The sequence below is a fragment of the Leptodactylus fuscus genome, chromosome 8 (genome assembly GCF_031893055.1).
Source record: "Leptodactylus fuscus isolate aLepFus1 chromosome 8, aLepFus1.hap2, whole genome shotgun sequence".
Taxonomy (NCBI): domain Eukaryota; kingdom Metazoa; phylum Chordata; class Amphibia; order Anura; family Leptodactylidae; genus Leptodactylus; species Leptodactylus fuscus.
In genome coordinates, this window is record NC_134272.1 from 59,236,151 (window position 1) to 59,380,329 (window position 144,179).

The following is a 144,179-nucleotide window of genomic DNA, read 5'->3' on the forward strand; positions in this document are numbered from 1 at the left end:
TGCAAGAGAAGCAGCTTGCTCCACTGTGGCTGGGTTCCGTTCCACTACCCACTCACGGATCTCAGCAGGGCACTGGGAAAAGAACTGTTCCTTAAGTATGACTTGGAGGACCTTATCGACTGTGACAGCCTCCTCTCCTTCTAGCCAGCGCTTGCATGCTTGCTTCAACTTGTGGGCGAACATGTGAAAGGAGCTTCCCCCATTGTAAGGCAAAGAGCGGAACTGAACTCGGTAGGTCTCTGGAGTGACTGCATAATACTTCTGCACCGCTCTTTTAATGGCCTCATAGTCCCACTGATCACTAGGGTCCATGGCTCTGAGAGCTTCCGCAGCCCCATCTCGTAGGTGCCCCACCAGATACCGGGCCCAATCCTTCTCTGGGACTTCCATCAGGCGGCACTGGTGTTCGAAGTCCTGTAAATATCCATCAACATCCCCAGCCGCTTCATCAAAGGTCTTGAAGTGTTTATGGGACACATATTGTGGTTCTCTCACTGCTGAGCTGGGGGTCGGCGTTTGATTATAATTCCTCGTAGTTATCTCAGCCATTCGCATTTCATGCGCCATTCTTTCCTTTTCATGCGCCATTCTCTGTTCCTCCTTCTCCGTTTCCTGAGCCCTCTGTAATGCTCTACTCCTTTGCTCTGCAGTTGCTTCTAGCCCCAGCACTGCCAATTCCTCCTCATACAAAACAACCCATCTACTCTTTTGGGTCTGTACCTGCCACTCCTGTATCTCTCCAGTCTCCTGGGGGAAGCCCTCCTCATGGTCGCTTTGCAGGGTCATCTCCTCCAGTGCCTCGATCAGTTGATCTTTCGTTCTTCCCTGGTAACTCAGGTTTAGTTCCTGGGCCCTTACTTGTAGACTTGCCATAGTCCAGTTCCTGTATTCTGAGGTTGTGGCTCCATTAATCGCTGGGCTGTTGTAGTCCATCTCGCTGTCCGCTGTTGATCCCACCGCTGCCAACCAGTTGTCACGGAGCAAAGGTATACGTCTTCCTCCGGAAGGTCTTTTGAATCAACACGGACGCAAGAGGTGGGGAGACAACAGCAATTTATTGTAATCCACAAAGTTAGTAGCCGGCGGCGGTCACATCAACCGTAACAACAATAAGTCCACAGAAGTCACAATCCAATGATAGCTTTGGTTCCTTGGTCCTGTAACTAAATCCTGGCTCTCTGCAGAGCTGTGCACAGGCCGGCTAACCCATACTAACTGCTGCTACATACATATACTAAGACTGTTACAGCCTATATCTGTGGGTGGGAAGGGCTGAGTCACAGATCCTTCCCCCCTCACCTATACCAAGGAGAGCAGACTCCCTGTCTCCTGTGGACAATGCACCGTCCAACATCTTCTTGGAGACACCGATCAGATTATCTCCACCCATTGTCCTCACTGGTCCTCACTAGTTAGAGGTATTTGCATACAATGTGCTAACACACTAGACCCGAATCAGCCAACTACACATTGATGTATACAACAGGTTAGAGAATACATTCCACACCAAATATATATTACACATGGCCTATAGAATATACTCTAAACATCCCGTGACAGTTACTAATAAAGTTTTGTTTTTATATTAAAATGCCCTAGTGGGATGGGTGCACTCTCCTATCTGCAGTCCCTATATTGTTAATTGGGCACGTTTAATTTTGAGAGATCTATCAAATTGTTATTAATTATACAAAAACTGACAGAAAAATAAAAAAATTGTCCAAAAGTTTAGTTATGCTTTAAATGTACAAGCCAGGAAAAACTCCTAGTGTGAGATGTACCCATAAGGTATCATGTACGCAGTACAGGACAAAATAATAGACTGATGGAGAGTATTCATAAGCAATAACATGTGAGCTACATAATCTAGCACAGTGTGCATTACAGCATTGCTCCATATAGAGCCCTGTGAGGGAAATGCACAGAGATGAGACCAGTATGTCTATGTCTAAGGTGCACAAGTGTAGAGCTGTGTGTATGGAGCCCAGCGTTATGCTATGTGTGTACTAAGTGTCTACAGCAAGGTGCAGAGCTGTGTGTGTACTAGGTGTATTCAGCAGGGTGCAGAGCTATGTATGTACTAGGTGTATTCAGCAGGGTGCAGAGCTATGTATGTACTAGGTGTATTCAGCAAGGTGCAGAGCTGTGCGTGTACTAGGTGTATTCAGCAGGGTGCAGAGCTATGTATGTACTAGGTGTATTTAGCAAGGTGCAGAGCTATGTATGTACTAGGTGTATTCAGCAGGGTGCAGAGCTATGTATGTACTAGGTGTATTCAGCAGGGTGCAGAGCTATGTGTATGGAGCCCAGCATTATGCTATGTGTGTACTAAGTGTCTACAACAAGGTGCAGAGCTGTGCGTGTACTAGGTGTATACAGCAGGGTGCAGAGCTATGTGTATGGAGCCCAGCATTATGCTATGCGTGTACTAAGTGTCTACAACAAGGTGCAGAGCTGTGCGTGTACTAGGTGTATACAGCAGGGTGCAGAGCTATGTACTAGGTGTATACAGCAGGGTGCAGAGCTATGTACTAGGTGTATTCAGCAGGGTGCAGAGCTGTCTGTGTATTAGGTATATACAGCAGGGTGCAGAGCTGTGCGTGTACTAAGTGTATACAGCAGGGTGCAGAGCTATGTACTAGGTGTATTCAGCAGGGTGCAGAGCGGTATGTCTGTACTGTGCAGAGCTGGAGCCCAGTGTTATGCTATGTGTGTACTAGGTGTATACAGCAGGGTGCAGAGCAATGTGTGTAATAGGAGTATACAGCAGGATGCAGAACTAGGTGTGTATTTGGTGTATATAGCAGGATGCAGAGCTATGTGTGTATTAGGTGTATACAACAGGGTACAGAGCTAGGTGTATACAGGTGGGTGCAGAGATAGGTGTATACAGCAAGGTGCGGAGATGTGTGTGTACTAGGTGTATACAGCAGAGTACAGAGCTAGGTGTATACAGCAGAGTGCAGAGCTGTGTGTGTATTAGATGTATACAGCAGGGTGCAGAGCTGTGTGTGTATTAGAAGTATACAGCAGAGTGCAGAGATGTGTATTAGATGTATACAGCAGAGTGCAGAGCTGTGTGTGTATTAGAAGTATACAGCAGAGTGCAGAGCTGTGTGTGTATTAGATGTATACAGCAGGGTGCAGAGCTGTGTGTGTACAAGGTGTATACAGCAGGGTGCAGAGCTGTATGTTTCTAGTGTACTGTACACAACTGCGTGGTGTAAACTGCATTCGTCTTCCTAGCCCCAACACAAAACAGAGAACCACGTGACACCCCGCAGCCTGGAGCCTGACTCTCTCCCCCCCCCTGACTGATCACATGGTGATGACGACATGAAAGGTCCTTCAGCCCTCCTGCCTGTGTCGCAGCTGTAAGGTAGGGCTGTCCTGTGTCTGGCTGGGGTATCCAGGCAATGCTCTGTAGATTACTTAGGAGACCCAGATTAGCAGGGACATTTCCCGGTGCGGCAGCCACTGCCTTGTCCCCAGGGAGAGCAGGACATGGACCGGCAGGGTAGATACTGCAATGGAGTCAGTTACATCACATGCTGCCTGATATGCTCTGGCTCCAGTAGGGGGCGCTGCCTCCTGTCACTGTTAGTATAAGGCACCACCTTCTGTATCCATGGTAAGCCAGGTGGCTCATGGTTAGAGTCTGTTCACAGAGTTTTTTTTGAAGCGGAATCCGCCTCAAAATCTGCCTGCAAAATTGACTCCTATTCATTTCAATGGGAGCTGTTCGCTTTCTTTTCCTGCTAGCTATTTTTTTTCAGCAAGCAGGAAACAGAAGCGACATCCCATCATTCACTCCGACTAAGTCCATTCGCCTTGCGCATCCGTCTGAAGACTCTCCTGACTAGGCCCATTCATTGGGCCTAATCCGTAGCAGAGTGTGCGACTGGTGCACTGCACTGGTATCCAGTCGCAGCTCCCCACTTTTTTTGGTCCAGAAACTGAGGCAGCCTCCGCCTCAGTTTCTGGACAAAAAAACCCCGTGTGAACCCGACCTTACAGGCATTTGATAAAAAGGGCATTGTGACGGGTAAGACCTCATTCAGACAGCCATCCCCGCCATGACCCGGACTAGCCAGGGCTGATGAGTCAAAAAGGACCAATATTAGGATGAATCACAAAAATGTTACAACTCCAACTTCATAATAAAATGATTTTAAACAATTCTTATCAGTATATATGGTACATATATATATATATATATATATATATATATATATTCTTATCAGTATATATATATAGTCAAATGTTACATATTTACTTTCAGAAAGTCAATCATTGCCTGTTTAATGAATTAGAGGATCTTTACTGCTTCTTACTGGACATGGCTGTGAGTGTTACATCTGCGCATGGGTTTCCATTTGGGGAGTCCGCTTGGGGATTCCCCGATGGAAACCTAATCATCACAAAAAAAAGCGATTACCTTAGGAACCTGCAGACCCCATAGATTATAATGGGGTCCATGTGGTTTCCACTCTGTTTCTGCACTAAAAATGCAGAAAGAAAAATACTTCTTGCAGCGCTTTTCTCTCCACATTCTTCAATGAACAGATTCCCCGAATACAGATATGAACCAGGCCTTAGCTGTTCCTGAAGGTGTCGGGCTGTGATAAAATGGTGTCAGTATTCTGGCCTACCGACTCCACAGCCCTGGGACTACCGGCATTGGACAACAATGGTGTTGTCATTTAGAAATGTTCAACCCCCAGTCAGGTAGGGATTTGCTTGTATAAGGCCTTATTCATGTCCCAGTGATTGTGAGCCAGAAGCAGCTGAAAAACACAGATCAGGTGCACAGCTTTCTATTATATCTTATGTGCAGTCGCTTCTGGTTGTGACTTACAATCACTGACCATGTGAATAATCTAGTCTGTACATTGCTGGATTTCCTTCATCTTCTGATCTATGATTGTAGGAGTCCCTGCCTCCTTGTGGCTCTACTAGCTATCATATTTACAGTGCAGGACAGTGAGGCCAAGGACAGGTAGGTATTCCAAAACATCATATATTACTATGATGCAAGGAGTCCAAGTCTCCTGACTGGGCTCAGTCTGGGAAATCCAGTCAATATATGGACTAGGTTTTCAGGCTCAACTTCTCCTGTATGCATTTCTGTTAGTTTTGACAATAAGAATACTGCAGCATGCAGCAAAATTGTTGTCGTCATACCAATAGGACCCCCATGGCGCTTGTTATAAGTCAATGAGGTCACAAGTCACCAATGGGATCTGTCATATGGTGATTTTTGCACTCAACTGCCTTACATCGTGCACTTTCTAAGGACCCTCTAAACAGGAGGTCAGGGGTGCTCTGAGGCCGGCTTGTTTTTTCAAGGCATTTTTTGCTGCTCTAAGTTGAATGGGTTTGATCTTACTACAGGTTCAATGGGTCCTATAGATTTATGCCTCGTGTTGAAAGCTCTAGTATAGAAGCTGCTCATTTATTCCTGAAGTGACAATCGCTCGGCCTCCCCTCCGGATCATTACTTAAGGCCCAGATTCAGTTTTGACCCATTCTGGGTAGACTGTCACATCACAATGGATTCACAGTCATGTAAAATAAGGAAACAGGCTGTTGGAACTTTTGTTGCAGTGAGTCTAAAGACAGAGCATGGGGCTATGGGGTTATTTGGGCCAAGAAATCTGGTCAAGGCACAGAATACATTTTCCAAGCCTGCCATATACATGGGTCACTTCATATGCAGCATCTTTTAGGAAAATAAAGCTGCAGTTTTTACAGTAACCATTTGAGGCAAAGCCAGATGTGAATGCAGATGAAATCATAAGTATCATTTTTTCCTGTTCCATTTGAGTCCACATCTGGCTTTGGCTCAAAATATTTCATGAAAAATTGTCTCAAAATTTAGATTTTTTTTCAAAATGGGCTGTGTGTAAAACCACCGCTAAGTTATTGGGACAGGTGATAGCTATGAAAGCTGAAAACCATTGGCATTAGTAATAGTTCTATTTAATTCTGCTCTTACGTAATATTCTTCCAGATGGATCTTCAGCTGCCAGCCATTGACCAGGTTATGGACCATGCTCAAGCCACTTTGTGTGACACGTTCCTGCGAGATTTTCTGTGTTGTAGACGTATTGGATCCTTACCATGGAAGGTGAGAAATGGTTTCATTGCCTTGTTTGATCAGTAGAGGTACTAGTTATTAAGGTATCCTTTAGTTTACATTATAGATCCATATAGAAAGGAAATCAATTATCTTTTTTTTTATTCAAATGTTTGGATTTCATATTGTGGGAAAGAGCTGGGCTCTATAGTCATAACGTTTAGGTTGTGGCCAGTCCTCATGGGTCCAGTAGGCTGCTACAGCCTGTTAACGCTGGACAAGTATCCTTACAATTTACAGATTTTTGAGCAAATGTAACAATAATTGCTATGGCAAATGAAAAAAGGTCTGCAGTTTTGCAAATTTAGATATTACACGTGCTTCTATTCTGCAGGAATTGGACCATCAGTTGACCCAACAGCCATCATTTGTGCTCCGAATTTTGGACAAGGTAAAATATGTTGGTGATTTTATGAAATATAACTGTATGGTGAGAAGTGGCAGACGTCCTTTACATCTTATTGTGAGAGACTTGTATGAGTATACAGCACTATCTGTGCTTTATCAGGGTGAAGCATAGCAACAGAAGAGTAAGGCTAAGGGCTCGTTCACACGGGGCAAGAGGGGGTAGATTATGGCGCTGAATCCATGTCAGAATCCGCCCCCTCACAATTGAGGTCTATGTAGACCGCCAGCTTACTTTTTTCCGTGAGCGGTATGTTGCCACTCATGGAAAAAAGAAGCGAGCTGCCCTTTCTTCAGGCGGACTCCACGGCTGATTGAGCCCTGGTGTCCGCCTCGAGGCAGCACGCTCCGGACTAGGCCCATTCATTTGGGCCTACTCCGGAGCGGGAAGCTGCGACAGTCGTGGCCCTATTGTATCATGTGACCACAGATCGCCATGTTGCTGTGACTTTAAATTGAAAAATTTAAACATAACTAAACTTTCAGACAACATTTGATTTTCTGTCAGTATTCGGGGTCATTATTACATTTTGTAAAATACTTTATTAACACATTTTGGTTACTTTCTGTGAAATCCTGCATATTTTCAGTCTTATACTTGTTTCCAAATTGAGAACGGTTTCTACCTCTCACTGAATGTTACTGAGTATGGAGTAAGGGGAAGTGTAATAAGTAGAGAAAATGAACGGGAAAAGGTCATACAGTTATATCTCAGACATTATAAAACATACTAACTTTTAGTGTCCTATGAAAGAGTAGATTCACTTCTTTCACACAGGTTTTTTTAGTCAGGATTTTGAGGCCGTATCCGCCTCAAAATCCTGACCAAAAAGACACCTCCCATTGAAATCAATGGGAGCAGGTCAGTTCTCTTTTCCAGGAGTCGTTTGTTCCGGCTCCCAGAAAAGAGAAGCGACATGCTCATTCTTACAGGCGGATTCGCCTCACGACATCCGCCTGAAGACACTCCCTCCATTCACTGGCATCCAGTTGCTGGTACCCGTATTTTGGACCGGAACCTGAGGCGGCCTCTGCCTCAGTTTCCGGACCAAAAAACCCTGTGTGAACTTACCCTAAGGTTTCTGAGCTATGGTATATCCAGGAATGGATTGAACTGGTTGAAAGCCAGTCTGGATTGGGATTTTTATATCATATATACTCTACAGCTGCATATGAATTTCCTAATCTGACTGTGTTTTCACTGTACTTTCATTGTAAGCTTAGAGTCATGAAAGAAGAGAATGGAGTACTATATACCTCCAGCTCTTTGAGGTACAAACCACATATTTTACCAGGTTATGCTGTATGTGGTTGCTAATAATTGCTTTTCTTGTTTGTAGACCATCAGACATCCAGTGTGCCAGAATTACCCGCCATCTTTACAATACCGAAGACTATTCTTGTCAGAGCTAATCAAAAAGGTGACCATTCACATGACACCCTCAAGTGACAGGAATTACTAATTATATGCAAATTTATACAGCAAAACATATTGAAAGGGCAAGTCTCATCAACTCCGAAGAGGGCACCCTCCGCTCCACAGCTGGTGCAGGCCAAGTCTGACCAGATACATACAGGCTCCCTTCACTATAAAGACAGTCTGTTAAAGGAGTTAGGATAGAGGATAAATTACTGACCATTGACACTCCCATCGATCCTGAGAATCCCTGCTCCCATCACAACGGGATAAAACTCCCCTTTTCTCAGTGGTGGGGGTTTCAGTGGCCAGATCCCCACCAATCAATCATTTATCTCTAAGGTAAATGTGTTTTGTGGTATGGATCATGTCACTAGGTCATACAGAGGGAATCAGATGTCAGACCTGAATGCTGCTGCTACTTTTTTTTCCTTCTCCCTAGACATGGCCCTCATTGCTTTGACACCTAAAATGAAATTGACCCTCGTAAGCCAAGTGGGCATAAACTACATCCATTCTCCGAATGTGGAGCTAACTTCACACTCTCTGATGTTGTCCAGTCAAAGAGTTGTTTCTACTTAACCCCTTCCCGACATCTGCTTTAATAGTACGGCGCTGGCGGGAAGGACTTCCTGCAAACCGCCGTAGTACTACAGCGGCTGCATGGTGCGCACACAGAAACTGTGTGCGCACCATGCCCTGCGGGTGTCAGCCGAACATACAGCTGACACTGCCCTGTAACACCCCTGGTTGGAACCGGGTCCAATCGCGGGTGTTAACCCCTGAGATGCCGGCTTTCAAACATGACCGAAAGTGACCCCATATCCTACACCATACCCTTTTGGGCTTGATAGTTATTTTCCCTATCCGGTTTTGTCCAACTGTCGTCCTCCCTTGTGTAATTTTTAACATTGTTGTTCAATGAAGATTTTTGCATTTTGATTATACATTAGTGCCCCAGCCATCTTTTTTTGTTCTTTAGTTGTTTCGTATATGTGAGTTCTGGGGCTATCTATTTTGGACCTATATTTTGGGATCTTACACTTAGTAATCATGTTGTGATTCCCCCTTCACCATGTTTGTTTTACTTGTCTATGGACGGGTACTGTGAGCAGAGGGAGGGGGCGTTCCTCCCCGCTCTCATATTCCAGCGCTATAGACTCTGCTGTGGAGAAGGACGTTCCTGACAGACTATGAAGAGCTACGGTACCGGTACCGATAGCTTTTCACCCGGGGCACAGCTTGTATATACTTTCCAGCAGTATATAGAACTGCCTGTGCCCCAAACCATGAAAGGTCCTCTTTAAACGTGGTCAATAAGTCACCAGTACCCCAACAAGGTACCAATAAAACCTTGCCCCAAAGCAAACTCCTATGGCTATGTGGTCAAAAAAATTAATAAGTTATGGCTCTTTGAAGTGGGGGGGGGAATTAAAACTAAAAACCCTCTGGTAAAATTGTCTTTGTTAGCCGCATGGTAGATGGGTTTTCTATATATCACCTATGAATAACTCAAGTAGATTTCTCTGTGTGCACGGCTATATTGTTCCTATTTAAATATGAGGCTGCATGGCGGAGACAGATTATGTTCTGAGAATTATATCTATTGAAGATAATATTAGGGTAGTAATTCTTCAGGCTTTGTTCTCTGCAGCACGAATGTACGGGAGCAGAACCTCTGGATGATTTATATAGTGCATTGGCGGAAATCTTAAATTCAGAAGACACTGCAGTTTGCTACAAAAGTTACTGTTTGGTAAGTGTTTCTGTATACACTAAAGAGGCCAACAAGATGATGACAAGATCCTTACTGGAGCTTACAGCTTATTACTCCAGTCTGTTTAAATCTTATTTGTAATACTCTTGGTTCATAGATTTACAGATATTTCAGACAGTCTAAATCAGGGGTTCTCACACTTCTTCAGCATGTGAGCTACTTTATTATATGACCAAGTCGAAAGATCTACCCACTTCTTGTGGGCGGGACCGGGGCGGGTATGTGGGTGGGACCGGGCATGTGGGTGTGGCCGGGCGGAGGGTGAGAGCAGGAAACAGCGGCGTTCTGCGGCCGCTCAGGGATCCCCGCTGTCTTCTTGTTCACAGCGCAGACTGAGAGTTATCTCTGGACACTGGCAGGGTGGGGCTGCGGCAGCCCCGCCTGCCAGTGTCCGTAGATGACTCTCAGGCCTAGTTCACACGGAGTTTTTTGGATCGGAAACTGAGGCGGAGGCTGCCTCAGGTTCCGATCCATAAAACGTGTTGCGGAACTGAAAGCCGGTGCACGGCACCGGCTTCCAGCTGCGCACCCGCCTCCGGATCAGGCTCAATGAATGGGCCGAGTCCGGAAGAGGGTGTGTCTTCAGGCTGACTCGCGAGGCGACTCGGCCAAAGAATGAATACCTCGCTTCTTTTTTCCGGGAGGCGGAAGAAACGGCTCCCGGAAAAAGCTCCTGCGCAGCTCCCATTGATTTCAATGGGAGCCGTCTTTTTGGTCCGGGTTTTGAGGCGTTTACGGCCTCAAAACCCTGACCAAAAAACTCCGTGTGAACTAGCCCTCAGCCTGCGCTGTGAACAAGCAGCACCCCGGCCCCCTCCATCCCTAAGAGCGGCCTGCAAGTGTCCTGTCCAGAGTGCTTGTTCACAGCGCAGGCTGAGAGTCGACCGGGGATCCCTGGCTGCATCCCGCGATCGACCCATACGTCCATTGCGATTGACCGGTAGATCACGATCGACGTATTGGGCACCCCTGGTCTAAATCATTGTGTCCAGTGATGATCATTTCTGGTCCACACAACATATTCCCGAACTTTTATAATAAACAGGAGATAACCTGGATGAAGCTAATAATCGGTCATGATTTATATTATTTGGGCCCCCTATCTATGAGCGCTGACCATCACCCAACTTTACTCAAAGCAGATAGGGCTGGGTTCACATTTGCATCGAGGTCTCCGACAGAAAGAAAAGTCCTGCACCGAGAACTTTTCTCTCCATCACTTAGTCAGTGAGGTCCATTGTGTCCATGTGTATGCGCCATTTTATTGGTCCAGGTCTCCGTTGTTGGAGCTCCCCAGTGGATCTGAACATCTGAGAGCACAGCACTAGTGTGAACCTCACATAAATGGTCCCTATTGATCATGTTGTGTTTGGACGACAGGTTGAAATAGCTCCATCTAAGGGCGATAAACGATCAAGGATCAACTTATTCGCCAACCACTGCCTGATCTTCTTCCATAACAATGTTGGTGGTGCATGAGGAGTTCTCTTATCAGCCTCAATATAGAAGACTATAAGGTGGTTGTTAAGGAGTTAATACATGCTTGTACTGAATGAATCCAAATGTGAGCCACATCAATCTTCATAAGTTTTAATGAGAATTACCTTCAGGATATTCAGGTTACTGCTTTTGTACATGTCTTCTAGAACAGAGTCAATGCTTGGTTGCTTCACTCTCAGTCACACAATGATATGGCCGCAATGCAGTGTCATTTATCTCCCTTTCCACGTTGTCTCAATGACTTCACTTCTGAATATCACAAATTAGGTTTCTGAGTTTACATGTATAATACTACACGAGGTGCCCTTATCTGCCTCCTAAACTCCTATACAGGGCTCCAGGATTGGTTTCTGAATGGATATAGCATCCCGAAATTTGTGCAGCCATTTTATCCACCTTTTGCAGCCACGCCGTACAGTTTTTAGTGTTTTCTACAGAACAATTTCATAAAAGCTGCTGCATTTGTTTGGTTTATTTTGTTTTGCAGCCTACAGGCGACCTCGTGACATTATCTGAAAACGTGGCAATAATCTCCGAAGGGACCACAGGCCTAGTGACATGGGAAGCTGCTCTTTACTTAGCTGAATGGGCTATTGAAAATAACCATCTCTTCAACAACCGGTAAGAACTTGTTGCCACCCCTGCCCCTCCACTTTAAGGTCTTCTATACTGGTTATTGATATATATTAATGGCCACTACACATTATAACACTGAGATCAGCTCTGGAATATGAACTATTTTTATGGTATATTCACACAGCACATCTGTACCAGAAAGTTCTATGCAGGAATTTCTTCCATTTAGCTGAACGGTTGTTTTTATTGTAGAAGCTTACAGATGAATTTGTTTGAGTAAATGTAGGTTACAAATACAGGGAGATACCGGTAATATTCTCTATATCAGGCATGGATTTTATGGTAAAAGCCTATGTGCAACCTGTAGCAAAAACTGACAGATCAGGATTTTTTCTACACTGCAGATTTATTTATTATCTTGCTTATCATCATATTCCACAACGCTGTACAGGTATAATATATATATATATATATATATATATATATATATATATATATATATATTTATGTAGATTGAGAGCCCCATATAGGGATCACAATGTACTTTTGTTTCCTATCAGTATGTCTTAGAATGGGAGGAAATCCACACAAACACGTGGAGAACATACAAATTCCTTGCAGATGTTGTGCCTGTTGGGATTCAAACCCAGGGCTGCAGGCTGCCGTGCTAACCACTGAGCCACCATGTTGCCCCATAGCACTGTACAGATATTGTCAGTCACTGTCCCTTATAAGGCTCACCATGTCTTTGGCGTGTGGGAGGAAACCGGAGTACCCAAAGGAAGCCCAAGCAAACAAGGGAAGAACATAATTTAAAACAAAAGCAGAACATTGAAAAGGCTAGGGGAATGGACATAGAAATCAATGGGAGGTGGTTTGTAGATGGTATTCACATGGATTTTGTTGTGGAACACACTCTGAACATACATATATAATAATATGGTTGCACACCTAAATATAGATAGGTCATACCCACTCTCGGGCACATAGGAATCAACCACTGCATTTATTATTTTATTTTAATTTTTGCTGAAAAAAAATTGCACAAAACTGGCATGTACATACACCCTTGGGGGAAAGGTCTAGAGAATAGAGGCCTGCACTGTATACATTGTATATTCCTCCTCGAACATGCTGATGGATGGGAAGTGGTCATGTCGTAACTTTGCCCCTTGTCTTTTGAGAACGATTCTAGAACTTGGGAGCGGAATTGGTCTGACTGGACTGGTCGTCTGCAAGAGCTGTTCTCCCAAGAAATACACATTCAGTGACTATCACCAGAAAGTCCTTCAGCAGCTCAAAGAAAACATTCAGCTCAATGGCTTTACGCTGAGTGAGGAACATTCAGGTCCTAGTGAAAGCCTGAAGACTGTTCTGTCAGTGACTGAGCTGGACTGGGAATCTGTTACAGAACAAGAACTTGTGAATCTGGAGGCTGATCTGGTTATTGCATCAGGTACCATATAAATGAACCATCTGTTGAAAGGGGTTGGCCAGGAATATTTTATGTATGACCTTTCTTTAGGATATGCCATATATATCTGATCAGTAGGGGCCGGCCGGTGGCCCCTGCACAGATGTGCTGTATGAGGCCACTTCCAATGCCCATACCCTGTTTCCCCGAAAATAATTCATCCCCTGAAAGTAAGACATAGCATAGGTTTTGTTGAATTTTCTAATATAAGGCATCCGAAAGTAAGACATCCCCCAATAATAATAATCCTTCTGTGCAAAGATTGTATGAAGAAAAACATTGCAGCCGGCTGAACACTGTGCGTGATGTTCCATGTGCACAGGTATGCCGGCTGCTGACGCCGCTGCAATACGTTGTATCCACTGCTCCTGCTGCCGTAGGATGAACTGGGAGATGCCCATGGACATACACTAAGCATCGTATGCGTCGGGGGGTCCACTCTCCCAGCTCATCCCACAGCAGCAGGAACAGTGGTTACAACGTACGGTATCACAGCAGCGGCAGCCGGCATTCCTGTGCACACAGCGTTCAGCCAGCCGCAATGTTTTTCTTCATATAGTCTTTGCGCAGCAAGCACATCTCAGTGTAGCAGCACACAAAAATAAAATAAGACATCCCCTGAAAATAAGACATAGCACATCTTTAGGACCGAAATTTAATATAAGGCACTGTCTTATTTTCAAGGAAACACGGTATTATACACTACACAGAGTTGGAAGCAGATGACTCTGTGCTCTGTATAGTGGTCAGGCACCATCACTGCAGCTTAAGGGTAAGTTCACACGGGGTTTTTTGGACTGGAACCTGAGGCGGAGGCCACAGCAAGAAAGGGCAGCTCGTTTCTTTTTTCCCGCTACTAGCTAGCGGGAAAAGGAAGCAAGCGGCTCCCATTGAAGTCAATGGTAGTTGTTTTGTAAGGTGGATTCCGCGTCAAAATCCGCTCCAAAAAACTTGGTGTGAACATATCCTAAAATTGTAGATGATTGAAACCTAAATCTTTTTGCAAATATAAATAACTAGCTGGTACCCGCGTACTTCGTCTGCGGTGATTGTAGAAGTGTGTAAATAGAGCTGCGGGTGAAATTTTAGTAGTGTGTAAAAGGTATGGGATATGAATGTTGGGTAATTGAGAGAATACGTGAGGCTTTTTTGTTTAATGTAGTTTTTATTTGAGCTGCTATACGTTGTTTTCCAAAAGTGTACATAGAGGGTTTGGGACTGAGGTCTTTCAAGTTAATATACTTCGGTAATGTGTGTGTTTCACAGTATTTTTTTATTTTTATTTTTTTTTTAATGGTAATGTGTTTTGCAATGTCACAATGATTCACGGCTCGATGCTTCGGTAAAAATGTATATAGGTGAAACTGGTTATGCACGGATATAGCCTACTGGGTTTAGGCAAAAGACATAATGCATGAGAAAAAAGATATATCCAGCACAACGATAGATCCAGATAAAACTTAGCTTTTAATGAATAGGAACATTTGGTCCCATAAAAAACCCAATACAATAGTAAACAATAGAGGCAAATATAACAAATTATGTGTGGGTAAATGACCATAGCAACAAAGTGAACCAGCCACACAAAATATATGAATAAAAATTAACTTTTATTGAGTGCTCCTAAAAAGGTGTAGCAACATATATACATACAAAATATATAAACAAACATAAAACAAAATCATATAGGGGTAGACAATGCTACAAATACCAACTTGTCAGCCATGGAATGTACACTGGATGGCAACACTAATATCATAGTACAAAGGGCTCAACCATAGCTAAAACTGAAAGTGTCCAATAATAAAGTGTTGTAAATGAGAACAACAAATAATCAGTGTAATAACCCACCCTCATAGCGATGAGTAAGGAGCTCAGGCTCTGAAACGCGTAAGCGGTCCAGTATGTCGCATCGTCATTGTTAGTCCGGTATGTCTACATGAATTTTTTTGAATAACGCTGAATTTGTTTTTTTGTTCGATGTCTGTGTTGGGTTTTTTATGGGACCAAATGTTCCTATTCATTAAAAGCTACATTTTATCTGGATCTATCGTTGTGCTGGATATATCTTTTTTCTCATGCATAATGTGTTTTGCAGGCTGCATCCAGCAGCTTGCAAAACAATACGGTTGTACAAAAGAATGCAATGCATTGCAATCCTAATGTATTGCTATGTATTGCAGCTGCATGGGCCATAGCAAGGGGGGTGAAGTGAGGTGCAAGTGACTGGGAGGTGTGTTGGGGGAGGAGAAGTGGAAGGATAGGGCATTGAGGGAGAGGGGTAAAGTTATTATGGAGTGTCAGGTGTTGGTACAGCGGAGTAGAGAGGGCAGAGGTCCTGGCAGTGGAAGAATGGTACGTGAACTTACCAGTGTCGGGCTGGTGGATGGATCCTGCAGAGGAAACAGCAGGGAGGTGATAGTAGCGTCGGGTACTGTAGCGGCCTGGAGCCAGTCTTTCGGGTGCTGCGGCCTAAGGTGGAGTGGCAAAATGGTGGCGTGCTGGTAACACGTTGTTTATGTGTGCAAAGTGCGCATGCTCCTGTCAAGATAGTGGAGTAGTGTGGTGGGCGGTGCCGCGGATCGGCAAAGATGGCTGATCTGGAGAGTGACAGAGGTAGGCTCCTGCAGGATGGTGAAGGTGAGGGTGAAAGTGGGAAAGTATATGTGAATGTGAGTGTGTGGGGTTAGGGGCTAGGCTGTAGGGGATAATGTGAAGTTTAGGGGCTTGCTATGGTCCAAAGTGTGTGAGATTGCAGAGATGGTGATGTCAGTTTGTTTTTTGCGGGGATCGTGTGGAAAACGTATGTGGGTTATTGTGTTGAAAAGTAGCCTATTGCGCAATCGGGTGTATTAACTATGTTTGTGGAAAATTTCAACCAAATCAGTGGAGCGGGTTTTGTGTGATTGACCGCCAAACATCCGAACATTCAAAGTCACAAACCCACAAACATTTCACATTTATAATATTAATAGGATTTACAATTTACAATTTTGCTGCATATATACATACGGTATATTTTTTTTCATTAAAAAATGGCTAGAAACCCGATTTTTATGAAGTGACAGGGCACTGAAATGCAGAAATTGTCACAAAATATATGAACACAGAGCTCAAATTAAATGCTGGGTTTTTTTTTGTTTTTGTTTTTTTTTTTTTTTTTTTTTTGGGGGGGGGTTATTCTTTGTCAGGGCTCATTCACATCTGCGCCCGGTCTCCGTTCATACAGGTTTCCGTTTCCTGCACAAAACAGAGCAGGAGACAGAAACCTGCAGGACTCTTTCAAACCCATTCATTTGAGTGGGTTTGAAAGATGTCCGGCCGTGAGCGCGCCTGTGAGCGTTTTATGCTCTCCGCAGTGCTCTGTGTCCGGTTTAAAAAAACGGTTTCGCGGCAGAGAGCATAAAACGCTCACTGGCGCTGACGGCCAGACCTGGTCTGACAGGTTTCCGTCTTCTGCATGTAGAAGACGGAAACCTGAAAACGGAGTCTGGGCGCTAGTGTGAACCCAGCGTCAGTGGAAGAAGATTGCAGAAAATCTTTTTAAGTTATCCCAGGCTTACTTCAGGCAGATGGTGTAAACTGGAAAAAAATAAATAAAAAAGACGCATTGCTGTAGACCAAGTTAACAATATGCTTTTAATGTTTCTAGATGTTGTGTACGATCCAGAGATTTTAACTTCATTTTCAAGGGTGTTAAAGAAACTTTTCCATTGCACAAAAGCTGGAAATAACCTGGAAGTTTACGTGGCATCCACTATCCGTAATCCCGAAACATACAGACTGTTCCAGACAACTTTAGGTAAGTGATTTGTATATAGAGAGAAGGGTAATGCCATTGTCCCCTAGCAGGCAGAGATGGTACTGTCTTTAGCTGCCTATGTAATTCTGGGGCACCATGGGATTAATAGAGGAGCGCAGAGAAATAGAAACCTAAAGATCAAGATGGTGACTGATCACAAGCAGACAGGAAGATGAGCAGCATGGATAGGAGAACAAACTAGATAAAAGATGTCCAGAATGGGATAGACAAGCAGCTGAGGGGAGCAGTGATGGAAAAAATGCACTAAATGCCACTAAATTCCTTGCATATCTGGTAGTTTAGAAATTCTTGGTGCTGTTCTTTTGTAGGTATGACGAAGTTTGTCAGAAACTCACCTAAGTATTAGAATAAAGTTCTAGCAGTAGCCGTCATTTACTAAACTCAAACTCTTTTATTTCCATTCTCCCATTAGATAATACCGGACTGAGCTGGCAAGTTCTCCCTGACCATAAGAAGACACTATTTGTATATGATAAAAACTCTACGGTCCAAATTCTGAAGCTGACATTAAAAGTGTAAACATATTACCAATGGGAATGAAGGTGTGTTCTATAAAAGCGCTTTATTAATAACCTTTACCATGCAACTACCACGGCTCACTGGCCTCCTTTCTATGAAGCTACCAAATTTGTTTCGCCATAAAGGATACCAGTTCAGGGCAAGAAAGAAGGCAAATGTGAATGACAAGGGACCATCAGATGTCCTATTCAGTGTTGGCATCCAGATGAGCTTACAACACCAGTTGGTTCTGTAGTTGTGGCCAGGTAAGGGTTACAGATGAAATTGCGATCATGTGTGTGAAACAAAAAAAAAAAAAATACTTTTTTTTTTTTTTGTAAAGCATTGTTAAAGGTTTATACACTGAACAGTATGGGAGGTTAATTCTTATATATCTGCTTCTGTGGTTACAGATAGAGACAGCGGCAGCTTTCCTGACTGTGTTCAGAAATTGCTTTTTTTTCCCCACATGTATTTACAGTCAAGTGTTCCTGAATCTCCTATCGGATGGTCACTTGGGCTTTCCTCAGCTATTTATTGCTCTTGTACAGTTACCCTGCATTCATACAACTGAGTTTCAGCCATGACTATTGATTATAGTGCAAGACAGTATGTCGCCAGGGACTCCTAGCATCATTGATAACTATATTGCTAGGAGTCCCTCTCCCAGCCTACTGTTCATGAAACTGGTGTGAATGCAGGCTTACTCCTAGCAGAATTACACATAATCACAAAAGTGCCAACTGCACGTGTGCAGAGGCCATTTTCCTGTGGCCTCTTACGCGATTGTCCGTTCGGCCACAGGAAAATGGCTGCCACATGTGCTGTCAGAGCTTTTGGTTGACGACGCAGAGAAGAGGCGGTTGCGAGAAGATGGAGAGCATCGCTGGAGAGTCTGCAGGCAGCACAGGGGATGCCCCTAGTGCTGTCTGGAGACTCATTTGCATAAGGTGAAAACCATGAACATCAGTGTGGAGAAGACATCTAAAGGTAGGGGAAGAATAGCCTTTCTTAAAGGGGCTCTATCCTTGGGTAAATTCATTTTTAGATAAGCACATCCTTGCATAGCCGTTAAAAAGTCTATTCCACTTGTACCTTTTATATGTAAATCGCCTCAGTGGTTTTTGAATGAGCCTGTTTTTATCCACATGCTAATTAGTCTCCAGCGAGCACTGGAAGTCTCAGTGAGCGCTGTCTGCTATGTGTGTATACAACACAGGCTGGAGGCTAAATAGCATATGTATAAAAATGGGCTCTTTCAAAAACTACTGAGGCAATTGACATACAAAAGGTAGGTGTGGAATAGCCTTTCTAAAGTCTATGCAAGGATGTGCTTAGTTAAAAATGACTTTTCCCAATGATAGAGCCCCTGTAATGTACAGCCCACAGCCTGAGAAGCAAATGTAAATTGTGCTGCAGCCGTAATGGGGGAAAATCTGGTAAGTCTTATCAAACCTTATACTGCCTAGTAAGACCCTGCACATACTTTCATGTAAACTCTGGTATCTTCACTTTTTAAAAGAAAAAAATATAAAAAGTCTGATATTAAAACATTTTTTTTTTCCTATACGAGTTTCAGATGTAGCAAAATATTGCAAGTCATTAATAAATCTGGCACATTTTACAACTTCATTTAGTCACAACTCTTTTAATAGAAACTTATCGAAACTATCCAGTCGAACGTAAAAAAAGAGCCTAAACTGATAATACATTGAGTGCACAGGATCTCTGCTTGTCTTCTGGTGAAATTTATTAGCAAGTCTCCCCAGTGTGGCGGATTTACTGCAGGACGATCTTTGGCCAATCTGACAGATAGTAATCCCGACATGGACAGTATAAGTGAGTGAGCTGCAGCCCCTACCTCAGAAGTATGATAGCCCCCTGTAGTACAGCTCCACCTATCCATAAGTTTGTATACAGTTGGTCTATAACAATTTGGCCTATGGTCCTTTTCCCTATCATATGTAACAGGCTATAAAAAAATCTTTGGAATGTGGTAAGCCTTAAAATCCCAAAACCTTCAAGTGTTTTTTGTTTTTTTTTCGTGTACCCTTCTTTTTTTTTTCCTTCATGTAAACAGCATTAGCTCCCAGCAGGAGGCGGTAGTGGTCAATATGTCCTGGGGTAAAGTCTCCTCCTTTAATGATGCTTCTTGCCATGATCTCGAAATACTGGCAGGACGGTCTGATCCCAACTTTCATCCCATCTGATTTGTTTAGAGTCATGAAGATTTTGCCGAAATTGTTTCAGCTTGCTTGAAGCGCTCGTAAACTCCATAAATAACATCTGTGAAAAACATATTACATAGAATTGGAAAAACTACAATCAAATGTTTTTACTTCTATGTATGTGACCATGGTTGTAGTCCTATCAGTGATTGACAGCTCTCTGTGTATACACAGTCATAGAGGTGGGGGCTGTCAGTCACCTATAGCACCGATTCTTCACTTCTCAATATAGAAAGAGCAGATATTTGAGTTGATAAATGACAGGTTATACTAAGGCTGAGTGTTCACACAGGATATTTTGGTCAGGATTTTGAGGCTATATCCGCGACTCCCATTGATTTCAATGTTAGCCGATCAGTTCTTTTTTCTGGGAGCTGTTTGTTCCGGCTCCCGGAAAAAAGAATGGACGTGCTCATTCTCCAGACGGATTGTGCCTCGCGAATCCGCCTGAAGACACTCCCAACTAGGCCCATTTATTTGGGCCTAACCTGGAGCAGAGTGCACTACATCAGCCTCCAGTCGCGGCTGCCCTGTATTTTGGACCAGAACCTGAGGCAGCCTCCACATTAAATTCCGATCCAAAATACTCTATCTGAACTCAGCCTAAATCTTTTCCCATAAATGTATCTGTTTAGTTCCTTCAATTTCCTGACAAGCCCACGTCTGGAATTCTGGATGCCGCCATCTTGGCATCAGTTTCAGTCTTGTCTCTGTTCCATTTCAGATTGAAACCATCATTGAGATTGTCCAAATACACTATAAGGGCTCGTTCACACGGGGCAAGAGGGGGCGAATTATGGCGCCGAATCCACGTCATAATCCGCCCCCTCACAATGGAGATCTATGTAGACCAGCAACATGCCGCTCACGGAAAAAAAGGAGCGAGCTGCCCTATCTTCAGGCGGACTCCGCAGCTGATTCAGCCTTGCGGCAGCACCCTCCGGACTAGGCCCATTTATTTCAGTTTACTCCGGAGGGGGAACCCGCGACAGTCTTGTCACTCTCAGGACCAAAATTCGCCAATCTGCTCCCCGTGTGAACGAGGCCTAACAAGCAGATTAAACACACAGTTCAATAGTACATCCAGCCAATAGTGAAACCAGAGCTATGGCAGGACTGTAGGCAGATATGAAGAGGCACGTGTGCAATGACAAAACATACAAAACGGAAGCATCGGCTGGACTGTGCAGCGGACTCAACTACTTACAGGAATGCATCGTGTACACTGCACAAGAGCTGATGGTATGGGGCTGCCTGTCAGGCTCCCTTTCTGCACATAATTACAGATGAGCAAACACTATTTGAAACAGCCGTTTCGAATAGCATGCTCCCATAGAAATGAATGGACGTAGCCAGCACGCGGGGGGGTTAAGCGGGCAGCCGCCGGCAAAGTCAGCGTGCCGGCCGCTTCCATTCATTTCTATGGGAGAGTGCTATTCGAAACGGCTGTTTTGAATAGTGTTTGCTCATCTCTACACATAATGTATTTTACTTTTGCTTGTTAAACCCACTGCACACCATGAAATGAAATCTCAATTAGCTCTTTACTGGATATGGTACACAGGTTGCATTGGGAGATTAGAAAGCCACCATTCACACGGGTCAGTTCTATTTTTAAAGATACTGTATTAATTTGTTTCTATGGGAGTCAGTAGCTGATTTTTTTTTCAGCTAGAGGAAAAAAAAAAAACATGAGCTGTCTTCAGGTGGATTAAGCCTTGAAAAACCTATTAAATCGATGGGAGGCGGGAAAAAGTTTTTTTTTTTTTTTCACACGTTTCTGCAGCATTAGGGTTTTTTAATGCAAATTTTCTCAATCTGCATCAGTGAAAAAAAAAAAAACATTTCCTAATTCCTGAAAAAAAAAACTTTGTAAACGTTTCATGTGTTTTGTTTTTTTTAATGCTTTTTTTTTTTTCACTCAATGTATGGACATAGAAACTTCATATGCTAGCGGTTTTTGATGCAGTGTTTTTTTTTGCATTGCAGTTTTCCCACCTCCAATTGATTTCAGTGGAATTTTTAGACTAAGGCCACACGGGTCGGAAATGCCGCATTAAAGCGCTACGGGAACAACCGCAGTGGGAACGCATCACGGTTCTTCCCTCAACACTTTGAACAGAAAGTTCACAGTTTTCCTCCGCGGACTTTCTATTCCCATTACATCTATGGGAAAGCCACCGGTGTTTCCGATTTTGGAAATTGCAGAGTGTTCGCGCTGCGGATTTTAACACAAAGTGGGAAGGAGATTCGCATGAATCCCATCCACTTTGCTGATACTGTATAATGCCGTGGCGATTCCAGACCCTGAGGCCGCGGCCTTAAGTCGGAATCCACCTAAAGATGGTCCGGGTTGCTTTTTTTTCCCCTCCAGCTGAAAAAAAAGCTGCTGCTGACTCCCACTGAAATAAATCAGGTGTATTTTGCGGCGGATTCTCCAAATCAGACTGCGAAAAAACTCTTTGTGAACATACCCTGAGTATTGATGTAGCGAGGGTATTACCATCAAATTTTTTTTTTTTTTTCAATAAATATATGGGCCTCTTCTATAGTAGCTCAGCAACACATATAGGAGAAAGAAAGGAACAAATCAAATACCTTTAGCTGTGCGGCGAGCTCTCTGGAATCTTCAAATATCAAACCGTTCTCATTGTGTTTTACAAGTTCATGTAAGCTGTAAAGAAGGTAATCGTGCCTATTATTTCATTGTTTTTCTAACAATTTATCGTGCGCCACAAGAGTAACAACCCACTGAGCCTCTCATAAATAGTAACATATTGTTTGTCAGGAAAGCTACAGTGCGGACAAGAGAGAAGTGATGCAGTAGGTGCACTCCGCAGTGTATGGGGATGCAGCACAGCTCAGTGGTAAACAATGTGATATTCCAGAAAACCTGCAGGTCTATACTATAGCACTAGAAACAGAAATCTGCACTGAACATGTTACACTACTGCATCGGTCCGTGGTGGAGCATATAGCTGAGGGCACACATTTCTCCCACCTGTGCACAATTTATTAAGACTGGCCTATTGCACTTATAAAACGTCCAGAGTGACGCAGGAAACCAGAGATTTAGGCTGCGGCCTCTTCATAAATCTATTGGACATCCCAGCACCAGAATGGAAATCTATGCCAGGGAGGAACTGGTGTAGATTTCCATTCTAACTCATGTCAGAAAACTGGCATGAGTTATAATAAATCATTCGCAGGATGTGGTGGATGAGGTACGAATCTTGGCTTGAGGCGCATGTTTGGCACAAGAAAGGACTTTGCGTCAAACAAGCACCTCAATGTCATCTCCTTACACTAGAAGACTAAAGCGGAGGAAATGATAAATCCCCCAAGTATTTCTAGCCTTTGCAACAATGTGGATAAGATTTTAGGTAATCTCCTACATTGTTGCAGTTGTTCCAGCAGGATTTTTTTTACCTGCGAATTGCAACATGTGGCCCTACATGGTGTCCGGAAAGTAAGTACACAAAATGAAAGAGTGGACTTTAGCCGGTTTATGAAGTGCTTTTTATTAATGAACATGTGACCGGAAATGCACCGTTGTGGCGCTGCAGGTAGACCGAGATGTCAAGTCTATTGTGTAAGCAACGCCTGTGCCAACCTGCAAAGAGCTCGTGAACCGCATGCAGACTGTCATGGTGAGGGCCATGCCAGGAGTCTGAACGGGTGCGTCAATCCATCTCCCGGCGTTACACTGCTTGCATCGAGGCAGGCGGCCAGCACTTCGAGCAATTCTTGTAAATAAGTAACAGTGATTAAACTGATTTCCATTAAAGCACTTTCTCTTCTTCGTTTCTCCTTTTACACAGGATAGGAGAGATAGTCCGAGATGTCGGTTTCCTATCTACAGCGCCACAACTGTGCACAAGGCAGGACAACCGTTCAGCTAATTGCAGTTTGCTGATAAAGCCAAGTCTGTTATCTATCTATGTAAACACACAGAGAACACTGTTATCACACAGATAACATTCTGTACAAGCATCTGCATATTATCTGATCTGTATAAGTATTGTCATACCTCATAGTGAGAAGAAAAGACTGCAGGCAAAGCTGAAACATTTAGATGGGAAAATCCCTTTGGGCCAGGGCCCCACGGGACGGAAACGCTGCCATTTGCAAAAAATTGCGGCGTTTTACAGTACGGGCAAAGTGAATGGGATTCTAGCGAGTCCCATGCCCACGTTACGGTAAAAACCACTATTCAGACACGCCGCGATTTTGGAAGTTGCAGCAAGTCAATTGTATCTATGGAAACACCAGTGGTTTCCCTATAGATATAACTGAGACAGAAAGTCCGCGGAGGAAAATGCCACAAACTTTCTGTTTAAAGCGCTGCTGGAAGAACTGCGATGCGGGACGTCCTGTGAGACCTTAGCCTTAAGGTTGGAGTTGCCACAATACATCTGTATTATATGGATTATGTTACAGACACAAATTATGTCCCGGCCATGGGTCTAATCACCCGAATATACAGGGTAAACGATCCCTGTGATATCACTAGTTCAAGTTATTAGATCCATGGTCCTAAAGGCATTTGCAGCTGTGATACAGTTCGTATAATGTGGCCATATGAATCCAACCATTGCTTTTGCTTTCTGATATTTATACACATATTGAGGTTTATATTTCATTCTAAATAGCATAAAATTATTACCATTTAAAATTGACAGCACACACTGGAAGACAGCAGCCAAACATATCAACCACCTTCATTGGAAGGTCCAAACCGCTGGAAGACATGTGGAGACAGACGCCCAAGTCAGCTGATCCTAGAACGATGAAAGATACACCTCCATTTGTAGATTGTACAGTACTAGATAACATGGTTACTTTTCACAGGTTGTATGTAGTATTACAGCTCTGCCTCATTGATTCTTACAATGGAGCAATACCACACAATTACAGACAGAAGAGGTGCTGTTTTTGGAAATAAGGTAGGGTTCACACTACCGTTGGATTCCGTTCAGAAGATGTCCGTAAAAAAAAAAAATAAAAAAAAAAAAATGGACACCTATCGCAATGGACACAAACTATCAGTTACTATCCGTTATAAGGCCATTGTCCATAGACTTCAATGTTAAAAAGAAAAAAAATAACGGACACTTGCAGTCTGTTTTTTTCAAACGGACAGAAAAGTTCTGCATGTAGGATTTTTTTTGTCCTGTCCACTTGAAAAAACGGACATGGGTGTGAATGGACACAAGATAAAATCCCATTGAAATGAATGGAAATTTCAGACAGGCCAGCTCGTGTCCGTTGCTAAAATCTTGTACGGACAATAGCCACAGACACTGCTGCGGAATCCAATGGTAGTGTGAACACCCCCAAGCAGTTTTTTTTTGTTTTTTTTAAATGTATGTACAACTCCTTTAAAAACTACCAATTTAAGTTCTGGAGAGATAAAATGAAAAAAAAATGGTTTCTTTACCTAGTAAAAGAGGATAGTCTTCAGCTTCTAGCCAAGGAGTGCAGATATGTATATTCTTAAGCTGCAGCTCACCGATCAGCTTACAGTAGTAGTCTTTCAAGGGTCCCTTACCTAAAATGACAAGATCAAAATATCATCAATTTATACTTCAAAAAAAACCCATCCAAAGAAAGAGCGCCACTTATGTACACAGACGTTGTAGATGACATGAGCACACAGCTTGGCTTCAAACCTGTAAGCAACATCTTAAGAAAGTCTCTCACTGGATCCTGTAATATCTAAAGAGGGTGTCAGTACATACAATGTAGACTCGGGGTATTTCTGCACAGGTAGTGTGTGCCATAATTTCCTCAAATTATTAGCAGCAAAAACAGCACCAATTTCTATGGCTTGTTGGGGATTATGTATAATTGCTGGGAATTTCATGCAAATTTCACTCTACTTGCTGCAGATGTTAAATCCACATGATAGGTTAATATTCCCTGTGGCTTTCTGGTGCAGAGATCCACCGTAAAAATAATGTTCAGCCTAATGGCACCATGTTATAAAGCAGGAGGAGCTAAGCAGACTGATATATAGTGTAGTGGGAATAGATTCAGTATAAAGTGTATGTTATTTACTGAAATCCTGCTTTCTCTGTGCTTAGGTGTCCAGTGGGTGGTCCTAGTCAGTGACCGACAACCAACTTGGCATAAATGCACAGATAAGGAAGGCTGCTGTCAGCAAAACAAAACCTATATACAGAATGCTCAGCTCTCATTGTTCTATAATATACACAGTCCAGTCACATTAATGTGACCACCAGAATAACCACCTTTGGCAGAGCGGACCGCTGCGAGACGTGCAGGAAGAGAGGGGATGTTGTGGTGATGTCACTGGGATGTTGAGCCATGCCGACTCCAGTGCCGTGGCCAGCTGCGCTAGATTACGTGGTTGAGCATCCATGGCGCGAACAACCCGATTGATGTGGTCCCACAGATTCTCAATTGGATTCAAGTCCTGGTAATTTGCTGGTTAAGGGAGTACGGTAAATTCATCCTGGTGCTCCTCGAACCACGCACGTACACTGCGAGCTTTATGACACGTCGCATTGTCCTGCTGGTAGATGCCATCATCCTGAGGAAAAACATTTCGCATCTAGGGGTGAACATGGTCTGCAAGGATAGATGCATACTTGTGTTGATCCATCGTGCCTTCCACAATGATGAGTGCACCCAGATGGCTGATGACATGTGCCTTCTGTGACTGGTTATTTAACGTTGACGTCAAAAGTAGGCGCTGGTCACATTAATTTGACTGGACTGTGTAATACCTTCAGATTGAAAAATTTTCATATTGAACTTGCTGTCCAACCGCCTTGTTGCTACTATAACACTTTGCATTCTCTGACTGCAATTCCACATTAAAATAAATAAATATATAATCCATAGTGTAAATGTCTTATGTGGATTTACTCTTCATTGGATATTATCTGGTGTCCTGTCCATCTTCTACCCATCACATTAAGTAATGGTCTCCCTGGATTCCCAAGGTTGTGTTTTTTGCATAGTACGTAAAACGACCTGATCTTTGTGCTTTCTGGTATGAAATCCTTCATAGACCACTTGGAACTATCTTATCAGCAAATGGTGGCTCTGGATTTTGGTTACATTCTTGTTATATACAAATACTTTATAAACCATAAATGCAAATGTGTTAAGTTTTTCGAAAGTAAATGAAAATGGATAAACCAATACAAAAAAAGTTTTACCTGTTATAACACAAACTAGAGAGGGAAGTTTGGAGCCCTTTGTAATAAGCATATCATAATCTAAAAGGGAACAAAATACAAATATTATTAATAGATATATATTGTTATATCACACATGTTTAGGGGGGGGGGGGAATCTGAGAATTCTGGTGTCCATATGGATCCAGGACCCAGGAAGAGTCAAAAAACATCTGCCTGTGGCTTTGCCCTTTGGGTAAAAGATGATGCAAAAACCAATAGATGAGCCGAAATGATATTGTATTTGTATTGAGCAGCTATATATTTTAGGATAATGTCCCAGATTTATCACAGAGGCTGATGTTGGATAGGAAGTCTGGTACAGCTTTAGATGGTCAAGTCGAAGTTTATATATTAGTTGACTTTGTGCCAGAATTACATTGTACTATTTTTCACCCTTCAGAGTGTATAAAATAGACTTTACATAAGAAGTACATTGCCCTGCATTATGCATAAATGTATTCCAAGTTTACTATAATCAACAATATTAAAGTTTCTTCCTGTACACAGACCGTTTTGCTATCTTCTGTCTGAATGCAGGCCTAGTACATCACACTGTTTTAATTTTTCCAAATACATTCAGGCAAAAAATAAATAAATAAATTGTAGCTACCTGCTGCCACTAGGGGGCCAATGCATGTCCTATACTATACATACCTTCTAGCGCAGTTAACAATACACTGAAGTCTTCATCCTCTGTAGAAAAAACAGCACACCATAACCAGGTTAGTACAAGGAAAAAATATCTTTATACCGTGTTAGCCAGTGAATATGAAACATAAAAAATTGAGAGTCTTCAGTAGTTTCAGTAGTATCTAGAGATGAGCGAACACTGTTCGGATCAGCCAATCCGAACAGCACACATCCATAGAAATGAATGGAAGCACCTGTGACGTTGACTTTGCCGGCGGCCGGCGTCACAGGTGCTTCCATTCATCTCTATGGGAGCGTGCTGTTCGGATTGGCTGATCCGAACAGTGTTCGCTCATCTCTAGTAGTATCCCTTTTTAATGGCTAACTAAAAATGATCAATTGCAAGCTTTTGGGATATCTCAGATCCCTTCCTCAGGCGTAGGTTAAGCTATGAGATATCCCGAAAGCTTGCAATTGGTCATCATTTTTAGTTAGCCATTAAAAAGGGATCAACTACTGAAGACTCTCAATTTTTTATATTTCAGGTTAGTACACACATACAAGGGCAAGACAAGACTGTATACAGAAGGTGAAGGCACAAGCCAAAAACATCAATAAGGCTACCATGGTTCAAGTAGAGTTTTATACTGAATACAGGGGATGTAAAAATCACATAATGCAGACAAAGTAACACTTATATTGAAGTTACTTAGTATTGTCCCATGACAAGGAAGCAAGAAGAAGCAAAACCCAAATACCTGTCCAGCTTGTACTACTGATCAGTAAGGCAGGCCTTCCCTCATTGTAAGTAACAGCACCAGTTGTAAGGTTCCTCTCTGTGAATGCAGATCTCTCCACGTGGGTACCTGCAAAATCTGATCTGGAACGAGAAAAAAAAAAAAAAAAAAAAAGTCTGAAAAATGAACGCCCTGCAATGCAAAATGAACATCACCTGATGGGTTTAAAAAAGATAACATACTTGTAATCACACATGTAGTTTTGATTTTTTTTTATTTTTTTTGCACTAAAGCCAGGACTGGATTTAAAAAGATACAGCAAATATAAAAAGTAAGATTTATACCAATCTGCTTTGTCTTTTGCTCAGAAAGTGCACCAAAACCTGTGTGATTCTAGCTTTGATGCATGTTCACACAGCATATTTCTATCCATGTTCAATACTAAAATCAGAGTGAAAATCACAAGTATTTTGCTTCATTATTCTCTAGTTTTCTGCAATAAAGACACCTTAAAAAAATGTATAAATTGTTTGTGCACAGCCATCTTCTAAAAGCCATATTTTGTTTTTCTTTCTTCCCATTAACAGTTCGGTGTGGACTTAATTTTTGCAGGACGAGCTGGTAACAATGTGAATAAATGCAACTTTTCATCACTTTTCTTTGGGGGGAGGCGAGGTGACCAAAACACAAACACAAAAAACAACATTATTTCTGCCATTTTGGTACGTTTTTATGTACAACATTCACTGAACAGGATAAATAATGCAGTCACAGGGGGCAAGAGGGGGCGGATTCTGAGGTGGAATCGGCGTCAGAATCCGCCCCCTCTCAATGGAGGTCTATGTAGACCACTAGCTTCCTTTTTACAGTGAATGGTATGTTCCGGCTCACGGTAAAAAGAAGCAAGTTGTCCTTTCTTCAGGCGGATTCCGTGGCTGAGTCAGCACTGGCATCCGCCTCACGGCAGCACCCTCCATACTAGGCCAATTCTGGAGGGGGTGGGGGGACTGTCAGAAGCCGCGACAGTCGTGGCAGGTGCTTTTTGTTCCTATTCTGACACGGCTTCCCACATCAGTTTCAGGACCAAAATATGCAGTCCCGTGCCCCGTGTGAACAGGGCCTTATAGTACAGTACAGAATGTCATGGACATCATGATACCAAATAGGTTTTGTTTTTTACATGCTTAGAATTTTTAAATGGGGAAAAAGGAGACTAGCTATTTTTTTTTTAACATATTTAAACATTAGCTTTTATTTTATTTTTTTCTGTCCCAGTATGGGATTAGACTTGTACAATGTTCCAAGAGGTGTGGAGGGCACTCCTTGTTTATGTGAAACGAACTGGGGTCCCAAGTCTTGATATCCACTAATAATAAATTTAGTATACAACACAATTGTAGAATGCAGGTCTGACTTTATTCACCAGTTGTCGATACAGGCTTAGGGTAAAAAAAAAAAAAAAAAAGTAACATTTCAGTCAATATTCAGACTTTCGTCAGACTCTGTGATTCTAGAAGTAGTGAGGAATGGAGATGCATTCTCTAATAAGCCAGGTAAGAGGTAGAGTTTATTGCTTGGGAATGGCAGGGGTTAGAGAGAAAATTCCACTGTGCTGGAATCAGTTGAGCGGTGACTATTCACAGGTCCTAAGAACGTGAATTGGTGGAGGTGGTGAAAGGTCTTCTTTAATTATTAATGACAAAAAATTTATATTTTTATGTTCTTTTCACGTTGCCATCCAAAAACAAAAAAACAAAAAACAAAAACTGAAGTCTGATTGGTTGTCTTTGATAAACCCTATAGGGATCTCCCCTATAGGTTTTTAGCAGCATGACATCTTATTAATCCTTATTTATAAATTTCAAGAATTTCTAAAAGCGTACCTTGCTCTGAAAGGCGCATAGTCCTCTGCAAGTTTCATGAAGAGCTGATGCCGGAGCTCCAGAGGGGTTTCTTTAAATATGGATGGCGGCTTATCATACAAAGTGATGGCTCTGCAACAGTAAAAGAACGGATCTAATAGGAGAAAACATTATACAAGGAGGATAAACATGACTAAAGACAAATCTGTTCTCTACCTATTCATAGGTGGAAAACAACAAAGAAAAAAACAAAATAGGCTGAGAAACATTGCGAATTCATGACTGTACATCAGCCCTGGTATATGTATGTTTTCAGTACTACACACTATATGTAATTGTTTAGTCGATTGCATTCACCCTTATCTACAGACTACACATATGCTAAATCAAGTATTAGAAATTAATCTGCACAGATACAGTGTAAGGATTATAGCCTCATCATTATGTCTGTCCCTTCACCAATCATTTAGTAATGTACAGTTATCACTAAGGGTCAAGAACTGAAAGTTTCTTCACTATAGTGTGTGTATATATATTGCATTTTTCTCTATTAGGCTACTTCCACACCGGACATATGTGCAGGGTCACTGTTGGTAATGTAGAGTATGAGCCTATTGGGAGGCTTTTTTGGAGGCAGATTTTGAGGCGGATTCCTGACCAAAACTGTGTAAACTAAGCCTTAGGCTACACACGCACACAACCGTGGATAAAAACCATCTGTGAAACAGTTTTTAACAGCCATCTTGTATCTGTGCTGCGTCCATTTCAGGAATACCTCCCATTTGAGTCTATTCTGGGCTGTGTGACAGGGACATTTCCAACTTTTTGATGCACTTTCTTCACAGTTTAATAAAAAACAATAATGTGTCAGCAGTTCTAATTCAGTCTTACTTTATTCTCCAATTTTGCAGCAAATCGTCCTTCATGGCGTTCGTTACACAGAAATTATAATTTGACAGTCGACCAAATATTTTTTCATACCTGCAGAACGAGATTTTCCATTTACAAAGACTTGTTAAACAGTAGGCTTATTACAGATACATAATCTAATACCTACTTAAGATTCGACCATCTCCAATTTTCCTTTAGAATCTGATTTTATTTCTTTCCGAAGGCCCATAGCACTCTTGTAATATCTGTCAGGCACGGCCCCTTCAGTTCATCTGTCAGTGACTAGTAACTGTACCTGCATTATAAGCCATAAATATATATCCCAAGCTATCTGGATTCATATATATCTGCCTGGATTCATAAGCAGGCGTTCACTTTACCAGGCAGGATGGGAACCAGACATTTATAGCCTACTGTATAATAAGTGCACTCAGAGACCCCAGAAAGAACAGTCTTCTGGTTAAACATATTATAACCCAGCTAACAGCTATAATGGTGGGTCGTTCTATAGTATTAAAGCTACAAACATACAAACCATTTTGCAACGCGTACAATCGGATGTCTAGGTCCATTGGTCAAACTCATGATCGAGTAGCCATAGTTATGCCAGTCAATTATCAGTTGACATCTTCTCAGAAGACAAAAGAACCATGTTACTGCTATGGCAGGCAGACCTGGAGGATTCTACCTTGAAAAGACAGGAATGAAATTTTCAGAATTTGAACAGAAGCAATCTTATATGAACCACAGTAAATCATGTGATTTGTAACACCATATTGGTCTTACCCAGTGATAAACAGATGACATGGCGACCAAATGCTAGGACCCCACCCCAACACTATGAGCTCTCTGTGCCACCTAATGGGCAAATGAGGTATTACAATGTCCTTAGTAAAATCGTGGAGCTTTACGTAATACACAGACATGCCAGGTCATCAAGTGCAAGAGATTCTTGTTGTACCCCATCCAGACCCCTTTAATATCTGAAGTAAAGGGAGTCTATCAGCAGGAAAATGGTGATACAACCAACCCTAGTATCAGGCAGTACACAGCCTCCAAAGCACCCTCATACTTTTATTTTTGCGAATTTTGCCTTCATTTGAACATTACAGGTAAACTTCGATCAATCCTTACCTGAAGAAGTATAAAGGATGGGGGATCAATTTTCAACAGTTCCCAAAAGAGCTGGACTGCCTGCACAGTAACCTTTAGGACATACCGAAGTACTCTAGGTCCAACTAAATAAAAAAAGTTTCTTTTAATTCATCAAGTTTGAAATAAATAAGCAAAACATTAATAAATAAACATTTGCAAAACTTAAAGGGAACCTGTCTAGTATATGTTGTATATTCTTCAGATTGTCACTCACTACAAGGTGTATTGTGGAAAAAACAATCCAGTTCCATTTAAGGGAGTCTGTCAGCAGAAGGGAAAAAACGGTATCAGACTAATGACAGCACAGTCTACAATTTCCAAAGATGTCTTTCTTATTCTGCACTGCAGACCCATGTTCATGAAAATTATAATTTTATTCTTGTGCAAATTAGCTGAAAACGGCTTTAGGGGCGTCTCTTCTACTGCATTGGCTTCACTCTCTGCTGTATAGAGCTCATCCTAACTACTGACAAAGTGGGAGATGTCACTCAGCAAAAAAGAAAAAAGAAGCGACATGCTCATTCTTTCAGGCGGATTCGCCTCGCGACATCCGCCTAAAGACACCTCCCTCCAGACTAGGCCCATTCGTTTGGGTCTAATCCGGAGAGGAGTATTGCATCAAATTCCGGTCCAAAATACCCCATGTGAACCCGGCCTCAAGCCCCAGCAGAAGAGGAGACGCCCTAAAAACCCTTTTCAACTAGTCTACTAAAGAATAAAATTCTGATTTTTATAACAATGGAGCTGCAGTACAAAATCAGAAAGAAGTCTTCATAAAGTGAAGAAGCTGCTCTACAAGGTACTGTCATTAGTTTGATACTGATTTTTCTGCTGACAGACTCCCTGTAAGGGAGCGTTCACACTACCGTCGGTGTCCGACAGGTAGTGTCCGCTCCTAGTGTCCGCTCCAAATCTTGCACAGACATTAGGAGCGGACACTAGCTGTGTCCGTGACACCTGTCATTTATTTAAATGGGCATCGGGTGCGTTCTTTTGCACTCCGTGCCTGTCCTTCCCTGTCCGCAAGTGAAGATGTCCGACTTCTCAAGCGGACAGAAGAACCCTGCATGCACGGAGTGCAAAAGAACGCACCCGATGACCATTTAAATAAATGACAAGTGTCACGGACACAGCTAGTGTCCGCTCCTAATTTCCGTGCCAGATTTTGAGCGGACACTAGGAGCGGACACTACCTGTCGGACACCGACGGTAGTGTGAGCGCCCCCTAAGATGGAGAGAAAAAAAACATCACAGCATTCCCTATAGATCTCATTATAGTCAATGCTAGTGTGAATTTTTTATCCAAATCAACTGTGACTAAACCTTAAGTAAATGAATTAAAAAAGCTATGTAAAAATAGTTCTACAGACCATTACCTTTGAGCACCTTGAAGTCAGACAGTTGATGAATTGTTATTTTCTGATTGTTCAAGACGTCTCTGTGAGGAAGAGTTTCTATAGAGAAAAAAAGAAGATATTTTTATCCTATGGCAGGCATGTTGAAAATTCCAGCAATAATGTGGTAATGTTCTGCAAGATCTGAGGCAGGGGTAGGTGACCTGCAGCACTCCAGCTGTTCTAAAACTACAACTCCCAGCGTGCATACTTACTCTGCTGTTTTAGGAACTCCCATGGAAGTGAATGGAGCATGTTGGCAGTTGTAGTTTCACAGCAGCTGGAGTGCCAAAGGCTGCTGACCCCCGATCTAAGGCCTCAAGCATGGAGAGTATCTGTATAAGGTCACAAGGAACCCCTCTAGGTCTCTATAATGGACCTATAGTGACTCCAAGTGCCACCTCCTGTGGAAACATATTCTTCTTTGGAAGCATTTCTTCAAGGGGTCAACACATTCACAATACAACAGTTTGGGGGGGGGGGGGGGTGTTGCAAAGATTGAGTATGAATTGCTACTATATAGACCGACAGAAACTTGTGGTTATATCCACAGGGTCTATGTATGGCACAGGGACAGCAGGTGAGTAACACTATGTTAACATCTGTGTCCGGTGTCTGTTCATCTCAAATGCCAGGAGAAAAAAAATCCTGCAATCCCAACTTTTTCTTCTGGTGATATCAGGGGGGAAAAATGATGGACCTCAGTCAATGGTGGCCTTTGTGGTCCATTGTTCTTGGTTAATAAACGGGCTGTTTTAACGATCTTCTGGTCCTGCAACAGACCAGGAGAACAAAAACAATGATGCTTTTGCTAATGCTCCATAATCCATTGCAATGTACAGTACCAGCATAGGAACGGCACTGGGGGCAACATGGTGGCTCAGTGGTTAGCAATGCAGCCTTGCAGCGCTGGAGTCCTGGGTTCGAATCCTGCCAGGAACAACATCTGCAAGGAGTTTATATGTTCTCCCTGTGTTTGTGTGGATTTCCTCCCGTTCTACAAAGACATACTGATAGAAGAAAAAAAAGTACATTGTGATACCTATATGGGGCTCACAATCTAAATTAAAAAAAAAAAAAAAAAACTTAATGCCATTAGGCATAACATGAAGCCTCTGATGCAAAAACTGCACCAGACCCCTGCCCATCTCTAATGTATCAGATGCACCCCCTCAAGTTACACCCTGTTATATTTCCATGACAGAAATTCATCAGTAGAGGCGCCCCCTAATAAATAGCAGCACTGTACACTTGTAGACCACTCCTGCCGCCAGCTTCACATTTCTATCAGACAAGCAGTAAGAACCACCATAATACATGTAGAGAAATTATCCCTAATTATTCATGGACACACAGCTACAGACCCCACCTCAGTAACTACAATGTACAGTATATACAGTATGAAGGAGCAGCCACAGCTACAGACCCCACCTCAGTAACTACAATGTACAGTATATACAGTATGAAGGAGCAGCCACAGCTACAGACCCCACCTCAGTAACTACAGTATATACAGTATAAAGGAACAGCTACAGACCCCACCTCAGTAACTACAATGTACAGTATATACAGTATGAAGGAACAGCTACAGACCCCACCTCAGTAACTACAATGTACAGTATATACAGTATGAATGAACAGCTACAGACCCCACCTCAGTAACTACAATGTACAGTATATACAGTATAAAGGAGCAGCTACAGACCCCACCTCAGTAACTACAATGTACAGCACATTCACTATGACAGCCATTCCCTGTTACAGCCCTGTGTGTGTATTACAGGTTTGCTTCACAACTTCTGCTTTCTTACCACGGAAGCCGGCGAGGGTCACACTGAAGCCGTTTCTGACCAATGACAAGGCATGATACGTCATCCGCGGGCTGCGGCCCAGGTCTCCCAGGACTAGCACACATACATGGGACGGGCTGCCGGAGCGTGCAAAGAGAACTGTGCACACTATCGCGACCAGCAGCGTCACCGCCGATAGAACGCATGTGGGTCCAGCACCGGACAAGAACAGAGCGGCTGCCGTGCACGTACACCCGGCCAGCACTGCGGCTGTCACCCCGGCCATGGTGCGTGTACGGAACAGACCGGAGCAAAGCGACACATCGCGTAACCACGCCCCCTCCCGCTGATTGGCTGCGCCACTTCCTTAGCCGTAGTGTACAGCAAGTCTATAGAAAAGAAGCAGAGTGTGAACTGAGCCCTGTCCTGTGTGCCGGCCATGCGATGTTTATAGCATTCAGCTGCACAAACCTCCTTGGTGCTACGACTACACATGAGCCAGTTCAGAAGATTTCTAAAGAGTGGATTTTGCCATTTGTTATGTTGAGACATATAGAGGCAAATAAGTTCATAAGGAGAAAACAACCACACCTATAATAGTATAAAACATAGAAAGTATATTTGTATCCAGTATTAAAAATATACACAGGATGCAGGTACACAAAACACCATAATAGATATCATGGGAAACCCTTTAAAGGGATCCTATCATACAAACCCTTTTTTGTTTCTGCCTACCATGTCTGAATAGCCTTAAGAAAGGCTATTCTTCTCCTACCTTTCATTGTCTTCTCCACGCCACCGTTACGTAGGAATCCCGGTTCTTGTCGGTATGCAAATGAGTTCTCTCACAGCACTAGGGGCGGGCCCCAGCGCTCAAACAGCACTCGGGGCGTCCCAATGCTGCCAGAGAACTCTCCAGCGCTGCCTCCATCTTCATCAGGAACGTCCTCTTTATCCTCTTCTTCCGGCAGTGGCTTGTAACTTCTAGGCCTTGGGCAAAGCAGACTGCACAGGCCACAAGAAAATGGCCGCTTGCACAGTATTGTAAGTAGCCATTTTCTCATGGCCTGTGGGCATTCACAGTCTGCTCTGCCCAAGGCCTAGAAGTTACAAGCCATCGCCGGAAGAAGAGGACGCTGCTGACGAAGATGGAGGCAGCGCTGGAGAGAGACGCCCCCCCAGTGCTGTTTGAGAGCTGGGGCCCACCCCCAGTGCTGCGAGATAACTCATTTGCATACTGTTAAAAAACAGGATTCTTACAGAAGGGCGGCACGGAGAAGACAACGAAAGGCAGGAGAAGAATAGCCTTTCTTAAGGCTATTCTGACGTGTTACTCAGAAAAAAAAAGGGTTTGTATGACAGGATCCCTTTATGGTTGTAATGCCGGCATACCACAGCAGTGCAGTTAGGGATAGGATGCAGTATAATATAGTAATCCCTGTTAATGTCATCAAGGACACAGTATAAACAAAAAGTGCATGGATCATAAATTACCAATCCAAAAGAGATTATGAATATAAACTTGCATCCGCAGTGTAATTGCAATTACATATGGGAAAAGCTTTTACTCTGCGGATGCAAGTTTATATTCATAATCTCTATTGGATTGGCAACTTGTGATCCATGAATTTTTTGTTTATACTGTGTCCTTGATGACATTAACAGGGATTACTATTAGAGATGAGCGAACAGTGTTCTATCGAACTCATGTTCGATCGGATATTAGGCTGTTCGGCATGTTCGAATCGAATCGAACACCGCGTGGTAAAGTGCGCCATTACTCGATTCCCCTCCCACCTTCCCTGGCGCCTTTTTTGCTCCAATAACAGCGCAGGGTAGGTGGGACAGGAACTACGACACCGGTGACGTTGAGAAAAGTAGGCAAAACCCATTGGCTGCCGAAAACATGTGACCTCTAATTTAAAAGAACAGCGCCGCCCAGCTTCGCGTCATTCTGAGCTTGCAATTCACCGAGGACGGAGGTTTCCGTCCAGCTAGCTAGGGCTTAGATTCTGGGTAGGCAGGGACAGGCTAGGATAGGAAGGAGAAGACAACCACAACAGCTCTTGTAAGAGCTAAATTCCAGGGAGAAGCTTGTCAGTGTAACGTGGCACTGACGGGCTCAATCGCCGCAACCCAGCTTTCCCAGGATCCTGAATGGAATACACTGTCAGTGTATTCCCGTATACCCGATATATACCCCCGATACCCGTTCCAACGGTGTGCCCCCCCACCTTCACCCCAGAAATACCCTGCAAGTCCCCTAGCAATAGAATTGGGGCTATATACACCCACTATTTTTGCTACTGCCATGTAGTGCCATTGTCTGACTGGGAATTCAAAGAATATATTGGGTTTACATATAACTTCAATTCCAGGGAGAAGCTTGTCAGTGTAACGTGGCACTGACGGGCTCAATCGCCGCAACCCAGCTTTCCCAGGATCCTGAATGGAACACACTGACAGTGTATTCCCGTATACCCCATATATACACCCCAAATCCCCGTTCCAACGGTGTGCCCCCCCACCTTCACCTCAGAAATACCCTGCAAGTCCCCTAGCAATAGAATTGGGGCTATATACACCCACTATTTTTGCTACTGGTATATAGTGCCATTGTCTGACTGGGAATTCAAAGAATATATTGGGGTTACGTGCACCCACAATTTTTGCTACTGGTATATAGTGCCATTGTCTGACTGGGAATTCAAAGAATATATTGGGGTTACGTGCACCCACAATTTTTACTACTGGTATATAGTGCCATTGTCTGACTGGGAATTCAAAGAATATATGGGGGTTACGTGCACCCACAATTTTTGCTACTGCTATACAGTGCCATTGTCTCAATGGGAATTCAAAGAATATATTGGGGTTATGTGCACCCACAATTTTTACTACTGGTATACAGTGCCATTGTCTGACTGGGAATTCAAAGAATATATGGGGGTTACGTGCACCCACAATTTTTGCTACTGCTATACAGTGCCATTGTCTCACTGGGAATTCAAAGATTATATTGGGGTTATGTGCACCCACAATTTTTGCTACTGCTATACAGTGCCATTGTCTCACTGGGAATTCAAAGAATATATTGGGGTTATGTGCACCCACAATTTTTACTACTGGTATACAGTGCCATTGTCTGACTGGGAATTCAAAGAATATATGGGGGTTATGTGCACCCACAATTTTTGCTACTGCTATACAGTGCCATTGTCTCATTGGGAATTCAAAGAATATATTGGGGTTATGTGCACCCACAATTTTTACTACTGGTATATAGTGCAATTGTCTGACTGGGAATTCAAAGAATATATGGGGGTTACGTGCACCCACAATTTTTGCTACTGGTAGATAGTGCCATTGTCTCACTGGGAATTCCACAAATAAGTTGGGGATTCATTCACCCTACATCTCAGGCTCTTGCTATATTCACCCAGGTTGTCAGTGCTGCACCAGCTCGTTCCCAGACAGCTCGGCCCGAAAAACACGTTACCTATATAGAGGATTTGGACAATGAAGACAACATGTTCTAAATCTAATGTCTGCACCTTCTCCAGAATTAAAATAAAGGCAGCGTTTAACTTTCAAATAGCACTGCACAAAGGAAGAGCTTATCAGCTTGTCTCATGACATGCTACTGAAAAGTGTCATTTGTGTATCTTAATGTAAATATAGTTGTATAAGCTTTTTGGGTTTTAGGCACTGCCAAGTTATTTATTACCACCAGCTCCCTTATAATGATGATGACGCCAAAGTCACTGTGGGTGTTCAGAGCTCACAGCTTTGGGTGACATTTGTCTTGCTCTCTGTCGGTACCAGCTGTCTTTTTGGATACCGTAAAGTTATGTTGACTTTATTAACAGCTATAGAAGCTTTAGCCAGGTTGTGACGGTGTGTAACCCTAACAACACTAAGTGGGATACACATTAATAGTCAGTCTATGTACGCTAAATGTATCACTGAAGTAATTTTTTTCCCTCTCCCCTAATATAAGAAAGGAACAGACATTAGACCTAGACCGGGGTTCGAGGCTTGTAAAAATCCAGTATTATTTGTTCTTCATGATGTGAAATATGTGTTGAAAAGCAACCCAAGATGAAGTCAGCCATGTGTGCCAGTGTGTTACTTGGCATGCCTTTGCTGGCCCCAACTGTAAGGGTCACTCTCCATTTCCTCCATTTTCCACTCCCCTTCACACCATTTGTGGTGAAGCAATGGGATGCACTGAAGTGCACCCTCTAGCCTCGTGTGGGACAGGGACATCAGATGCCACTCCAACCCCCTCGTCTTCCTCCGCCAGCCAACGGTGCGAAGATGAGAGGAGTGTGCTCTGAATGTTTTCTGCCTAGGAGAGGCTAGTTCTCACTTACGAAAATGGCCCCACTTTGACCTGTATATCAGGCACAATGGTGTAGGTTTCAAAGAAACATGGCACCAACAAGTTGGAAAACGTGGGCCATGCATGGACCGTGTTTGAGTCTGGCAAGCTCCAGATCTGCTACCAGGTTCCAGCCATTATCACAGGCGCAAAAATGACAGGCCCCAGGTGTAGCAGGGAAAAAAAAATGCCATCTCAGCCAGGATGGCATCCCTGACCTCGGAGGCACTGTGCTGTCTGTCCCCCAAGCTGATCAGTTTCAGCACGGCCTGCTGACATCTCCCCAAGCCAGTGTTACAGTGTTTTCCGCTAGTAGCTGGGGTGGAGGTTGCAGCTTCGTAGGGTTTCAGTCTACTCCTGCCATGAATTTTGGCCTGGGAGAGGAGATAGGCCACCCCAGTTTGCACCCGGGGAACAGACTCCACCACATTCACCCTGCCTGTCATTAAAGATAAGCACTGCAGCATCCCTGACCACAGGCGCTTGTCCATGTGTCGGTGGTCAGGTGGACCTTGCAGCAAAGCGCAGAGCTCTGGGCCCGACTGATGTTATGGGACACATGCAGGCGCAAGGCAGGGACAGCACACCAAGAGAAGTAGTAACGGCTAGGCCCAGCATAGGGAGGTGCCCCAGCTGCCATCTGCTGACGGAAGGCCTGGGTATCCAGAAGCATAAACAAACACCAACATCTCCAGGGCCAGCAGTTTATCGATGAGGCTGTTAAAGGCTTGGGCATGGGGGTGGGTTGTGTTGTACTTCTGCCTGCAATGAAAAGCTTGGGAAATGTGGAGTGGCTGGGAAGAGGCGCATGATGGTGCAGGCCAAAAGGGCGCATGAGGGTGAACTCCCCAATGTGTCAGAGATAGGTGTGTAGGTGTCCTTGCATCATATACTTGCACCATATTTGGCTTTGGAAGTTAATTTTGTGCCAAAAAGTGGTTAAGACAGCGATCCCTCAGCTACTCCCGTTACACTGTCTATTGAAGTTACCATCTGTGGAAGTGGACCACCATTTCTAAGATCCCAAAGGAAGCAGGCAAGAGATGTGCAGTTCAGAAAAAAAAGATGAGAAAATAAGTGTAGGCTGTAGAGCACAGAGGGATCGGAGAGGACAGAGCTGGTGTCGGCCAGGTATTCCCACAACATGCGCCTATACTTGTCCCTCCTGGTGACACTAGGCCCCTGAGTGGCAGTAATTTGTCCAGGGGGGCCATTAACGTGTTCCAGACCTAGGAATAAGTCTTCCAACAGGGTAGAGTTTTGCATGCCTTTGCTTCTACCCACTGTTTTTGCTGCTTAGCTTCCCTCCACATCTACACTGCTTTCACCCCTAAACATCACCCCAGTTTATGCCTTTGTTTCTACCCTGTTTTTTTTGTTGAATTAGCTTCCCTCCACATTTACACTGCTTTAGCCCCTAAACATCACCCCAGTTTATGCCTTTGCTTCTACCCAGGTTTTTTGTTGATTTAGCTTCCCTCTACATCTACACTGCTTTAGCCCCTAGACATCACCCCTGTCCATGTGGGGTCGGTGGCCTCGTCATCCACCAACTCCTCTTACAATTGCGCACTGCCCCCTTACTGCAAACCGCACATGACCACAGCTTGCCTTGATGGCAACTGTGTCTCATGATCCCCACTTAGGTCCAGACAAGTCGGTGGCGGGTCCAAAACCCCAAAATTGGAAGGAAATGGCAGATGCTGCAGTATTTCTAACACCTGTTCCTGGTGCTCGGGCCTGGTCTGTGTTGTACCCTGCACCCTGCTTAACGCAGCTGCCATATCCGAAGTTGTGCTGAGCGCATGCTAATGTTTCGTGTCCAGTGCAATGGATGGGATGGGATTTCACATAAGTCTGCCACTCATGGTTGAGCAACTGAGGGAGTTGACTTTGACGAACCCGAGGGTTTTGGAGTTGGAACTACATCAAAGGTCTGTGCTGCTCACACACTCTGCTCAACACATGATATGTTTAGTGCCAGCAGTGTGGAGACGTCGCACAACAGCCGTTGTTCCAGCAGGTACAGGCGTTGTAGGAGTGCATAGAGGCTAGCAGCGGCAACTATAGACTTTAAAAACTATCCGCACAAGCGCCACACTTTCACCAGTAGCTCAGGAACATTGGGGTACCTTTTTCAAAAGATTAGCAGCAATGAGTTAAAACCGTGGCCCAGGCATGGAATATGTTGCAGGCTGCCAAGCTACAGAGCCGATCCCAGGTTACGGCCATTATCACACATGACAACATGCCTGGGCCCAGGTGCAGTGGCAAAAACCACATTGCCGTCTCATCGAGGATGGCATGACTCACTTTGTAGGCAGTGTGCTGTCTGGCCCCCAAGCTGATGAGCTTCAGCACGGCCCGCTGACGTCTCCCCACACCAGTGTTGCAGCGTTTCCAGCTCGTAGCTGGGGTCAATTTAACAGCGGAGGAGGGTGGTGTTTCAGCCCTCCTCCCAGGAATGTTGTGTGGGGAGACAAGTCAGGCCACCACATTTTGCGACCCGGTCCACGCCTCAACTACATTCAACCACTGTGCCCAAATTGAAAGGTAGCGTCCCTGTCCGCATGCACTTGTCCATTCGTAACTGGTCACATGGAACTTTAGGGCTAAGCGCTGAATTTAGGGACCGCCTCATGTTTGGGGGAAAGTGCTGGTGTGGACGGCACAGTGCGGTGGCACAGTAGACACTCTGCCCAAAAAGGGCAGAGTGTCCCCCAGCCGGGATTCCAACATCTCCTGGGCCAGATTTCTTGAGATGAGGCCGTTGAAGCCTTGGGCATGTGGGTGGGTTGCGCTGTACTTTAGCATGAAATGAAAGGCTTGGGAGATGGGGAGTTGCTGGGAAGAGGCGCATGATGGCGCGGGCAAAAGGAGAAATGGCAGGAAAAGGTGAGGATAAGGGTGAACTCCCCAAAGTGTCAGAGGCAGATGTGGAGGTGTCCTGGCTGCTGGTCTGGACTGCAGCGCCAGCCCTGTCAACAGTGGGAGAGGCAGTGGCCGCCAGGCCAAACGACGATTATCCTGCGCTTGCTCTCACCCACTGAGCCCAGGGCTTGCCTTCCAAATGATGGCACTCGCAAGAGGTGGTGAGATTCCTCTCCGCAGATCTCCAACCCATCTTGGACTTGCAAATTGCACTAAATTTGTCATGTAACTGACATGTATATGATGAGTCTATCCATTGTCTGTTCATTTTGGTGAAAGTCAGCCTGTCAGCTGACAGACAGCTGTGCTTGTCAGTGATGATGCCACCAGCTGCTTGTACCCCCAGTTTTTGCTGCTTAGCTTGCCTCCACATCCACACTGCTTTTGCCCCTACACATCACCCCTATCCATGCCTGTGCCTCTAGCCATAAGTCTGCCACCCATGGAAACTCATGGTGCAGAAAGTGAGGGAGCTGACTCTGAGGAACCCTTGGGTTTTGTAGCTGGTACTCCATCAAAGGTCTCTGCTGCTCACACACCCTGCTGAACATACGGTATCTAGGGTTAGAGCGTGTGGTGACCTCGCACAACAGTAGGTGCTTCAGGCAGATGTAGGCCTTGCTGGAGTGTATTGCGGCTAGCTCCAGGTACTGTAGACTTGGGAAAGTGGGTGTCCAAGTGCCGCACTTTCACCCTTAGCTCAGCTAATTTGGGGTATGTTTTTAAAAATCATTGCACCACTACATTGAACACGTGGGCCAGGCATGGAACGTGTTGGAGGCTGGCAAGCTCCAAAGCCCTCCAACAAGACAAAAAAGCCTGGCCCCAGGGGCAGCGGGGATAAACAAATTGCCATCTCATCCAGGATGGCATCCCTGACCTCAGAGGCAGTGTGCTGTCCGTCTCCCAAGCTGATGAGCTTCAGCCCAGCCTGCTGACGTCTCCCCACACCAGTGTTGCAGCGTTTTCAGCTCGTAGCTGGGGTCAATCTAACAGCGGAGGAGGAGGAGGGTGGTGTTTCAGCCCTCCTCCCAGGAATGTTTTGTGGGGAGACAAGTCAGGAAAATTCTTGAAACGGGAGAGTTTTGCATCTTTGCCCTTGCTGCCTATGGACATCCCTTTGCCTCTAGCCACCATTTTCCCTGCTTTGCTTGCCTCCACATCCACACTGCTTTTGCCCCTAGACATCACCCCAGTCCATGCCTTAGCTTGTACCCCCAGTTTTTCCTGCTTAGCTTGCCTCCACATCCACACTGCTTTTGCCCCTAGACATCACCCCAGTCCATGCCTTAGCTTGTACCCCCAGTTTTTCCTGCTTAGCTTGCCTCCACATCCACACTGCTTTTGCCCCTAGACATCACCCCAGTCCATGCCTTAGCTTGTACCCCCAGTTTTTCCTGCTTAGCTTGCCTCCACATCCACACTGCTTTTGCCCGTAGACATCATCCCTATCCATGCCTCTGCCCCTAGCCATAACTCTGCCACCCCTGGAAACTCATGGTGCAGAAACTTTGGGAGCTGACTTTGAGGAACCCTTGGGTTTTGTAGATGGAACTCCATCAAAGGTCTGTGCAGCTCACACACCCTGCTCAAGATATGGTATTGTAGGGTTTCAGCGTGTGTAAATGACGGATAACAGCCTGTGTTTGGACAGATGTAGGCCTTGCTAGAGTGTTTTTAGGCTAGCAGCGACTCCTGTGCACTTGCAAAAGTGGGCGCACAAGCGCCGCATTTTCAACAGTAGCTTCGGTACATTTGGGTATGTTTTTAAAAAACTTTGCACCACTAGGTTAGACGTGGGCCAAACATGGAACGTGTTGGAGGCTGGCAAGCTCCAGAGCCGCTACCAGGTTCCAGCCATTATCACAGGCGTAAAAATGCCAGGCCCCAGGTGTAGCAGGGAAAAAAAAATGCCATCTCAGCCAGGATGGCATCCCTGACCTCGGAGGCACTGTGCTGTCTGTCCCCCAAGCTGATGAGCTTCAGCACCGCCTGCTGACGTCTCCCCACACCAGTGTTTTAGCGTTTGCCGCTAGTAGCTGTGGTGGAGGTTGCAGCGTCGTAGGGTTTCAGTCTACTCCTGCCATGAATTTTGGCCTGGGAGAGGAGATAGGCCACCCCAGTTTGCACCCGGGGAACAGACTCCACCACATTCACCCTGCCTGTCATTAAAGATAAGCACTGCAGCATCCCTGACCACAGGCGCTTGTCCAAGTGTCGGTGGTCAAGTGGACCTTGCAGCAAAGCGCGGAACTAAGGGCCCACCTGATGTTGAGTGACACGTGCTGGTGCAAGGCGGGGACGCCACACCGGGAGAAGTTGAGACGGCTAGGGACGGCATAGTGAGGTGCCACAGTTGCCATCAGGTCCGGGAAGGCGGGAGTTTCAACAAGCCGGAACGCCAACCTCTCCTGGGCCAGCAGTTTAGCGATGTTGGCGTTCTAGGCTTGCGTGGGTGGGTGGTTAGCGGTGTATTTCTGCCGGCGCTCCAATGTCTGAGAGATGGTGGGTTGTTGTAAAGAAGCGCCTGATGGTGCCTTTGATGGTGCAGGAGAAGGAGATAAGACAGAAACAGGGGAGGATGAGGGAGAAGTCAACAAAGTGGCGGAGGCAGATGAAGTGATGTCCTGGCTCGTCCTCTGGAGTGCATCGCCAGCACTGTGAGCAGAGGCAGTGGCATGAACGGCGGGCGACGCTTGTCCTGCCGTTGCTGCCTGCCACTGATTCCATTGCTTGGATTCCAAATGACGGTGCATTGAAGTGGTGGACAGGTTGCTCTTCTCAGGGCCCCTACTCGATTTCGAGAGGCAAATTGTGTAGACGACACTATATCTGTCCTCGGCGCATTCCTTGAAAAAACTCTACACCTTCAAGAAACGTGCCCTCGATGGGGGAGTTTTTCTGGGCTGGGTACAAAAGGGAACATCTTCGGACATTCCGGGTCTGGCCTGGCTTCGGCAAAGCAGCTGACCTCTGCCTCTGGACATGTCTCTGCCTCTAGCTACCCTTTTTGGTGCTGCACCTGCCTCAACATCCACACTACTTTCCCAGCTTGACATCCGCCTTGTCCAGGTGGGGTCGGTGTCCTCGTCGTCCACCACCTCCTCTTCCAACTCCTGTCTCGCCTCCTCCTCCTGCACAATGCGCATGTCAACTGGCTGCCCTGACAGCAACTGCGTCTCATCGTCGTCGATGAGGGTGGGTTGCTGGTCATCCGCCACCAAATCGACCGGAGATGGAATGGAGGAGACTCTAGTGTTTGAGCATCTGGACACAGATACTCGTCTGTTAGGTCCGTGGAATCGCGAAATGGAGGGGCAGGTTGCGGTACAGTCAAAGGAAGGGAGAACAGCTCTGGGGAGCAGGGACAGTTGGGGTTATTGTTCTGGGAAGATTGGGAATTTTGGGTGGAAGGAGGACAAGACTGTTGGGTAAGAGGAGGTAGAGGCTGCCTGGCTGGTGGACAATGTGCTTTAAGCGTTATCCGACAGCCATTTCAAGACCTGTTCCTGGTTCTCGGGCCTACTAATCTTTGTACCATTCAGCCTAGTTAATGTGGAAATTTTGTGCAAAGCGCAGAACTTAGGGCCCGCCTGATGTTAAGGGACACACGCTGGTACAAGGCTCAACTCACCCTAAATGCCAAAAACACTGCTGGTGCAAGGCTCTACTCATGCCAAGGGCCTCAATCTCTGCTGGTAGCTCAGCTTAAGGTCCTGTAACTTTGTTTGGAAGGGCTCATGTTAAGGGCTAGAAAAGTGAATTTTGGAAGGTCTTACCACATCACACACACACACACACACACACTCAAAATGACAGTTAAGGGTGAGGGCTTTTGGAATTCCCATTGCCTATTCCATTTGTGGTTGTCATGGGGAACGTGATTTAAAGGGGTGGTTGTTACTGTTTGTTGAGCTTAAATTGGGGTTTGTGTCCATCCATTTGGGGAGTAAATAAGGTTTCCAGGTATTTTCCCACTTTGATAGAGGTTTTTTTGAATGTGTAAAGTGTGTAGTTGTTAGGCAGTGATGTTGGGGTAATAGAGGGTCTTTGGTGTGTTAGATGCCCCCAGACATGCTTCCCCTGCTGTCCCAGTGTCATTCCAGAGGTGTTGGCATCATTTCCTGGGGTGTCATAGTGGACTTGGTGACCCTCCAGACACGGATTTGGGTTTCCCCCTTAACGAGTATCTGTTCCCCATAGACTATAATGGGGTTCGAAACCCGTTCGAACACACGAACATTGAGCGGCTGTTCGAATCGAATTTCGAACCTCGAACATTTTAGTGTTCGCTCATCTCTAATTACTATATTACACTACACCCTATCCCTAACTGCACTGATGTGGTATGCTGGCACTACAACCTTAAAGGGTTTCCCATGATATCTATATGTTATGATGTTTTGTGTACATGTGTCCTGTGTATATTTGTAATATTGGATACAAATAAAATTTAGACATGATGGCTGCTAATCTCCACACACTTACTCAGGGGTAACAGAGTTAGGCCCCGTTCCCACTGTGTAACGCGGCGCTCATTCTGACACGTAAACACGTGTCAGAGTGATCGCTTCAAAACAGAATCCCATTGACTTCAATGGGTTCCGTTTAACGCACATAACACATTGAAATCAATGGGTTAAAAAGCCTCCCACTGATTTCAATGTGTAGCGTGCCTAAGACGGAACCCATTGAAGTCAAAGGGATTCTGTTTTGAAACGCTCACTCTGACACGTATTTACTTGCTTGGGGACCCCCCGAATGGAATACCGAACACATTGACAAGTGGTGAGCAATGAAAGCACATGGACCCCATAGACTATAAAGGGGCCCGTGTTTTTTCTGTGACATTAATCTTGCACATAACTCAGCCAAGGCGGTCACTTTATTGTGATGTTAATGGTGCACATAACTAAGGTGGTCATGTTTTTGTGACGATAATGTCGCCATTAATTCAGACAAGGCGGTCTCGTTATTGCGACATTACTGTTGTGCATAACTCAGCCAAGGTGGTCATGTTATTATGATGTTAATGGCCACATAACTCAGCCAAGATGATTGCGTTATTGCGACCATGATGTCGCCATTAATTCAGACAAGGTGGTCTTGTTATTGCAACTATGATGTCGCCATTAAGTCGGACAATGTGGTCGCTTTATTGAGACATTAATGTTGCGCATAACTCAGCCAAGGTGGTCGCGTTATTTGGCGTTAATGGCACACATATCTCAGCCAAAGTGGTCGCATTATTGCGACAATGATGTCGTCATTAATTCAGACAAGGCGGTCTCGTTATTGTGGCAATTGTAACTATACAAGGGCACAGTATGTTTAGAAAGGAGCGTAGAAATAAGAAAGGGGGAGGGGTTTGCTTATACGTAAAATCCGGCCTTAAGCCAGTCCTGCGTGATGACATCTGGGAGGAAAATGATTATGTGGAGTCCTTATGGGTGGAAATTACGGGAGGAACAAAAAATAATAAAATACTGATAGGGGTTTGTTATAAATCTCCAAATATAACGGACGAAGCTGAAAATATACTAATAAAACAAATACATGAGGCCGCAAAGCATAATAAAGTCATTATTATGGGGGATTTCAACTACCCAGATATCAACTGGGAGGAAGATAGATAGACCCTTGTATCTAATATTTAAGGATTCAGTAATGACTGGGTCTGTTCCACAGGAGTGGGGTGCCACAAGGGTCAGTACTAGGTCCTCTCTTGTTTAATATCTTTATTAATGACCTGGTAGAGGGTTTACAAAGCAGAGTGTCTATATTTGCAGATGATACTAAACTTTGTAAGGTAATCAATAATGAGGAGGATAGTAGAATATTGCAAGGGGATCTAAGGAAACTGGAAGCATGGGCGGAGACTTGGCAAATAAAGTTTAATGTTGACAAATGTAAGGTAATGCACTTTGGTCGACGTAATAAAATGTATGACTATGTACTTAATAGTAAATTACTGGGTAAGACTGCCAATGAAAAAGACTTAGGGATTTTGGTGGACAGCAAGCTTACCTTTAGTGACCAGTGTCAGGCAGCTGCTGCCAAGGCAAATAAAATTATGGGATGCATCAAAAGAGGTCTAGATTCTCATGACAAGGACATAGTTATGCCTCTATACAAATCACTGGTACGGCCACACTTAGAATATTGTGCGCAATTTTGGGCCCCGATATACAAGAAAGACATAAGTGAACTTGAAAAAGTGCAAAGACGGGCAACCAAAATGATTAGGGGAATGGGTGGACTGGAGTACAACGATAGATTAACAAACTTGGGGTTATTCAGCTTAGAGAAAAGACGTCTACGGGGAGATCTAATAACAATGTACAAATACATGAAGGGACAATACAAAGAACTTTCTAAGGATATTTTTACTCCTAGGCCAATTACAGTGACAAGAGGACACCCTCTACGTCTGGAGGAGAGAAGGTTTCACCAGAAACATAGAAGGGGATTCTTCACAGTAAGAACAGCGAGGCTCTGGAAGTCTCTGCCCAAGGAAGTGGTGATGGCGGATTCACTGAACAAGTTCAAAGTGGGCCTGGATGCCTTTCTTGAAAAGAACAATATTACAACTTATGGGTTCTAGATTTTAAGGACACGTTGATCCAGGGTTTTTATACTGACTGCCAGATTTGGAATCGGGAAGGAATTTTTTCCCCCTGAAATAGGGCAATTGGCATGAGCCTCATGGGGTTTTTTGCCTTCCCCTGGTTCAACACTGTAGGGATTGTAGGGTTATAGGTTGGACTTGATGGACTAATGTCTATATCCAACCTCATCTACTATGTAATTATGATGTCGCCATTAATTCAGACAAGGCTTGTTATTGCGACATTTCTGTTGCGCAGAACTCAGTCAAGGTGTTCGAGTTATTGTGACTTTAATGTCGCATAATAGGTCATGTCGCTGGGGGGTTTTTACGCTAGAGGGAAAAAAACACTAGTGACTGGAATTGAAATGAATGGGAGGTGGTTTTTCAGGCGATTTTTGAGGCGGTTTCTGTGTCCAAAACCACCTGCAAAAACCTCTGTGTGAACTGACCCTTATAGAGCAGGAGGAGCTAATTCATAAGTAGTTTTATGGAAAAAGATTCAGTATCAGGCTCCATCCCAGAATCTCCCGAGAATCGATGGAGAAAAAAGTAAAAAAAAAAAAAAAAAAGTTTTTTAGCCCAAAACATTGCCTTATAAGTTTTTTGTTATAGTCTATAGACGTAGGAAATATGTTTCTTTGCTGAAGCTTATGAAAATGAGATATGCCGTGGTTACAGCAGCTGCTCGCTGAGCATTGTAATATAAGCGAGTCTGTATTTATGTTTATTACGCAAAAGCAGAAAAAAAACATATATTCGCGAGCTGTAGACAAAAAGCTACTCAGGTTTGTATTGAAAGCAAGCGACATGTTCTCCATTTATAGTCTATGTGGAGAGCAGCATTAAACTCTTCAGAAAGAGTATGAATAGTCCTTACTGAGCTGTAATGTTCCACAAGTGTTTATATGTAGAAGGAAGGGTTTATAGCCCTAGTACTCACAAAGATGGGGATTATTAGTCAGAGTCCTTTGTTTTCTTCTGTTACATTTGTAAATTCTTTACAGAAAGGTAGGAGATATGAGATATACATACTGGTATAAATAAAATGGCAAACAATTCAATTCACATCTTCTTTATTATCAGAATTGCTTACACAGGGCGGTTTTAGACAAAGTGGAGCCCTGGGCAAAATTAAAAGTGGGGCCCCAAATGTTGAAATATTGTACCTACTATATAGTCATATTGTTAGTTCGCTGTACTGCACTGCCTACTGGTATTTACTGGAGTGTTCCTAAGATCTTTAAGGCCAGGGCCCCATATTGCAAAAATGTGTTTTGGCCATAGCAGAAACACTGCGGCAAAAAAAAAGTAGCTGAAAGGTGGAGAGGATTCTGGCTAATCCATACACACCTTGTACTGCATGTCAATTATACTGACGGAAACACTGGTGTTTTCCGTATACTGTATATATAATAGGTGCAGAGTGTCCGCAGAGGCAAACTCTGAGATCACATTTAGAAACACAAAATGCATTATATAGGATATGGCGGTGGGCGCTGCAGCATCACATGACCCTTTGTTAGTGGTCATATTCAGGCTATTAAGGCTTGGTGTTTCACAATGAGATTCATCAAGACAACTTGTAGAGAGAATATATTAGTAAACTGCCGACATTCCCATACCTACTCTTCTGTACAGATTGCAGGTACTTCCACATAGGATATGTGTCCGCTGCTCATATCCCATTGCAGGATTTTCCTGATCTACTCCCCAACAAACAATGCTCAGAATGACCTGCAGCATAAGCGGACATGGGGTTGGCGCAGCATAAGTGGACATGGGGTTGGTGCAGCATAAGCGGACATGGAGTTGGTGCGAGATATTCTGCACCTCAGGTCAGATTATGCTGCGGGATTTATTTAGATCTCATCCACTTTGCTGCTATTGTACAATGCAGCAAATAAGCCGCCGACAAGTCTTCAGTATCTAATCCTCTGTATGTACGTCCCGTGTAGACTTACTCTAAAAGGGGCTTTCCTATATCCACATCTTGTTATCTGTCCACAGAATTGGTGAAGTGTCTGATCAGTGGTGTCCTATGACTGAGACCTCCAATCACACACACAAGGTCCCATGTTCTCATGTCTCAATGGATTGGTGTTCATTTTATTGGGATACTCCCACTACCATAAGACCATATTTCCACTTTATAGCTCAATTTGATCACCTCCCGCTTACAAAGGCTATGCAGTCCCTCTTCAAAACACATGATCATACATTGTTACTGCTGTATCCCTTCTACTGTAAGACCCCAGTCAATCTGTTCAGCGGATCATTGCTAACTTCTAGAGGCACCTGGTCGCCTAGTAGAATTCCTCCCAGGCTGAGACCTACTGCCCGAGGCAGAGGGGGGAGGTGCACGACCCGGAGGGTCACTAGTGGGGCTTCTGGGGCGCCGTGTCCTAGGCACAGTGTCCGGGTTCAGCTGCGCCGGCAGGCGGGCCCTGCATAGCGGCTTTGTCGACGCGACTGCTGCTGGGGTGCCTCCACCCAGCACCCCCGCTACTTGTGACCTCAGCCAGTCCTCACCATTGTGGCCAGCGGCAGCACGAAGCTGCCCTAGGAGTTCCTCTATGGCTGACATGCTCAATCCCTGTTGCGCTGGGAAAGAAAATGGAGAGCGGAGGATGCAGGCGACCGCTTGCTGTGCTGTCTGCCCACGAAGTGAGCGCCATCTTGGAAAAGGTAAGTGAAGCACCGCTTCGTCTTACCTTTTCCCCGTGCACACTACTACAACGGCCATTCATGCAGGCCTACGCTATTGCAGCCTGCGGCCTCCCGCTCCGGCCCCTCCTTTCAGGGGGTCCCCAAGCGCAGATGTGAACCGGACCTGAGCATCACATTATAAAATACAATGCTAGTAGGTATAATGGTAGATATGTATAGAAGCAAACACAGATAGATAGATAGATAGATAGATATTGATATGCTGTATATATTAACACATATACCCATCTATTCACACACATACATTCATGTATGTACAACAAATACATACACACCTATCTACAAACATACAGGACTCACAAAATATATAAGACACATAATTTAAAGGGATCCTATCATACAAACCCTTTTTTTCTGAGTAACACGTTGGAATAGCCTTAAGAAAGGCTATTCTTGTACTACATTTCGTTGTCTTCTCCGCGCCACTGTTCTGTAGGAATCCCGATTCTTGTTGATATGCAAATGAGTTATCTCGCAGCACTGGGGGCGGGCCCCAGCACTCAAACAGCACTGGGGGCATCCTCAATGCTGCCAGAGAACTCTCTCTCTATCTTCGTCAGCAGCGTTCTCTTCACTCTCTTTTTCCGGCGGTGGCTTGTAACTTCCAGGCCTCGGGCAGAGCAGACTGTGCTGCATGAGAACTCATTTGCATACTGACAAGAACCAGGACTTCTACGGAACGGCGGCGCGGAGAAGACAACGACAGGTAGGAGAAGAATAGCCTTTCTTAAGGCTATTCCGACATGTTACTCATCTTGGGAGTGCGCCCTCTCACGGTCTCTTGGTCTCCCCCCCAGGTACACATCAGCTTATCTAGATGACATTGTTATCTTTAGTACGGATTGGGAAAGTAATTTATCAAAAGTTCAAGCCAGATTAAATTCCCTCCGGGCAGCCAGTTTAGCAGCCAACCCAAAAAAGTGTGCTTTGGGTCTGGAAGAGGCCTGATACTTGGGATATATAATAGGAAGAGGGGTAATAAAACCTCAAGCTAATTTAAAATGGGCCCGACCCTTAAATAAAAAGCAAGTGAGAGCTTTCCTGGGAATTGTTGGCTATTATCGCAGGTTCATACCAAACTTTGCAACTATTGTAACCCCACTAACAGACCTGACCAAGGGAATGAGTTCCGTAATGGTCAAGTGGAGTAAAGAGGCTAAGGGGGCATTCCAGGAGTTGAACTCAAGCCTCTATAAACAGCCAGTTTTGGTCACACCAGACTTTAAGAAAGAGTTTGTGGTACAGACTGATACCTCTGATGTAGGACTATGTGCAGTGTTGTCCCAAATGAATGCGACAACAAGGGGAGAAACGACAGAATCACAAGGTGGTTTCTGCAAAACTTTAAATTCACTGTGGAACACAGGACAGGCAAGTTGCAGGGAAATGATGATGCCCTATCCAGGACCCATTGTATGATGGCTAAAAGTGTCTTCCCCTACAGGTCTGAACAAAGGGGGGAAGGTTATGTGAGAAGGTGACAGGAAGAGTGCTGGAGTCCCACTATATCAGCCTCAGGTTTCTGACCTATGTGTGGTCCAGGGCGGGTCTGGAGTAGGCTTCAGCCCAGGTGTGGGTCATAGGCTCATTAAAAGCTGAAGAGCCTGCACTTCAGGGCAGATCCAGGGAGTGAAAGGAGGCACTTGGGCTGGTACTAAGCCACAAATTAGCTTAATATTACTGTTTAGTTAGTAGCTCAGACGAGCAGGATTTTGTTTCTTGCTGTTTTGCCGAAGTTAAGGATGTATTTAATTTTGCTCATTTTTTGTGCCTGATGTTATGGTTTATTTATTTTGCTGGTTTTTTTTTTTTTTTTTTTAAATAAACCAGTTAGGTCCGCACCTCTGCTTCTACAGAGATACCTTCCACACAATAATTATAGAACCATTACCTTTTTACAATAACTCTTATTAATTTTTTTCTCTGAGTGAATAGAAAAAAGAAAAAAAACAAGCATCACCACTTTTCAAGACTTTTTTTTTTTTTTTTTAAGAAATGGAGTTGTTTAGGTGCTTTTTTGCAGTGATATCTGATGACTTTATTTATGCCATTTTAAGGAACAAAATATTTTTTTGGTAGCTTTTTTCATACATTTTTTTTGGTGGCCAACAAACTAAAGATGGCAATTCTGGCATTGCTTTTTGGATTTTTTAAAGCCCTTCACCATGCAGCAGTTGGGAAGTTGTGCAAAGTTGTAGAGGCCCTCAGCTATTAAAAGCCAGTCTTATGCCTTGGGCTCAGGCATCACTGCTACTTGTAGAAGCTGCCAAATGAGTTCACAGGTCATGCTGATGATATGTGAAATGGTTGAGGACCCTTGCAGGAACTGAAAGTGCATTGAGGCAAATAAATTTCCAGTAGCCAAGAATTTGTGATAGCAAAAAGATAAACACAACAATACATTAGCAAGGTGGAAAGGGCAAAAACAACAGGATCAACAGTATGGCAAGGGACAAATAGGGACAATAGTGTATTAGCCTGAGGATAACAATAAGTCATATTTAAGAATAGATGCAACATTGCATGTTGGTATCCTGGAAATTGAGCCCAGGATGCAGGTCTGAGAGCAGACAATCAAAAATCAGGATGGCCATGCAGTAGTAGCTGTGGAACTAGTCCACGTGCTGCAACAAATCATTGTAGAGAGCGTGGAAAATATTCTTCCTGAGCCTTTGAGAGATAATGAGGTGAACCCAATACTTCCTCCTTGGTTCTTCGTCCAGCATAGGAGACTGCTGTCTGAAATGCCGAGACACAAGCCAGACCAGGAGAACAGGATACACATGAAATAAAGTCATGTTTGTAGAGAGAGGGGCCAAAAATCTATGCTTGATCTGCAATGGAATCCATCACACCTGTAAAACATTTACAAACAATCAAACAAATAAATAGAGTTAAATCAATTCACTGACAGGTATTCTACTCAAAATATTTTGTATGTACAGCTGAGGGAGTAGAAATAAAACATAACTTTTATTTTTTAATATATTAAAATTGTGCCCATTATAGCATAAAATATTCCAGTAGGGAGATTCTCTAACCAGTAAAGAGATTAGGTATCTCTTCTATCTCTTAGATAAAGTGAAACTCTCCCCTTTGTCTTTCCAATTGGCAGGAAAAAAATAGATAAGTATTCCATTTGTTCAGCAGGACTTGGAGGAGCAAGAGTTAATATGCAGCATTAGCTCCCAACAGTGCTCAGAGGTCTGACCAGGTAATGATATAGCCAGTATTTAAATGGTTAAGCAGCAGTCCTATCTATCCTCTGGTTCAATTTAGATGTATTGTAAGTCCCTGAACTATTATAATAGTCGGACATGCAGTACTCTGTGTCCGATTTAAAAAAAAAACGGTTTCGCCACGGAGAGCATAAAACGCTCACCGGCGCTCACGGCCGGACTCAGCATGACAAGTTTGCGTCTTCTGAAAACAGAGTTTAGGCGCTGGTGTGAACCCAGCATAAGCGTCAGGTAGTCGTAGAGAAGAAGAAGATGGCTAAAAGAAGAAAAGATGAGGAGTATCGTACTTTTCTGCGGGAATGGACAGAGAAATTCATTTTTGTGGAGAGAGCAGGTTCTGCAGTATGTCTATCAATGAAACAGTGAAATATAAAGCGGCACTTCGACACATACCATTTTACATTTGCATCAAAACATCCTGAGGGGGGCAGCAGGAAGAAAGCATGTGAAGAGCTACTTTGCAGAGTGCAAGCTAGTCAGCAGCAACTCCATGTTCAGACCCAACAATGTAACTGGAATTCTGCAGCTAGCTTTGCTGGTTCTTTAGCAATTGTGAGAAATGGAAAGCCATTCAGAGATGGTGAGTATGCCAAAACGTTCATGGTTGATGTCGCCAATGAACATTTGGACGAGCTTTCGAATAAAGAGAAGATAATCAAACGAATAAAAGAAATGCTTCTGTCGGCAAGAACTGTTCACGATTGTACCATCATGATGGCAAATCAAATTGAGGAAACACAAGTGAAGGACAGAACTTCAGCACAATTTTTTTCTCTCACTTCGGATGAGACAACAGACGTAAGCCACTTATCTCAGTTCAACGTCATTACAAGGTATGCGGCGGATGACACACTACGTGAGGAAAGTCTTGCTATTTTGCCAATGAAAGGGACAAAAAGAGGGGAGGATTTATTCAAATCTTTCACTGAAGAACAAAATCTCCCAATGGTACTCTGTGCATGGTGGGGAGAAATAGAGGATTCGTAGCACTTCTTCATGAACATGAAAAGAGACCTATCCTAAGTTTTCACTGCATCCTACATCAGGAGGCGCTTTGTGCTCAATTGCGTGGCGAGAAGCTAGGTGAGGTGATGTCGCTGGTCATTCGTGTGGTCAACTTTATTGTTGCTCGAGCTTTACCTGATGGCCAGTTTAAAACACTGTTGGAAGAAGTTGGGAATAATTATCCTGGTCTGCTTCTGCACAGCCATGTGCGTTGGTTGTCAAGAGCGAAGGTGCTCCGCCGTTTTGCGGCTTGTCTGAGCGAAATCCGGATTTTTCTTGAAATGAAAATTGTCGAGCATCCTGAGTTACCTAACTGAGTGGCTCCTGAAGTTCTACTATCTCGTGAACATAACTGAACATCTGAACCAGCTCAATGTAAAAATGCAAGACATTGGAAATAGAGTCTTATCCCTTCAACAAGGAGTGTTTGCATTTGAAAACAAACTTGGACTCTTCATCGCCGACATTGAAACAGGTCGTTTACTACACTTTGAAAAACTGGGAGAATTTAAAGATTCCTGCACAGCAAGTGACCATGCTAAACATCTTGATCTTCAGTAGCTAGCGGGCTTCACATCTAATCTCCTGCAGTCATTCAAAGCGCGCTTTGGAGAATTTCGTCAGCACACTCGTCTTTTTAAGTTCATCATCATCACCCATCCACATGAATGTGCAGTGGACAGCACCGACTTCAGTTACATCCCTGATGTCTCTGTCAAAGATTTTGTTCACGTCACTGAATGAAGATTTGAAAAGACTTGCATGACAACAAGCAGAGTTGGTGAGCAAACACAAGTGGGTAGAAATGAATAAACTTCAACCTGCGGCCAGCTGATTCTCAAAACTTGGCACACGGTTCCTGTCACATACCACACACTGCAGTGTGAGTATTGCTGTACTGACAATGTTTGGCTCTGCATATGCAGGTGAGCAGCCTTTCTCACATCTAAAGAACATTAAAAGACCAACCTACAATGGATGGAAGTCTTAACACCTGCATGAAGCTAAACCTCACCACGTATCAACCAGACTACAAAGCCATCAGCAAATCTATGCAATACCAGAAGTCACATGAATGGTAAGTAGTACTGCATTCATCATTGTTTAGCAACAGCATTTTGTATGGCTTTCACAGAATTACATTTTGAAATATGTGGCATTCATGGCTCTCCTAGCCAAAAAGGTTCCCTGCCCCTGCTGTAAACCCACCTGCCCCGTCAAGGTTTACAGTTATAGTTCGGTTCTTGGTGCTAGGAAAGAGCTGTTGCAACTTTTTGTATTTGCATCTGCATTTCTTGTTCATATTGTTTGCAGTGCTGACCGATTTCTTTGTGTTTGCTGCTCAGTGTGGCTGTGTACTGACAGAAATGACACTTTTAAAGCAGAGGGCACTTTTATGTAGGGGACTTTATATCTCTGTCTTTATACTTTTCCTCTTCCTCCTTATACCATCCATAGAACCCATTGTAAACTGAGACTGCTTGTACACAGGAACAGAAAGAATCAGGAGTAATACTTAAAGACATAGGCACTTTTCTTAAGTAAAATATACTGCAAAGTTTGTTTCCTTCACCTGCGCTATTGATTTAAGAAATAAATAAATAAAAGCTTATCCTTCAAGACACACGGGACAACCCAAAATCAATATAAGACGCAGTGGTCACATCTTGTGGTTGTGTTTTACATGTACTTCTCCTACTTCATTAGAAAGATCCCTCCCACCTTATAAACAGATGTTGAGAAAGCCAAGGAGGAGACTCATAAGACTACTACTTGTGTAAGGCAGGTGCAGGTAGATTTTCAGGGGAAAATGAGGCTCCTACTTCTGCTTGTTTCTTTATCTCTGTTCACTTCTTGTACAACACATGAGGAGGAGATTGTTGTAAGAAATACTATAGAAGCCATTGGGAAAGCTGTAGGGCTCCTTAAGAGTCAGTATAAGGAATTCAATGTGGACGGCTTGCTAGGCTACACGATCCTATCAGGTACAGTAAATACATTTTGTAAACTGTATATGGTTTGTGCTGTATATAATTGTCCTATCCAGTTGTGCTTTGTTCTGTGAAATTTTTCTTAGTATTTTGTAAAAATTCTTTGTTGGCTAATCTTTATACATATATAGAGATGTAGCAGAGCTAACCTGGACTTCTGCAATTGGTTAAACTGATGTAGCGTGATATCACAGAAGATAAAAAAAAAAAAAAAGACCAATGAAAAGTAATTGGAAAAGCACTTTTCAATGACTTTGTTCATTGTTTTTTGTTGCCTTCTATGATAAAGATATGACATTGCTACAGTTTAACCAACTGCAAAAATTCAGGGTAACTATGCCACATGTTTATGTATGAATGTATAGATAGAAGATATTATGATGTACATACGGTATATATATATATATATATATATATATATATATATATATACACACATACTATATATATATATATATATATATATATATATATATATATATCACAAGAGGGATCATTAAACTTTGCATTATAGTAAAATTTGCAGATATTGCCCCCATTGCTGTCCTCTGAAATTGTAAGGCATGAATGGCCTCCGGCTGAAGCTGTATATCAGCATGTCCTTTCTACTGTCAGTGAATAAAGCCTTAGAATATCCTGCTTGTATAGCATGCTCAGCAGCCTCCCTGTTGCCAACATACACAAAACTACGTTTATTAGAGTTTTCCTCTAGCATATGCTGATGTTTCTTTCCTTCCTGGCTCAAGTAATCCCTAGATCTTTGACATAAGACGGCCAGCTTTGAAAGAAAAACATAATTTTGTAAAAATTTGTCACAAGGTGTTTATCCTCTATGCATCTATGGCCACTGAGTGTGAGATGTAACATTCAGCTTGCTGGTGAATTTCCAATGCAACTGCAATCGGCATGTAAGAATATATTTTCTGGTGACAAAGTACATGATTACAGTTCTGTGGTATACCAAATACAGCTAGATTGCAGAGGTGGAGATATAAAGGGAGATTGTCACTAGAGCTTAGCATATCAACCCAGTGCCACAGATAGGTTAGAGTCACCTGAATAAATGGTGTTTTCCCTTGTTATATAATTATTTTTGTCAATAAGCTGATGAGCTCTTTGGAGCAATGAGGATGTTGTCATTGCACCAAAGAGGTAAGTGGCAATTCCCTCATTGTTCCAAAGGGTTCATTAGCATATAGAAAAAAAATAACAATATCTTGGCAATCGATTCACAAGGAGAAAACACTGTTGAGTCAGGTGACAATAACCTACCTATTGGCGGAGTCAATATGCAGCTTTCTAGTGAAAGACTTCTTTAACCCCTTCCCGCTGATAGCACTTTTTGACTTCTTGACCAAGCTCGATTTTTCAAATCTGACATGTATCACTTTATGTGGCAATAACTTTGGAACGCTTTAACTTACCAAGTGATTTTGATATTGTTTTTTCGTAACACATTGTACTTCATGTTAGTAGTAAATTTTGGTTGATATGTTTTGTGTTTAATTATGAAAAAATAGGAAATTTGGTGGAAATTTTGAAAAATATGCATTTTATAAAGTTTGATATGATGTGCATTGCATACAGATAGTCAGACCGCCAAAATTATATCCTAAATCTCATGTCCCAGATCTCTGCTTTATGTCGGCATCAAACTTTAGTCACCCTTTTATTTTTGACGGACATTATAAGGTTTACAAGTGAAACAACAATATTCAAAATATTCAAGAAATTTCCAAAACCCATTTTTTAAGGGACTAATCCAGTTATGAAGAGGTTTTGAAGACCCTTGTATTAAACCCCCCCCATAAATCACCCCATTTTCAAAACTGCACCCCTTAAATAAGCCAAAACAACATATACCTAGCATTTCAACCCTATAAGTGCGTAACAGGAATTAAGACAAAATGGAGGTGAAATTTACACATTTGATTTTATTTTACTAATATTTTCGTTTAGCCCCAGAATTTGCACATTCACAAGGGGTTAAAGGAGAAAACGCATCCCACAATTTGTTATGCAAGTTCTCCCGACTACCATAGTACCCCAATTGTGGGTGTAAACTAATATATGGACGCACAGCGAGACGCAGAAGGGAAGGCGCGCCAAAGAGCTTTTAGAGGGCAGATTTGGCTGTGATCAGTTTCAGGAACCATGTCACATTTACAAAGCCCTTGAGGTGTCAAAACAGTGGAAACCTCTAGAAGTGACACCCCCCCCCCATTTTGAAAACCCCGCACCCCTCAAAGAATTTATCAAGTGATGTAGTGAGCATTAGTAACCCCGAAGTGAATGTGTAAGCTGTGCGGAGTAAATTGGGTACACCAAATCCCATTCTATTTTCCCACTAGCTCCTATGACACGGACGGGGAAGAGGGGCATTCTGGGAGATCAGCGCTGGTGTATTATCTCTCATAAGCTCTAAATATGGGGTGTCCCCTGAAAACGCTCGCACCGCTTACACATTTCCTTCTAGTCCCAGCCACTTACGTTCTAATGATTTGGCGACTTTTGGAGTTTTTTGTCTTCACATTGTACAAGGTAGATTTTTATTTTTATTTTCTGGCAATGTGGCCATATGAGGGCTTGGTGTTTGCGGTATTAGATGTACTTTTCAATGTCACCATTTTGGGGTGCCTGTAACTTATTGACTACATTTTATTAACCCTTTCTAGGTGGGATGTAAAAGGAAACATCAATTCTGGCATTGCTTTTTAGCATTTATTTTTTTTCCTGTGCAGAGTACAGCATAAGTAACATGTTACCTTTATTCTGCGGGTCCGTACAATTACGGCGATACCTCATTTATATTATTTTTTAATGCGTTGCTATTTGTGCAGAATAAAATTCAATTTAGGGGGAAAAAATCTATTATTTTTGCATCTCCATCTTCTGATAGGCATAACATTTTTATTTTTCGGTGAGGGCTGGTTGAGGGCTTATTTTTTGCAGGATGACCTCTGCTTTTTATTGGTACCATTTTGGGGTTTTTTTTGTTTTTTTTTAAATAAATTCTTTATTTAGAAACAGATAGGAAGTAGGTCAAACAAAACAGAAATACAGCAAGGCTGAGGTACACCAGCCCACAACAACAAAGTATACAAATTAACCCGTCCGGATGGATGGAACAAACACCTGGCACACAAAAGAAAGCCCACAGGGGCAGACATCACGGACAAAGACAGGGAGAAGCACAAAACCAGTGGAAAGGGAAAAAAGGGAAAAAAGTGGGAGAGGGATGTAGGAACAGCTCCGAGTACCGGCCAGGCACAACAACTAACCAGGCCTCTGTATCTAAGGGTACAGTGAAAGAGAATCCATGGGGTCCGTGCCTACACACAGGCCTCTCATGCAATGGTATATCAATATTAGGGGAACTTGGGATGAAGACGAGGAAGTGCAATAGTAACAAAGAGGAACTTACACAAAGCCTCCATGAAAGCCGCAGTAAACTACCAGGTGGTGAAGCAAGTAATCGGTACACCGGCCCCCCCGGGGTTAGAGTCAGGGCAACAACTATGATATGAGTCAGGAGATCCAGAAGACAATAGGACAGGGGCCGAACCTTCCCTAAAATGCGGTTCTTCGGTAAAGGCTACGTGGATTCTTGCACCCCATAGTAGTCGAGGCAAGGAGGGACGCTACCCTGGAGTATTAAGACTGTAGACCTGGATGAGAGCAAAGGGTACAGAGTCCAAGGACGGCAGCAGGAGCTGGGGGGGAGGGGAGAGGGAATGAAAGAAAGTAGGGAGAAGGTCAGGAGAGGAAAAGAAACAGGACGAACACCGGTAACTAGACAAACACTAAGGAGAAAGACAAAAAGGAAAAAGCCCTTCCGATCCAAACTAGTCCGGACTGGACAACAAAAAACAGTGGGAAACTACCCACGTACGCAGGTCTTGGAGGCACACCGCAGTATGCCCCCAAAGAGCTGCCAAACCTAGTTAGTTGGGGGAGAGGCAGAAAACAATGAATCGCTACCCGCACCCCCAAGCAGCAACATGAAATGCCGACCAGGCAAAAGGCAAACGGAAGACCAGGGATCAGGCCTGAGAAAACCAGACCCAACCAAGCAACCACCAAGGTGGCCAAAGCTCTCCATACACTTCAGGAGGAGGACACCATGGCAGGCAGAGCCAAAGGATGGAGAAAAAAACCATAAGGTTTGAACGCAACCAGCCACGGTGTGCTCACACCCAGAGAGAAGGAGGGGAGGCAGAAAACACTACCGGAGGCCACCGCAGGATGAGACCTACAGTCGACGCCGGCAGGGCAAGGCACTTAAATCAAGAAATACAATCAAGAAACACGAGCAAAACATTGAAAGGCACTAATAGGAACCATTAATGGAAACGAGTCCCAGAAGAGGTTAAGGCCACAGGCAGACTCTAAGGTGGGGGCCGCATGGAGTCAGCAGCCCGACGCTGCCAGAGAGGCAGAGAAGGAGAAGAACGACCAGTGGCCACGGCAGCTGGAAGCGGGTAGTCTAGCCAGTCCGGAAGGCGAAGATCAGGCAAGTCCAAGAATTGGGCCAGAGCAGTGGCCTGGTCGGCAGACTTGGATATGAAAAGGGTGACCCCATCTGTAGGTAGCCCCAGCTTCCAGGATCGACTGCAGGACAGGCTTGAGGAGATGTCTTATGGCCAGGGTGATGTGAAATCATCTTTAGGCTTCTGGCACACAAAGATTTATAGTATTGTCTTCTTTAAAGGGATCCTATTATTAAAACTATTTTATTTTTCTCACTAAAACGACGAAATAGCCTTAAGAAAGGCTATTCTTCTCCTACCTTTCCATGTCTTCTTCACGCCGCCGTTTGCTTGAAATCTTGGTTTTCGTCGGTATGCAAATGAGTTCTATTGCAGCACTGGGGGTGGGCTCCAGCACTCAAACAGCACTGGGGACGTCCCCAATGCTACGAATGAACTCTCTCCAGCGCCGCCTCTTTCTTTTTCAGCAACGGCCTCTTCACGCGTCTTCTTCCAGTGGTTAAAATTCAACGCATGCGCAAGTCGGCTCTGCCAGCGTGCCTGGGGCAGAGCCGACTTATATGCGGGCGGTCATTTTTGGCCGCTTATGAAACCATGCACAGTGCGTTCCTGTAGTTCTTTGGAGTACAGAGCGTACTGCGCCTGCTTGCGTAAGCGGCCACAAAAAAATGGCCGCCCGCATGTGAAGTCGGCTCTGCCTGAGGCCCGCCGGAAGAGCCGACTTGCGCATGCAAAGAATTTTGACACCCCGCGTGCTGGAAGAAGATACGTTAAAAGGCCATTGCTGAAGAAGATGGAGGTGGCACTGGAGAGAGTTTTCTTGCAGCATTGGGGACGCTGTGGGAAGGGGTAAAAGAAAGCCATAAAACATCACCTGTATATACAGTACTATGTGTTCATGCTAAGCACTTTTTTTTTTTAAACAAAAGCTTTTATTGAAAGTTTTTCATTTTTATAGAACAAAGACAAAGTACATTAGTCACAATGCTTACAAACTTAGAAAAATATACTTGATGACAAAGAACAAATTAATTCTTGCAGTTCTGGACAGAATTGTTGACAATACTGTTCTTCTAGTTGATTACAATCTAGGCTCCGGTTCCATAGGAACTGGCCTTACTGAAGAACAATGAAGTTATAAATATGAAGAACAAGCTGACATTAGTAGGGACAGTGTCAGGTTATAGATCAGCAGTCCTCGTATAAGATATTCACTAGATACCGTGCCAGATATTGAACTGAACCAGGTAACATCCTTTAAAGGGATTCTATCATTAGAATACCCTTTTTAAACTAAATACACGTAGCCTTAGGGCCCGTTCACACGGAGTAAGCTCACGTGTATTTTGCCAAAATACACGTGTAAAAAATATACATGTAAAAATAAGGGCCTGTGCACAATACACATGTATAGAATACACATGTAACAATAACACTCCTATTGACTTCAATGAAGTTCTTTTCACGTGTAAAAAAACGCGTCAAAATACGCGCCAAAAAACGCAACGTGAATTTTGACGTGTTTTTTTACACGTGTAAAAAAATGTCATTGAAGTCAATGGGAGTCTTATTTTTACACGTGTATTTTGCCAAAATACACGTGCGTTTACTCCGTGTAAACGGGCCCTTAAGAAAGGCTCTTCTTCTCTTACCTTTATTATTCTGATTTGCGTCACCGTTCCTGAGAAATATCTTCTTTCTTCCTTATGTGCTGCTTGAAAACTCTCCAGCAATGGCCTCTGTCTCCTTCTCTCGCGCCCCTCTTCTCTTGTTCAAAAAGTGCCAACCGCGCATGTCTGTCGGCCATTTTTCCTGTGACCGAATGAAGAAGCCACAGGGAAATGGCCGATTGCGCATGTCCGTCGGCCGTTTTCCTGTGGCCGAACAGGAGAGGTCATAGCAAAATGGCCGATGGACATACGCAGTCGGTGCTTTTTGAAGAAGAGGAGTGCAAGAAAAGAGACGGAAGACAGAGGTGTCGCTGGAGAGTTTTCAAGAAAACTCATTTGCATAAGAAAGAAGATATTTCTAAGGAATGGTGGAGCAGATCAGAATAATAAAGGTAAGAGAAGAAGAGCCTTTCTTAAAAGGGTATTCCCATCACACTTGTTCACCAACCTGCAGGCTGTGTGCTCTCTTCACTTCCTGGTTTTCTCGGCACATTGGTGGGCAGGGTTTCACTTGCTCTGCTATCTGCTATGTTTGCAGTTAGTAATGAGAGATTGGTTGTAAATGAATTACCACAGTATGATGATGTATTGGATGATGTAGCAGAGCTGGATTTGAGTCAGTTTGTAATACATTCAGAGGTGCGGACTCCCTATCTCAGCCCTTATCAGCCAAATTCAATTAAAGTGACTGATAAGTGGAAGAGAAGGAGATAAGAGCTCAGAAATCCTGGAGCTCTCACCTCCTCCCTCCCCTATCTGAGGAGCTCCGTTGCTTGTCTGTGGCAGAGACATACACAGCTCAGAGCTGCTCCCAGCACTTAGCCCCTCCCTCCCCCGAGAGCAGGAAGCTACATCACTTGGGGACTGAGCAGATAAGCTCAGAATGGGCCCCATGGTCATAGAAACACATGTAAACAATGAAGTGAATAAATTAAGATAGCGGCCAAACAAAGCAGTTTTGATAAAGCAATGTATTTTTAAAAAGTCTTATATCCACATAAACTACCAGTATAGATAAGATCCTTGTTATGGGACAACCCCTTTAAGACTATTCCTATGTGTAATTAGTTTAAAAAGGGTATTCTAGTGATAGAATCCCTTTAAAGGGATTCTACCACTAAAACACTTTTTTTTCTAGTTACCACGTCGGAACAGCCTTTAACCGGTTAAGGACCAGGCCCAAAAGTATGTTAAAGACCAGGCCTTTTTTTTCAAAACTGACATGTGTCATTTTAAATGGCAATAACTTTGAGACGGTTTAACTTACACAAGTGGTTTTGAGACTGTTTTTTTCATAACACATTATACTTCATGTTAGTGCTAAATATTAATCATTATTTTTGTATTTATTTATAAAAAAACTAGGAAATTTGGAAAAATTGCAATTTTCAAAATGTGAAATTCTCTGCTTTTCAGGCAGATAGTCATACCACCCAAATACATGAATAAATATTATCTCCCATATCTCTGCTTTATATCGGCATCATCTTTTGATTGTCTTTTAATTTATTTTGGACGTTACAAGGCTTACAAGTGTAACAGCGATTTTCTAGATTTGCAAGAAAATTCCCCAAACCAATTTTTTAGGGACCGCTTCAGTTCTGTAAGGAATTATAAAGGCCTGTATAATAGAAACCCCCATAAATCACCCCATTTTCAAAACTACACCCCTCAAATTATTCAAAACAGCATTTGGGATGTTTGTTAACCCTTTAAGTTTTTCATAAGAATAAAAATAATATGGCAGTGAAATTTAGACATTTCATTTTTTTTCATTAATACATTCATTTAGACCTAAAATTAACACATTCACAAAGGGTTAAAGGAGAAAATGCATCTCACATTTTGTTATGCAATTTCTTCCGTGCACAGAAATACCCCACATGTGGGTGTAAACTGATTTTTGGGTACACAGCAGTGCATGGAAGGGAAGGAGCGACACTGGGTGTGTGAACAGCAGATTTTGCTGGAATAATTTTCAGGCACCATGCCTCATTTGCAGAGCCCCTAGAGTACCAAAACAATGGAAACCCCCCAAAAGTGACCCCATTTTAGAATCTACACCCCTCACAGAATTCATCAAGGGGTATAGTCAGCATTTTGACCCTACAGTTGTTTCACAGATTTTACTAACATTGGGATGTGTAAATGAAAAATTACTAAAATGTCACTTTATCCCCAAAGTTTTCATTTTCACAAGGGGATAAAGGAGTAAAAGCCCCCCACAGTTTGTTAAACAATTTCTCCTAAACACGGCAATACCCCATGTGTGGCCATATTCTGCTGTATGGGTACATGGCGGGGCTTGGAATGGAAAGTGCGCTATTTGGCTTTTGGATGGCAGATTTTGCTGGAATAATTTTAGGTGCCATGTCTCATTTGCAGAGCCCCTAGAGTACCAATACAGTGGAAACCCCCTAAAAGTGACCCCATTTTGGAAACTACACCCCCCACAGAACATATGAAAGGGTATAGTGAGCATTTTGACCCTACAGCTGTTTCACGGATTTTATTAACATTGGGGCATGAAAATGAAAAATTACTTTTTTTTCCAATAAACTGTCAATTTAGCCCCAAATTTTTCATTTTCACAAGAGGATAAAGGGGAAAAAGCTCCCTAAAGTTTGTTAAACAATTTCTCCTGAACACAGAAATGCCCCATATGTGGTCATAATCTGCTGTATGGGAGCATGGTGGGGCTCAGAATGGAAAGAGCGCTATTTGGCTTTTGAAGGACAGATTTTGCTGGAATATTTTTCAAGTCCCATGCCGCATTTGCAGAGCCCCTAAAGTACCAATACAGTGGAAACCCCCTAAAAGTGACCCCATTTTGGAAACTACACCACTCATAGAATTTATCTAGGGGTATAGTGAGCATTTTGGCCTCACAGCTGTTTCACAGATTTTATTAACATTGGGACGTAAAAATGAAAAATTACTTTTTTTTCCCAATAAATCGTCCATTTAGCGCCATATTTTTAATTTTGCAAGTAGTTAAAGAATTAAAAGCCCCCCACAGTTTGTTACACAATTTCTCCTGAACACGGCAATACCCCATATGTGGCCATAATCTGCTGTATGGGTACATGGTGGGGCTCAGAATGGAAAGAGAGCTATTTGGGTTTTGGAGGGCAGATGTGGCTGGAATAGTTTTCTGGTGCCATGTCGCATTTGCTGAGCCCCTAAAGTACCAATACAATGGAAACCCCTCAAAAGTGACCCCATTTTAGAAACTACACCTGTCAAGGAATGAATCAAGGGGTATTATCATTTTGTGCCTAAAATGCTTCCAAAAAATGAATGTCCAAAATGAAAATTTAAATTTTGAAAGAAATCTGCCATTTCGGTGCCCAATACATTGCACCCACTTTGTGTTGTCAGAGACCTGCACTCCTAAAACTATTAAGGGGCCATCCCGAGGGGCAAAAAATTATATGTGTAGGTGTAAACTGCTGCTTGGGCACACAGCAGGGCTCAGAAGGGAAGGAGCACTGCGCTTTTTAGCTTTTGTGGTACAGATTTAGAGGGACTTTGTGGGGGCCATGTTCCTTTTGGAGAGACCTGGAGGTAGCTGTAAACCCCATTTTGTAGGGGCAAGTTTAGGGTCTCTGCAAAAGTGTCATGGCATCCAAAAACCAAACCATCTGTGCTCCAAAAACCCAATAACCCTTCTGTGTCCGTCTGTGCCCTAATATCAGTTTATAACCACATATGACATTACGTCCGTTATCCCGGGTACACCAGTGTCATACATGTGGCATAAACTGTAGTTTGGGCACACAGCAGGGCGCAGAAGGGAAGGAGCGCTATTTTGGTTTCTGGAGCACAGTTTGGTTTTTGGACGTCACTTTTGCAAAGCCCCTGAATTGTCAATAAAGTGGAATCCGCAGACATGTCACCCTATTTTGGACACTAGCCCACTGATTGATGGGATTTATCAAGGGGCGTAGCGAGCATTTTTCACCCTTGAGTGTTGCACTTATTTAGTTTCCAGAAATGAAATCGCAACTGACAATGAGAAGTTAAAAATGAAAAATTTCCAGAGATTCGCCATTTCAGTACCCGATATGTTGTGCCCAACTTATGTCAGCAGAGATACACACTCCAAAACTGGTAAGAGGGTATCCCGGGCACAACAGCTTTTAGAGCGTTCATCTGTGATACAAGTCGGGCACAACATATTATTGTTAGGGGACCCTGGAACGGGGACACAAGAGACAGTGAGCCCTAGACTATGCCCCCCGCTCTCCCTTCCTATTGCCAGGCCCTATCCTACGTAATAGGCGGCAACCACGAGGACAGTCCCTCCCTGAGTATGTGACACACAAAACGCAGACAAGACGAACAACAACAATGGGAAGTCAACTTAGCCAAGGGTCAGTAACAGTCGGGCAATACAGTACCAAATCGGAGTCCAAAAAGAGAAGTCAGTGAGGAAAGCCAAAGGTCAAGTATAATAGAGTAATCAAAAAACAGCAACAGTCAGAGCAGGTATGCGCACGGCAATAGCAAGCGCCGGTGTGAACAGGAACCAAGGTTAAATAGGGAGGAAGAACCCGCCCATGGAGTTGACAGGAAGGCAGCTGTCAATCACAGGGCACGGCCAGATTAACCTCTAGAGGATCAGAGCAACTGAAGGTGAAGGAGATGGGTGTGGTGGAAAATCAATCACCAAGGTGAAAGAATAGGGCAGTGTTCAGACAGAGCAAGGAGAACCAAACGGGAAAAAAATCACAACCGAACACATCTCCTGCGCCGCAGCATGCGGCCGGATGTTACAATTATGCACTGAAATGACGTATTCCTGGAAAAATTGTCATTTTCACCTCTCACAATCGGCTTTGTATTCATTTATGGATAATAAGTTATAGCAACACTTGGGGGTTAAAAATGCTGTCTGTACCCCTGGATAAATCCTTTAGGGGCGTAGTTTCCAAAATAGGGTCTCATATCAGGGGATTCCACTTTACTTGCGTTTCAGCTCTGCAAAAGTGTCATGGTGTCCAAAAGCCAAGCCGTCTGTGCTCCAAAAACCCAATAACCCTTCTTCCCTTCTGTGTCCGGCTGTGCCCTAATATCAGTTTATACCCACATATGACATTACGTCCATTATCCCGGGTATACCAGTGTCATACATGTGTCATACATGTGGCATAAACTGCAGTTTGGGCACACAGCAGGGCGCAGAAGGGAAGGAGTGCGATGAGGCTTTTGGAGTACAGATTCAGATGTTTGGTATCTGGACGCCATGTCATGTTTGTAGAGCCTGTAAGGTACCAGAAAAGTGGATTCCCCAAAGGAGTGACCCCATTTTGAAAACTGCACCCCTCAAAGAATTTCTCAGGGGGTGTAGTGAGTATTAGTATTGCAGGCGTGACTGCACAGCGGATGGCGAAGAGGGAATATATAAGCTGTGCGGAGAACATTGCAAACACCAAATTGCCTACTACGTCCCAGTAGCTCCTATGATTGGGGGAGTCACTCTGGGGTCATTTTGGGGGTCACTTCTGGTGTCTTTCCCTTGTAAGCTGTAAATCTGGGGTGTCTCCTGAAGTACACTGACACAGCTTATATATTCCCCTCCTGATGCAGCCAGTCGTGTTCTAATAATTTGGCGATTTTTGCGGACTTTCGTCTTCACATTGCTAGATGCTATATTTTCTTTATTCTTTTGGTGACGCGGCCATATAAGGGCTTGTTGTTTGCGGGATGTGATATATTTTGTAATGACACCATTTTTGGGTGCCTACAACATACTGAATACATTTTATTAACTCTTTCTTGCTGGATTTAAAAAATAAATAAATAAATCAATCAATCCTGGCATTGAGTTGTACCCTTTAAATTTTTCGCCATGCAGCGCACAGTAAAAGTAACATGTTCCCTTTATTCTGCGGGTCGGTACGGTTACGGTGATACCTCATTTATAGTATTTTTTTATGCGATACTAATTCTGCAGAACAAAAACACATTTGGGGACATAAATCAGTGATTTTTGCATCGCCATCTTCTGAGAGGCGTAACATTTTTATTTTTCGGTTGAAAGTGTTGGTTCAGGGCTTATTTTTTGCGGGACAACCTGCGCTTTTTATTGGTACTATTTTGGGGTGCATATGATTTTTTGATCACTTTTTATAGCATATTTTGTAAGGTGATATGGTGAAAAATCATTACTTCCAGCGGGTTTTTTCCGTTTTTTTCCGTATACATTAAATATTATTTCAGTTTTATTGTACAGGTTGTTACGGACGCGGCGATACCAAATATGCATTGTTTTTATTAACTTTTAGTACTTTTTTTATATAGTTCATTTTGTATAGAGAAAAAGGGATTTTTGGGCTTTATAACTTTATTACTTTTTTCATACACTTTATTTTTTAAAAAACTTTTTTTTTTTTTACTTTTTCATGTGTCCCTTTAGGACACTTGAATCAGTTGATGCTTTGATGAAAGCACCAACTGATTCTGTATAGTAGCTTGCAGGACACGAGCAGGACATGAGCCTGCTCGTGTCCTGTAAGCTGCAGAGGAAGTGAGACACATCGCTCACTTCCTCCATCGGTCGGCAGGATCAACCAGGTATGTGGGGGCTCCGGTAGTCTGGGGTCACTGGCCAGACCCCAGACTACCTTTTACTGACATCGGCACCCCCCGATCTCTCCGCGGGGGGTGCCGATCAGCTTCAATCTGCGGCGGATCCCTTTCGATTGCGCCGTGATGTTTCACGGCACGATCGAAAGGGTTAAAACGTTCAGTCGGAACTGAGTCCGACTGAACGTTGTTGAGGGGGTGGTTAGGTGTCAGTAACACCTAACCCCTGCCCTCCCCCCGCCCCACCCCCTGCCTAGAGAGTCTCTGAAGACCGGCCGTAAATTTACAATCGGCTGGTCTTAGAGACCAGGACTGCTGGCCGTAAATTTACGGCCAGTGGTCCTTAACCGGTTAAAAAGGCTATTCGTCTCTTACCTGTGGAAGTGCTCTCCGCCGCGCCGTTCATTCAAAATACCGGCTTGTACCGGTATGCTAATGAGTTCTCTCGCAGCGATGGGGGCGTCCCCTTTGCAGCTCGAAAACCGACCGCAGCGCCGCCTCTCTGGTCTTCTGTATCCTCCCCTTGCCTTTTCAGCGTCTGTCGGACGCCTGCGCAGTATGCTCTCTGCTCGGCGAAGATTGCCGAACGTACTGCGCATGCGCGAAAGTGCGGTGCCCACACTATGGCTGGGACCGCAATTCCGCGCATGCGCAGTACGTTCAGCGATCTTCGTCGAACAGAGCGTACTGCGCAGGCGTCCGACAGTACGCTGAAGAAGCAAGGGGAGGACACCGAAGACCAGAGAGGCGGCGCTGCGGTCGGTTTTCGAGTTGCTCCTGCGATGGGGACGCCCCCATCGCTGCGAGAGAACTCATTAGCATACCGGTACAAACCGGTATTTTGAACGAACGGCGCGGCGGAGAGCACTTCCACAGGTAAGAGACGAATAGCCTTTTTAAAGGCTATTCCGACGTGGTAACTAGAAAAAAAAGTGTTTTAGTGGTAGAATCCCTTTAAAGATGGTATGGATGAACATTTCCAGTTTTTCATTAGTGCCATATTAGTGAACAAAGATCTCATACACCACTATACACACCTGTGAAGGATAAATCTCATATAGCACCATGCACACCTGTAAAGGATAAATCTCATATAGCACCATGCACACCTGTAAAAGATTAAGTTCTATACCTATAAACAAAACTGCCAAGGAGGCAGATGGTACAATAGTGGTGCCTGCCCATAACAGACAGTGGATCTTAGACCCAATGTGCTACCTAACCGGTTTGACTTTGAGCTTTGGGTGGTGACACAATGGTCCTCTAGTTTTCACTCTTTACCCCTATTCAGGGATCTGGTCCTTGCTACAGGAGAGTACCAGGTGGCTACATCTAGGAATAGTACAAAATACTAAATGCCATGCCTCATTTGATTGTTACTTTGCCCCTGGACAATTTGCCATTTTTTTTTAAATCGTTCCACCAGTTCAAAAGTTATTAACCCCTGCAAGGATATATGTAAATGAGCTCTTATTCATTAAGTGGACGGTAACCTTTTATCTTCTGTTATAAAAAAAAAAAAAGGTTACCGCCCATTTGGTAAAATAACTAATTGACAAATAACCTTTCAAGTGTCATGTCTTTTGGATGAGTGTAAAATACTATCCTACAGTTCTGAGCTAATGACATGAGAAGTACAATAGGATGACACCAGAAAACAGCGAGAGTTCGTTGAGTAAGATGAAAAAAATACTAAAATGTTTAATGCAAACAACAAAATTACAAAAGGTTATAAAGTGAAGAAAGTTAAAATAACTCAATGCATAAGAAAATAGTTACACAGAGTAAATATGTCAAATGTTCTGGTGGTAGAACGTCAAAGCAGAGTGAATGAGAGCAGATGTGAGGGTAGAGTAAGGCTAGGGTCACACCAGCGCTTGAACTCCACTCAGGGTTTCCGTTCCTAAACCTCCTTAAGGTCGGGGCCCCACAGACCGGAAACACCACGATTTGTGTCTCCACTGCAGGAAAAATCACAGGGTTGTACAGTGCAGGCAAAGTGGATGGGATTCATGTGAATCCCATCCCCACTTTGCGGAAAAGATCGCAGCGCGGACACCCTGCGATTTGCAAAGCCATTGTGGCTTTGCAAATCGCAGCATGTCAATTATATCTATGGAAACGCCGGCGGCTTTTCCGTAGATATACTGTTAAGAGAAAGTCCGCAGAGGAAAATGCAATGAATTCCCGCAGCGGTTTTTCCCGCAGTGCTTTAGTGCTGCGGAAACGGCCTGTGGGGCCTTAAGGGTCCATTCACACGGAGTAACGTGCAGCGTGATGTGGCACGTATACGGCATGTGAGACTTTGTGCACCATAAAAGCTCCCATTGATTTCAATGGGAGCCTGGATCGTATACGCTGCGTTATTTTGCGGCCATGGTTTTGCGCAAAGTCTCACACGCCGTATACGTGCCAGATCACGCGGTATGTTACTCCGTGTGAATGGACCCTTAGCCTAAGGCTGAGGCTCGACGTTGCATAAACGCAGCTTCTTTTGTTTCAGATTTTGTTGCGTTTTTTTTGAGCCAAAGTTACAGAGGGAATGGAGAATATATAGGAAGTTCTTATACAGTCCTATGAAAATGTTTGGGCACCCCTATTAATCTTAATCATTTTTAGTTCTAAATATTTTGGTGTTTGCAACAGCCATTTCAGTTTGATATATCTAATAACTGATGGACACAGTAATATTTCAGGATTGAAATGAGGTTTATTGTACTAACAGAAAATGCGCAATATGCATTAAACCAAAATTTGACCGGTGCAAAAATATGGGCACCTCAACAGAAAAGTGACATTAATATTTAGTACATCCTCCTTTTGCAAAGATAACAGCCTCTAGTTGCTTCCTGTAGCTTTTAATCAGTTCCTGGATCCTGGATGAAGGTATTTTGGACCATTTCTTTCTACAAAACAATTCAAGTTCAGTTAAGTTTGATGGTCGCCGAACATGGACAGCCCGCTCTCAAATGATCTGAAAACAAAGATTGTTCAACATAGTTGTTCAGGGGAAGGATACAAAACGTTGTCTCAGAGATTTAACCTGTCAGTTTCCACTGTGAGGAACATAGTAAGGAAATGGAAGACCACAGGGACAGTTCTTGTTAAGCCCAGAAGTGGCAGGCCAAGAAAAATATCAGAAAGGCAGAGAAGAAGAATGGTGAGAACAGTCAAGGACAATCCACAGACCACCTCCAAAGAGCTGCAGCATCATCTTGCTGCAGATGGTGTCACTGTGCATCGGTCAACTATACAGTGCACTTTGCACAAATAGAAGCTGTATGGGAGAGTGATGAGAAAGAAGCCGTTTCTGCAAGCACGCCACAAATAGAGTTGCCTGAGGTATGAAAAAGCACATTTGGACAAGGCAGCTTCATTTTGGAAACAAAAATTGAGTTGTTTGGTTATAAAAAAAGGCGTTATGCATGGCGTCCAAAAAGAAACAGCATTCCAAGAAAAACACTTGCTACCCACTGTAAAATTTGGTGGAGGTTTCATCATGCTTTGGGGCTGTGTGGCCAATGCCGGCATCGGGAATATTGTTAAAGTTGAGGGTCGCATGGATTCCACTCAGTATCAGCGGATTCTTGAGAATAATGTTCAAGAATCAGTGACGAAGTTGAAGTTACGCCGGGGATGGATATTTCAGCAAGACAATGATCCAAAACACCGCTCCAAATCAACTCAGGCATTCATGCAGAGGAACAATTACAATGTTCTGGAATGGCCATCCCAGTCCCCAGACCTGAATATCATTGAACATCTGTGGGATGATTTGAAGCGGGCTGTCCATGCTCGGCGACCATCTAACTTAACTGAACTTGAATTGTTTGTCCAAAATACCTTCATCCAGGATCCAGGAACTGATTAAAAGCTACAGGAAGCGACTAGAGGCTGTTATCTTTGGAAAAGGAGGATCTACTAAATATTAATGTCACTTTTCTGTTGAGGTGCCCATACTTTTGCATCGGTCAAATTTTGGTTTAATGCATATTGCACATTTTCTGTTTGTACAATAAACCTCATTTCAATCCTGAAATATTACTGTGTCCATCAGTTATTAGATATATCAAACTGAAATGGCTGCTGCAAACACCAAAATATTTAGAACTAAAAATGATTAAGATTAATAGGGGTGCCCAAACTTTAGTGAATGCAATTTTGTCTAATCCTAGCCCCACACTGCAGAAAAAAAACGCTGTGGAAAAGCTGTGTTTTTCAAAAACGTTCATGTAGCATGTCAATTATAGTTGTGGAAACGCTGAGTTTTTCTATGGAGTGTGAAACCTGCAGCAAAAATGCAGCATGATAAATGTGTTGTGGAAACTCCGCAGAAATGCCATGGAAAAGCATCAAAATCCACAGACAAAAACTCACTGTTTTGCTTGGTCGAGGCTAAGGCACCATGGGCCGGAACCGCTGTACTAAAGTGCTGCGGGAACAACCGCGGCGTGAATGCATTGCAGTTCTTCCCGCAGCACTTTGAACAGAAAGTTCACACAGTTGTCCTCCGCGGACTTTCTGCTACAGTTATATCTATGGGAAAGGTGCCGGCGTTTCCGTAGATATAATTGACATACTGCGATTTTCAAAACCGCAAGTTTTTTTTTCCGCAAAGTAGGCATGGGATTGGGATTTTCAACATAGCCTTTCAATTACCTTTATTGCACATGAGAAATTCGAGCAAAAACGCAATAAAATACCGTATATACTCGAGTATAAGCCGATCCAGATATAAGCCGATCCCCATAATTTTACCACAAAAAACTGGGAAAACTTATTGACTCAAGTATAAGCCTAGGGGGGAAATGCAGCAGCTACTGGAAAATTTCAAAAATTAAAATGGCCGGAGTTCTTGGGTGTCTGCATACAGTTCAACAGGTTGGAAGATTAGATACGGGCATCTGCACACAGTTCAACAGGCTGGAGGATTAGATAGCTGAGCTTGCACACAGTTCAACAGGCTGGAGGATTAGATAGACACATCTGCACACAGTTCCACATGCCAGAGAATTAGATACACACGTCTGCACACAGTACCACACGCCGGAGGATTGGACACGCGCGTCTTCACACATTACCACACGTCGGAGGATTAGATACACACGCCTTCACACAATACCACACGACAAAGGATTAGATACACACCACTGCACACAATAGTGTACCCCGGAGGATTAGATACGCACGTACGCACACAGTTCCATACGCTGTAGGATTAGATACATGCATTTAGACACGGTTCAACAGGCTGGAGGATTAGATACAGACGTTTGCACAAAGTTCCACACACCGGAGGATTAGATATAGATGTCTTCACACAGTACCAAATGCTGGAGAATTAGATACACACATCTTCACACAATACCACAAGTCGGAGGATTAGATATGCACCACTGCATACAACAGCACACTATTTATGGCCAACACATATTTCAGCTATGAGCTCAATCGCTAGTCTCACTTTAATAGATTCTTTACTTTAATACAGACTTTGCCCAGTCTTCAATATTCCTTCCCATAATGGTGAGATATACTGGTTCTAAAATAATTATGTAATCCTGGGTGTGAAACCAAATTTCATTTTTAACTCTGCTTATTTTTCCTGGTAATATCATCTGACCACTCAGCAGATTCATTACCTCTTATTACTACACTCCAAGATAATCCCCATGATCCTGTTGTATTACTATGTGTATATATGTGTATGTATAATTACTATGTTGTATTACTATGTGTATATATAGTAATTGATTGCGTTTATATTTAGGTTCTGCTTTAGCACTTTATATGATGTTTGTCTCATCTCATGTATGAAGTGTATTTCCCATCATAACACATACAAAGGCTTCCTGTAATGTCTCTAGAATAATCTTCAAGTGTTCTTCTAGCAAGTCTTGTAACGTATATCCTCTTGTTTTTCGTGGTAGTAATTACCTTTCCTCTACTTGGTCACCCTTCATACTGTTGTATTCCTTTCATCAAAATACCAGCCAGAATATACATCAGAAGGAAAGTTCCCATCAGATAGCATCTTCTGAGACATCTCTGAGACTTTGCTTTATCTCTTTTATCATGGAGCCATTGTTTTTTTAGTTGAGGTTAATTTCCAAGAAAACAAGCAGTATCATTATTTTGTTACATATAACTTGCATTTATCAGCATATTCCCACACTTTTTTTGTCTGCCAATATTCTATACTGCATTTGGTGATGTTTGCATCAAAATCATCACTTGTCCTATTGTATCAATTATTTCAAAGGGACCTTCGCACTGCCACAGCGCTTTTTGCTGTCACCTGCTACGTGGAACCTTAGCCTCAAACATTTCAACATTTCTGAATTTATGTACACATGGAAATTTATATCATATGTGTGAACGCCTTTGCTTAGTTTGGTCAGTTTGGTCAGAGCTTAGTTCCCATCAGGGTTCTTGCGCTATTGTGTAGCACCTGTTTTGGCTTTTTCACCTATTTCCCACCTTTTTGTGATTCTTGTAGTTTACCCCTACTACCCTTGTTTTTCTTTGTATATTGTCTTTTCATCTCCTTACAGTCCTATGAAAAAGTTTGGGCACCCCTATTAATCTTAATCATTTTTAGTTCTAAATATTTTGGTGTTTGCAACAGCCATTTTAGTTTGATATATCTAATAACTGATGGACACAGTAATATTTCAGGATTGAAATGAGGTTTATTGTACTAACAGAAAATGTGCAATATGAATTAAACCAAGATTTGACCGGTGTAAAAGTATGGGCACCTCAACAGAAAAGTGACATTAATATTTAGTAGATCCTCCTTTTGCAAAGATAACAGCCTCTAGTCGCTTCCTGTAGCTTTTAATCAGTTCCTGGATCCTGGATGAAGGTATTTTGGGCCATTCCTCTTTACAAAACAATTCAAGTTCAGTTAAGTTTGATGGTCGCCGAGCATGGACAGCCCACTTCAAATCATCCCACAGATGTTCAATGATATTCAGGTCTGGGAACTGGGATGGCCATTCCAGAACATTGTAATTGTTCCTCTGCATGAATGCCTGAGTTGATTTGGAGCGGTGTTTTGGGTCATTGTCTTGCTGAAATATGCATCCCTGGCGTAACTTCAACTTCATCACTGATTCTTGAACATTATTCTCAAGAATCTGCTGATATTGAGGGGAATCCATGCGACCCTCAACTTTAACAAGATTCCCTGTGCCGGCATTGGCCACACAGCCCCAAAGCATGATGGAACCTCCACCAAATTTTACAGTGGGTAGCAAGTGTTTTTCTTGGAATGCTGTTTTTTTTTTGGACGCCATGCATAACACCTTTTCTTATGAACAAACAACTCAATCTTTGTTTCATCAGTCCACAGGACCTTCTTCCAAAATAAAGCTGGCTTGTCCAAATGTGCTTTTTCATACCTCAGGCAACTCTATTTGTGGCGTGCTTGCAGAAATGGCTTCTTTCTCATCACTCTCCCATACAGCTTCTCCTTGTGCAAAGTGCCCTGTATTGTTGACCGATGCACAGTGACACCATCTGCAGCAAGATGATGCTGCAGCTCTTTGGAGGTGGTCTGTGGATTGTCCTTGACTGTTCTCACCATTCTTCTTCTCTGCCTTTCTGATATTTTTCTTGGCCTGCCACTTCTGGGCTTAACAAGAATTGTCCCTGTGGTCTTCATATTTCCTTACTATGTTCCTCACAGTGGAAACTGACAGGTTAAATCTCTGACGAATTCTAACTAGCATAAAATATAACTTTTATTTTGATCAGCTAAAAATAATATAGCCAGGGCTAATAAAACAAACAAATAACAAACACACCAGCAGACGTGATTAGGACAACTCCCAATACACTCTTTCAGTATGTGTCCCCACAGACTGCTGGCGCAATTATATTGATTTAAATGAGCATCCAGGGAATAGTAAACTAACTCTCTGGCACATGCTAGTAAACACCACTTTATAGGTTCAAGAATAAGAGGTTGTTACTCTAGCTGCTGCCGTAGCTGTATAGGATAATCATCCCCCCATTACCCTGCTCTGATATCTTGCATAGAGCCCTGGAGCCTATTGACACTCATGCACACTTACACACATGCCACCCTATGTAAGCTAGGTGCGGCTTTTTTACAGATTAAGTGTGCATACCAGATGCTGGTCTTAGTAATTTACTGACATTTGAGCATAAATGTCAGTAAATTACTAAGACCAGCATCTGGTATGCACACTTAATCTGTAAAAAAGCCGCACCTAGCTTACATAGGGTGGCATGTGTGTAAGTGTGCATGAGTGTCAATAGGCTCCAGGGCTCTATGCAAGATATCAGAGCAGGGTAATGGGGGGATGATTATCCTATACAGCTACGGCAGCAGCTAGAGTAACAACCTCTTATTCTTGAACCTATAAAGTGGTGTTTACTAGCATGTGCCAGAGAGTTAGTTTACTATTCCCTGGATGCTCATTTAAATCAATATAATTGCGCCAGCAGTCTGTGGGGACACATACTGAAAGAGTGTATTGGGAGTTGTCCTAATCACGTCTGCTGGTGTGTTTGTTATTTGTTTGTTTTATTAGCCCTGGCTATATTATTTTTAGCTGATCAAAATAAAAGTTATATTTTATGCTAGTTAGAATTCGTGTGTTTAAAGGTAGCATTTTTTGCCCCTCTTTGTCAAATAGGTTAAATCTCTGAGACAACTTTTTGTATCCTTCCCCTGAACAACTATGTTGAACAATCTTTGTTTTCAGATCATTTGAGAGTTGTTTTGAGTAGACCATGATGCCACTCTTCAGAGGAGATTCAAAGAGGAGAACAACTTGCGATTGGCCACCTTAAATACCTTTTCTCATGATTGGATACACCTGGTTATGAAGTTCAAAGCTCAGTGAGGTTACAAAACCAATTTTGTGCTTCAGTAAGTCAGTAAAAAGTAGTTAGAGGTATTCAAATCAATAAAATGATAAGGGTACCCAAATTTTTGCATCAGTCAAATTTTGTTTTAATGCATATTGCACATTTTCTGTTAGTACAATAAACCTCATTTCAATCCTGAAATATTACTGTGTCCATCAGTTATTAGATATATCAAACTGAAATGGCTGCTGCAAACACCAAATTATTTAGAACTAAAAATGATTAAGATTAATAGGGGTGCCCAAACTTTTTCATAGGACTGTATGTTTGCTTTCTTTTTTGTTTTTCCCTTTCCCTAACCATCCCACCCATAGACATGGCATCTTTGCAAATTTTCTCTCTTAATGCTAGAGGTCTTAATGTTCATGAGAAAGGGAATTCAATTCTGGACCAGATACATAAAAAACACTCATATATATTCATTTTGCAGGACATCCACTTTAAGGAGTCATCCTGGATATCCAGAGCTGGTATTATTTCTCTTGATTCCACAGTGTTAATCTGGTAAAAGTCTAAGGAAATATCTGTAGTTCTGCTTTGGTCTCTCCACCATGAGGAACTGGGCACATTACTTGCCCCAAGTGTAGGTTTGTTTTCTTGAAGCTGCACATGAGAACACTGTGATCACCATAGCTGGCTGCTATCTTCCTAATCAGAGGTGACTGGCATACTGCTGGCACTTACTTAGTAGATTTGCAGAATTCAGCAATGGCATGAATCAGTCCGCTGACTCTACTCCTCCTCCCCTCCAGTCTCTCTGATGCAACAGCTCAGACACAAAAAAAAAGGTTGCAACAACACCTATCATTCTCCCGCCAGGACTCCGATGGTTGCACTGATTATTTCTTCATAAGTCATCACGCCGTTTCCGGGTCCTGGGCATCTGGTCCGACCACGCCCCAGTGTCCTTGTCCCTTGAGATCCCTCCCCTTCACCTGGCATCTGAAGGATAGCCTCCCTAAGGACACTTTGTGTAAGGACAGTAGTATTTGCTGTATGATTTGTGAGCGCAGTCTAAACCATGCCTATGATCCTGCCCCCCCCCCCTCCCATTTTGGTGGGAGGTGTTTAAATGCATAATTAGGGGGGTGCTTATTAAATATGGCGCATGGCTTAAAAAGGTGAGGTCGGCTTATACTGCTGCTTGGTTAATAAAGATTCATTCCCTCGAGACAACTCATAAACAAGCTCAGTCCATGTTAAATGAGCTTCGTAATGTTAGGGAAGAACTCCGGATATACAGTGGGGCAAAAAAGTATTTAGTCAGTCACCAATAGTGAAAGTTCCACCACTAAGATGAGAGGCGTCTGTAATTTACATCATAGGTAGACCTCAACTATGAGAGACAAAATGAGAAAACAAATCCAGAAAATCACATTGTCTGATTTTGTAAGAATTTTTTTTCAAATTATGGTGGAAAATATGTATTTGGTCACCTACAAACAATCAAGGTTTCTGGCTCTCACAGACCTGTAACTTCTTCTTTAAGAGTCTCCTCTTTCCTCCACTCATTACCTGTAGTAATGGCACCTGTTTAAACTTGTTATCAGTATAAAAAGACACCTGTGCACACCCTCAAACAGTCTGACTCCAAACTCCACTATGGTGAAGACCAAAGAGCTGTCAAAGGACACCAGAAACAAAATTGTAGCCCTGCACCAGGCTGGGAAGACTGAATCTTCAATAGGCAACCAGCTTGGATTGAAGAAATCAACTGTGGGAGCAATAATTAGAAAATGGAAGACATACAAGACCACTGATAATCTCCCTCGATCTGGGGCTCCACGCAAAATCTCACCCTGTGGGGTCAAAATGATCACAAGAACGGTGAGCAAAAATCCCAGAACCACGCGGTGGGACCTAGTGAATGAACTGCAGAGAGCTGGGACCAATGTAACAAAGCCTACCATCAGTAACACACTACGCCGCCAGGGACTCAGATCCTGCAGTGCCAGACGTGTCCCACTGCTTAAGCCAGTACATGTCCGGGCCCGTCTGAAGTTTGCTAGAGAGCATTTGGATGATCCAGAGGAGTATTGGGAGAATGTCCTATGGTCTGATGAAACCAAACTGGAACTGTTTGGTAGAAACACAACTTTTTGTGTTTGGAGGAAAAAGAATACTGAGTTGCATCCATCAAACACCATACCTACTGTAAAGCATGGGGGTGGAAACATCATGCTTTGGGGCTGTTTCTCTGCAAAGGGGCCAGGACGACTGATCCGGGTACATGAAAGAATGAATGGGGCCATGTATCGTGAGATTTTGAGTGCAAACCTCCTTCCATCAGCAAGGGCATTGAAGTTGAAACGTGGCTGGGTCTTTCAACATGACAATGATCCAAAACACACCGCCAGGGTAACGAAGGAGTGGCTTTGTAAGAAGCATTTCAAGGTCCTGGAGTGGCCTAGCCAGTCTCCAGATCTCAACCCTATAGAAAACCTTTGGAGGGAGTTGAAAGTCCGTGTTACCAAGCGACAGCCCCAAAACATCACTGCTCTAGAGGAGATCTGCATGGAGGAATGGGCCAACATACCAACAACAGTGTGTGCCAACCTTGTGAAGACTTACAGAAAACGTTTGACCTCTGTCATTGCCAACAAAGGATATATAACAAAGTATTGAGATGAAATTTTGTTACTGACCAAATACTTATTTTCCATCATAATTTGCAAATAAATTCTTACAAAATCAGACAATGTGATTTTCTGGATTTGTTTTCTCATTTTGTCTCTCATAGTTGAGGACTATCTATGATGTAAATTACAGACGCCTCTCATCTTTTTAAGTGGTGGAACTTGCACTATTGGTGACTGACTAAATACTTTTTTGCCCCACTGTACCTCGATAAAATGTATCTACATACCAAAGATCGTGTTTGCAAACATTATTATAAGTTTACCAATAAGTGTGGGAAGCTCATTAACACGTCGTCTCCATCCTTGAAATGGTTTGGCCTATATCCCCCACCTCTGAGACAGAGTGGGGCATGATGTTCATAACCCTGTCGATATTGCCGCGAACGTCCAAGCTTACTATCTATCACTACTTATACAATATGCAGATCACTATATGCCAACAATCTTCTTTTCTATGCCACTCAGCCATGCATTTCATTCCTCATGATTTTGCACAAGTTCAGGCATTTTGGCTATCTGAGTAATTTTAAAGTCAACTTGTCTAAAATCAAAGCATTTAATATTACACTTCCCCCGGCCGAGGCCGCCCATCTGGCGGGACACTTGCCTTTCAAATAGCAGCCTACTTTGAATAAATATGTAGGAAGCCAGATATTTTGCTCTCCTACTGTCGTACAGAACTGGAAGATGCCCTTTCACAGTCTGAGACACCTGCACGTTCTTTCTCTGTGCTTTACAGAACTTTCCTATGGGTGGTGACACCGTTTAGTCCACCTTATATTTGCTCTTGGAAGAGCGACCTCCAGCACCATGCATGAATTTTAAGATATTGATTCATTGTTACCTCTGCCCAGACCGTCTCCACAAATTCTCCTCTGGTGTTTCTGACCTCTGTTGGCACTGCGTTTCTGAGAAGAGGACTCTCCTGCATGTTTGTTGGATATGTGGATCACTTACACCCTTTTGAGACTGTGTTTGACCTGTACATTGAGGTCAGGAGATGGTCTCTTTCACCATCTCTCCAACGTGCCCTTCTCTCTATCATTTCTGGCAAGATATCCACGGATAAGAGAGATCTCATGTGACACTTCCTTATGGCTGCCAGATGAATCTCCCTAGGCACTGGGGTAGCACAGTCATGCCCACTATATTCAAGTTGCTACAGGAACTTCTCCGCATATGGAGAATGGAGACCTTTGTGGCAGAGGACTACCCCAATTCCATGGCTTCTGTGGATACTGTATTAGGAGTCAGTGGCGTTTTCTATCCTCCTCTCAATTCTACGGACTCATTCATGATTTTTCTCTGGATTGCTTGTCTTCAGATGTTGCCCTGTCTTTTTTCCCCTTTCCCCCTTCTATTTCTTCCCTCCCTCCTCTTTGTGATGGTGTTGTGTTTGTATGCCTCCCCAATTCCCTTGTTTTATGGTTTACTTCATCCCATGTGCATTGCTGATACCTGTTTATGGCTGTCACACTATACAGGGCTTTGTGGGTATTCTCCACCGTGGTCTCGGTGTGGATTGTTATTTTGACAATATGCCAATGTGCCTGTTCACACTTTCACTTGCACTGATGTGTCATATACTTTGACAACTATACGACCTTTCTCACCCTTGTTATTTATTTATTTATTTTTTTCAAAAACATTGATCACACATAAACTGGAATATCTTTCTTAATTTTCAGTAACTGATCATGGATGTTTAGAGTCAATGTAGCTGCCTTTCCTTGTAATTGCCTTTTCTAGTATCCCTCTCCCCTTATTCTTCAATATCACCTTGGCTGGTTTCTGGAACATAGGACGGACTAGTATCTTTGCCACTTTTTGCAGCAGTATCTCTTACACTGTGGCGTAATTCTGACACTAAATGCATCCTAGTTTCAATGAGATCCTCTAAATGTGTTGTGCCAGTATATACACTTTGGACAGTCAGATCCTCTTCTATTGTCTGGTCAGTACTTGTGTGGCTTTACTGTTTACACATACCCTGTGTGTCTGTGACTTATATTGATATTGCACTTTTCCCTAAGGAATTGGTGATGAGGTGACAAAGGGGCACAAGGAGATCATGTTTAACATGATGTAAGGCAGGTGACACAAACAGCAACTCATCCATGTAATGAAGGCATAGTTATTAGGAACAACACAAGGTTGGAGTTGAGGTCGAGTGATGGTATTCCCTGGGGTCAGACACTATTTCCCTTTCTCCTCTGAAAGTGTGCTTGAAGTCATCCATTGAAACATCATACCCAATTCCAAAAAAGTTAAGACGCTGTCTAAAAAAAAAAGATTTGAAATCCCATATAACCCTATGTTATTCACAATTAAACATAAAACACATATCAGAAGTTGAAAGTTAGACATTTTCCATTTCATTTGAAAAAATGTATTCATTAAAGCCTAGTTCACATATGTGGCAGGTGTCCGTTCTTCTGGTCCATGGAAGATCAGAAAAACAGACACATGGGTCACAAACGTACTGAACGCGATTGGAGCCTTTGAATACTCCACCATCTACAGTACATCATATCATGAAAAGATCTTTGATCTACAGGTCCTCAGATGGCGCAGCATTAAAAACAGGATGAATCAGTAATACTATATGGATGGGGATCAGAAATATTTCCAGAAATCATTGTCTGTGGGCACAGTTTGCCATGCAAGCCAAGTTGTAAATTCAAGTTAAATCATGCAAAGATGAAGTGCTATGTTATATGTGGGTGCCTGAAAAGGGACAATATACTGGGTAAGGGACAAAAAGAATGCAGTATTATGTGTCGGGGCTTAAAAGGGACAATATACAGTGTAGGAGTCAGCAAAGGGGACATTATACCCTGCAACTCCTTCACTAATGTTGACAAAAGTTTCAATGCCTCCCCTAGCGTGCTGCGACCTCCAATCACAAATATGTCAAGAAGTCTTTGACTCAAAGTTACACTCATAGTTTATATAACAAATTATGTGAAGCTAGTAATGTGCAATCTCAGATTTCTTTCTTTTTTTTTTTTTTTTTTTTGGGGGGGGGGCACCTTTCTATAGTTTGTCTCATACAGCAGAGAGGCAAGGTCCACTCCTGGCTAGAATCCTCACTTTACAGACGCTCACACACCGTTGTAAGGCCTGGTTCACATATGCACATGCGTTTCCATTCGGGGAGTCCACTTGGGGACCCTCGAACACAAACCTAATCTGCATTAAAAATGCGGTTACTGTAGGAAACCCGTGGACCTCATAGACTATAATGGGGTCCGTGTGGTTTCTTCTTGGTTTCTGCAAGAAAAATGCAGAGAGAAAAGTGCAGCATGTGTAGAGGGGAATGGAATGAATACTACACAATGGTAGATTTAACCCTATACTGACTTTTCTGAGACGTTTTGCTGCAATCAATTTCTAATTGAGGCGATTTTTTTTTTTTTTCTTAAATGAAATGTACAAATGTCTAAATTTCACCTTTTGGTATATGTTTTCCATTCTCTTGTGAATAAACTAAGCTTCTTTGAGCTTTCCAAATCATTGCATTCTTGCTTTCTTTAGTGTCCAAAATTTTTTAGAAAAGGTGTTGTAGAGGTATTTGGACAGTTTGAGAAAAAATGTTGCAAAAAGGTATACATAAATTTATTACATGTGGGTGCATTTTATTACTGTAGTGACACTCTTTTTTGAGACAATATTAAAAACGGTCAAGACAGGAATAAAAGGTGTCTAAGACACATAATACATTAGGAACATGATACATTACATAAGATATAAGAGCAAATCTATTGTAACTAATAAAAGTTTCCTTGCATCTATTTTTGGAAAAGTGAGCAGTACCATTTATGACCACTAAGTGGCAATATATGTCTATAGTTTTAAAAAACTGGGACTGTATTAAGGGTAGAATAGTATTTGGCAGAGCAAATCATTAGATTATGGTCTTTAAGACAACATTTTTTAATACTTACGCCAGGTTCACACCTGCGTTCTACTCTCCGTTCTGTGCTTTCCGTCTTCTGCATGCCAGAAGACGGAAAGCACAGACCGGGTCCGGCCGTGAGCGCGGTGAGCGTTTTAGGATCTCCCCCGCGAAACCAGATTTTTTAATCAGGACACAGAGTACTGCATGTTCGACTCTGTGTCTGGATTAAAAAACCGGGTTTCGCGGCGGAGAGCGCAAAACGCTCACCGCCGCTCACGGCCGGACATCTTTCTCACCCATTCAAATGAATGGGTGAGAAAGACTTCTGCAGGTTTCCGTCTCCTGCTCTGTTTTATGCAGGAAACGGAAACCTGCATTACGGAGAGGACAACGCAGATGTGAACGAGCCCTTACTGCTATTGTTTAGGTTATCATTTAACCTATTATGTAGTGTAAATGAACCAAATACAGCCCTCGAGTCAGTGGCGTAACTAGGTATGGCAGGGCCCTGTGGCGAACTTTTGACATGCCTCCCCCCCCCCCCCGACCGACACCGACGCCGAAGACTTCGGCCAACCCCCTCCTATGCATTCCTGCGTGCTCTATTAGTGGCCCCTGCACACAGTATTATCACCCATAGTGGCCCCTGCATACAGTATTATGTCCCTCAGTGGCCCCTCCACACAGCATTAGACCCCATAGTGGCCCGTGCACACAGTATTATCCCCTGATAGTGGCTCCTGCACACACTATTATGTCCCACTGTGGACACCCATAAACAATTATTATTAATCTTTTCAGACCCCAGAGTATAATAATCGGAGACCCAGGGGGACAAAAACATAAAAAAAACCTATGTCACTCACTTATCTCTCGTCTCCTACGCTGTCGGCCTCCGAAGTAGTTCATCTTCAATGACGTCAGACATCACATGACCCGAGACGCAAGCTGGTCAAGTCAGACGACTAGGCCGAAGCCTGCCCAGATCATGGAGAGGTCATTAACAGTGTTGTTTATGTTTCTTACCTCTCCTGGGCCACCAATCATTATACTCGGGGGTCCGAAAAGACCCCCGAGTATAATGATAGCAGCGGTAGCGGCTGTCACCAGGCCCCTAATGTCCCGGGCCCTGTGGCAGCTTCCTCTGCTGCTATGGCAGTAGTTACGCCACTGCCTCGAGCAGGGCCGGCTCCAGGTTTTTATGGGCCCTTGGGCGACAGAGCCTCAGTGGGCCCCCTTGTAAAGGAGGTGGGGGAGTCGAGACACTGTGCGTTGCAGATGAAGCGAGTGACGTCATGCAGGAGTGTGGCGTCACCAACGCCATACCTCCCAATCTTTTAAAGAGTAGAAAGAGGGGCAAAATGTGCGTCGCGCTCTGCGCGCCGCTGCAAATTTAGCTCCACCCACTTTTATGTTGATTCCACCCATTCTCATTCATTTATTATGTGCTCCCACACAGTATAATTCTCCTACAGTCACCCGTAAATTATATGCCCCCCCTCCATCTCTCCCCCAGTTTCATATACACCCTTCCTCTGCCCCCAGTTTCGTGTCCCCCCTCCATCTCTGTCCCCAGTTTCATCACGTTCTCCCCCTTCATCTGCCCACAGTTTCATGTCCCCCGTCTCTGCCCCAGTGTCATGCCGTTCCCCCCCTCCCCTTCATTTGCCCCTTCAGTTTCATTGGGCCCCCTCAATCTCTGTCCCCAGTTCCATGCCGTTCTCTCCCCACCCCCTCCATCTGCCCCAGTGTCATGCTGTTCTCCCCCCCTCCATCTGCCCCAGTGTCATGCTGTCCCCCCCCTCCCCTTCATTTGCCCCCCAGTTTCTTTGGGCCCCCTCCACCTTTGCCCCCAGTTTCATGCCGTTCTCTCCCCACCACCTTCATCTTCCTCAGTGTCATGCCGTTCCCCCCCCTCCCCTTCATTTGCCCCCCAGTTTCATGGGCCCCCTTCATTATGTTTCACCTTAATATGTAATACAAACAAACACTTACACTCACCTTCTATCACTCACCTTCCATCGTTCCCCCGATGCTCCTCTCTCCAGTCACATACGCGATGCAGGAGCTGTGAGATCAGCTCCTGCTTAGCTCCGGCCCGGCTTGCTTGTGTAAGCGTGATGCGATGACGTCATCACGCCTACACACGCAAGCCGGGCCGGAGCTTTAAAGCAGGAGCTGATCTCTCAGCTCCTGCATCGCGTATGTAATTTCAGCTCATCGGCGGACGGACGCCGATGAACTGAAATTGTGACAGGCAAGTGCCGGGGGGCCCCCAGAGGCTCTGTGGGCCCCGGCACTTGCCCGACTATGCCGTGCGCTGACGCCGGCCCTGGCCTCGAGTCTAATAACGATGGGGAATTCAAACAGAATGTTTTTTGCTGCACACATCATGCGGCATAATTCATGTAATATCCACATCCTATACATGTTAGATTGGGGTCTGACAGCTGGACAATGCACAGATCGTCTGTTCTAGCAGCACTCGGGGTGGAGGAAGTTGCCTTGGTGGTGGGACTTTGGCATGTGTAATATTCCTAGCTCTGTCCTCTGTACAGTGGTGGTTCCAGTAACTTGCAGTGCTTTTGCTATAACATGCACCCACAGGCAGATCTTTGCAGGCTGTTGGACCCCAACAGATCACATAGTAATTACATATCCTGTGGATGTTATCACCATGAATATTGGATTTGGGGCCATAAAGCCCCTTTAGGCTGGGGTTCCACTTGGAATAAACACTGTGGCAAAAACTACAGCGTTTTACAATCCCGGCAAACTGGATGGGATTCTTGTGATTCATGAAGCTGCCTTTTTATGGTAAGACCCCACGTTATGGAAACGGAGCCTTTTTTGTTGCAGATTTCGTTGCAATTTTTGAGCCAAAGTCAGGAGTGGTTTGAAAAGGAGTGGAAAATAAAGCGCTTAGTTATTACCTTCTGTTAACGCCACTCCTAGCTTTGGCTTTAAAAAAAAAAAATAATAATAAAAAAACAGTAAAACCTGCAACAGAAAATGTTGTGTTTCCACAATCTAGGGAATTGCTGTAATTTGCCTGCAGCAGAAAGGCCGCAGGAACAAACATGGCGTTTTACAGTCAGGAAAAACCTCAGTGCAGACATGCCGCAATTTTCAAAACCAGCGCGTTTTGGAAATTGCAGCATGTCAATTATACCCACGGAAACTCCAGTAGTTTCTCCATAGGTGTAATTAAAACACAAAGTCCTGGAAGGAAAACTCTGCAAACTTTCTGTTGAAGGCTGAGGCCCCACGTTACGAAAACAAAGCTTTTTTTGTTGCGTTTTTTTGAGCCAAAGCCAGGAGTGGCTACAAATGGAATTGGAAATATATAGGAAATTCGTATTCTTCTAACTTCTGCTCAATGTAGCCCTGGCATTGGTTCAAAAAACGCAACAAAATCTGCAACAAAAAAAGCTGCGTTTCCCCAACTTGGGGCCTTAGCCTAAAGCTTTGCGGGAAGAACCACAATGCATTGCCACTTTATTGCTGCAGGATGTCCAGTGGGGCCTTAGCCTTAAAGAGCACAGCATGTTAGGCTGCTTTCACATGGAGTAACACTCCGCTCATTCTGATACGTAAACACTTGTCAGAGTGCGCGATGTAAAACAGAATCCCATTGACTTCAATAGGTTCGGTATTACGCGCGCTACCCATTGAACTCGATGGGAGGCTTTTTTACTTATTGCTTTCAATGTGATACGCGCGTTTCACATTGAAAGCAATAGTTAAAAAAGCCTCACACTGAATTCAATGGGTAGCGCGCGTAAGACCGTACCCATTGAAGTCAATGGGATTCTGTTTTACATCGCGCACTCTTGACAAGTGTTTACGTATCAGAATGAGCGGAGTGTTACTCCATGTGAAAGCAGCCTAACATGCTGTGCTCTTTAAAGCTAAGGCCAGGGAACGACTAAGTGAATGAATAAGGCCGTCTGATATCCGTTTTTTAATGGTCATCACGTGGCAGCATTAATTTCAATGTCAGTGAATCGGGGCTATTTACATGACTGTTATTTTGAGGTTTCATGGTCACGGACCGTCAAAGTTTAGATCGTCCTATATTATAGTAAAATGTATGAGGAATCTGTAAATATGGTGCAAGACGGCCATGTAATTGGTTGTTTTTCTACAGTCATTTTGCACCTTTTTCATATCAGTCTTGCCTAAGGGTCCATTCGCACGGAGTAAACGCGCACTCATTTTAGCACAATGAGTGCGTGTGAATGGACCCTAAGTCTTCAAAAACCCAAGTGAAGCTCTGCAGCCATTACTAAGATGCTTAGCAGACGTCTTAATACGCATTTCAATTCCCTTTAATTGTAATTCTAAAGTTTCTGTAATAAGATGCAGGATTTATTTTTTCTTGTATTGTAGAGCAGATTGAAGGAACACTTGAAAGACTTGATGCTAAGAAGAACCCATACACTTCTATACTGTTGAGAGGACTGAATATTATATTAAAAGAATCATTTATTAACGCAACTTACTATACAAAGAGAAGAACCCCATTATACTTTGCAGGTAAGACATCTTTTTTATACCAGACTTGTTTAATGTTTTTTTAACATCTGAGTATTATGTAGCTGAATCTCGGCTGCTTAAGATAACATTTCGATGAAAAGTTTGGGCTTTTTGTAGGTTCTTGGCCAAAACTTCGTAGATTGATTAAAAGCAATTTTCTCAGTGATAAGTGTAATGATATTTTTCTATTTCACCGTTCAGTAGGATATGATACAAATATCCATCTGATATGCTCTGAAGCCTGACTAATGAAAATCTGCACAGGTGTGGAAGCTCAGTCGCTACAGGGCCATCTGTTGTGTTAAATGCATTAGGACTTTAGAATATTCCTTTAAAAACTGGTCAGATCTTAGCAGGAGGCAAAATGAAAACCTTTACTTTGGGCAAGCTACTCCTTTTCTCTAGATTTAGTGCTTACGTGCTCAAAACCAGAATAGACTTTGAAGAAAACTGGCCGCAAGCAGGGAAGGGTAAAAAATAAACCAATACTTAGGCCCTATTTACATTTGCGTTTCCATTCGGCAAGTCCATTTGGGGACCCCCCAAACAGAAACCTATACGCATGAAAAGGTGGTTACCTGGAAAACCCGTGGACTCCATAGACTATAATGGGGTCGGTGTGGTTTCCGCTTGGTTTCTGCACGAAATATGCGGAGAGAAAAGTCCTGCAAGCAGCATTTTTCTCTCTGAAAACCACACAGACCCCATTATAGTCTAAGGGATCCACTGTTTTACCTTAGGTATGCACTTTTTTATGCGTATAGGTTTCTGTTCAGGAGGTCCCTGTTACGTTCGTGTCTATGCCCAGACCCAGAATCTGGACTGCAGACTGCACCGCTAAAGGAAACAGGAGAAGGAGACTTTCCCTGACACTACGGCGGCTAGCTAAGCCCTGCCTGCGGGTGGTGGTCAGCTGTTCCCAAGCTAGCCTTGGCCCCAACAACTCCTGGCTCTCTAACACGAAGGCCTAGCCGACAGATAGGGCGAGAGCTACAAGAGAGCTAGGGACTGGGGATACTAAGGTGGTCACCCCTGCAGAAACCAAGGTGCAGCTGCAGACAAAACAAACAAGCTGGGAGGTGCTGGACAACAGACACACAGCACAACACAATACACAACAAGAGAATGAGGAGAGGGACAGTGGAGAGGTGAGGAAAGGGTTAACACAAGACTGGACCAAACAAACTGGAACCCAAAACCTCACAGACAACAAGATAGTGTCAGTCAAACAGAACTGAAGGACAGAGTAGAGATGAAGTGTGGAGGGACAAACCAGACTCACACATAAGGCAACACTCACACCACTTCCTAATCAGTTGCAATTCTACCAAACAATATTCCTCCCTGAGCCACAAGTTCTAGGTGGTAACCACAAAAAACGGCAACTGGGGAAGCCAGCCCTCCTCCTAATAAAGGCCCCAGAACCGTCTCATAGTATAATGATAATGACCCACACCTGAGGTTCGATCCATAGAACCTCAGGTACACTCAAAAGGCTGCTACCAAATGCCCAAGCAGATGGCCCAACGGCAAGGAAACCACCAAAAGACCCCATACCACCGGATCAAAACCCCGACCAACAGAAAACACCAAATTTTATTAAACAAAATAAGGTCTTGACAGTCCCCAAGTGGACTCCCCAAACGGAAACCCAAACGCAGATGTGAATTGGGCCTTATCTGTTTAATCCCCCTCTGACTCCAGTATTGCTGCTGCAATATGATGTCACAGACATCAGCAATATCATCACTGTAGCCAATCATTGGACCCATCATGTGCTATACATAGAGGCAAATGATTGGCAGCAGTGGTCATGTGAATAGTACTGTATCCATGCTGTAGGACTGTTGCAATGCCTAAGGACTGTTGCAATGCCCATGTAGCGAGCCGCAGCCAAAAAGTCCATAGTACCTATAGGAAAACTGCCGATGTTACCGTACCGATTGACATGCTGCAATTTCCAAAACTGCAACAGATATTTTCTCACTGTGAAATGCTATATATATATATATATATATATATATATATATTAGATAGATAGAGATCTATCTCAGGGACACACTTACTAGCATTGTACATTGCCCTACAGAAAATTGTGAATTCTGGGAATTGCCCTGGTTATAGACATTGTGTGACTATGAGAGAATCGGATGCTTGAAATGACTAATGTCCCATGTATTAGTATATCTAAACGTAATGATCACCACTTTCACAAAGACTGTTAACGTTTTGGTCATGAAAGGGAGAGGGCAGTTATATTGATCGAACAGTTTTATATGTTTCTATACTTTAAAAAATTAACAATATTATTTTAATGATCAGTATTCGAGGAACTTTTGAGCGATGAATTCTGGACCCTTCCGACCTCTTGGCTCCAGACAACACCAGAACTTGTATACCCAGAATTATCTGATGAATCTTCGTACTTTGATGAGAAAAGTAGTGATGAATGTTTCTCCTTACTTCTGGGAACCAGGTCAGGAAGCAGTTTGGTACACACTTTCAATTAACTCAAATGTAAGGCCTGGGTCACATCTGTGTTTGGGTTTCTGTTCAGGGAGTCCGCTTGTGTGTGTGTGTGTATATATATATATATATATATATATATATATATATATATATATATATATATATAGTAAAAAGCAGTTACCTTAGGTAACCCGCTACCCCATAGACTATAATGGGTCCGTGTGGTTTCCACATGAAACATGCAGAGAGAAAAGTGCTGCTTGCAGGACTTTTCTCTCCGCATGTTTCGTGTCGAAACCACACGGACCCCATTATAGTCTGTGGGGTCCGCAAGTTTCCCATTTAACCACTTTTTAATGCATATAGGTTTCCATTCGGGGAGGACTTCCCGAGCGGAAACCCAAACACAGATGTGAAACGGGCCAAAGACTATTCACAAGGCTGTAAATATAGTAAGAATTTTTTTTTTTTAGCATTCTTTTAGTCAAGTCGGAAATGTAGCCAAGCTGTAATGAATAAATGAGCAGGTTTCATTTGGCAATAATATTTTTTTTTAATGTAGTGCCATCATATTCCGCAACACTTTAAAAATTATAAGGGTCATATACAGAAAACAGAGACATTACAGAGTAATAAATCATTTCACACAATGGGACTGAGGGCCCTGCTTGTGAGAGCTTACAATCTATGAGGTCCCTTCCATAGACACATATAGTATGGCAACACCTAGAGTGCCTAAGGCTAGGTAAACTCAGTTCAATGTTTTACTTAATAAAAGGTAATGATATAGTTACCATATGCACACTAAGTTGTATATGATTACTGTAAGATAGCTTAAAGGGTTATTCCTATCTCTTCAAATTGCTGCCATGATGGAAGTAACAGCTCCAAGTCCTTCTCCTAGGACAGGTCCTTGGAACAGCCAAGCAATGCTATTCTACGCTGTTCCCATAACTCTCATGGAGGAGAAATGGAGCTACAGAAGAATGTAGCACATCTAGCTACACTGTTTCCATAACTTTGAAGCTATGGAAACACCGTAGGTCAGCTGTGTAGTATCAGTAGCTCACATTTCTATGAGAGCTATGGGAACAACATAAAATAGCGTTACTTGACTGTTCTTGTGTATTCTGGCCATAGGAGATAGGAGTAGTTATCTTAATCTTGGCAGCGATTTGTAGAGATGGGGAATACCCGTTAAGGCCAGGGCTCCACATGGCATAAACGCCTGGCAGAAACATTGGACTGCATTGTTCCTGTGACAAATTCCCATTAACTAGTCCTGTATGACATAGTTCAATAACAACTTATGTAATAAATGGGTCCTTAAAGTGAAAACTGACAACCCAGCCCCCTGCTGATCAACAATTTGCAGAAACTGCATGATTCAGGCGAGTGCTGCAGACTCCTTATGGAAAACCAAGCAATGCATTGTACATTTATATAGTGGACTGAGCTGCAAACAAGTATTGTGACCAAGGAACATGACGTCACATTGCCTGTGAAGCAGAAACAGTGTTCAGGGAGAACCATTGCTGCTTCAAACATGACATCCTCCGGAGGACTAGGTGTCAGACCCCTGCCTAAGGATAGGTCATCACTCTTAGGAGGCGTTCACACTATTGCCACTGTTCGCTTTCCAGACGGAGAGGCCGTATACAGACACCGGTGGTAACCTTTAAAAACCCATTGAAATGAATGGATGTTAAAGATGACCGCCGGCAATCCGTCTCCTGTCCAGTTTCACCTGGGTTTAAGATGGAAACCTCCGGGGCGGGCAGCGGCATGAATGTGAACGCCCCGTTGTAAATTCGAAAAATCCCTTTAATTTGTCCAGAAACTATAACAGCAGCAATATATTGATTCTTTCTTTTTCTTGTAAGTATTACACATTTAATAGAGGTGAAAAGGTGACAGCACAATAAAATAAACTAAATGACTGCTGAAAAGAGCAAAAACATAAAATTAATAGAATGCGTAGCTCTTAATTTCGGAGGGACTTATTTCAAAGTGAGCTCATTAACTGTGCCAGCAGGGTGCACTGTGCCCAATGTTTTAAGTGCTGCCAAATATGCAACACGTAGATAAGATTTTGTTCTTTGTGTCTCTAATATTTTGTTAATGTAATAAAATCACAGCCTAAGGTCCTATGTAATACGTCATGTGAATTAACTTATTAGTTTATTTTTGTTTTTAAAGTGGTAAAACCAAGGAGACATGTCTTGTGACTCCATTTTGCTTGCGGCGGATAACACAAGAAAAGTGTACTGACTACGCATTGTCCCATCAATTGTTGTATCTCATGATTGGAAAAATGGTATGTATGCTCAATAAGTAAAATAAAGGTATTAGTATTCGGTCAGTAGTCATCTATGCTGTACAGTATATTGAGACATGTCTTAAGTATTCCTCCAAGGAAGAGTCAATGGCACAATATGCAGCAGAGAAGATGATGTAAGTTTTCTCCTCCCAAGCTAATTTGTCAATGCAGAGGTTGACCAGACAGAACATGTCTGCTCTCGACACAGGCAGGCGCGATGATGTCATAGCATCGCATCTCCTGCGCCCAGATGTAGACGTTCTTTGCGTGGACCCTGCATAGAGAGTGGGTCAAAAAAAGGAGGCGGTGACTCCATTCACCAAAGGATCGCAGGTAGTTGAGTATAGCTTTTTTTTTTTTTTTTTTTTTAATTTTTTAGCGCAGTTGTAGGTGTTTTAATAGTATAAGGGGGTCATTAGAAGGGGGAATCATAACTATAAGGGAGGATTAATTAGGGGGCATTATGGCAATAGGGTGGTCAATTATATAAGGAGGCATTGTAAACATAAGGGGGGTCATTTATATCAATTAGGGGGCATGATAAATACAAGGGAGGAGGCGGCATCATTTATATAAGGGGTCATAGGGGCACAGTATATATATCAGGGGCACAATATAAAGGAGAAATTCATTTAATTAAGGTGGCACTTGGGCTTTATAAAGGCTAAGACCCCACATAGCAGGCTGCCGCAAAAAAAAGCGGTTTAGGAAAAAACACAGTGGTAATGCATTGTAGTTTTTCCTGTAGTGCTTTTCACAGAAAATCTGAAGGGCTTCCATTATAATAATAATAATAATAATAATAATAATAATAAATTGTATTTATATAGCGCCAACATATTCCGAAGCACTGTACAATTTGTAGGGTTCAAATGCAGACAGAAAGATACATTACAAAGAAAGTCACACAATGGGACTGAGGGCCCTGCTCGCAAGAGCTTACAATCTATGAGGTAGAGGGGGTGATACAAGAGGTAGCAGGGGCGGCATTCCTTATACAGTGGTCAGACAATTTTGTAATAGAGGTGACTGTCATTACACAAACGTAAAACTTTATGAGTCGTCACCAGTCTTGACCTTTAACATGTGGATAGAGCTTAGACATATAGAGTTAGCCTGAAATGGCATCATATCATGTGGGGAAATGTGGGAGCGGAGACAGAGGAGGGTTACATTTTGGGGATTCTAATGACGGTACGGAAGGGTTTACATTAGGAATTGTTATAGGCCTGTCTGAAAAGATGTGTCTTTAGTTTGCACTTGAAGCTGTAGAAATTGGGAGTTATACATTATACAAAGAGTGAAACTGCCTGTCGGTAGAATTGACATGTTGCGGTTTGGAAATTGCAGCATTTCCACTGCGGATATTTTTCCGCAATGTGTGTATGGGATTTGCTGTTTTTTCCACGGTGTTTACACTGTGGCCATACAATACCATATGTGGCCCCAGTTTTAAGGAATTTTCCACCCGATTTTTATTGATGATCTTTCTTCAGAATAGATCATACAGCTGGTCCGTGGGGAATCACTGATCTCTTTTTGATGAAGGGGCCATGGTGCCTGTTTATATCATACACTATCTGTTTATAGTGATTGTGTGATGTATTTCCAGCCTTGTCACCCTCACATACCCAAGATCCAAGTCACCATCACATACATAGGGTTCACTATAGTAACATAGATAACTCATAGGGTTTTTTTCCCACAGAAACACTGCCAGGATGATTTGATTGTGAAGGAATTTGACCATTATGCAAATATATTTTGCGCCAATATGATGAAAGTCAACCTAGATATTGAACAAAGCGGTTATCCCGTGGGACGGCAAGACCTTTTCATGGAAAATAGTAAGATCACTTATTAAACCTACACACTGTACCAATTGAATACAATACATTATTTCCACTCATTCTAAAATCCACTGGATTCATTTTTTCTATCATATGCGCTTTATATAAAAAGGGAGAATGATTTGGAGCTTTACGGTATTTTATTTTTGTGTGTCATTTAGGAAATGTAGTGAATTGAGCAGAAATAATTACTTCTAAAAATGTAAAAATTTTGCCTATTGCCATGCATGTAACTTTTTATTTTTGTTTTTATAAATAAGGCATGAACGTAAGGGTGATTAAATCTTCATAGATTGCTTTTTGTCTTTGCATATTTGACATGTAAATATGATTTTTTTTGGATTGATTCTCAGCTGAGATAGAATAATATGTGATTTACAGTCAGCAATATAATTGTGCTGCCTGCTGGGTAACTTAAAATATAGTATGAAAACTAGGTTATATACTGTAATAGATGTTTCCTTTCTTCTCTGTTGGGCACCATGGCTGCTGTCAGTAAATTACAGTACCTTATAATTAGGAAAAAGTTATTTGCTTTTTAGTAAAAAGTTGCCAAATAGCAAAACAATTAGCACTAAATGATGTCTGGATAGTCGTCAGTAATTTACTGTAATTCCCTTACTTCATTTTTATCCAGCGTCTACTAACGTATTTCCAGGACTTGAAAGTGTGGGCCTCAGGGTGTACAAATAAAAAAACTGCTACACTAATATAGCTACCAGCTATAGTGATGTCTATACAATTCCACAAAGGAGATGAATTTGCAAAAAAAAGCAGCCCCTGAATAGGTAATATCTTCCTAAGATCGACTGAGAAGAAACTACTGAGTTGCATTATCATAGCTAATTTCAGGGCATGTTCTCAATATGTGAAACATACACAGGGCCAAATCGAGTTTTCTTGGTGCCTGAGGCAAAAACCTAAATAATACCCTATCAATGGCACCTAAAGTCTTGTGGGCCCCGTTGTTCAGATACCTGAAATGGAAGCAACTATAGTATACACAACTGCAGTTATCAAGAATATGGTTAATGAGCAGCGCAACATGTAAACAATACTGGGAGTTAATCTGATCCAAGAGATCAGTGGGCATCTAATGTTTAGGGCAGCCGCTAATCAGCTGTTTGAAGCTGTTTGACCATGGAGCTTTTGCAAGTACTGTAACCCGCTTCACTATTGACATCATATTGGATCTGTTTTATAGTGACCGTGTAATGTAATTACAGCCTGTAATAATGACATGTTTGCTTAAAAACTTGTGGTGTGTTTTGAATAGTGAAAGGGCCCCACACAGTATAATATGCTCCACAGTGCCCAGCATCCACAGTGCCCTGCCTCCACAGAGGCCCTACACAGTATAATATGCTCCCCACAGCAGTTCAACACAGTATAATATGCTCCTCAGAGTCCCCCCCACAGTATATTTTTTCCACAGTGGCCCCACATATGTTCCCCAAAAGCCCCTCCAATATAATGTCCCACATGTGACTCTACACAATATAACAAGCTCCCCAAAAAGTTCATTTATTTTGAATATTTGACCCTCTGGTTCATTTTTTGTGCATTATTGTACTTTGGGGTCTCCTCTTACCCTAGAATATAATATGTGGAGGCCCACAGGGGGTGAGTAAAAATAACAAACACACTCACCTTGCCTCACCTCTCCTAGGCATCCTTGCTAAGTCCCTTTCCATCTCCAACTGGCCATGGATCTTATACCCCTCGTAGCCTGTTGGCGTTCACACCCCATGCAACCACAATCGTTATGCCACTGCACGCTATCCCTTTTGACTCTAAGAAACATTAGCATGCATGTATATACAGAAGCCAGTGTATGTTTATATTGCGCTGTAGCAATATCAGGTACCATGGTCTCAAGGATTAGAAACCTAACGTAGACCGTTGGAGACCCTAGTAGCTGAAATTTACATTATTGCTTGGAGGACATTTCTCTCTGCATTTTTAAAACAGAATGGAGAATGGAATAGCCCAGCGGAGACCCAGCGCTAGTGCGAACCTAGCCTTAATTAAAATAAGGCATGTTACTAAACATAAAAATGGAGACGTCCCTAACTAGGTGTATAGTATAGGAAGAGAGCAGTGCCGGATACAGTGAAGTAGTAGCACATTAACAGAAGATAACTAATGTGAACCAAGCATAACATTTTAGTAAACTTCTTATTTCTGTTTATATAAATAAGACAAGAATGTAAGCGATCTTGAATCTTCATAGATTGCTTTTTGTCTCTGCATATTTGACATGTAAATATGATTTTTTGGATTGATGCTCAACTTGGATAGAATAATATCTGATTTACAGTCAGCGATATAATTGGGCCTCCTATAGCATGAAAATATAGTATTAATAAATATTTCCTGTCTTGTCTGTTGGGTACTGTGATTGCCATCAATAAATTACCTGATAATTATGAAAGTGAAATGCTTTGTAGCAGAAAATAGCAACACAATGAGTACTAAATCATGTCTGGATAGAGTTAAAGGGGTATTCTCTTCTCAAGGATCCTATCTATACTGCTAGCTTATGTAAATTGAAGACTTTTCCTAAATGTATCGCTTTATCAATGCTGCTTTGTTTTCCTGCTATGTGAAATTATATCTCCCTTTGTTTATATAGCGTTTCCGTAGAGCCGAAACTGTGTAATGAGACAGGACAGATGACATGACTCACTGCTAGGGTTGAGCCAATCTTGAGATTTCTGGATCGTTTTTAAAATCCGATTTTCGATAATTTTCCAGCCGATTCCAATCGCGATTGTGAAATTTCGATCGCCAATCGGGATCCAATCTTTCCCGATCCTGATCACTCAACCCTAATGTTAGCTTTTCCCACAATTATTGGCCAGTAGCCAAGCATTGTGGGAACTAACGTGAGACCTTGATCCCACAGAAAAAGATCTGGATCGGAATTCCGATTGCGATCATGAAATTTACTCGATCGCCGATCGGAATCCGATCTTTTTTTGATCCCGATTGATCAACCCTACTCACTGCTCTCACTGTTATCTACAGCTCTGCTGTTCAGCTAATTGCAGTTTGCTGATAAACCCGAGTCCTTTATGTTATCTCTCTATGTAAACACAGTTAACACTGAGTCTGTTTTGTACAAGCATATGCATATTATTTGATCTGCATTTACTATATATATATATATATATATATATATATATATATATATATATATATAATCAGTTTTATTGTAGAAAAGTAGCTTTTTTTATTGAAGATTTTGCTGCGTTTTTTCAGCCAAAGCCAAAAGTGGCTACAAAAGGAATGGGAAATATATAGGAAGTTATTATACTTCTACCTACTGTTTAAGCCACTTCTGTGTTTGGTTTTAAAAACTGCAGCAAAATCTTCTACAAAGAAAACCTTGCATTTCTACAAATTGGGCTTTGCTGTTAAGGATAAGTGTATAATTACTGGGGGTCTGTCTGCCGGGGTTCCACCGATAAGGAGAACGGTGGAGTGAGAATCCCCCAAAGAACCCCTTGTGAATGAAACTGCTAGAGATTACAGTCCTGTCTTGGGGTTGCTGGGATAGGGGATAAGTGTCCTTAACAACATAGCCCCTTTTATGTTCTAACAACTACTTCTGCATTTTATTTGCTTGGGCAATAGTGTATGGGAATATAAAGGTATATTTATATAGGTATAAAAGTTACACATTACTATAGTAAGGACTAGAGATGAGCGAACGGCGTTCGATCGAATTGATATTCGATCGAATATCAAGCTGTTCGATGTATTCGATTACAATGGAATACCACAAGGCAAATGTACTAAAAATTTGTATCCCCTCCCACCTTCCCTGGCGCTTTTTTTGCACCAATAACTGCGCAGGGGAGGTGGGACAGGAACTATGACAATGGAGGCATCGAAAAAAAAATCAGAAAAAGTAATTGGCTGGCTAAATCAGATGACCTCCACTTTATACAAATGGTCGATTTCAGATTCGGGTCATATGAGACTGTGAACTATGTGACTGTGAGACAGGGATAGATGTACTGGCAGGGTTAGCTAGGGATTACCTTTATTTAGGTGGGAATGTTACTCAAACAGCTCTTTAGGGCTCTATCTCGTCGGGATCACTGTCAGCTGACTTTTTCCCATAGGAATGCATTGACCAGCGTTGATTGGCTGAATGCCATACAGAGTATTAGAGTAACATCTCTGGTGTAGCAGAGCTCAGCGCACATTCAGCTCTGCTACATCTCTAGTGTAGCAGGGCTCAGCGCACGGCTAGCTCTGCTACATCTTTGGTGTAGCAGAGCTCAGCGCACACTCAGCTCTGATACGTCTCTGGTGTAGCAGAGCTCAATGCATTAGGACATTTTTTAATCAATATTATAATTGTCTATAAAATTATAATATGCTACATTATAGTATTAGACATAATAACCTTAACCCATTTTTTTTAAGTTTTTTTTGCTAATTTATGGCTATGTATTTTTTATGTATCCTTTAGCAGTTCTCTTTTATCTTTAGAATCTCACTCGGACAAAAGGTTTACAATATGCAGTGCATGTGGCTGTACAGTTTTATTGGAAAAAAGTTGCGCTTGAATGGTTTCTTTGCATTCAGTGAAATATTAAACCTTCCGTAAGAAACATATTGAAAATTGCCTTACTAAATGTGGTGAAGTCCTCAAGGTGTCCTTGAAAAAGACATTGAGAACAATTCCAGGATCTTATTTGACAAAGATTTGTCACAGACAAGTACGAAGCAAAGCGATGAATACTTTTTGTGATTTATTATGAATTGCAAGAATACTATACCGCGGAGAGCCTTGGTTGTCTCAAATTTCTTTTGAGGACAATAAGCACTGTATCATATATAGACAGAATTGTACAAAATATTGATTGGAATAAAGTAAATATTCTTGACAGCTCAGACTTAAAATTAAAAGAAGTATTTTAAAGAGGATCTCTCACCTTCTCCATCAATTTAAGTTTTCAGCATCTGTTAATAGGCATTGCTTAACTGATTCCAGCACAGTTGGAATTGTCTGTCTAGCCCCCACCATTCCTGAGCAACAAATGCAGTTAGTTTTGATGCCTGATGTGCTATTTAAACTCTAATTATCTCCAATTAGAGGCAGCCAGTATCAGAGCTCAGAATCACACCCCTTATCTGCTCCTGCCTGACACCACCCACCTGACAGTACAGAGCGTAAATAGCATATCAGGCACCAAAACTAACTGCACTCAGGTATTGTGGGGGCTAGAGAAAAAAATCCAACTGTGCCAGAATCAGTGGAGCAGTGACAATCATATAAAGAGCTGGACTTGTTTGAGGTGGTAAAAGGTCCTCTTTAAAGTACTTGCATAAAAACATACATTTTGGCATAAATTTTGGCATCTGACAAAATATCCTTTAGCCATATTGGTCTGTGTGTTAGATCTATAGTGGGGCAGATGAAATAATACATCTGTGCATTATTTAACCTCATTTTCTAGGTGTTTTACCAAATTTATGTCCCTAATCTGACAGGTGTTAAAAAAGGGGGCAGAGCTTAACATACAAAACTATTAGCCCGAAAATATTGTAAAATGCATCACAATTCTAGACAATTTACCAATATTTTGTACAAATAAAATTAGTAGTAAACTAAACCAACAAATAAATAGTGTAAAGTTAGGCTAGGCAGTCTAAAAGGTTGACAGTATTAGCCCAATTATATTATCTATATGGTGATATTGGTAAATTTTTTTGTTTTTTTAATTTTGCCTCCTCCAAAATATCAATTAAAAAGTGATCACAAAATTCCCCCAAATCAAAGTATTAAAAACTTCAGCTTGTCATGAAAGAAATACAGAAGGAGCAAAGTTTTACAAGTGCCTGCTATTAGTTAATACTTGCTATTGAGGCTCCTGTGCTGTGGAGATATCTGTTTGTTTTTGTCTCTTACTGTAACCTCTAGGATATGACCTTGCCTGGACTTCTTTAGAGATGAAAGAGTACTGTTCGGATCAGCCGATCCGAACAGCACGCTCGCATAGCAATGAATGCACGTAACCGGCACACGGGGGGTTAAGCGGCCGGCCGCCGTCAAAGCGGAAGCACCAGGTGCTTCCATTCATTTCTATGGAGCGTGCTGTTCGGATCGGCTGATCCGAACAGTACTTGCTCATCTCTATTTATCCCTTGGATTCTGCCTTGTAAGTTGATGTTGAATTCTGGTTTGATTTCGATTTTGTATTTCATTTATTTCTATTTCTTGCACTAAGTTTCTGGGGCGATAACTTGGGCTTGCGATTCTGCAAAGATCAATCAGCTTTGTGACAGGCTCCAGTAAAGTTGACCTAGCGACTATAGACTCTCTCAGTGTTGTGTGAGATTTACATAGCTTGTTCTATATCACTCTCTGTCTGTACATTTCTGCATTTTAGTTTCAAAGGTATTTATTGAATGAAAACATAGATCATTAACACAGTGTATCACAATATAGGGCGGTATTGAATACAAAAGCACATAGAAAATAGTGTTAGCGTTGGAAGAGAATTACAAAAGTAGTCGAAAAAATGTGAAGATCCAGCATTCACCAGGCGATGATTAGTAAAATGTAACTTTTATTCTTTATCCATAATCAGTTCCTTCCTCGTGCCATGAGGAATGAACTGATTATGTTCCGAAACGCGTAGCCTTGTTCTACTCTGTATCTGCTTCAATTCCCTATGGACGTGATAATTGTTTTTATGGATCAAGAATAAAAGTTAAATTTTACTAATCATCGCCTGGTGAATGCTGGATCTTCACATTTTTCATCTGAAAGTTCTTACAAACCGGTCAAGGTCCACCTGTGTCCGTGCATCCCAGAGAGATGGCAACTATTCAAGGATGAGCTGGATATCATTTATGCAATTTTGCCTACAAAAGTAGTCGCTATATTCCAGAAAAGATGTCAGGGTTATGAGAGCGTTGAGCTTCTCAAACAGCATAACGGTGTCAACTTGTCTGTTCACCTCCAACAACATGAGGGTTGGGATGCTCCATTTGAATGCTACATAAATTCTAGCGAACATCAAAATACATTGAAGTAATTTATAAGGAGCATATTAGAAGCCCAGTGGTCTGAGACCTAGTAGAAAAACAGGTGCTGTGAATGGCAGCGAACGGCCCAACAACAGCTAAATCATCTTCTGTAGTGACTCTCAAAAGCTTCAGATGAGGGGGCATGTCCACCAAATATGGAGAGCAACCTCATCATCCTGACAGCCTCTAAAACACAAGTAGGATGTTGTAGGCTAAATGTAGCTTAACCAGGCTGTATAAGATTCCATTATTGTGACTTGCCTTTGCTAGTAAAAGTACAACAATCTTGTTATTGAGGTCATAGTGGTCCGTAGATTGGAGAGAGCCATGGCACTCCTATTTTTAGATGGTGCACTGATAGAGTTTCACCCCAGTGACATATTGTAATATATATCGTGCTCTCAAAATACAGGTAGTCCTCGGGTTACGACAGTCTCGGGTTACGACGTTTCGTGGTTACGACTAGAGATGAGAGCTCCCTTGTAACAGAAAACTGCCAGCACTCCCAGCTAGCAAGGACTAGCCTGCGGCAAATCAATGCTGGTTCTGCAGCAGGCTCGTCCTTGCTCATCGGAAGAGAGCTGGCAGCTTGCTGTTACAAGTGAGCTTGTAATATAAAACCCTGAAACAGAATGTGAAACTTACCGAACGGTGCAGGGTGGGCGGGCATTCAGGCCTCCTCTTCCTCCGATGTCCTGACCACTTCCTCCGGCGCTCGCGAACTGATAATGTCCTGGGCGAATGCGCAGTATCATAATGCTTCTACTACGGCTACTGCGCATGCGCCCAGGCCATTATCAGTTCGCGAGCGCCAGAGGAGGAGGACGGAACATCGGAGGAAGAGGAGGCCTGAATGCCCGCCCACCCTGCACCGTTCGGTAAGTTTCACATTCTGTTTCAGGGTTTTATTTTAAAGGGGGGGGGGGGTAGTTCTGAGCACTAAATCACGTTGATCTGTTCCTACGCGGCGTCGGTATGGTAGGTTTCCGACTTACGTCGAAATTCGGTTTACGACGCCGCGCAAGAACGGATCAACGTCGTAAGTCGAGGACTACCTGTAGTGGTGAAAAAGAAATCCAATTTTTATTTGTAGAACATGCAATCCATTAAAAAGCGTTAAACCTTTTTCGGTCCACACATTGGACCTTCTTCAGACCCAGATTGTCGCTTTCAAGATAGTAGAGTAAATAAAGCATAGCATCAGAGGAACAGTAGGTGAAACAGAAGCACCAAGGTAAGTAGTCAGACGCCAAAGTATGCTGTCACAGCGGTCCCTAGGTCAGTCTCCCAGGCTATCAATTGACGTAGGGGGGCATTCAACTTGCTATACTTGACGGAAAGTCAACCACTATCTGCAGCTCGGTAGAGACTTAATCTCTAAAATTAGTAACCTGAATAACAGTTGTGATCGGAGTTTGAAACATCTTCTGCATTTTTGGGGGGAATTGCTCCATTGGCAATTCCATAACAGTTACGTTCATGGGAAATAACCAATTTCAGTTCGTCCAATGCAACAGTCATCAAGAACTGAGAACTTAAACTTTGACAGATAGAAGATCTAGCCCCTTAATACCTCATTAAATTTCTCTTTGTAGACTTCTGTTGAGACTCATACGTATCTTGGTATTAATGAAAAGTGGCGTATTTATATCCTTTAGGTCTGTAATAGTTCCATCCTGCCAACAAATGTAGGCGATCAGCGCCGAGCTTTTCCTCCCTGACACTCTGTCCGCCAACCCTTTTTTCTTTTATTTTTACTTGGTGTCAGAGTCCTAATTTGAAGACAATTCCAATATGATGGGAACTAATACAATATGTCTCTTTTTTTACTGAAAAAGAAAGTCACGTGAATGTAGATATTTTTTTCGGTTTGCAGCTAATTTACTTGTTTTTTTTTTGTTTTGTTTTTTGCAGTTCTGCTGTGTGGTTTATGTGGATACTCAGACTTTTACAAACTAGAATGGATGAATAAAATTATCAGCTGGCAAAACCCGATCTTTGGCTGTTTTGGTAATATAGATAAGATTTATGGTTGTCATTTCAGCTCTGCATATACAAATAGTTCACCCATATGTTTCATTATGTTACTTAGAGCTGCAGTTCTGTTCCAGTAACAATTAGCTTTTATTACATAAAATTCCTGGTGAAACAGGATTCTTTTCAGCTAATTTTTCGAGCGAATGCATAAACATCGGGTTATTTGGAAATGATCAGTCTCACAATTTAATCAGTAACCTCTATAATTATATTTTTGATTATAAGTCAATGTCACACTGATTGTGTAAACTCATTTAGTGATCGAGTCTTCTCATTTTAATAGTTTGGCATAAATACAAACACCTGCCGTTATTGTAATGGCTAGAAATACGTAAAAGAATCATCTTACAAAGTCCAAACATTTTGGTGCATTCATTGGATTCCTGCACTGTTCCCGATTCTCTAATGTCAAGTAGGTAGTGTTGCTGCAACCCAAATTGAGGGAACTGGAGGATGGGGTAGTAACTAGTAGTAAGTACTAGTAGGTGACAATAGCCACAGAGTGCCCTCAACCAATCTCTTCTGGCAATCCTCCTAGATCGGACACTGACGAGGGGGGCCTGCGTGCTACCAGTTGTTGGTGGTAGTAGTTCCACCAGAGCACTTCCAGTTGGAGAGAGAATTCTTGATAATGGTGGTAACAGTATTATGTACTCCACAGTGGCCCACACACAGTATTACATGCTTCAAAGTGGCCCCCAAATAGTATTATGTGCTCCACAGTGCCCCCCACAGTATTACATGCTCTGCAGTGGCTCCCACACAGTATCATTTGCTTACAGTAGCCCCCATACAGTATTATATGCTCACAGTGGCCCCCGCACAGTATTATATGCTCAACAGTAGCCCCCACACAGTATTATATGCTCCCAAGAACCCCCCTCCTCCTAGAGTCTGTGCTATTATTATACTTTGGGATTTCCTCAGACCACACAGTATAATAAATAGAGGCCCAGGAGAAATGATTAAAATAACAAACATTTATACTCTCCTGTTCATCCTTGCTTTGTTCTGCTGTCTGTGGTATCCTCTTCTGTCTTAAGATTGAAGCATTGCACTCCAGTGGTCAGGTGGGGTGTGATGACATCATTACGCTGGCGTGCCCCATGTGACTGCTGGAGTGGCCTCAGTTACCAGCAGGAAGAGCCCAGTAGTGGATGCTCAGCCCAGGACAATTGTGCATAAGAATGTTTTTATTTTTATACACCTTCCCTGGGCCTCTTTCCATTAACAATATGTAAAGCGGGTCCGGGAACAAGGTTTTCCCTATTGTCACGGAGCAAAGGTATACGTCTTCCTCCGGATGGTCTTTTGAATCAACACGGACGCAAGAGGTCGGGAGACAACAGCAATTTATTGTAATCCACAAAGTTAGTAGCCGGCGGCGGTCACATCAACCGTAATAACAATAAGTCCACAGAAGTCACAATCCAATGATAACTTTGGTTCCTTGGTCCTGTAACTACATCCTGGCTCTCTGCAGAGCTGTGCACAGGCCGGCTAACACATACTAACTCCAGCTACATCTATATACTAAACTGTTACTTCCTATACCTGGGGGTGGGAAGGGCTGAGTCACAGATCCTTCCCCCCTCACCTATGCCAAGGAGAGCAGACTCCCTGTCTCTTTTGAACAATGCACAGTCCAACATCTTCTTGGAGACACTGATCAGATTATCTCCACCCATTGTTCTCACTGGTCCTCACTAGGTAGAGGGATTTGCATACAATGTGCTAACACACTAGACCCTAATCAGCCAACTACACACTGATGTTTACAACAGGTTAGAGAATACATTCCACATGAAATATATATTACACATTGCCTATAGTATAGACTCTAACCATCCTGTGACACCTATCATTCACTATTATTGTGGTTTAGAGCCCCGGGCATTTCCAGCTGGCCGTAAGCCCCATATCCTTCCAGGCCCCGTCGCAGTTGCACCCCCATGCAACCATGATTGTTACACCACTGACCAAATCATTTATGCCAAGTACCCCCTACTTTTCAATACAGTATCAAAGAGATCCCTAAACTATAACCATGCACTATTCCATACCTATTAAAAGAACGGCATATGTATTTGAGACCTGTTGCACATTTACATAGAGCGATGATTCATATGCCAGGCTAAATATATAATTCAAGTAATGAGTGCATTTATTTAAGTGGACCGTTTACCACCTCCACCAATTCAAGTTCTTAGCATCTTTTATATTCACTGCTCCACTGATTCCAGCATATTTAGAATTTTCTCTCTAGCCTTTACCATTTCCAAGCAACAAATGCAGGTAGTTTTGGTGCCTGATGTGCTATTTAAGCTCTGTAATGTCAGGAGGTCAGTAACAGGCAGGAAGGGGGCATCATTAAGAGATCCAATCAGCTAGTGTCAGAGCTCAGAATTACTCAGCTTGTCTGCTCCTGCCTGACACTGCCCTTCTAACAGTACAGAGACTAAATAGCATATCAGACACCAAAACTAACAGCATTGATTGCTCAGGAATGGTGGGGCCTAGAGGAAACTCTAACTGTGCTGGAATCAGTGGAGCACTGACTATTAATTGATGTAAAGAGCTGAACTTGGAGTAGGTAAAAGGTCCTCTGTCGTCTTTACGAGGCACACACTTCTATGGTGAATCTTTGACTGTCCATACTTTGACTGTACACCTGACACGAGCTTTCTTTTGCTGTACACGTAAACAGTATACTTCTACTAGACCCATATTTCGAGGCTTCTCAACACTTGGGACATGGAATATATGTATTCTCCATTTCTTTTTCTATTGAAATGACTGAGGTCAGTTTGTAGTAAAAGTATTATACAGTCATCTATGTGCAAGACTTCTTAATTCCTTGGTGACCTAGAGTATACAGCAGTGAATACATAAATAGCTCCTATGAATGAAGGTTTATGTGTATTTCTGTTCAGTTCATTGGAAATTCATCTTAACACATGTTTTCATTTCAGAGAACCCTTATAATGGAGATGCGTTGCGAAAAAGGGTTAAAAGAATGGAAAGACGGTTTTTAGGTAAGGTCGAGAAAAAAATACAAGTTAAATATTTCTATAGCCCTGTATGTCTTACATATATCTTAAATATATTGAGGCTAAATTCACATCTGGGTCAGTGTCTAAAATCGGTTTCAGAAAAATCCTACACGGTCAGTTTCAGTAGAAAAACTGTGGACACCCGGCAGATCCCATTATAGTCAATGGGGCTGCTGGTGTCCATGTGGGACCACCGTTTTAGCTGTCCAGCTCTCTGTCGCTCAAGTCCACGGTGAACCTGAATGACAGAGAGCCCAACACAGATGTGAACTTAGCCTTAGATGGGTAATCTTATCTCAGATTTTCATGAATGAGATGAGAAGATCTGTGTCTTCAGTTGTCTGAGATGGTCTGGAATTACAAAAACACTAAAACCCAGCTGTTCTCTGCTGTCTTTCTAAGTCTTCTAGAGGTAGATAGGAGTAATGGAAATATCATAGCTTGCTGTGCTCCACTGTTTCAATAACTCCTATTACTTCGATGGGGTAGGGGAAACAGTGTATAGCTTTTTCTAAAAGTCTATGGCTGATGGTAGAGACTTTGATCCCCTTAGTCCTATCTCAGCCATGACAAACTGAGTTAGGAATAACCCTTTAAATTATCTAGGTATGTTTTTAAGGTCTCATGCACACTAGAGTTGAGCGGAAAAGATCGGATCCCGATCGGCGATCGAGCAAATTTCACGATTGGGATCGGATGGAAAATGATCGGAAATCAGATTTTGAAATCTCAAGATCGGCTCAACTCTAAAAGTGACTTTTCCCATAGAGACAAAAAACTTTTCCCATAGAGAAGCATTGAGTAGTATTGAGCGGTCATGATCGGGAAAGATCGGATCCCGATCGGCGATCAAGGAAATTTCACGATCGGGATCGGCTGGAAAATGATCGGAAATCGGATTTAAAATCGATCCTGAAATCTTAAGATCGGCTCAACTCCAATGCACACTACCATAGTATGGCTTTGACCAGTGCTTAAATTGGGAAACATTTTAGGGGCAGCTACATTGAAATAATTAGACCCCAGAGTAAAATAATTGGAGACCCAGGGGAGAATACAAACATAAAAATACAATGTTACTTACCTCTTCTGGGCTTTGGCACACTCCCCGCTGATGTCGACCATCTTCAATGATGGAAGAGACGTCTCTTGAGCCTGGTTTGCGTCGCAACGCATAAGGACGCAAACCTGGCCCATGCGATGTCTGTGACAACACCGAGTAGGCCCAAAGCCTTGCGGAGCCAGGAGAGGTAAGTAACAGTGTTTTTTATGTTCCGTCACCTCTCCTAGCCCTCCGATCATTATACTGGGGGAGTCTGAAAAGACTCCTGTTATAATAATAGCGGTGTTTGTGGGGTTCTTTACACCGGAACGCTGAAAGACACTTTATCTTTCCTTGGGCTCTGCTGGTGTCTATCATTTTCAGGATCCATTGTTGTCCATTTTTCCATCCTTCTGGTCGTCCCACAGGCCAGAAAGTGCCGAAGTGAGCATAGCGTAACTTAAACGTGAACATTATTCTTCTTGGAAGGTTTATGTACTTTTACTTACAGCCTAGTCTACTCATTCATGTGTTTGTGTCACTGATAATTGCTACTTTTCTTTTTCTTAATTATATAATTTCATGCACTTTCTTTTTGCTTACAGATGGATGTCTGAGCCACAAGACATCCGTGGCAATAGCATCTCTGGGAGGTTTTCTGTACTTCTCTACATACGAGTAACCTAATATTGTAATGAAAGGTTATAAAATAAAGTAATGTGCTGAAATAAAAATGTTAAAATGTTAGTTTCATTGCATACTGCAGGAATGAATCAGTATAATATAAGAACCTGTGATATGCAGGATACATTACTGCCACCTGAATTTCATTTTGTTTGGCAGAAAGCCATATAGTACATATATAGAATAAGAAATAATCCAAGAACTCGCCGCTACGAGGTCAACTCAAGTGATATTAACCCTTGTATGTCACAGCACAACATTGTAGCCCACATGCTGAGACTTTTCTCATGAAATAATAAAAAAATAATGCTTATTTATCCAGAGAAGTTAATAACGTTCGTAACATTTGCTGCAATTGTAAGTTGTTCTTAGAGTTGAAAGGATTTATTTTGTTCATAACGTTACATCAAAAAAATTCTATTCAAGCAATTCAAGAAATTGTCAAATTCGGCTTATAAAAATCAATCTCGTTCCAGGAGCTCCATCCCCGGGAAACAATCCTCTACAAATCAGATCATGTATGCAATATCAGTGTAGTTATTGGTGGGGAAGTGTCTCCGAGAACCAGATATTGGTCACTATTAAATCTGTTTATTTCCATGGGGAACACTATAAGAGTACAATATCTCATTCCACAAGATCTAGTCATGGTACATGCCTCCATGACTCTAATGTCCTATAGATAGGGCTCCTAAACAAATCAATGCATTACCTTCAGTTACTACAATGCATATCAGCTACAGTGGGTTACACCCCAAACCCAAACTATCGGACATGCTCCCACAATACTAATTCTTCATTCATTGCACTGGTTGCCGGTAAATGCAGAATAGCCATGCTTGCTGACCTTTTAGGCCATGCCCACTTTGCAGTAAAAACCGTCACACAGACATGCCACGATTTCCAAAACCGGTGCGGTTTTGGAAATCTCAGCATGTCGATTATACCTATGGAAACGCCGGTGGTTTTCCCATAGGTATAATTGTAACAGAGAGTCCGCAGAGGAAAACTCCGCAAACATTCTGTGCAAAGCATTGCAGGAAGAACCACAATGCATTTCCACCGTGGTTTTTACCGCAGTGCTTTATTGCTGCGGGATGTCCCGTGGGCCCTTAGACTTAAAGCCTTAAACAACTTAAAGAGAACTTGCCATCATGATCCACTTTCTTCACTAGTTTCCAGAACTTTTATTCTGCCAGAGAAGAGTTATAACTCATCTCCATGCGCCATTCAATATCCTGTGAAATGTACTGGGAAGCTGGAAAAAAAAATCAAAATGAGGTGGAATAGGAAAAAAACTCATTTGCAGCAATTTCTTATTAGTTTAATTTTTATGGCATTCACTATGTGGTAAAAATGTTGTTATCTGCATTGTGTGGGTTAGTATGATCACAGCATTACCAAATTTATATAGTATTTGTAATGTTTTGGTTCCTTTTAAAATTTCCCCATGGTAGGACTTTTTAAGGATTATCTTATCTTATCTTATCTTATCTTAAAGAATTAAAAAACTTTTGCAAAATAGAAAGATTTCTTTGTATTGCCATATTTATTTTTACATAGGATCCAAGGAAAGGGGATGTTTTGAATTTTTATATTTTATGCATTTTTTATAAAAATAGTTTTTTTCTTCTCTTTTATTTTCAAACCCTGTAGGGACCTTGAACCCTAGGGGGTCTGATCACTCATACAATACACTGTAATACTAATGGATTGAAGTGTATAGTAAAATTCAATGACTTCTATTACAAGCTGCGTATGGCATCCTGTAATAGGACCATAGTAATGGCAAGCCTGTGAACCTTCAATAGACTCCTGGCTGTCATCGTAACAGGTTACCACTCTCCAATGGCCGCGTTCATGGCTCCTGCACACGGCTGTTAGCAGCAGATTCTGGCTGTATTATTCAGCTGCATCCAACAGGCTTTTTGTAACTTTTCAGAAAACAGTTTCTGAACAAAAAAATGTACCTGTAGACTGTAGCTCTGAGCCTCTTTAGGAGAAAAGTGAGATTTATTTCAGCTAAAATGGAGATGCAATTACATCTGAGAATTTTCAACATTTGCATGAAAAAGCAGAAATGTTCACTGGCGAAAGTGTTCCAAAAAATCTCCAAAAATAAAGATATGCAGAAAAATAGCTCTACGTCAGAAGCTATTTTGTAAGTCAATGTATGAACCTCCTTGAAACCTTGAGCTATGACTAGGTGTATAATACACATACGTTAACGGTCACACTTCAGTGCAAACATTTCTTTAAAATTTCAGTTCATGCAACTTAATAGTAGCCTTCTACTAAGTAGGTAGGTTCTGCATTTACACATAAATCCTTTGCCTATAGATAATCTATCATTTAAATGATCAATAACTTTTCAGAAATTTTACAAAAATTTAGCGATTATTAGAAACTTTCTTGAACTATATTATGTCAAAGATAAAGCTTCTTTCTCATATTTTCATATTCACCCTGAAAATTCTGCTATATCCATTTCAAGACATCCTGCTGATCATGCCTATTGAAATCTATAGGGGTGAGGGGAACAGTGTGATGTATAGTGTGATGATGGAGCAAAACTTGAGCTTTCTGTCACAACCAAAGTCCTTTAGTCACATGAGTGCAGGTTGGTACTTCTGTATATAAGTGCTACATAGTCATTGGGTTATTTCTGAGTGAAATAGTATTTAGACAGTTTTAAGTCAGGTTATTCTGTACTTACGCGGTGAGGTGTGGGCTGAGTAACCTCCATCCATAAGCTCAGAGAGAAATGCAAAGTACAGATAAAGCATGTATAGGGGAAAACTGCTGAAAATGTAAAATGCATAGTAATAAACTAACCAACAATCATATATAAGGAATGGAAATACAGGTGACCCAACTATAAGGAGGAGTGGAGTACGGTTGAGGACCCGCTTAGATGTCCCTGTCTATGATGTTCAGTTCATTATGGACTTTTTTCTCTAGAATATGACAGTCCATTACTGGAAGCTCCATCTCTACTGGTGCTAGACGTTCACAACCATGGCTAGGAAAAGGTTAATGCCGGATAGACTCTAATGGAATTGGCTAGATGTTGTTACCTGTACAAAAAAAATAGCTGCTAAAATGTATCAGATCCACATTGCAGAATTTTAGAAAACATCTCATAACCCATTATGTGATTTAATGATGAGATGGCTCTTAATTACAGCTAATGTGTCTCTGTTTGACCACCTGGGCTACTAAGAATTTAATTATATCTGCTCAGAGGCTTCAACATGTCAAGAGACACATTTTTCCTTAAAATTAGTTATAAATATATTTTCCATGTTACGCTCAGCCAAGTTACCTAGAAAACACTGAAAATGCTTGCCTTGAAATGTTGACTCCTGGTTGTGTATAGAGATGAGCAAACACTATTCTAAACAGCCGTTTCGAATAGGACATTCCCATAGAAATGAATGGACGTAGCCGACACGCGGGGGTGTTAAGCGGCCGGCTGCTGGCAAAGTCTGCGTGCCGGCCGCTTCCATTCATTTCTATGGGAATGTCCTATTCGAAACGTTTTCTCTCATTTCTAGTTATGTATAGTGTTGCAATAAACATGTTTAAGTGTTTTATAAGCATTTATTTCCATACTATCAATAGTTAATGATAAGACTCATAACTAGAGATGAGCGAGTAGTACTCGATCGAGTAGCTATTTGATCAAATACTACAGTATTCGAAATACTCGTACTCAATCGAGTACCACTCGCTATTCGAATGGAAAAGTTTGATGCAGAACCAGCATTGATTGGCCGAATGCTATACAGTCGACCAATCAACACTGGTAGTTCTCCTACCATTAGAAGTCTTCTCTGTGCAGCTTCCCTGCAGCGTCTTCCGGCTCTGAATTCACTCTGCCAGGCATCGGGCCTGGGCAGAGCCGACTGCGCATGTCCGCTTGTAGTTCGGACATGTGCAGTCAGCTCTGCCCAGGCCCGATGCCTGGCAGAGTGAATTCAGAGCCGGAAGATGCCGCGGGGACGCTGCACGGAGAAGACTTCTCGGAGGATCCAGCCCGACACTCACACGTGGACTTGGTAAGTGTAATTTGATCGAACACTGCCTACCCCTGAAACGAGCATTTTCCCCCCATAGACTATAATAGGGTTCCATATTCGATTCGAGTAGTAAAATATTGAGGGGCTACTCGAAACGAATATCAAATCTCGAACATTTTACTGTTCGCTCATCTCTACTCATAACAATAGTCAATACTCAAGAGTACTCCTAGGAAACATGTATGCAAGGGACCTTTTCTGCTTTGTCAACATGACACAGTCAAAGGTGTAACTTAAAGTGTCTGGACTCCAAATCCATATCTGTAATGAGCCCCTACCTACATTGTGACATTTAAGGGTGTAACTAGGAAAGACTGGTTAAACCTTATAAACAATTTAGGGTAAGGCACCATGTGGCGTCATGTATCATGGTTCTTGCTGCAGCACTTTGCACATGAAATTCACAGAGATTTCCTCTGTGGACTTTCTGCTTCAATTGTACCTACAGGGAAACCACTAGCATTTCCATAGGAATAAATGACATGTTGTGATATCCAATATCGCACCGGTTTTGGAAATCTTAGCGTGTCCGCTGTGCTAGACTGCATTCCCTAGATTCCCTACATGTGTGGGGTATACTGCTGGAGTCTCCGTTCTATATGTATATAGACTTGATTTCTGATTTGGAGCATTGGAAAGAAACCTAAACTCACTGGAGATTCTCTACACATGGTGGGGTACTCCTCACTAACCTACAAGTAAATTTTTGCACTTGAGAAAGGGTTCCTTAAACCCGAAACGCGTCGAGCTGCACTGCCTTCTTTTTACCCGAATAAAAGAGATTTTATTTGGCTATATCGACTTATCCTATTTATTGGCTACCAGTGAGCGTGGAGTCCCTGCTGTGGATCAGCATCCACTCCATCTCTCTAGATTTCAATAGGCAGCCTGTAATTGAAGTATAAGGATTATACAATACATTGCAGTGAGTAGAATCCATGGGGTTCAAGAACCCTAGAGGGTCTAAAAATAATGTTAAAAAAAATAAAAATATTAAAAGTTCTAATCACCCCCTTTCCCTAGATCAGATATAAAAATACATGTACAATATAAAACACACTGAAAATTTCCAATCTACAGTCTTATAAAAATATTTTTGTCATTCGATGAATGGCATAGTAGAAAAAAAAACAAGAGTGAAAATCTAAACATCATACATTCCTCAAAGTGATGTAAATAAATATGACAGCTGGTTCCACCAAAAAAAAAAAAAAAGGCCTTATACAGCCCTGTGTATGTGTAAGAACTTGGCAGCTCCGAGAAATTTTTCTTTTCAAAATTTAGGGTTTTTTACATTGTTAAAGCACGATAAAAAACTACATAAGGCCGGGGCCCCATGGGACATAAACGCCGCGATTTACCCACAGCGGAGACGCTGTGGGAAAAATCGCGGCGTTATACAGTGCAAGCAAAGGGGATGGGATTCATGCAAATTCCATGCCCACTTTGCGGAAAAAAAATGCAGTGCGAACACGCTGCGATTTGCAAAGCCGTTGCGGCTTTGTAGATCGCAGCATGTCAATTATATCTACAGCGGCTTTCCTATAGATATAATTGTAACAAAGTCCGCAGAGGAAAACTCTGCAAACTTTCTGTTGAAAGCGCTGCGGAAAAAAATACAGTGCGTTCATGCCGCGGTTCTTTCTGCAGCGCTTTAGCACTACGATTATGGCCCGTGGGGCCTTAGCCTAAATTTAGTATTGTCTTATTCATACCAACCACAGAATGCAGGTAACAGGTCAATCCGGTTCTGAATTTTTTCCCAGTTTCCCAATGCATCATACAGAATAGTAACTGGTACCATCACTGTGTGGGGAAGGGGTTAAATGTCATCCACAATGTTGCTGCTGTACATGGCCGCAGGTTAGCTTCCGATATGTTGGTGGTGGACCCATTACAATTACTCAGGTTGTCCCCCCGCCTAAAAGAATTTTGACTTTAAGACTAGAGGAAGCAGAAACCCAATGTAGTCGCTGAGAGAAAGCACAAGTAGGTTACCGTTACCATTAGGTAAGACTATCAGCCTGGATTCTGTGTTCATGATGAAGCTGAGCCAGAATTTTTAATGGAATACTATTTAGTTACAGTAATGAAGGCGAGAATTGATCGGGGCCTGGATAACTAGTTATGGACAATTTAACATCAGCGATAATGTAATTTATGCACAAGATAATAGAAAAAAACAAATAAAAACAAATATAGAAAATAAGAGTTGTCATATTATGTGTTGTATTAAGCAAAAGGCCAATGGTTAAATGTCCTTAAATGACAGAAAACTGGGAAAAAAACCAAACTAATGAAAATCTAGGCAGTATAGTACTATTAATAAGCATACTCTCTTACACTCAGCCCTTGGTTAAGAAGCATACAGCCTGCTTAAAAACACATATACTGCTACTTGAGTTGCAACCAGCAAAAAACCCTGGTAAATAATGTCAAGTGGCACTAAAAAGCTTTATTCTCCATCCAAGAGTATTTGTAAGTGTAGTCAAGTGAAAATCCATTAGATACTTTTAAGATGCAGAATAGGTATCATTAAAGTCCACATTCATTGTCCAACTGGTATGTTAATGCATTTTTGCAATAAAATAGCATCCTTAAATGTTTTTATTTCATTTTTGGTTGATAAACAAAGAAAAACCATTTTTACATGATGCATGATGTATCGTTATAAAGATATTAGGGTATATCAAAAAATGCATCAATGCAATTAGATAGATAGATAGATAGATAGATAGATAGATAGATAGATAGATAGATAGATATGGGATAGATAGGAGATAGATAGATAGATAGATAGATAGATAGATAGATAGATAGATAGGAGATAGATAGATAGATAGATAGATAGATAGATAGATAGATAGATAGATAGATAGGAGATAGATAGATAGATAGATAGATAGATAGGAGATAGATAGATAGATAGATAGATAGATATGGGATAGATAGATAGATAGATAGATAGATAGATAGATAGATAGATATGGGATAGATAGGAGATAGATAGATAGATAGATAGATAGATAGATAGATAGATAGATAGATAGATAGGAGATAGATAGATAGATAGATAGATAGATAGGAGATAGATAGATAGATAGATAGATAGATAGATAGATAGGAGATAGATAGATAGATAGATAGATAGATATGGGATAGATAGATAGATAGATAGATAGATAGATAGATAGATAGATAGATATGGGATAGATAGGAGATAGATAGATAGATAGATAGATAGATAGATGATAGATAGATAGATAGATAGATAGATAGATAGATAGATAGGGGATAGATAGATAGATAGATAGATAGATAGATAGATAGATATGGGATAGATAGATAGATAGATAGATAGATAGATAGATAGATAGAATTCAGGTTGATTTTACAGGTGAGATGACAGGCTGTGACAATCACTTCTTCAACAACACTACAGCAATTTTACTTTAACAGTTGAGTATATTTTTTGGATTATAATATTTGCTGCTTCTAGTTTTATTTTATTTATTTAGTTTTTACTACAAAACATCCCCTTTAAAGGGGTGGTCCAATATTAGTGTTTTTTCCCTTAACATAAAACAAGATCCTATACTCATGTTTTTTTCTCCAGCCATTTCAGTACTTCTGCTCCCTTCCTTCGCTCTCTGTTGTATACAGAGGGGCTACAGCATTGACATTACATCAAAGAAGACCCCCCCAATTAAATAGCCAAAACCTTCTCTAGCTTTTATAGTGCCATTCACTGTACAGTATATGTATCTGCTTTGATGGTGAAGTTTCCCTAGATCAATTGTTTTCCATGGATCGGTGGCATTTTTCATCACTGTATGGGGGAATATGGAATAAAGGAATATTCCTTATCACTGATATTATATTATGTGAGGAAGGTGGCTCGGTAGCAGCAATGGTGCGTACCCAACCAGTCAGAGACAGGAATGCAAAATCTGTAGCAAATAGGTTTATTTAGAAAAACAGCAAAATAACTAAACCTTGACTTCAGCCACAAAATGAGTAAAATAAAAATACACCCTTAACTTCAGGCAAGAGAATGTCAAACAAAACCCTGCTCGTCTGAGCACTAACTAAACAATAAAATACTAACTGTATGTGTGGCTTACTACAAACCACTAATTGTTAGAATTGTTCTTATATTACATGACATGACTTTTTACAAGTCAACTTTTCAACCTAACAATAAAAAATATCTTGTTTTATTACAGTGTCATTCAGTGAACTGAGTCAATATACACATAGTAAATTAAATTTAATATCACATTGGTATACTTTGCAAAAATCATCAATACCGAGGATGATTAATGGATAGTGTCAGCATGACAAAGAGTTTCTATGTAACTTTGATACACTGGTATCCACCTTGTAAGCAGTGTAATAAAAACAGGATGACAGGATGTAGTGATTGGTAAGATACTTGTTACAGCAGCAATGTATTAACCTTGAAGGGAACAGGTCACTAGATGGACAATGCCCTAAAACTATGTGCAAATCCATTAATACAGGACTTTCATGCCCTATAGACGCATCAGAAGCACTTGCTGTTTCCCAACAGTGATTTAGTCAGTGCAGAGGTTGCTTACATGTAGCCACATGTAAAGGGTTATAACAACAGCAGCAGGTAACTCTTCTCAGACCTTGAATATTTGGAGAATATAATATAAGTATAGAACCTCTGATTTGTAATAGTCTAAAAATAGAAATGATATGTATCTGTTTTCTTATTGGGATACTGTGGTCTTCTGTACGGGCCCGTGCACACGATGTAACGCAGTGTTGATTCTGACACGTAAACTCGTGTCAGAATCGGTGCTTTAAAACAGAATCCCATTGACTTCAATGGGTTCCATTTAATGTGTGTAACACATTGAAATCAATGGGTTAAAAAGCCTCCCATTGATTTCAATGTGTAGGGCGCGTAAGACGGAACCCATTGAAGTCAATGGGATTCTGTTTTGAAGCGCTGATTCTGACAGTTTATGTGTCAGAATCAACGCCCAGTTACATCGTGTGCACAGGCCCTAAGATTAATATCTCAAATCCAGCCAACTAATAAAATCATGAAGAAACAATTTTAGGTATTTTTCTAAAATACTTTGTATCCAGTGTACTTCTTCCCTAAAGGTTTTCTTAAAACCATTATTGATACTTAATGTTTCTCTGACATCATTTTATACTCAACTAGCTTTTACCCGCGACTTCGTCGGTGATTTGAGAATTGGGCGGACACAGACGTGTGAAACTGTAAAAGTGCTTTAAAAAGTTTGGTGGGCTAGCAAATGTGATGTGTTGTATTGTGTATGTAGTGATACAGACAATGTGATGTGTTGTATTGTGTATGTCCTGATACAGACAATGTGATGTGTTGTATTGTGTATGTCGTGATACAGACAATGTGATGTGTTGTATTGTGTATGTCGTGATAAAGACAATGTGATGTGTTGTATTGTGTATGTCGTGATACAGACAATGTGATGTGTTGTATTGTGTATGTCGTGATACAGACAATGTGATGTGTTGTATTGTGTATGTCCTGATACCGACAATGTGATGTGTTGTATTGTGTATGTCGTGATACAGACAATGTGATGTGTTGTATTGTGTATGTCGTGATACAGACAATGTGATGTGTTGTATTGTGTATGTCGTGATACAGACAATGTGATGTGTTGTATTGTGTATGTCGTGATACAGACAATGTGATGTGTTGTATTGTGTATGTCCTGATACAGACAATGTGATGTGTTGTATTGTGTATGTCGTGATACAGACAATGTGATGTGTTGTATTGTGTATGTCGTGATACAGACAATGTGATGTGTTGTATTCTGTATGTCGTGATACAGACAATGTGATGTGTTGTATTGTCTCAGACAATGTGATGTGTTGTATTGTGTCAGACAATGTGATGTGTTGTATTGTGTATGTCGTGATACAGACAATGTGATGTGTTGTATTGTGTCAGACAATGTGATGTGTTGTATTGTGTCAGACAATGTGATGTGTTGTATTGTGTATGTCGTGATACAGACAATGTGATGTGTTGTATTGTGTCAGTCAATATGATGTGTTGTATTGTGTCAGACAATGTGATGTGTTGTATTGTGTCAGACAATGTGATGTGTTGTATTGTGTATGTCCTGATACAGACAATGTGATGTGTTGTATTGTGTATGTCGTGATACAGACAATGTGATGTGTTGTATTGTGTATGTCGTGATACAGACAATGTGATGTGTTGTATTGTGTATGTCATGATACAGACAATGTGATGTGTTGTATTGTGTCAGACAATGTGATGTGTTGTATTGTGTATGTCGTGATACAGACAATGTGATGTGTTGTATTGTGTCAGACAATGTGATGTGTTGTATTGTGTCAGACAATGTGATGTGTTGTATTGTGTATGTCGTGATACAGACAATGTGATGTGTTGTATTGTGTCAGACAATATGATGTGTTGTATTGTGTCAGACAATGTGATGTGTTGTATTGTGTATGTCGTGATACAGACAATGTGATGTGTTGTATTGTGTATGTCGTGATACAGACAATGTGATGTGTTGTATTGTGTATGTCGTGATACAGACAATGTGATGTGTTGTATTGTGTATGTCGTGATACAGACAATGTGATGTGTTGTATTGTGTATGTCGTGATACAGACAATGTGATGTGTTGTATTGTGTATGTCCTGATACCGACAATGTGATGTGTTGTATTGTGTATGTCGTGATACAGACAATGTGATGTGTTGTATTGTGTATGTCGTGATACAGACAATGTGATGTGTTGTATTGTGTATGTCGTGATACAGACAATGTGATGTGTTGTATTGTGTATGTCGTGATACAGACAATGTGATGTGTTGTATTGTGTATGTCCTGATACAGACAATGTGATGTGTTGTATTGTGTATGTCGTGATACAGACAATGTGATGTGTTGTATTGTGTATGTCGTGATACAGACAATGTGATGTGTTGTATTGTGTATGTCGTGATACAGACAATGTGATGTGTTGTATTGTCTCAGACAATGTGATGTGTTGTATTGTGTCAGACAATGTGATGTGTTGTATTGTGTATGTCCTGATACAGACAATGTGATGTGTTGTATTGTGTATGTCGTGATACAGACAATGTGATGTGTTGTATTGTGTATGTCGTGATACAGACAATGTGATGTGTTGTATTGTGTATGTCGTGATACAGACAATGTGATGTGTTGTATTGTCTCAGACAATGTGATGTGTTGTATTGTGTCAGACAATGTGATGTGTTGTATTGTGTATGTCGTGATACAGACAATGTGATGTGTTGTATTGTGTCAGACAATGTGATGTGTTGTATTGTGTCAGACAATGTGATGTGTTGTATTGTGTATGTCGTGATACAGACAATGTGATGTGTTGTATTGTGTCAGTCAATATGATGTGTTGTATTGTGTCAGACAATGTGATGTGTTGTATTGTGTCAGACAATGTGATGTGTTGTATTGTGTATGTCGTGATACAGACAATGTGATGTGTTGTATTGTGTATGTCCTGATACAGACAATGTGATGTGTTGTATTGTGTATGTTGTGATACAGACAATGTGATGTGTTGTATTGTGTATGTCGTGATACAGACAATGTGATGTGTTGTATTGTGTATGTCATGATACAGACAATGTGATGTGTTGTATTGTGTCAGACAATGTGATGTGTTGTATTGTGTATGTCGTGATACAGACAATGTGATGTGTTGTATTGTGTCAGACAATGTGATGTGTTGTATTGTGTCAGACAATGTGATGTGTTGTATTGTGTATGTCGTGATACAGACAATGTGATGTGTTGTATTGTGTCAGACAATATGATGTGTTGTATTGTGTCAGACAATGTGATGTGTTGTATTGTGTATGTCGTGATACAGACAATGTGATGTGTTGTATTGTGTATGTCGTGATACAGACAATGTGATGTGTTGTATTGTGTATGTCCTGATACAGACAATGTGATGTGTTGTATTGTGTATGTCGTGATACAGACAATGTGATGTGTTGTATTGTGTATGTCGTGATACAGACAATGTGATGTGTTGTATTGTGTATGTCGTGATACAGACAATGTGATGTGTTGTATTGTGTATGTCGTGATACAGACAATGTGATGTGTTGTATTGTGTCAGACAATGTGATGTGTTGTATTGTGTATGTCGTGATACAGACAATGTGATGTGTTGTATTGTGTCAGACAATGTGATGTGTTGTATTGTGTCAGACAATGTGATGTGTTGTATTGTGTATGTCGTGATACAGACAATGTGATGTGTTGTATTGTGTCAGACAATGTGATGTGTTGTATTGTGTCAGACAATGTGATGTGTTGTATTGTGTATGTCGTGATACAGACAATGTGATGTGTTGTATTGTGTATGTCGTGATACAGACAATGTGATGTGTTGTATTGTCTCAGACAATGTGATGTGTTGTATTGTGTCAGACAATGTGATGTGTTGTATTGTGTATGTCGTGATACAGACAATGTGATGTGTTGTATTGTGTCAGACAATGTGATGTGTTGTATTGTGTCAGACAATGTGATGTGTTGTATTGTGTATGTCGTGATACAGACAATGTGATGTGTTGTATTGTGTCAGTCAATATGATGTGTTGTATTGTGTCAGACAATGTGATGTGTTGTATTGTGTCAGACAATGTGATGTGTTGTATTGTGTATGTCGTGATACAGACAATGTGATGTGTTGTATTGTGTATGTCCTGATACAGACAATGTGATGTGTTGTATTGTGTATGTTGTGATACAGACAATGTGATGTGTTGTATTGTGTATGTCGTGATACAGACAATGTGATGTGTTGTATTGTGTATGTCATGATACAGACAATGTGATGTGTTGTATTGTGTCAGACAATGTGATGTGTTGTATTGTGTATGTCGTGATACAGACAATGTGATGTGTTGTATTGTGTCAGACAATGTGATGTGTTGTATTGTGTCAGACAATGTGATGTGTTGTATTGTGTATGTCGTGATACAGACAATGTGATGTGTTGTATTGTGTCAGACAATATGATGTGTTGTATTGTGTCAGACAATGTGATGTGTTGTATTGTGTATGTCGTGATACAGACAATGTGATGTGTTGTATTGTGTATGTCGTGATACAGACAATGTGATGTGTTGTATTGTGTATGTCCTGATACAGACAATGTGATGTGTTGTATTGTGTATGTCGTGATACAGACAATGTGATGTGTTGTATTGTGTCAGACAATGTGATGTGTTGTATTGTGTATGTCGTGATACAGACAATGTGATGTGTTGTATTGTGTCAGACAATGTGATGTGTTGTATTGTGTCAGACAATGTGATGTGTTGTATTGTGTATGTCGTGATACAGACAATGTGATGTGTTGTATTGTGTCAGACAATGTGATGTGTTGTATTGTGTCAGACAATGTGATGTGTTGTATTGTGTATGTCGTGATACAGACAATGTGATGTGTTGTATTGTGTCAGACAATGTGATGTGTTGTATTGTGTATGTCCTGATGCAGACAATGTGATGTGTTGTATTGTGTATGTCGTGATACAGACAATGTGACGTGTTGTATTGTGTATGTCGTGATACAGACAATGTGATGTGTTGTATTGTGTATGTCGTGATACAGACAATGTGATGTGTTGTATTGTGTCAGACAATGTGATGTGTTGTATTGTGTATGTCGTGATACAGACAATGTGATGTGTTGTATTGTGTCAGACAATGTGATGTGTTGTATTGTGTCAGACAATGTGATGTGTTGTATTGTGTATGTCGTGATACAGACAATGTGATGTGTTGTATTGTGTCAGACAATGTGATGTGTTGTATTGTGTCAGACAATGTGATGTGTTGTATTGTGTATGTCGTGATACAGACAATGTGATGTGTTGTATTGTGTCAGACAATGTGATGTGTTGTATTGTGTCAGACAATGTGATGTGTTGTATTGTGTATGTCGTGATACAGACAATGTGATGTGTTGTATTGTGTCAGTCAATATGATGTGTTGTATTGTGTCAGACAATGTGATGTGTTGTATTGTGTCAGACAATGTGATGTGTTGTATTGTGTATGTCGTGATACAGACAATGTGATGTGTTGTATTGTGTATGTCCTGATACAGACAATGTGATGTGTTGTATTGTGTATGTTGTGATACAGACAATGTGATGTGTTGTATTGTGTATGTCGTGATACAGACAATGTGATGTGTTGTATTGTGTATGTCATGATACAGACAATGTGATGTGTTGTATTGTGTCAGACAATGTGATGTGTTGTATTGTGTATGTCGTGATACAGACAATGTGATGTGTTGTATTGTGTCAGACAATGTGATGTGTTGTATTGTGTCAGACAATGTGATGTGTTGTATTGTGTCAGACAATGTGATGTGTTGTATTGTGTATGTCGTGATACAGACAATGTGATGTGTTGTATTGTGTCAGACAATGTGATGTGTTGTATTGTGTATGTCCTGATGCAGACAATGTGATGTGTTGTATTGTGTATGTCGTGATACAGACAATGTGACGTGTTGTATTGTGTATGTCGTGATACAGACAATGTGATGTGTTGTATTGTGTATGTCGTGATACAGACAATGTGATGTGTTGTATTGTGTCAGACAATGTGATGTGTTGTATTGTGTATGTCGTGATACAGACAATGTGATGTGTTGTATTGTGTCAGACAATGTGATGTGTTGTATTGTGTCAGACAATGTGATGTGTTGTATTGTGTATGTCGTGATACAGACAATGTGATGTGTTGTATTGTGTCAGACAATGTGATGTGTTGTATTGTGTCAGACAATGTGATGTGTTGTATTGTGTATGTCGTGATACAGACAATGTGATGTGTTGTATTGTGTCAGACAATGTGATGTGTTGTATTGTGTATGTCCTGATGCAGACAATGTGATGTGTTGTATTGTGTATGTCGTGATACAGACAATGTGACGTGTTGTATTGTGTATGTCGTGATACAGACAATGTGATGTGTTGTATTGTGTATGTCGTGATACAGACAATGTGATGTGTTGTATTGTGTCAGACAATGTGATGTGTTGTATTGTGTATGTCGTGATACAGACAATGTGATGTGTTGTATTGTGTCAGACAATGTGATGTGTTGTATTGTGTCAGACAATGTGATGTGTTGTATTGTGTATGTCGTGATACAGACAATGTGATGTGTTGTATTGTGTCAGACAATGTGATGTGTTGTATTGTGTCAGACAATGTGATGTGTTGTATTGTGTATGTCGTGATACAGACAATGTGATGTGTTGTATTGTGTCAGACAATGTGATGTGTTGTATTGTGTCAGACAATGTGATGTGTTGTATTGTGTATGTCGTGATACAGACAATGTGATGTGTTGTATTGTGTCAGTCAATATGATGTGTTGTATTGTGTCAGACAATGTGATGTGTTGTATTGTGTCAGACAATGTGATGTGTTGTATTGTGTATGTCGTGATACAGACAATGTGATGTGTTGTATTGTGTATGTCCTGATACAGACAATGTGATGTGTTGTATTGTGTATGTTGTGATACAGACAATGTGATGTGTTGTATTGTGTATGTCGTGATACAGACAATGTGATGTGTTGTATTGTGTATGTCATGATACAGACAATGTGATGTGTTGTATTGTGTCAGACAATGTGATGTGTTGTATTGTGTATGTCGTGATACAGACAATGTGATGTGTTGTATTGTGTCAGACAATGTGATGTGTTGTATTGTGTCAGACAATGTGATGTGTTGTATTGTGTATGTCGTGATACAGACAATGTGATGTGTTGTATTGTGTCAGACAATATGATGTGTTGTATTGTGTCAGACAATGTGATGTGTTGTATTGTGTATGTCGTGATACAGACAATGTGATGTGTTGTATTGTGTATGTCGTGATACAGACAATGTGATGTGTTGTATTGTGTATGTCCTGATACAGACAATGTGATGTGTTGTATTGTGTATGTCGTGATACAGACAATGTGATGTGTTGTATTGTGTATGTCGTGATACAGACAATGTGATGTGTTGTATTGTGTATGTCGTGATACAGACAATGTGATGTGTTGTATTGTGTATGTCGTGATACAGACAATGTGATGTGTTGTATTGTGTCAGACAATGTGATGTGTTGTATTGTGTATGTCGTGATACAGACAATGTGATGTGTTGTATTGTGTCAGACAATGTGATGTGTTGTATTGTGTCAGACAATGTGATGTGTTGTATTGTGTATGTCGTGATACAGACAATGTGATGTGTTGTATTGTGTCAGACAATGTGATGTGTTGTATTGTGTATGTCGTGATACAGACAATGTGATGTGTTGTATTGTGTCAGACAATGTGATGTGTTGTATTGTGTCAGACAATGTGATGTGTTGTATTGTGTATGTCGTGATACAGACAATGTGATGTGTTGTATTGTGTCAGACAATGTGATGTGTTGTATTGTGTATGTCCTGATGCAGACAATGTGATGTGTTGTATTGTGTATGTCGTGATACAGACAATGTGACGTGTTGTATTGTGTATGTCGTGATACAGACAATGTGATGTGTTGTATTGTGTATGTCGTGATACAGACAATGTGATGTGTTGTATTGTGTCAGACAATGTGATGTGTTGTATTGTGTATGTCGTGATACAGACAATGTGATGTGTTGTATTGTGTCAGACAATGTGATGTGTTGTATTGTGTCAGACAATGTGATGTGTTGTATTGTGTATGTCGTGATACAGACAATGTGATGTGTTGTATTGTGTCAGACAATGTGATGTGTTGTATTGTGTCAGACAATGTGATGTGTTGTATTGTGTATGTCGTGATACAGACAATGTGATGTGTTGTATTGTGTCAGACAATGTGATGTGTTGTATTGTGTCAGACAATGTGGTGTGTTGTATTGTGTATGTCGTGATACAGACAATGTGATGTGTTGTATTGTGTCAGACAATGTGATGTGTTGTATTGTGTCAGACAATGTGATGTGTTGTATTGTGTATGTCGTGATACAGACAATGTGATGTGTTGTATTGTGTATGTCGTGATACAGACAATGTGATGTGTTGTATTGTCTCAGACAATGTGATGTGTTGTATTGTGTCAGACAATGTGATGTGTTGTATTGTGTATGTCGTGATACAGACAATGTGATGTGTTGTATTGTGTCAGACAATGTGATGTGTTGTATTGTGTCAGACAATGTGATGTGTTGTATTGTGTATGTCGTGATACAGACAATGTGATGTGTTGTATTGTGTCAGTCAATATGATGTGTTGTATTGTGTCAGACAATGTGATGTGTTGTATTGTGTATGTCGTGATACAGACAATGTGATGTGTTGTATTGTGTATGTCGTGATACAGACAATGTGATGTGTTGTATTGTGTATGTCGTGATACAGACAATGTGATGTGTTGTATTGTCTCAGACAATGTGATGTGTTGTATTGTGTCAGACAATGTGATGTGTTGTATTGTGTATGTCGTGATACAGACAATGTGATGTGTTGTATTGTGTCAGACAATGTGATGTGTTGTATTGTGTCAGACAATGTGATGTGTTGTATTGTGTATGTCGTGATACAGACAATGTGATGTGTTGTATTGTGTATGTCCTGATACAGACAATGTGATGTGTTGTATTGTGTATGTTGTGATACAGACAATGTGATGTGTTGTATTGTGTATGTCGTGATACAGACAATGTGATGTGTTGTATTGTGTATGTCATGATACAGACAATGTGATGTGTTGTATTGTGTCAGACAATGTGATGTGTTGTATTGTGTATGTCGTGATACAGACAATGTGATGTGTTGTATTGTGTCAGACAATGTGATGTGTTGTATTGTGTCAGACAATGTGATGTGTTGCATTGTGTATGTCGTGATACAGACAATGTGATGTGTTGTATTGTGTCAGACAATATGATGTGTTGTATTGTGTCAGACAATGTGATGTGTTCTATTGTGTATGTCGTGATACAGACAATGTGATGTGTTGTATTGTGTATGTCGTGATACAGACAATGTGATGTGTTGTATTGTGTATGTCCTGATACAGACAATGTGATGTGTTGTATTGTGTATGTCGTGATACAGACAATGTGATGTGTTGTATTGTGTATGTCGTGATACAGACAATGTGATGTGTTGTATTGTGTATGTCGTGATACAGACAATGTGATGTGTTGTATTGTGTATGTCGTGATACAGACAATGTGATGTGTTGTATTGTGTCAGACAATGTGATGTGTTGTATTGTGTATGTCGTGATACAGACAATGTGATGTGTTGTATTGTGTCAGACAATGTGATGTGTTGTATTGTGTCAGACAATGTGATGTGTTGTATTGTGTATGTCGTGATACAGACAATGTGATGTGTTGTATTGTGTCAGACAATGTGATGTGTTGTATTGTGTCAGACAATGTGATGTGTTGTATTGTGTATGTCGTGATACAGACAATGTGATGTGTTGTATTGTGTCAGACAATGTGATGTGTTGTATTGTGTCAGACAATGTGATGTGTTGTATTGTGTATGTCGTGATACAGACAATGTGATGTGTTGTATTGTGTCAGACAATGTGATGTGTTGTATTGTGTATGTCCTGATGCAGACAATGTGATGTGTTGTATTGTGTATGTCGTGATACAGACAATGTGACGTGTTGTATTGTGTATGTCGTGATACAGACAATGTGATATGTTGTATTGTGTATGTCGTTATACAGACAATGTGATGTGTTGTATTGTGTATGTCGTGATACAGACAATGTGATGTGTTGAATTGTGTCAGACAATGTGATGTGTTGTATTGTGTCAGACAATGTGATGTGTTGTATTGTGTATGTCGTGATACAGACAATGTGATGTGTTATATAGTGGAAAGCTATATGTAAAATGTGAGTGAGTAGAGTGAGGGCTACTCCTGAGGTGACAGTAAGGAGTGTGCAGGCAGGTTGAGGCAGGAAATGCCAGGCAGTGTGTGTGAGTCTATAGCTGGGGCTAGGAGTCCTGCTTTTGTGAGTCTCCTGCTAGGAAGCCATGTTGTTTAGTGGCACCAAAAGTAGCCTGTGACTCAATCCTGAGGGAAAACTATGTTTGTGGAAAATTGCACGCAAATCCGTCCAGGCGTTTTAGCGTGATTGAGGAACAAACATCCAAACTCACAAACATCCAAACATCCAAACACACAAACTTTCACACTTATAATATTAGTATGATACCACAATTTTTAAAGGGTTTAATTGGAGCTCAGGAGCGTTCAGGGTGGGTGTAAAACAAAGAACATGTCATTCTCAGGTGTTACTCTAATGGAAAATATATCTCACTGCTTCCACCAATTTTCAAGTATCGCTCTAATATAAAATATATCACAATCACTGACAACCAATTCTGCCAGGGATCCGTACACCCGATTTACCACACAAGCTTCTGCAATCATAAAGGGGACTTCACTTACAAACCCCCTTCTACACTCACCTAGGGCACACAGGAGTGAAGTGACTCCAGTGTCAGTCTGGAGTGTCTAGCGATCACCAGTGGAATTGTTTCTAGAGGTCCACCATCAGGACCCTGCAGATCAGCCATACCGACACTGTGCAGCTACAGGTAATACCATCGCCATGCTGCTCACCCACCCTATCATGTGCACCCATCTCTACACAATATATAGCATGCGGGGCCACACGGTGTCTCAGTGGTTAGCACTGCAGCCTTGCAGTGCTGGAGTCCTGGTGTTCAAATCCCGCCAAGGGCAAAAAACCATCTGCAAGGAGTTTGTATGTTCTCGCCGTGTTTGCATGGATTTCCATCCCGTATTCCAAAGACATATTGATAGGGGGGGAAAAAGTACATTGTGAGCTCTATGTGGAGCTCACAATCTACAAAAAAAAAAAAATATATATATATATATATATATATATATATATATATATACAACTAACATGGCTCCTGGAATTGTAAGCATTACATTGACCATACAACTATAGTACCCAACTGCGGTTATCAAGAATATGGTGAGTGAAAACACTACTTGGATTATTTCATTACTGGGATTCTCCATTCATTAGCTACATAATTTAATAACTAATTAATACTCACTGTCCAGACTTTTGACATCACTAACTGGTTTGAGTTTTCTGGCCATCTTTTGGTGCATGGATGTTGTAAACCTGAACATGCCTAGTGAAGTCTTAATTTTGTTTGTTAGATATACAGAGTTTTGTCCATAGAAGCTTCCTTACTCCATCTCACCTGCCCCCCACACAAAAGGGATGTAAAACTACCATATGAATTAGTCCCAAACCAAGACATACCCACTACAAGGCAATGGTTGGCATGTAATGGACCATATTCATTCTTAATCCATAGGTAAAAAGCTTCTGTCTCCATATATTTGGGGGGCACATACAGATACAAATGACCTATAGATGGTTGTGGAGGCCATGTAACAGATACAACATGAACCTGTAATATAGAGATATGCATAGGTCCTAAAATTCACTCTAAAAGCAAAGTATCAGCTCCAAGTGAACATTCTGTAATTCCTTGCCTGTAACCTATTTCCCTACAACAGTTTAATATGTGTTTAGATATAAATTTAGGACAGAGCATCTGCATTGTAGAGAGTCATAAAGAAGAAGCTTAAATTGTTTTTAGCCAAATAGCCTTGCTCAGCAGACCATGGGAATATTAATCAACTCGATGTTACAGCTTAGAGTATATACTCAAGGATATTACAGAATTATGTGTTCTTTCTTGGTCTTAACATTTATAAAATAATGCATTAGTCACTTGCCAATTTTAGAAGCTTAAGAACCAGTTAAATAACATTTTTTCTTCTGCTAACACCATTACATTAAATAAAAATGAACTTGAGGGGACATTTTTACTGCAACGCTCATTTGTTCTGTGGGAGCATTGTCTCCTAGCACCTGCAAAGAGCATACTAGCCAGTCTGAGGACCTAGAACAGAGCGTTCTGATGGAGGTACAAACATATTCAGCAAAAGTGAAATATATTTCAATGGACCATGTAAGTTATTTCTATCAATTATTTTAAGTATTTGATTTATTTTAGAACTCAGGCATATGACATGAATTGTATGGTTTATAAAAGCCAGTCTGTTATTATGAAACATATGGAAAGTGAACACAGCCCCCGTAAAAAGTGCTTGTATAGTGTGCGATACTTTAGAAATACTCTCCTTGGGTGCTCAAGGCTTCATACCTCCCGGTCCAGGCCATATAAACAGGAAAACAAAAAATGGAAGTCGGCACTCCAATTAATATCCAAAAATTAAAATATACTTTTAATGTCCATGATTAAAATGAATTGACAAAAACAGAAGACCAGTGCAAAAACTTGAAAAATACGAAAACAACACTTACAGCATGATGAAAAAATAGACGTGCTCAAAGCATAGATGAACCAGCGTTAGTAGCCTACGCGTTTCAGGGCTTTAGCCCCTTACTCATGGCAGAATGCAAGTTTAGTGAGACACATAGTGGATATATATATACGTCAAGCCCTCTTACGTAACACTTGATAGACAATGGGCTACATGTGTGACTCACAGAGTATGCATACAAACGAACCAACGTAATTGAAAAAACACAACACACTATATGCTGAGAGACATAAACTTGTTACATAAAAAAACATATACAAAGAGAATGCCCCCTACAACCCTACTTATGTGCAATACGTAAATAAAAACAATATATACAAGATACATGAGGGTGTTGTTATATCCCTTGCTTGGCTCTTTTCTATTTAATCATAAATCTTCTTATTCCCTTTTGCCAACTTGTGCTTGAGTCCTATGTAAAGATAATTAGATGGATATCCATACTGCGTTTATCGACCATAAGAACCGCAAGCATGTGAAACAAAAAACAGCAGCAATATTATAAAATTTGCACCAAATTATGGACTAGAGATCGTGAGCCTCATATATGTATTGAAATTGCTATATGCAGGCCTGTTTGGCCACCATATGATATTAACCAAAGGAAAAAAATGGTCGATAAACGCAGTATGGATATCCATCTAATTATCTTTACATAGGACTCAAGCACAAGTTGGCAAAAGGGAATAAGAAGATTTATGATTAAATAGAAAAGAGCCAAGCAAGGGATATAACAACACCCTCATGTATCTTGTATATATTGTTTTTATTTACGTATTGCACATAAGTAGGGTTGTAGGGGGCATTCTCTTTGTATATGTTTTTTTATGTAACAAGTTTATGTCTCTCAGCATATAGTGTGTTGTGTTTTTTCAATTACGTTGGTTCGTTTGTATGCATACTCTGTGAGTCACACATGTAGCCCATTGTCTATCAAGTGTTACGTAAGAGGGCTTGACGTATATATATATCCACTATGTGTCTCACTAAACTTGCATTCTGCCATGAGTAAGGGGCTAAAGCCCTGAAACGCGTAGGCTACTAACGCTGGTTCATCTATGCTTTGAGCACGTCTATTTTTTCATCATGCTGTAAGTGTTGTTTTCGTATTTTTCAAGTTTTTGCACTGGTCTTCTGTTTTTGTCAATTCATTTTAATCATGGACATTAAAAGTATATTTTAATTTTTGGATATTAATTGGAGTGCCGACTTCCATTTTTTGTTTTCCAGTCTGTTATTATATTGACTCATTGTGAATCAAAGCTTCTTTATCTATCTTTAAGGATTTCAAGAAGTGGGAACCAAATGGACTTTACAAATTGCATTTTGTTGGGGGTAGGAGGACATGAGTTTCCTGATTTACAGGTTGTCACAGCCATTTCCCCATGTCTTGCTCTGTAGTTCAATCCTATGTTTTAGACCTTTGCTGCTGTCACCTATGTACATGCACTCAATCAGCTTCCATTACACCTTCCTTGAAGCCAATGGCCAGTCAACACAACACAGAACTCTTCCTCCATTTTTCTGTGCCTGGGCAGTAGGTCTATTCAGTTTATATCACTGTGTTTGTGTTCTTCTGTTCTAACATCCTTATATTGACCCAACTTATTCATGCCAATGAGTGTTATTTACCCTGATCTCTGACTGGTTGTTAGGATTGGGTCCCGCAGGTAGCTATCATAGTGCACAGCGCCACCTGCGGGTCAGTCTAACCATCAAGCATTCACCTTACTGAGCATGCTCAGACCTATTGGAGCTGCTCACAAACTAAGTGCCATTTCTCCCCTATTGAGCATGAGCGGTGAGGTCATCGCCACTGCCCCCATTGGGCGGGGACTTCCCTTTAAATAGTGTGAGCCGACGCCCGCCGGGTGCTCACACTTTCACTAAAATTTCCTCAAAGTCCACGGAGTGAATGACAGTAGTTTTCAGGGATAGGCTCCAGTACTCAGGCAGGTTTCAGACTAGGCCTCTGTGTGGGGTTTCTTTGCTTCAATCTGGGTGCTGTTCGTTAGGACCTGTAAGCCCTGAACTGTCAGCTCTACACCAGTGCTAGGAGCGGTAGACGCCGTTCCAGCTTGTGGAGCTCCAGCAGGCATGGTCTCTGAGATAGCCTATGTTTACTGTCTGACTTCATGTATGGCTCCTAGCTGTGTGCGGGAGCATGGGTGTGTGATGTCTCCAAGCTGTGTGCCGGCGCATGCAACCCCCCTGGGGACTCCAAGCTGTGTGCAGGAGAATGTTCTAAAACTTCCATGGTGGCCCCTAGCTGTTGCAGGGGTAAGTGTGTGTGTTTCCTTGCCTGGGGTGAGTGTTAACCCTTGGCAGCCGTGTGTGTTTCACTTGTACTGGTGCACCTTGCCAGTGAGCTAAACTGGCAGGATTTTAGTTGCACCTATGTTCACACGGAGTGTCGCACAGTACACATTGTTCACATTGAGTTCAGGCTGCAGTGTTCTGCAGTAGTTCACATTTAGTCCAGGCTGCAGTGTCTTTGCAGTAGTTCACATTGATTTTCACGCTGCAGTGTCTTTGTAGTAGTTCACATTTGAGTTCGGACATACAGCCGCCCATCATTGGTCCTGTGGACCTCGCTGTAGTATTCTACAGCTAAGAGGTTCTGTAGTTTTAAAAAAAAAATATTTATATATATACGCAGAGCCGTAACACTGGTCTTTCATTGAGAGCATATTCATACTGACCTCCCCAAGTCTACTAGCGATGACAGGGCCAATCTCTTGCTTTACATCAAAGTTCTCTTTACTGAGATGGCAGTTATATAAGGTATGCAGTACTTCAATGACAAGGTAGGTAACAGATGACAGGTTATCTTAGTGAGTCCCATTGAGCAAGATTGGTGCTGTGATAATGAACAATAGGCTTCCACTGTCTCAGGATGTGCTACCTTTCGCTGGAGAACCTGTTCTCTTGTAAGTGTCCTAACTTGTCAAGTCTGAAGAACCATATGGCATGTACGTGGCAAAGAGTTGGCTTTCTTCAGTTGAACAAAGCTCTAATAAGTTGATCACACTCCAAGCTATAGTCCACTCTTAGAGGTTTTCCTACTTCCAAGCTGTTCCTCAAGCAGGATCCCCACTGAGAGTACAGGAGCAGACCACTTAAACAGAGAACCAATCCTGTCTTGGGTAGCCTGGGTAAGAAGTGATGTCAGTTAGTCAATCCATGAAGGCGTAAAAGACAACTTCTCCAGTACAACTATGTTCCTCTTCTAAGGAGTCAAAATGCTGTACAGTATACAACACATCATATAACATAGTGCTTGTACATCACAAGGTAAGAAGGTAAAAGGCAAAGAGTTGGAGGCCTGCTATATCAGCTCCAGATTCCTGACTTATGTGTGGTCCAGTTCTGGTCTGGAATAGGTTTCAGCCCAGGTGTGGGTCCGGGCTCATTACTGGGCCATAAAAGGCTGCAGAGCCTGCACTTCATGGCCGATCCAAGAAGCAAGGAGGTGGCTGTGTCTGTCGTATAACCCTGAGTCCGGTGAGACCAATTTGCTTTTTGTGTGGCCAGTAGTAAGCCACTCATATAGTTAGGTTATTACCTCTGTTTCCTTAATCGCTTGGACGAGCAGGGACTTGTTTTATTATTGCCTGAAGTTAAGGCTGTATGTTGTTTTACTCATTTGTGCCTGAATTGAAGGTCTATTTATTTTCCTCTTTTTTCTAAATAAACCAGTTTCTTGCATATTTTCTGTCCCTGTCTTGACTGTTTGAGTCTGCACCACTGCTTCTACCGAGCTACCTTCCCCACAATCATAACACATGATATAATGTAACAATATCCAGACTACGCCAAATTGTCACACATTAATTCAACTAATACAGCACTTCTATTATAGTCACGTGTAATTTGTCTTTGATAATTCTTCAAGACCTTAGAAGCATAGTCTTGAAAACTGCAACACTGATCCAGTTATTTTAGTATGTTCCCATTAGGCCAGGCCATGGCCTATCGCTGCTATGTAGTTGATACTTAATTAAACATATCCTTCAATCCTGGAGTGAATGATTCCTCTGCAGCCATAACTACATGCCTAGCTGAACTGCAAGAATGGATGAATACCAGCTGGCTAAAGCTGAAGCCAGAGAAAACTGAAGTTCTCATGGTTGGAGGTCAGTGCCTAATGGCAAAATGGTAACTTGTAGGTCCACCACCAAATGCAACTCTTCAAAGCTGAGACTATGTTCAAAACTGGGCATGGTTATTGATGGGGGAAGTCTTGGTGGAACCAGGTATCCTCCATTATCAAATCTTTGTATGTCCACCTGGGAAACATTGTAAAAATCAAACACCTTATTCCAACGAAAGATCTATGACTACTAATTACTAAAAGGAAAATGTTTGTTTTGGTACCGTGTTAGCCAGTGGTTATAAAATATAAAAAACAAAAAAACTTTGCAAGTCTTCAGTAGGTGATACCTTTTTTAATGGCTAACTCATAATGATGACAGAATATGACGTTTTGAAGCTTCCTCTGAGCTTCCTCTGAAGACTTGCAAAGTTTTTTTGTTTTTTATACTAATTACTATTACTGTAAAAACACTGCGGAATATGTTGGCGTCATACACATAAGATAAATACTTATTTAGAAGCCCTATAATTTTTGCCGATGTCTCAGATCAGCTCCATCCACAGGGTTCACCTAAAACGTTTTTGCCAATCAGCCCCCACTCTCTGGAATGCATTACCTAGACAAGACAGAGGTCCGATCTTCAAATAGTTTTAAATCCAAGCGCAAAACACATCTCTTCAGTTTGGTATTTGATGTCAAATGCCCTTACTATTCACATAGGATACTGCAAAATACTGTTTAGTTACCTACTGGACTATGCTTTGAGTCTACTGTGAGAAAAGCACTAGACATGTTTGTTGCTATTTTAGTACAAGGGCCGTAGATGGCTAAAGTACAGCACTCAGCTATCTCTGGTGTTCTATGAAATAACTGAAGCCGTACACTTGCTTCCTGGCCATCGCTTATTGAGACAACTCCCCCCCCCCCATTCCTTTTCTCCTGATTGTTGAGGCTCCATTCTGCTAGTTGTTCCCTATTCAGATGAATTTCACAGTCCACAGGTCAGAAAAACATTTTAAGCACTAGATAACTTTATTACATAAATGGGTACCAATATTGATGAGGTGAGCACCATGATAAACCAATAGTGGGAATCACATGTAAGTCTGTTGCAGCAAGCACTGACTGTAACTTTTTTTCTGCTCCCTCTTTCAGACGGTTCTCCAGCTGGTACGGAAAGACAAGGATCCCTGTATGGAGCTGTTATAGATTGCCAAAGAGAAGTAGTTAAAAAAAAAAAAACACTCTCAATTATGGTTGGGTTCACACCAGTAATCTGTTTCTATTCAGGGATTCTGTTCCCCATTCCACTTGAAAAATGCAGAGAAAAATCCTGCAATCGGAAACCCGGCAGAAACTCAGCAGATCCCATTATAGTCAATGCCAAGAGTGGGCAATTAATTTTCCCATGGGCCATATGAGAAATTGAAATGGTTCTAGAGGGCTTTGCATGCTGCAGTAAATGTAGCTCCACCCACATCTACATTGACTCTGCCCATTCTCATCCATTTTCCATGTGCCTCTACAGTATAATGCACCTACAGTCATCATAGCATTATATGCCCCCACATTATAATGTTCCCCTCCAAATGTCCCACAGTATTAACTCCCTCCCCTTGTGCCCCAGTTTAAACTGACAGAAACTAGATGAGAAATTAAACTGGGGCAGCTATCCCCCATGGTTTAATGCCATCCTCCAGTTGATCACAGTTTAATATGACCCTCCATCTGCCCCCCAGTTTAATGTCTCCCCTCCATCTGCCATCAGTTTAATTGCCCCTTCATCCACCTTCAGTTTAACTGCCCCAGTATCTCTCCTCCTTATCTTCCATCAGTCTCCATTCCCAGCAGCTTGCTCTTTCTGTGTAACCCCAACCACAATGTCCTGTACAATCCAAATAGCTCCACCGACACAAAAGTGGGATTATATCCTAGTGGGCTAAAGAACCTTTGATGTCATGATGTCATCAAAGGTCCTTTAGCACACTAGGATTTAGCATCTACCTTTATCTTACCGTTTAGCCTATTCCCTATGCGGGCTGCTCAGAGATAGTTAGAGGGCCAGATGTGGCCCACAGGCCATACAATGCCCAGGTCTAGTCTGTCGCGTCCATGGGTAACTGGTTTTCAAGCGAATTGCGTTTTCGTTTTTGGTGAATCTAGCTAACCCCAATAAATACTGTAGTTTAGTGTAGGAAGGTAGTCTTAGTTTACCACGTCTTAATTTAGATAAGCAGTTTAGATCATTTAGATTCAGTAAATTAGTTGATAAACTATTTCAGAATTAGGTTAATTAATCTGATCATCTGTATTTTAGCATTTATTATAATACACATGTAAATCTTCATGTATTTTACAATTAGATTTAATCTAAAATGTATTGATTCATTGTTAGGGCTGTTCATAAATGTATTACTCATTAATGTTTATCTAATTAGATATGGTCATTTCATTGATTTCATTGATTATATAAGAACTGCCATACTCAAAAAATTAAATTTTTTAATTTTTTATTATTTTCTATTCACTTTAATTCCAAAGGGTTAAAGGATTATAGAATCAGGGCAAGATCTGTGACTGAATTTTGGACAGAATCCAGCTCAAAATCACCATGTGAAAATAATCTTATGGAGCTGATATCTGTCTGCCATTTGTCCTTCACCTGGTGGTGGAATAATTCTTTGTATATCATAGAGATCAGGCATTTAATGTAGAATTCTTTGTCCAATTTTAGATTGTCTACAGCCTTGATATTTGGTTTCATGTATTGTTCTCATTGTTTTGTCTATCTGTAAAAAGATAGAAAAAACTGAACCCAGTTACGATTAAATGACATTTATACATGCCATGAGACTGTATCTGTCTCCCGAGCCCCGTAATCTGTTTGTTTTATTTATTCGGTCTGCAGCAAGATTATACACTGGCACAAGAGAGTTATGTTCGCTATGTCACTTACTACCGCCATAGCATAGAAGGAGTTTAGATGTAATTTTAGTGGTGGTAGACTCTCTGTAATTCAGGAAAAGTAATACTAATATATATTGCATATAGCATTATGGCTTGTGCATGATGTTTACGGGGGCTGCCCCTAGAGGGCAGCAAGCAGAGGCACTGTTTTCCTATTTACATCTTGGAAAACACATTTGCATATTTTCCCCATTTTTCACCCAATAACGCAATAATATTTGCACTACAGTTGATGTAATAACCTTTAATTGGAAGGTGGGAAAATATTCCATATTGCAAAAACTGGCAAATATTTTCCAACATCTGCAGCTATTTTAAGCAATCCAACTTGGCATAACACGCCGGTAGTTATTAAATTAGATCCCATTTACAATCTAATACTGAAATACATTAGCAGTATCTAAATCTAATAAATGTAACATCTGAAAGACCGATACAACAAAACTAACTTTCATGAAAAGTCACTGAATTTGTCCTATTTTATTGTAGGAGAAAGAGCAGAGAATAGTAGCTATATAAATTATTCACCTGGCAAGGCAATTGATATACACATATGGTCAACCTTGATATGATACATTTATCACACTGTGCTGCCGTATGCACCGAGCAGACCGATTTTTATTTTTATCCGTAAAACTGTTTGTAGCAACTTCCTATACTCACTTTATTGTAGATATTAATGTAAAGTATATATATATATATATATATATATATATATATATATATATATATATACTAGCAGGAGGACCCAGCTTCGCACGGGTGTATTACATTTTATGTTTGTGTAATGGCCCCATAAGAATTGTCCAATTTTGCACTGGTGTATTTTGTATGTTGTTTGTGTGTATGTCCATAAGCATCATGTGAATATGTGTATCTCATTTTGGATGTCAGTGAAAAACCTGTGATCAGTTGTTATGGATACCTGGAGTAAAGCTGTATCTAATCCTTCCCCGTATGGTACTGTGTTTAGATGCAAGTATCTAATCCTTGTTGGTGTGCTACTGTGTGCAGATGCACATATCTAATCCTCTGGCATGTGGTACTGTGTGCAGATACATGTATCTAATCCTCCCCCGTGTGGTATTGTGTGAAGAGGTGCATATCTAATCCTCTGGCAAGTGAAACTGTGTGCAGACATGCATATCTAATTTTACAGCATGTGGTACTGTATGCAGACACACATATCTAATCCTCTGGCGTGTGGTACTGTGTGCAGACGTGTGTATCTAATCCTCTGGCAAGTGGTACTGTGTGCAGACACGTGTATCTAATCCTCTGGCATGTGGTACTGTGTGCAGAAGCGCATATCTAATCCTCCATTGTGTGTTATTGTGTGCAGAGGCGTATATGTAATCCTACAGTGTGTGGAACTGTGTGTATCTAATCCTCCAAATGCTGGCTCTGAATCGAATATTTACTGCGAATAGCAGCAGTAGTATTCGATCGAGTACGAATATTTCTAATACCGTAGTATTCGATCGAATACTACTCGCTCATCTCTATTATTGTTACATACTTTGTTACCCTTCTCACTTTGACAAAAAAAAGTTTTTGTTTTTTTTTGTTAACCAGTATTAAATGTAATAAATGACACTCATTGTGACTCAATAACAATGCGGTATGTAAGAACAACATGAAAGAGTCCCAAACAAATTTTTATACAAAAGTTCTCCTTTTTCTGCTGGGAGATGAATGTGATGCAGTGTTACGCTGTGCTCGAACAGCTGGAATCGGATCTTACAGCCTTAGTTCTACTTTTCTTATTGTAGACAATGCCATTAAAGCTGCTGAATTTACTATGCAATATCCTCCACCATTCTTTATGGATTGTTACATTTTTTTAGACTAACAAGTCAGGTGAAAAATCATATATAATATTGTGCTAATTACTTGGATTTCAGGAACAGATCATAAAATCTAATCTTTAAAGCTCCCTTCTTGATCATAACCTGACAAACTATTCTTCTGTTGCGCTCCGCTAGCTACACTGTTCAGATCCAGATGTTTTTCATTTCAGATCATTTAACAATTTTATAGCTTTTCTGTGCATTTAAGATCTACAATTTGTAGGGCTAGACACATTATTGAGATTTTTTTGAAGCATTTATTTACTTTTTTCCTACTTTTATGAAACATTTGTGACATAGAGACTTGGGCTTGGTCTACCGTAATACAATATTTCCCAAACAAGGTTCAAAAGAACCCTGATGTGTGTTGAGCCCTGATCATTGGTTCTCCAGCGCACAGTTGGAACAGCTTTAGGGGTTCCTGGAGTGCAAACATTTGGCAGGGGTCTCACTGCTGTAATAATTTGGAAACTACGGATGTAGTAGGATTGCCTGGCCTTCATGTAATTTAGAAGTTTGGAAGTCAGAAGTGGTAAAGATCTCCTTTTGTCTTACGTTTGGAAATATCCAGAGAAGGAAGAGGCAGCCATCAAAGAATGACTACTTCCTGTAACATCCTTGCCTGTTTGGGCTTCGGCACCATCCTCTGGCCACATGCTATGGTGCAGGAGTTCATGTCCTGCTATGATACCTTGTTTTAGGTTCTTCTTGCTTTCTCTGAACACTGTCCTATTCCCTCACCTCTTTAATTGATTTTTGCACTACACCCATCTCCTTCACCTTGGTTTCCCTCTGATCCTCAAATAGTTAATCTTAGCCTTACCTGTGTTATTGACAGCCTATCTTCCTATAAAGTCTGGGGTGAGTTCTTCCTTACTATTTATTGTTTGCTCACATTCATCTTCATGCTTGCTATTGCCTTTTGCATGTGATTTCTTTCTCTGCTTGATATCCATGTTCATATTAATGACCTCTGGCTTTACTTGTGACTATTCTCTCAGATTTTGATTCTGTACTGTGCTGCTCGACTGGTACCGACTGGGGTTGAGCCGATCCTGACTTTTCAGGATCGATTTTAAAATCTGATTTCCGATCATTTTTCATTCGATCTCGATCCTAATTTCGATCCCAATGCAAGTCAATGGGATTTTTTTATTAATCGGAGGTCGGATTTTAAAAGCAATCCTATTCACTATACAGCATGGAATCTAACAATTGTTAGAATCCACGCTGTGTAGTGAATCACTAAGTAGCCAAAGGATTTTTTTTTTAATCCTCTGGCTACTTAGTCCCCCCTGGTGTCCACTTACCTCCAGAGATGGCTGCTCCACTGCTGTTCGCCTTGCTGCCGCTCCAGCTGCAGTCTTCTTCTCCCTTCGCTGCCCCCTCCCTGCCAGGTTAGGAGACTGTGGGCGGGTTAGGAGAGTGTGGGCGGGTACTGGGAGGGGAGACGTCACGTAGGTAGGGACAGAGGAGGGTTCAGGACTTTCTATCTTGTCTACCCCTCCACCCAGGATGACCAGCAGCTACTAGGGAATTTTTCTTTTAGCAACTCCCTTACAGTCTCCTTCTAAGTTTTTCCTTCACAGCTGTACTCCATGACTATGCAGGGAACTACATCTGGTGCCATTAATTGATTTGATGTTTATAATTAAAATCTCTTAATTTTAATATATATTTTTTTCATTTATGCTTACTTACATAGGTTTCCACATTGGCCAAACCACAGTGTTTACGCCACGTGGGGCCCCGGCCTTAAAGTGCTGTCCTATATTGAACCACGTCAGCATATTTTATTAAATGGCATTATAACCACTTCCTAGAATAATGGTCTTTGATTTTGGTGCTTACAAGTCAGATCAAAGCAGTAAGATGCTGTTTGCAGTAATCTGCATTCTGTAAATGGTATTCTCTAAGGAAATGTCAAATTGTAAGGACATTGAGACATGATTTTTCTGTTCTGCTGCTGATGCCAATAGAATAGAGGCAGGGAATTTTTGTGCACATTTGCTCTGTATCCTTCAAAAA

The 144,179-nt window shown here is 41.9% G+C and overlaps 3 protein-coding genes across 4 annotated transcripts; 2 read left to right on the forward strand and 1 right to left on the reverse strand.

Moving 5' to 3' along the window:
* The first annotated feature begins 3,315 nt into the window (after positions 1-3,315).
* On the forward strand, positions 3,316-17,682 carry EEF2KMT (eukaryotic elongation factor 2 lysine methyltransferase). The gene is made up of 9 exons (XM_075286011.1): positions 3,316-3,379; positions 6,014-6,130; positions 6,474-6,530; positions 7,885-7,965; positions 9,616-9,717; positions 11,726-11,859; positions 12,999-13,270; positions 16,941-17,090; positions 17,524-17,682. The coding sequence occupies exons 2-9, from the start codon at positions 6,014-6,016 to the stop codon at positions 17,628-17,630; spliced, it is 1,020 nt and encodes a 339-aa protein (XP_075142112.1). The 5' UTR covers positions 3,316-3,379; the 3' UTR covers positions 17,631-17,682.
* Positions 17,683-19,288: 1,606 nt separating this feature from the next.
* Positions 19,289-35,808, reverse strand: ALG1 (ALG1 chitobiosyldiphosphodolichol beta-mannosyltransferase). Of its 2 annotated transcripts, XM_075285031.1 has the most exons (13): positions 35,529-35,808; positions 33,700-33,777; positions 32,303-32,406; positions 31,704-31,852; positions 31,169-31,258; positions 30,299-30,409; positions 28,437-28,558; positions 27,703-27,741; positions 27,028-27,087; positions 25,278-25,388; positions 24,504-24,618; positions 22,436-22,511; positions 19,289-19,895 (listed from the first exon to the last, which is right to left on the reverse strand). In XM_075285031.1, the coding sequence occupies exons 1-13, from the start codon at positions 35,791-35,793 to the stop codon at positions 19,749-19,751; spliced, it is 1,467 nt and encodes a 488-aa protein (XP_075141132.1). In that variant the 5' UTR covers positions 35,794-35,808; the 3' UTR covers positions 19,289-19,748. The 2 variants fall into 2 exon arrangements, with proteins under 2 accessions (XP_075141132.1, XP_075141133.1); XM_075285032.1 differs by lacking the exon at positions 35,529-35,808 and having other exon boundaries at positions 31,704-31,856; positions 33,700-33,713.
* A 22,408-nt stretch (positions 35,809-58,216) lies between these two features.
* On the forward strand, positions 58,217-111,637 carry C8H16orf89 (chromosome 8 C16orf89 homolog). Its single transcript, XM_075285443.1, has 9 exons — positions 58,217-58,391; positions 90,985-91,131; positions 93,454-93,607; positions 95,800-95,917; positions 97,629-97,767; positions 106,738-106,842; positions 108,288-108,305; positions 109,833-109,895; positions 111,561-111,637. The coding sequence occupies exons 1-9, from the start codon at positions 58,217-58,219 to the stop codon at positions 111,635-111,637; spliced, it is 996 nt and encodes a 331-aa protein (XP_075141544.1).
* Positions 111,638-144,179: the final 32,542 nt, after the last annotated feature.

Bases quoted from the DNA above. Each gene is read 5' to 3' on its own strand.
- ALG1 (XM_075285031.1), bottom strand. From the start codon at position 35,793: ATGGCCGGGGTGACAGCCGCAGTGCTGGCCGGGTGTACGTGCACGGCA. The intron at 32,407-33,699 runs GTAATGGTCTGT...TTTTTTATTTAG, and splicing joins TGACTTCAAGGTGCTCAAAG to TTGGACCTAGAGTACTTCGG. The intron at 27,742-28,436 runs GTATTTGGGTTT...TTTTTTCTACAG, and splicing joins CAGTAGTACAAGCTGGACAG to AGGATGAAGACTTCAGTGTA.
- C8H16orf89 (XM_075285443.1), top strand. From the start codon at position 58,217: ATGAGGCTCCTACTTCTGCTTGTTTCTTTATCTCTGTTCACTTCTTGT. The intron at 93,608-95,799 runs GTCAGGAAGCAG...TTGTTTTTAAAG, and splicing joins TCCTTACTTCTGGGAACCAG to TGGTAAAACCAAGGAGACAT. The intron at 109,896-111,560 runs GTAAGGTCGAGA...TTTTGCTTACAG, and splicing joins AATGGAAAGACGGTTTTTAG to ATGGATGTCTGAGCCACAAG.
- EEF2KMT (XM_075286011.1), top strand. From the start codon at position 6,014: ATGGATCTTCAGCTGCCAGCCATTGACCAGGTTATGGACCATGCTCAA. The intron at 6,531-7,884 runs GTAAAATATGTT...TCTTGTTTGTAG, and splicing joins TGCTCCGAATTTTGGACAAG to ACCATCAGACATCCAGTGTG. The intron at 9,718-11,725 runs GTAAGTGTTTCT...TTTGTTTTGCAG, and splicing joins GCTACAAAAGTTACTGTTTG to CCTACAGGCGACCTCGTGAC.